At 35.0% G+C, this 144,179-nt stretch overlaps 1 long non-coding RNA gene across 1 annotated transcript; it reads right to left on the bottom strand.

Moving 5' to 3' along the window:
* Nucleotides 1–24,509: 24,509 nt before the first annotated feature.
* On the bottom strand, nt 24,510–133,805 carry LOC132597001 (uncharacterized). The gene is made up of 2 exons (XR_009563283.1): nt 133,630–133,805; nt 24,510–26,391 (listed from the first exon to the last, which is right to left on the bottom strand). It is a non-coding gene; the product is annotated as an uncharacterized lncRNA (long non-coding RNA).
* Between the last annotated feature and the right edge of the window lie 10,374 nt (nt 133,806–144,179).

Below are 144,179 nucleotides of genomic sequence, written 5' to 3'. Positions count from 1 at the left end.
TCTTCTTGATATATCCTGAAAATTTATTGATAAATATCATGGGAAATGGAAGAGTACTGGATAAAAAATTATTTTTAACAGTGTTTGTCAAAAATTATTATATATTTTTCTATTTAAACCCTCCACAGAAATTTTCTTTCCTAAATATGAAGGGTAACTTGTACCTCAATATTAAGCTAGATTTGTTTTGGAAAATATATGGTTGGGCAGGATTACAGAAGTGAAGTAAACTGTGTTGATAAAAATTTTGACCTAGTTTCACATTTGGGTTATTCCACTTATCATAAGCAAAGAAAATTATACAAAAAAACATTTTTGCTACATAAGAATACTGAGAAGTCTCCAAATAACCACTATTTCATCAAATAATTTCAGCATGTAAGTCACTATTGTATATAATCTAGAAAATCTGTGAGCTCCTCTCTAAAATAAAGTTTTCACGAATATGAGATTTCCTACGGGCACCTGAAAAAATCTGGTGTGGTCTATGGATAACCCAAAATTATCAAGGCAAGTTAAGCTTGAACTTGCATGGGGAAGCTTTTCCTGTGATAACACTAAAGTGTGGATCACAGAAAAGAGATTAATAAACTAAAGCCATGCAAATTATGTTATCAGTTTTCATGCTCTGCAAAAAAAAGTACTGAGACACATAAATAAGGAAGTCATATTTTGCACACAGTAACTATATTCATAATCCTGTCCTCACCCATCCCACCCCACAATCCATGAAAACTCAGTGGAGTGCAATTCTAGATATGTAGTAGACAAGATTGAATAAATGATTAAAACTGCCATGATAGACCTGATAATTCCCTCCTGGGGGGAATAATGGGAAAACATTTCCATCAGTGGAATAAATACAGAGATGAACTCCTTAAAGAGCTAAAATTTTTACATTTGTTTTAAACTCATATATAACTAAACATTTAGCATGTCTGAATAGCACCTGATTTAACTACTTTTGTTGCTGAGAAGTAATTCATTTCTTTTTACCTCCAAGAAAACTTTTTATTCCATAATATAGGTTTTTCACCGGTAAAATTTCATTTCAAAAATAACTTGATGAATAATAAACAAGGAAAAAATAACGATTTTTAAATGAAAGTGTTAGGTTCATTTTCTTCCAAATTTGGGGTATGAGACTAATCCACTTGCTTGTTGTCAATTTGAAATATAAATAAACTTTTGTCCTCTCTCTTGTGAAAGTCTGTCATAGTAATTCAGATGCCATGGAAAAACACTTTAACCCTTTTATCACACAATGATAGTCTTCAATGTACTGTTGTTATAAACATTTATCTGCTGAAATAAATTTTTGCTATCTGGAATAAATGATTTGGTGCTGGGAGGGGTGAAGACTGTTCGAATAAAAACAAAAGTAATCATGAACTATTGATGGCAACCATAATTTAATAAGATCTTAAAGCACAGATCTTAAATCAAAAAGTATCTTTTTGATTATTATAATAACCAGGATTATATTTATGAACTGTTTTGCTTTACAAACAGCTCTCAATGATATACTTATTTTCTTTCTCCTTCTAGTTCAGTAGCATTATTCCCACACTCCAATGAAAAAGTCCAACAAACAGTGAAAAGAAAGGAGCTTTAAACCTATTACAATGCTGAAGACAAAGCACTGGCTGGAACAGTATATATTTGGACTGTCATAACTATGATATTAAAGGAAACAGGCCATGCCTGACCTGCTGTTGATATAACCATAGACTGGCAACACATTCCTCAAGAGCTGCACAACCTTCCATCATTCAAGATTCGTGGAGAACAGATGTTTTCCATCAGAGTGATAGTATTTTTACACTGCTTTCATTAAACTGTCATTTCTTAAACTGCTTCAATTTCAGGTCCCTTTTATCGCTTTGTTAGGTTTAATGCATCTCTCTGTACCTTGCATGACAGGGAGGTAGCCCTGACTTTAATTGTGTGTATATGTGCCAAAGATTGGGCCCTACCCACTCACAGTAGCCCTCTCTGGAATTGTACCTAATTGCAAAGTGAAAGCAATATTGGAACAAGCAGCAGCATAAAGATCGCTAGTTATTCATGGCGTGGAGACTGAGAAGTATTATGTATGTATTAAAATGCTTTGAAGTGAAACATTTATGCAACTCACTTTGAAAGAATCAATAACTTTGATATATTAGTGCAGTTGAAAATATTGTTCATCTAACACAAAATGGATGTAAGACAGAAATAAAATGGATGTTCAAAACCCAACAGCTATCTGACAAACTCAGAAAACGCCCTCAGTACAGCTGAACTAAATGATCCTTTCTAAACGTTCCTCCTTGATGCAAAAGGTTCAAGGTGTAAACTGAATACCATTTTTATACCAAATAACAATATTTACTTGAATTTCTTCATCTAGATATTTCTTACTTTATTTATTTTTGTTTTCATGACTTGCGAGGTACAACCATCAGGACCTTAGATCAAAGATAAGCTTAAAAGGGGGAATTTAGTCCTGAACTATAATTATTAGAAAATGGAGGCTGTGTCACACATTATGTACAAGAGCCAACCTGTAACACATCAGCTTATCCTAATTTTGTGCTGATTTTCCTCCACACCCTTGTGAGAAAATAGGAATAAAAATTTTGAGAAGGCTGTTTTAGAATAAAGTGAAAAATCCCCTGAATTTGTGATCTGGATGTACATATTTTAGCGAATCACAAAAGATCAAAATTAAGAGATGACAAAGTTCTGCATTTAGAATTCCTGAAATTAATATAAAGGTAATAAATTGCACTCCTGATCACTGTGAAGAGTCATTATCCAGGAATTTTTTCTGCTGACACTCCACTTTTCCTTGCAGATCACACTTTTGGGTTATTATCACAATAATGAGTGTGGTTGTTAATGTGGTCTCTGATCTTTCAATAATAAATTTGTATTCCATTAAAAAGAACAGACAGTAAATTAGAGCTCAGTTGGATATTATCACAATATGAATCAGGCTCTTTGACGGAAATTCATTTCTAGCTTATGTTTTGGTTGTGTTGAATGTTTGTTTCTGAAAGCAAACAAAATTTTGTGATGCTTGCATATTTGCTAAGTAGGCACTAAATAATCAAGAAATTATCTCTATGAAAAAAGAAGATGCATTGCCCTCCATACATACTAATGTACATCTCATAATATGAAATTTAATTAGCCAAACTCAATAATTCACAGAGCTGGTAAAAGAATGATAATGGACAATCACAGCCTAAGTACAGGGACACGACATACAGATATATTTCATTAATGGAATTAATTTAGAATTGTAATTAAGTAGATTACTTACTAGCCCACACTATAATTTCATTAATCTAATGATATGCTTCATCACAGAGCATCTATGAAAGAAACCTCCCAATTGTGGCATACATTGTACAGTTTCACACATTTAAAATAGATCAACAAGTTAAAAAAAATTGATCCTTGTTTTAAGTAGGCTCAGGAAGTTTTTATACAAGACAATTAATACATCTAGAATATATAGTTTCACACAAAGATAATTACTAAAATTGCTCAAAATTTTATAAAACTATTCTACCAGTAAGTATATGAAGATTTTAAAAATTATTATCCTGTGTACTCTTGTCTAAACTAAAAACCATTTTATGTGTGTGCATTTGAACACATATAAGACTAGAAAAGCTGATTTCTATATTTGCTCCATTCATTAACAAACATTTACTGAGTGCCTCTTCTGTGGCGAGTCTCACATTAGATTTAATAAAGGGGACTTAATTAGTAATTAGAAGATAGATATAATGCCTGTCCTTATAGATTTTACTATTTAGTATTCTGTAAAAATTTGTGAAGATCACCAAAATTATGTGAAATTTTATGATCACGTAATTATTTTATTTTTCCCTTATATTTAACTTTTTTGCACTTTCACTCAATTTTATTTTAAATTTTTTATTTTATGCAATTTGCATATATACTTTATGCTCTGGTAGAGAAATTATACCATCATTTGTGTTATAAATGAACCTACTTAAACAGAATATTGTACCTGTTTCGTATCAAAAAACTTATGCAAAAACTGAGTCATTTTGATACAGGATAGATTTAAAGTGTAAGTATATACTCTATGTAATATTTTCTAGTTACAAATTAATTTGGTATTGGTCATTAAGATATAAGGGCCATTTTCTTCAGACCCTATTATTTAGAAGTTTTATATTTGATTTAAATAGAGAAGTGTTATATTTTACATGTAAATAGGATTACATGTATTATCCAGGATTAAATGTATTATCCATTAATAATGTAATTAAATGTAATATCCATAAAAAATAATAATAGAAAATTTCATTTTTCCTTATTTACTTTTACTGTTTAGGGATATCATACCTGACTTTTCAAATCAAAATTTAAAAATGCATAAAGATAATGTAAACCAAAAAAATGGGGACTAAAGTGTCCAACAATTAATTCTTACCCAGGTGTTCTTTTATTTTCATATCCTTTTTTCTGGACAACTATCCACAATTTCACTTTTAAAGCTGTAATATATAGCCTTAGATAAATGAAAGGCTTTTATCACTGAGTTCCTTTCTACTTCAAGTGAATTATAAGAGATTATTTTTCTTGAACACATTATAAGAAATAAATTGATGGATAAATGCTGACTTCCTTCACATCAAAGAATACACATGTTCTAATATTTTACCTTTATTATGCAATCTATTTAATATTTTGATATTGAGTTTTGTAAGTTGTATATAATGAATTTATCAAAGTGAAGTTTAATCCCATTTTTTCAGTTATAACAACACAGAAACTAAACATTAATTTAAATAACTTTCTTAAAAAACTGTCACTGAATGGTTTAATTTACCTAATCTTCAACTATCATATACTGTGTATCTGGCATGATGTAGAATTTTTACTTATGTAAAAAATTTTTGTTAAACTATTTAAAAAAATGGAACATAATCAGTCTTTCACTTTTTACACACAAAAAATGTTCTCATCTATTGTTAATTATATTTAACCATACATTTACACCAGTGACATATAAATACAGATTTTAATGTAGATAAAAAAGTAAATCACACATATTTCATAACTTAAAATCTCTTGAAGTTATTGTTAGGAAATATAAAAGAATTTCAATCATTTTTTTCACTAAAAATTAAGTATAGGAGAAGAAACATCTCAAGGCTATCTCCAATAATTTTATTCGAAGAGAGAATGTGACCCTTTTAAAAATTTAAGACAAGTAGGCTATGTTAAAATTTACTTGCCTTTTCAGTTCTTTTTGGAAATTGTCCTGTTCTAAAAGTTTAACTCACTGTTACAAGCTTTTTGGAAAGCACTCAGAAATAATGTACGTGAGAAAACATTATCCATTACTCATTACATTATTAAATTTCCACTTATCTCCAGCATTCAAAACTAGCCAAGGGATTGAACCTTTCTGTCTTTTTCTTATCTTCATTTTCAAATGATTATGTGAGTAATTCTTCTCCTCTTAAATACTACAGATTTAGGTGCATTTTGTCATCATCTCGTAGCATATTCTAGCTGAAAATTATTAAGAATCTGTTTATGAAATATGATAATTTATTTTGTTGTCAACATTAAATTTTATGGTTATGTGTTTTGTAAGGGATGAAAAATGGAAGCTTTGTCTATATTGAAATAAAACATTTTTAAAGTTCTGCATCCAGACTTAATAAGCCTCATTCTTTGCATTTTACAAATGCATGCAATGCACATACAGGTTATGTCACATACTAGATAGTCTTCACTAACCAGAACATTTTTTTGCAATATCAGAAACACCTACTTCAGAAACAAACCCTAAAGGCTAAAATTAACTTAACACTTGGTGAAAATGTAACTACAGAATAAAGTTTAATTTTTTTCTATTTAAAAATAGGACTTCAAGTGACACTGCTCTCAGATTCAAATATCACATTCTAGAAAGATCCTGATCCCAAATTCTAGGCTAGGCTGAATTACTCACTCCCTGTATGTTTGAAATAATGTTCCTTACCCCTGACTACCTGACAGGTCATTTAAAAAATCTGCTAATATCTTGGATAGAACTGAAGAAAAAAAAAATTTTTATCATACAGAACACATACATTTTCAAAGTTCTAAATACAAGAGAGTAAAATTTCGAAAAGTAGACTAACAATCTATTATAACTGGGATAGAAATATATTTGTAAAACTGGGTTGTACTAAGTGAAATGAAAAGAGAATAAGTTTGAAGGCAGACATAGACATGATTCCCAACACTATCACTTCCTAGCTTGACAATTAGCTAGTTACTCGTTTTTAGCTTCATCATGGAAGAGTGAAATCCATTTTTTTAATACATTTATTTATTTTTGGCTGCGTTGGGTCTTTGCTGCTGCGCGCGGGCTTTCTCTAGTTGTGGCGAGCGTGTGCTACTCTTCGTTGCGATGCGCGGGCTTCTCATTGCGGTGGCTTCACTTGTTGTGGAGCACGGGCTCTAGAGCGCAGGCTCAGTAGTCGTGGCACACGGGCTTAGTTGCTCCGCGGCATGTGGGATCTTCCCAGACCAGGGCTCAAACCCATGTCCCCTGCACTGGCAGGAGGATTCTTAACCACTGCGCCACCAGGGAGGTCCAAGAGTGACACCCATTTTACCTGATGGTCATATTTTAAAAATGCACCAGAGTACTTCATACACAGCTCAGTAATGACTAGCATTTATAGTCATGATAATAAACACTAAATCTTGACCTAAACGATATTATGTTTTCAATGATATTCGGAGGATGGGAAATGTGTGTGTATATACGTGGTAGGGACACAGAGGTTAAAGGGAGCTCTCTTTAATGTTAATGGGATGTTTTAGAAACAAAGCCTAAAACCAGTAATAACAATAACAACAACAACAAGAACCTCCACCACCACAACAGTAATAATAAAGCAGCAATATGGCAAGAAATTTTGTGATAAGGACCCAATTCTTTTTTTTAATTGTAGTTGATTTACAATTTTGTGTTAATTTCTGCTGTACAGCAAAGTGATCCAGCTACATATATATAGAAATATATATGTATATTCTTTTTCATATTCTTTTCCATTATGGTTTATCACAGGATATTGAATATAGGTCCCTGTGCTATACAATAGGACCTTGTTTATCCATTCTATATACACTAAATCCAAACTCCCAATACATCCCTCCCCACCTCCCTCCCCCAACTCCCTCCCCCTTGGCAACCACACGTCTATTCTCTATGGATAAGGACCCAATTCTTTTTTTTTTTTTAACTGTTTTTTTTGGCTGCACCCCATGGCATGTGGAATCTTAGTTCCCCAACCAGGGATCAAACCCGTGCCCCCTGCAGTGGGCATATGGAGTCTTAACCACTGGACCCCAGGGAAGTCCCAAGGACACAATTCTTAAGTGCTAAACTCTGCTCCAACCTGAAGAACAAGTTGGAGAGGGTTGCTGCTGAGGATGGAATGGGGTGGGAAGGATGCTGTAACTCACAAGCCTTGTGCATGTAACTACCTGCCTGTTTAGATCACGTGCACAGATACTTTTAGAGCAGCACTGTCTAAAAGAAATATAATGCAAGCCACAGAGGTAATTTTAAAAATTCTAGAAGCTGCATTTAATAAAAAGGTAAACAGAAATAGGTGAAATTAATTTTAATAATACATCTTATTTAACCCAATAAATCCATCATATTATCAATAAAAATAAATAAAATAAAATGCACCTGGCATATTTTAGGCTTTCAATAAATGTTAGACCTCTTAATTATTTGATAAAGTTCATCAGTATGACACTGGCATATGAATTCAGCAGATATCATATAAAAAGTAAGACTTTGACAGAGAACTTCCGTAGGCTACAAGTCTTTGTCTCTATACACCATCTACTTTTGAATTTGTTTGAACACATACAGCAAACTGAAGAGGACATAGTAACAAATATCCATAAATCGAGAATTACCATTGACATTTTGTGATCTGCCCTGTTTTCTAAATAAAATAATTACAATTTTAAAAATAACTTTATTCTATTTCCTAGACCTTCCCTCTTTTCTGAGACATCTACATCATAATTTTGTATTTATCATTCAATATATGGTTTCACATATTCACTACATATATAAGCATCAGATAATGTATAGCATTGCTTTGTCTGTTTTGTTTTACATAAATGTTACTTAATTGTCCATATTTTTCTGTTCATTTATTTTACTGTTGCACAGTAATCATTTTGATAGAAGCTAATATTTACTGAACATTTCCAGGTTTCCTAGTAATCTAGGTGTCAATCACTGTGTTAAATATTTCATATGCATTAATTCATTGTACCCTTACAACAACCCTGTAGAGGAGGCTTTGTTTTTATATTATATTTTATAACTCATTTTATATTAAATATTGTATACATTATTTTATAATACTGTTACTTTACAAGTGATCTAAAAGGAACACAGAGAACTTAAGTAACTTGTACAATGCTGCGTAGATAGTACATGGTAGAACTGGCGTTTGAACTCAGGATGTCTGGATCCAGAGTCCACATATTAACCACATTCCCCTGTGCTCAAAATCAAAGAATAGACCATATGTTTATATTTATTTTCCTATTGATGGACGAATCAGCTATTCCACTTTTTTACCCTTGCAAACAATGTTGCAATAAATGTGCTTGAATATGCCTCCTGGTTTCTATAAAAGAGATTTTTCAGGGCAGAAACTCAGGCGGTTTACTGGGAAGTGTCAGGGTACACCTGTATCCAACAGTAACCAGTCTTATATTTGCCTTTCTAGATCCAAACATGGGGCATTAAGACCAAAAAGCTATAATTGACAATATTTCCTTCTAGTTAAAGACCTCTGGTTTTGGGGTTTTGCTTGATGTGTCTGGTATTCTCTGCTCATCTTGTGTTAATGCATACTTCTACCACAGCAGAAAATCTGTGCCTATTTAAGAGACTTCTAATATCCTAATAAGGAATTGCTAGATAAAATACAGGGTGTTCAGTTAAATTAGAATTTCTGGTAAGCAATAAATATTTACTATATTGCATGGGATATACTGTATTTTATTTTTCATCTGAAATTCAAATTTAATTCAGTGTCCTTATTTTTATTTGCTAAATTTGGCAACCCTACAAATAAGCCATCCACTCACTGGATAGCTAATAAACAAAAGAACCACCCCTACTTAGTGGTAGGCACATTGAGAGGATGTCATTGATCCAGCACCACATAATCTAGCTCCACAATAAATGGGACCACAGTCTGTCTTTCAGAACTCATTATGTTTTATTCACGTGGAAGCAGACAGAAGATGTATATATTTTACCCAACTTTTTCTTATAAAAAGAGTTACCAGAAACCTTCCCACAGTTGTGCATTAAATGCTGCAGTGCCTCCCTCAACTCAGAATATCTGCCTCATTTTTTTCTTGTATAGTGACACATTAAAGTACATTTTTACATCGTATTCCTGAGAATATAACTAGAAGGATCATTACCATATGCCAACCTTGTCTCTTTTGCCTCTTCAACCCCATGCCCACATTCACTTCCTCTCTGTTCTATGCTGTAAAAATGCACTCTGGCAGTATAAAAGTGGGTAGCAGAACACAGAGGGTGATGTCAGTAAGCTAAACTGACATTACATAAAATAATGAGGAATTTGTAAGTGGGAGAACCCTATGTGATTCACCCAACACCTCATTTTATAATAAAAAAAAAAAAGAAGAGGAATGTAATTCAAATTAAATCATCCTCCCTAGAAAATGAGACTCTCTGAATAAGCAGGAACAAAGGACAGCCAGTGGGTCTTAGGTATTGCAGCTACCAAAGATGAAATTTCTGCTCCAGGGCATATTCATTTCACTAGTTAAGTGCTACTTGAACTAATAGCAATTTCTTAGGTGAAAAGAATTTTGATCCTTTTCTTATTTTTCCATTATGGAGCTTTGGCATTTCATCAATTGGCATATCCTACCACATTGTGCTGAAATGTTTCGAGGGTTTTGCTGAGAATATGGAGGGATGCTTTTGTCTATAAAATACACCATCAGTTCAGACTGGGATTTTTTTTTCCAAAAGAAGTAAAGTTGATTACTTGGCATCAGTCCTTCATCACAGATACTACTGACGAAAAAAGGAGTGTGAAAAGAACCAAAGGACATGAAGCCCGTGGGGAAATAACAAAGTATAAGTGCTGCAGAGAGCAGCCAGAAATAGAATAATATTTCTTCTGTGAGGACCTCAGTAATAACTACCCATGAGTGATGAGACTTATTGCAAATGGCAAGAGTGCTGTGGGAGAAGAAGAAAAACCTACACTGTGAAGGATACCGTTTCACATGCTGATCTCCTTCCCTTTCTTCACGTATAACTTGAGTTCTCTTTTTCATTACTCCACTTTCCAAACAACAATAAGTATTCACAGAGGGCCAAATGTGTGCCAAGGACTAAAAAGTACAGCTATGAAAAAGACATAATGTCTGATCTTAGAAAGATCCAAAGTTGATGTAAAAATAAATAATAAGCAACGACAAAGCAAATATAGAAAAACCAATATTGTTGATATGTGGGGGATCCACAAAAAAAGGAGAAAGTAATTGTAACCATGGAGTTGACTAGGGAAAGACTCACATAGAAAGGGACAGTTATGTATGTTGTAATATAGGAGTAGGGTTTTGTCAGGCTAGAAGTGGGGGAAGGAGATTCCAACTAAATGGGTCAGCCAAAGCAATAAATAAATAATTTGATTGTTGAAAGAATTTTCTGTTTGTAATGCTGAAACTGGAAAAATATGCTGTGGCAAGCTTCTGTGTAGCCTTATAGATCTTTCAGAGGAATATGGATGTTACACGAATATTGGGAATAGAAAGCAAATGAGGGTACATAAGAAAGGAATGCAAGTGTGTATTTTTAGTGATTATGAAGAACGGGTAAGAGGGAAAAGAAAAGTTAGAGGTAGTTATATCAATTAAGAAATTACTATAATTAGCCAGGTGAAAGACATGATGAAAATTCAAATAAGACAGTGACAACATAGAAAATGGAAGGTAGACTCACTTGGGAAGTAGAACTGATGGATTTGGTGACAGCTTGGGTGAGACAGGCGATGGAGACTACTCTAAAATTTTGCCCTTGTATGAATGAGTATATTCTGATTCCTTTAAAAGAGATTCTGGCAGGTGGGGGAGCAGATGAATGTTAACTTTTGAATCTAGAAGTGAAGCTTCCAGAATTACATCTATTCTTTATTCAATACATGTTTACCACAAAGTTAGATCCATATCCTTCATAGAAAGAGGAAAATGAGCTAGAAGTCAATTAATTGGACATATCATAGATATTTTTCTTAAAGTGTTCATAAGTTTAAGTCTAGATAGCCTGAAAATGTTTGAATAGTTTCAGGTCTCATAGTTACTAGACCTATGTAGCTAATTGACAGACTTTAGTGCACTAGCTTATTAGTTCGGAATATAACTCAAAAGAGTGGAACATTTAGGGCATAGAATGGATTCTGTCCTTGAATGACCTGTTAAAGTTTACAAATGACTGAGAACAACATATGCTTATAAAATTTCAAGTCAGTTTCAATTAACCAATTGTTAAGGAAATATGAATTTCATTATGCAAAAGAGAACCCCTAATTCATTTGAATAGTTATCCATGCAATTTTATATTCAAATGAGAGTAATAATAATTGAGACTTTGAAATTTGTAATATAAAAAGTGCTTTTACAAACATTATTTATTTTAAAATTATTTAATCTCACATGAACCTGGCAGTACTCTTGTATAATCTGTTTTGTAGATAAAGAAATTGAAAATTAAAAATGTTACAGTCTCAGAAGGATGATGGTTTTATCAAAAGTCATACTGCTTTCAGTAATGCACTTAAGACACACCAAATTTTCTTACTCCAATCCACTAAATAAGTCTGTAACAGCAGCCAAAGACAATTCAGAACAACAAATATTTGCTGAATTCCCACTTTGGTTCTTGCCCTTCAAAAGGGAATCTGATAAGATTTTATAAAAATAATAAGACTATGAAGACATTCCCAGCAGAAAGAAATAGAATAAAAGAAACCATGAAAAGGGAACAGAAAATATGGTTTGGATTTATGATGTACATTTCTATTAATGAGAGACTCTAAATATAGTCTGTGGTCAAAAAAAAGTAATATCAGGTTAAGGTGTGACTAAATTAATAAAAGGGGCCAAAGTCCTGTTTTTTGTTAATGTTTATGAAGATAAATACCATTTTCAAACAAAATCTTACATGGAACTCTATAAAATATATTAAATTAGAGACACCTCAGTGGAAGCTGGAATGTGACTACATTAAAATAGATTTTTTATGCTACAAAAATCCCTACAAAGTACAAATGTTCATTAAAGTGAGAATATAAATATAAAATATTTTCAGCAAATATCTGTAGCAAATAGAGCTACTTATTTAAAATGTAAACATGATATGAATTTATAAAAGAAAAAGAGCAACTACCAAAAACATAAATGAATAAAAGCACACAATAGGCAGTTTTACACAAAACATATATTCATGAAAAAACACTCAACGTAATTAATGAGATCAAATTAGAACCATATTAGAATAAAATGTGGCCTATCAGATTAACAACTACTAAAAAGTTATAACGCACAATAAGGACATGAAGAAATAAGCATTGGCATACACCTTCAGGTGAGAAAGTAAGTCTCTGGCTTGACAGGGTACTGTGAGCAATTAATTTAAAAAGCATCTGACCTTTGACCTAGTCATTTTTCATTAAATATTTATCACCATATATACTTTTACTGATGCAAAGATACATGTACAAGTTTAATCATTATATCATTGTTTACTATTGTAAAATCCTGGAAACAGCATACCAGGAATCATTTTTATTTAATTATGTACCACAAAACCATGAAATTCAAGGCTGTCTTTAGAAAACTAAACTTACAAGTGCTTTGTTTTGGAAAATTCTCAGGGATATATATAACTGAAAGCAGAAAAAAGTAACCATTGTGTATCATATTCTCATATTTGATTGTGTACTTATAATTGTATAAAAAGTATAAAAAGCTGCTTATTGCAATTGTATTTTTAAAATTAGCCATCAGAACACATTGAGTTTTTATCAACTTAATTATTATGTCGTAAAGTAATAACTAGTTTTAAATAAGTAAAAGCAGAGTGAATAGACTAAAGAGTATCAGCTGTTCTAAATTAAGAAAAAAAAAAAACACCAATTGAAATGCAGGTGAACCTACTTTAGAGCAAAAGCAAAGAGAATATAGATCTTTACCCAGCCCTCACGATACAGATCAGAATCTAAAGATTTCCTCTACTACAAGTTTCCAGAGCTGGAGGAAAGAGGGGTGGAGAGGAGGGAGGCAGTGCAAAGGAGACAAGTAAGAACCACAAGAAGAAAGTTGAGTTTTTTGGTTTCGTTGTTTTGTTTTTCGATCCCACACAGTGTTGATCTAAGAAGTCGCTGAACACGGAAAAGGGCCAGGATCGGCATATAGGATAGTTCATCATCATGAATAAATACATAGATTTTAGCATTGGGCCCTTGTAGTCTTCCCAGAAGGTAGAACTGAAATAGTTTCTTTGCCTGTAAATTGATACACATTGTGAAGTACCCTTCAGCATGCCTAGAATGTTAATTAAGAACTCCCTGTCTTCCAACAATAATTTCCATTCACCAAGGACTTACTAATAACATCATAATTCAGTGAATACCTAAACGTGGCCTCAGGCTGTCTATGTTGGAAAGAAACTATGAAATTCTTCCTCTCCCTTTAAAATGTTATTGGCCACAAGAAAGCCAGCTAAGAAATTTATTCATTCATTCATATTCTCTCTCTCTCTCCCTCCTCACACCGTCCCCCATCTCCCAGTCAGGTTCTTTTTCTGAAGTAGGGGATCCCTATTACCTGCTCCCTGCTGCTATCCCCGGCTGGTTACACTTGACTCAGTTCCACCCTTGATAGGAGTCATAAAACAGTTGTGCGAATCAGGAAACTAATTCAGTTCCCCAGATCTTTTTCTGTTTTGAAGGCCATGTGGTAAAATGGAAAGAAACAGCAAGGCTTCCTCTTGGTATAGTAAAGGTAAGAAGACCTACCCTTTGTTGCACATACCAACTCATATAAATCAACTGCTGCATGTGAAATCACTTTATAAATATTAAAGCATTGCCAATGTAATGTGGAATTATTTGGTTCAATAATAATAAGATAGGCTACAATGCACTGAGTGAGCACAGCCTTGTCCTTAGCTTAGCTCTTTACAAACTTTTGAACTATTCTGCCCACATCAGGCCTTGGCTTTATTCCCCCATATATATGACTTTTGTCTTTAACTTTTCCAAACTTCCATCTTTTCTCCAGAAAATGCCATTTGCTCAGAGCAGCTAACTTGGGGAGATTTACTATTAATAAGGGGTGGTTAGCAAGTATCACCAACAGTAGCTGAACTCTCTTGTTTAAGGGCTAATCATTCACATTTATTTTTACAGTTTCTTTACAGTAGTTTTGGTGATCTAAAATCTTGCAATGGCTTTATGTTAAGTAAAAATGAGATTGAACACCTTGGTGTTTCTGACAAGTAGTTTCCATTGACATGCTTGTAAGTCAAGGGAGAGGGAAATGTAGATATCTGACTTCAAATATTTGAAGAACGTCAATCTACTACATGTTCTAGAAAGCAGGAGTAGGGTTAATAAGTGAGACCAGCTCATTATGCAGGTGCTGAGAATATCAGATAATGGTTTTCATTTAATTGTCATTTTCCCCCATTCTGATGTGTTCAAAATGGATTAACACTATCAAAACGTAAGCAACACTTGAAATTTCTTGCAAAGGTAACATCAAGGCAATTGAATTCCATTTTTTTAAAGAACAAAAGGATAAATACAAAAACTCCCACTTTTTATAGCACCATAGGGACTTAAGCAAAACAATTTTAACATTTAATTTCATGAAGCTGTGCTGAAGAGTTCCCATGGATTACTAGCTGAACTAATTCCCAGCATGAGATTGCCAAGCCTGGGGAACTATCAAAGATCCCCAGCTCAAAAAAGGAGGTTTGTCCTACGGATGGTTTTACCCCACATTGTGTTTATTTTGGAACCAGACATGTCAATTTTCATAGAATATTCAAGGAAAATATCATATGAATCCAACTGATTTTGATAAGTCGACACTCCATCTATTACCATGAAAAAAGAAGGATAAATTAGAAAAAAGAAAAAGAAATATAAAGCTCAGCTAGAAAAAGAGAAGACCCCAAATGTCAAAAAATAAATGAGAAAGCAAAATCAGAATGCTCAGGTGACAGAATGCTCAGGTGAAGCTGACTTTTGGTGCAAGTAAAATCTTCAATTGAAATTGGCATTAAAGTTTGAGTTGAATGCCTATCAGAGAAAATTATGTTTTAAATCTGCACATGTTACGTACAAGCCTTCTTCATAAAGCCCTTAACACTGAAAAGTTTCCTATCTTACGGAAAATCCAGAGACACATTAAAGATTATTCTCTTTGAACATTTTAGTGGAAAAAAAGAGCACTCACAGCAGTGAAAGATTTCAACCTGTGCTCAGTGTGAGGGTACGGTCCACATGTACTCTATTTGCGTGGCCCAGGAACTGAACTGTGAGAGGCTAAATTCATATTAAAATGACTCAGTACCATTAACACAGGAAATTGATTGAAAAAGGATACAAATGAAAACCTAGTGAGTAAAAATAAGCTTTCTAAGATTCTTTTCTCATAAAGCATCAAGCCCTAGAGCCATGGCCCAAGTATGTGTCCCCAAGTATTTGTACTTAATCCATCTCAAAGTTTCCTGTCTTTGGAAAGGGCTTAAAATCTCCCACAATTTAAAATAAGTATTTTTTAAAGTCTCTTATAGCCTACCTCTTTATTTGTAACTGTCTTCAGGGTACAAATAAGAGAATGCACTCTGAGTATAATTAAGTACAAAGGAGGTAATATTTTGTAAGTATATAAGAAATCTTCATGAAACTGAAGGGCAGAAATATTACTGTCCCTTAGAAAACAATATATCTATTAATTTAAGTCTATAAGAAATTCAAGAATTAGCCTCTTTGTCCATCCGGCTACTTCTCTGTATCTCTGCTCTATTTACCTTTGATTCTGTATACATTTTTTTTCCTCAAACCAGTTCACATCATAGAAAACCTAGCTATGACAGAGTTTACCAAATTTTATATTACTTCTATCCAAAAAACAAGACTGGGAGAGTCTAGGTTCTTGGCTATACTGCCCATAACTCACTACAGCCCATAACTCATGCTGATTAAAAGTAAAACTGTGGATAAAATACAAAACTACAAACCAAAATTACTAACAAGGACTCTGAAAAGTAAGTAAGACCTGTGGAGGAAAATTAAACGCTGGAGGAGTGAAGCACAGGTGACAGAAATTCCTATTTATTTTTTTCCTTCCTGTGGCTTTGCCTTGAGTGGAGTCATGAAAAAAGCAGCTAAGGCAGATAAAACTTCGATAGAAACCCCATGTGTCTGGACACCGGGGTGATGGGGGCCCTGTGGGCTGTAGAACATACACAGTCACAGAGGGGAGTTAACCCAGAAAACCATTCCCCTAATTCTGCATATGAACCCTCAGGCCTTAACCACACATGCCCAGGAAAGACCAAAAACAAGGTAGCAAATTGTGCTCTGAATTCTCGTCTGAACCGCTCCCACTCCCACAAACCTCAGACTAACACCTGACATATGCATAAGAAAGACTCATACAAATATAGTAAAGACCTAGAGAATGAAACTAAGATGTGAACCAGTGCCCACAGAAGTTGAGCAACAACTTAGCTTAAAGTTGCTGACTGGTTTCAGTTTAAATTCCTGATCCAAATCAAAGCTCCTAGAGATCCAGAGTAATCAGACTTCTTTTTAAATAATCCATTCACAGTCCCACACTCCTAATTTCTCCTCAGTTCAAATCTCCAGCACCTCCTCCCTCATCGTCACAGTCACTTTAAAGCCTTGCTGCATAAATCACAGAGAAAACAGATAAAACCATAAGAGAAATCCCACAAGCTTCCAGAACGGAATTGCTTCCATACCTTATTTGTGTCACATGCAAAGCTCATAAACAATTCCCAGGAAATAAAAATAGAATCTGGGTAATAAGATAAAGTCTAACCTTTTTTCTTTTCCTTCGTTCTTGGTCTGGCTACACTTACACGTAGGACGCCGCGCAGAGAGGCTTCACACCAGTGACTTCAGACCAGAGCTCCTGGTGCGAAATGGCTGCGCGGAAACCTAAGCTCCGAGGGGCGGGGCCTCGTGCAGACATGCTTCACCTGGTGCTTCAATCTCAGGAGGTGAGCTGAGCAGCTGCGCCAAGATCTCCGCCCCTTCCCGCCCTGCAGACAAGAACCCCATAAAACAGCCCCACCTGCAGCCTTTCTGGGAGAGCATGTGCTCTAGAGCCTGAGCAGTGCCTCCCCGTCCTTTGATCAAAGAATAAATTTTTCCTTTGCTTCTATTGGCTCTAAAGACACCAGCAGAAGGACCCGTACTGTGGACAGACTCAGGAGGGGCAGTAACACTTGCATCTAAGGCCATATACTTTCCCTTCCCCCTGTTACCAGGAATAAACTGCCTGTTCTTCTACGTAAAGCCATTCCCTCCCTCTGGGCACTAGGCCCCATCCTTCTCAGGAAAATAATCCAGCAATTCTCTCCTCTTCATTCTTTTATCACACACTTTTTTTCTCTCCCTGTTGGTTCTTTTCCACCCTCATACAACTAAACTTCCATTGCTTCCATCTTAAATAAACCCTTTCTGAACATTACTTTTCTCTTAATTCACTGCCTGTTTTCTTTCTTTTTTTTTTTTTTTTGCCGTACGTGGGCCTGTCACTGTTGTGGCCTCTCCCGTTGTGGAGCACAGGTTCCGGACACGCAGGCTCAGCGGCCATGGCTCACGGGCCCAGCCGCTCCGCGGCATGTGGGATCTTCCTGGACTGGGGCACGAACCTGTGTCCTCTGCATCGGCAGGCAGACTCTCAACCACTGCGCCACCAGGGAAGTCCATCACTGCCTATTTTCTATTCTTCCATTTAAAACTAAACTCTTTTAAAAAGTTTATTAAATCTGCTGTCTAAAATTCTCCCATTCTTTCTTGAAGCTACTTCAATCAGACTTTCTATACCATACCTTATTCACACTGTAAAAACTGTTCTTACCAAGGTCACTACACACTTTCACATTGGTAACCAAATGGTAAATTATATCCACTATATGAAGCATTTGACAGAGTTGAACATGTTCTCTTCCTCAAAGCATTTTCTTCATCATTTGGCATCCAGGATAAAAACACTTGTCTGGTTTACTTCTATATTACTAGATACTTATCAATCTCCCTTTTAGATTCTTCTAAGGTTCTCCTCAACTTCTGTCCTGGGATCTCTTCTTTTGGGTGCCTACTCCATTGGTGACCTTATCCAGTCTCATGAATGCAATTTCATTGAGTACATGCGGAGGACTCCCAAATTTAGTATTTCAATCTGAATCTTTCCCTGAATCTTCTCCTTGAATTCATCTCCCTAGTTAGGATATAGAATTGAATGTCTATTAAGCATCTCAAACTTAAAAAGTCCAAACTGAACTCATGGTCTTCCTCTAAGAAGACATATCTCCATGGTTGTCCTTATCTCCCTAAACTGTCAATCCATTGTTCTAAAAATACAGGAGAAAGACCGTGCGGTCTTCCCTGACTTCTCTCTTTCTCTCAAACCTAATATCCGATCTTTTGGCAAAAATTATTTTTTCTACCTCCCTAATAGTGAATCTGGTATCTTCTTTCTACCTCCACAAGTACCAAGTTGGCTCATGTCACTTACATCTCTTATTTCGATAACTTTCTATTTTTTCTCCTGCTCATGCACTTAGATTTTTCATACTAATCTCAAAAAAAGCTACCAAAATTAGCCTGGTACAACATAAGTTGGATCATAATACTTCTCTGATCAGAAAACTTTAATGACTTTCTATCTCACTCATGTTAAAAGCCAAAGTCCCCCTGATGCTCCACAAAGCTATGTAAGATTTTGGACTTTATTTCCTTCTGTTCTGCTCCTTTCTCCTTACTCACAATCATATTGACTTCCTTGATTTTCCTAATATGTGCTAGGCATATTTCTACCTCATGGACTCACCAACTTACACATGGCTCACACTCTCTGTGCATTCTTTTCCCTCCACTGTAGAATGTAAGCTTCATAAGGGAAAGGAATTTTGTTTGCTTCATTAACTGTTGTAATCTAGTATTTTGCATATTGCCTGTTTCACAGTTAGCACTAAATAAGTAAATAGCTGAATAGGTGAGTCAACTCTTTCTCTGGTGATTTAATCAACTATGATTATAGGGATGCATTGCAGTGTACTCAGAAGAGCACTGAACCCAGAATCAACAGACTTCAGTCCATTTTTACTCTCAATTTAAGTTACTTATTCTTTCTTAGCCTCAATGTTCTCATGTGCACAATGTTTTTTAGTTTGTTTGGTTTTGGTCTGTGAGTGTGTGTGTGTGTGTGTGTGTGTGCGCACACAACAATTAATAAAAAATTTATAAAACATCACACATGTATAAAGTATTATGCACAAGTAAGCTTATCAGTATTTCATCCTGGTACTATGATTCCTGTTTGACATTAAACATAAAAATAAGATAACATTGCCATCATTACCTTATATCTAAAAGTCTACCTAAAAGATGTGCTAGATCAATTATTCCATCTACTAAAATATGGGAATTGAGTCTCACAATTATTAAACAACAACCCCAATGTCACAGAGTACTACTGGAGTGCTTAAAGTACTATTTATCGAATGTTATCCTTGGACAATTTGGATCAGATTTCCATTATTATAATGTATGCTCTTGAGCCCCACTCTAGACTGTTATTTGGAATCTCTGAGATTGAAGGCAAAGGACACACACTTTTGAACAAAAACCTTATGTCACTCACATATATTCATGTTTCAGAACAATTGGATTACAGAAAAACAAAACAAAAGCAACACTTTAATAGCAGTATGCCAGCGCTTAGGGATGCCAATAATATTGAAAGTGTTTGTACATAAGGGAAATTAGGCATTATATTTTACTTATAAATATTAAGTTTCATATGAAGCCTGGAGCAATATCTGTCTTTCTTTGGTCAGCCTGCTCCCAAAAAAGATAAGTTTACCTGACTTGGAGTTCTACTTTTTAAAATCTATATACTTCTAATTAGTATTCTGTTTATAAACCAGCACTCAGGGAATTTAATCAGTCACCAAAATTTATAAATTGATATCTCTATTACACTATTTTAGTGATTCTTACTAGACTTTGTATTATTTCCAGGTACTGCAAAATGGCTTAAAATAATGTAAATATTTCTTGCAGGAGGACTTTGAGGACTAGGCATGAGATACGGTAATTTCCTTTTTTAATAATATTTACAATTATTCTTTGCAAAAATACACAATTTTAGGATAAGTATTATTATATTATGTGTATTTCCCTCTTGGAAATCAAGTCAAATGTAAAATCTTATTAAATAATGTCCCTGAAGTTCAGGCATAGAAAAGAAAAATTAACATAGTTTTTAAGACTGTGTTATGTAATTACCAATAAGTGAATGAACCAGAAGACAATCCTCTCATGTCTAAAAGCAATAGCTGGGCTTCCCTGGTGGCGCAATGGTTGAGTCCGCCTGCCGATGCAGGGGACATGGGTTTGTGCCCCGGTCTGGGAAGATCCCACATGCTGTGGAGCGGCTGGGCCCGTGAGCCATGGCCGCTGGGCCTGCGTGTCCGGAGCCTGTGCTCCGCAAGGGAGAGGCCACAACAGTGAGAGGCCCGCGTACCACAAAAAACACCAAAACAACAACAACAACAAAAAAGCAATAGCTGCAGTGTTGGCTTACTAACTTAAACACAAGTTTAGAAAACTGTTCCATGGAGCTCTAAAACTGTGAATTGGAATAGAACGTTTTATGTTTATTTGATCTGTTACTGGCATACTTTCTATTAAGTATTTAGTTTTCAAATTCCAATTTCCATGGCTTGTATGCCTCTCAGAGATTCTGAAGGCTCTAACTTAAGGTTCATGAGACTCAGAGATTTCAGGCCTAGATCTCCATAGAATTTTCACAGTAGACACTCAATTATTTTGTATTAATAATTAAAAACACACAAATAAATGAAAGTACACCTCTGTGTCAGATGAACAGGTACTGTACAATAGGATCTTTGTACATCAGAAATGACACAAATAGTCTCTAATGTTGATTCTTGTATATTGGTAGATTAACCTACTGTGTAGCAATATTGCAAAATACAGGAGCTGAACAGAATGTTTGATTTTATTCTATCATCTATTCTAAAATTCACAGTTGATGTATTCATACTTACGGTATGTCTGAATCATAATTATTTAAATCCAAAAATAAGGCCACCTAAAACAACAAATCAGTGAAGAAGTGGATTACTCTAATACAGTGTGAAGAAGGGATTATGATGGGTCACATGATTCTGAAGTATTTTGCTCACAAGACAACATGCAGGTACAGAGCCAGCGGAAAACATTTGGCAGAACTTCTTGTAATTCCCATGGGAGAATTAAAGTTTAAACTGTTAGGACAAAGTCTGACTCTGTGAGGAGAAAACTGAACCTACTGCTGGTTGACAGGGAATGAAGCATCTGAACCAACAGATATCTTCAAGAGATTGTGATCTTGATCCTGGGTAAAAGGGCTAATCCTACCCTTTCCACATTAATGAAGAAGAAAATCCTTTCACTAACACAACTAGCAGTTCCAGTCATGATCTAAAAGCTGGTATCAGGCTCATTCCCTCAATATAAAGCAACTTAAAAAAAAAAACCCACTATTTTTAAAACTGACTAAATATATAAAGGAACTCTTGGTAGACATTGAGAAATAACCAATTTAGGGCCACAATCTATGAGAGAAGCTAAACTTAGAAGTGTGGCCAACATTTCCAAAGCTTATTAGTCGATAGCAGCAGAACCGGAGATGATTCATATATTGGATGTATCAGGCAAAGATTTCTAAATATTGTGGTTAATACATTAAATAAAATGTAATAAAATAGAGACAAAATGGATAGAAAGGGAGATAATTTCAAAATATATTTGGAATCAATAAAAATAAGAATCTAAGTTACATTCTATAAATGCAACATACAATACCTAAAGACTTGATGGATGTGTTCAACAGAAGCCTGTAACCAACAGAAGATAGGAGTAGTAATTTAAAAAAGAGATCAGTAGAAAATATGCAAACTGAAGCTTATAGAAAAAAAATGGAAAAAGAGGAAGAACAGAAGATACATGTGAAGCAGCTCAAAATATTTGAAATATATGTAATATATATAAAATAATACAAGAAGGAACAAGAGGAGAATATTAAAAAAGTAATATTGATGAAAAAGGACTAAAAATTTTCTAAATGTTGAAAGATACAAAACGATAGGTTCAAGCAGTTCAGTGAACATGAAGCTGGATAACTACAAAAAAATCACAGATAAATGCACTATAGTAAAATTGCTAAACACAAATTCAGATAGAAAATATGTAAAAACAGTTGAAGGAATAAAAAGACAAATTACTTTAAAAAATACCACTGAAGCTGGCTTTTCATCAGAAACTATAGAAGGCAGAATACAACAGAATTACAGGTTTAAGGTGTTGAAAGATATAAATGTCAATAAAATATCATTCAAAAACAAAGGCAAAATAGAGTTTTTATAAATAAAGAAAAAGAAAAGCTGAAATAATTTGTCTCCAGCAGATCTGAGCTACGAGAAATACAGTAGTTATTTATGATGAAGGTAAAGCATCCAGATGAAACCATAAAACCTCAAGACCAAAAATTTTCAAAATGATAAATACAATGAATATTTTAAAACTTTTATTGAAGTACAGTTGATGTACAATGTTGTGTTTAATTTCTGCTGTACAGCAAAGTGACTCAGTTATACATATATATATTTTTCATATTCTTTCCCATTATGGTTTACCACAGGATATGAATATAGTTCCCTGTGCTGTACAGTAGGACCGTGTTTTTCCATCCTATATATACTAGCTTGCATCTGCTAATCCCAACCTCCCAATCCTTCCCTCCCCCACTCCTACTCCCCTTTGTCAACCACAAGTCTTTTCTCTGTATTTGTGAGTCTGTTTTTGTTTTGTAAATATGTGCATTTGTGTCGTATTTTAGATTCCAAATATAAGTGACATCATATGGTATTTGTCTTTCGCTTTCTGACTTACTTTGCTTAGTGTGATCATCTCTAGGTCCATCCATGTTGCTGCAAATGGCATTATTTCATCCTTTTTAACGCCTGAGTAATAGTCCATTGTACATATATGCTGCATCTTCTTTATCCATTCATCTGTCTGTGGACATTTAGGTTTTTCCATGTCTTGGCTATTGTAAATAGTGCTGCTATGAACATAGGGGTGCATGTATCTTTTAGAATTATAGTTTTGTCTGGGTATATGTCCAGGAGTAAGTCTGCTGGTTCATATGGCAACTCTATTTTTGGTTTTCTGAGGAACCTCCATACTGTTTTCCATAGTGGATGCACCAATTTACATTCCCACCAGCAGTGTAAGAGGGTTCCCTTTTCTCCACACCTCTCCAGCATTTACTTGTAGACTTTTTAAGGATGGCCATTCTGACAGGTGTGAGGTGGTATCTCATTGTAGTTTTGATTTGCATTCCTCTAATAATTAGAGATGATGAGCATCTTTTCATAAGCCTGTTGCCCATCTGTATGTCTTCTTTGGAGAAATGTCTATTTAGGTTTCTACCCATTTTTCAATTGGGTTGTTTGCTTTTTTGTTATTGAAGATAAATACAATGAATATTGATATTAAAATAATGATAAGAATTTATTGTAGAACTTATAGCATATATAAAAATAAAACATAAGATAACAAGAGAACAAATGACACATGAAGGGTAAATGGAGTCTATCTGTGGCATCATTTAGAAAGTGGCTCATGCATTGGTTTAATGTAGTTTTAATAAATGAAAAAATGAATATTATAATCTCTAGAGTAAAAATAAAACAATAAAAGTAGGTACAGCTAAAAGTTAATAAAATATTGATTTAAAATTTGATTAAATAAAAGAAAAAAGGATTGACATATTCAGATTGTATAAATTTTATTATATATGTAATTATAATATGATGTATAATTATGTATTATATATTGATATGTAATACTATATATATTATATAATCCAACACACACACACACAAACACACACACACACACACACACACACACACCACTCTAAAGGAGGGCACAATTTACTTGAAAGCAAATGGATGAAAAAATATTTACCACGTGTACACTGTGGAAACAAAAGTAGCTGTTGCAAATATCAATATCAGATAAAATAATCCTTAAGGCCAGAAGTTCATGGGATATAAAGAAAATATTTATTTCATAGTGATAAATGGCTTAATTCAACATGAAGACATAAAAATACAATTTTGATACACACCAGGACATACAGTTTCAAAACACATAAAGAAAACAGGATTTAGAGAGAAAGAAATCAATAATCCTGACTGTAGCTTTTAACAAACACATATCTTTCAGTACCAGAGATGATGCAAATAAAAATTATCAGTAAAAAAGATTTGAACAATATAATTCACTAACTTACTCTGATAGACCCTTATAAAACATTTCACCTACATTTGTAGAAGAAAGAAAACTTTCTTTTGAAGTACATATAGAACATATACCAAAGTAGATCTTAATTTGAGCCACAAAGAAACTCTCAGCAGTTTAAAAAAGAAAATTGTATAATGAAGAACCCACTAGTAGAATAACTACTATCTTTCAGCAGGTGTTTGGAAACTAAGGAAACTACTTTTAAGGAACCGAAAAAAGAAAGCGATAGATTTTATTAAGAAATACTTTGAGCTGAAAGATAATGAAAATTCAACATATCAAAACTTGTGTAATGTACCTAGAGCAGTGTGTTCATATGGACTTTTATAGCTTTAAAAGCATGTATTATAAAAGAAGAATGTTTAAAAATAAATTATCTAAGCTTCCAACTCAAGCAGTTAGCAAAAGAACAGAAAATTAAAGCTAAAGTATAAAAGAGGAAAGAATAATTTTTAAAAATGAGGAAATATCAAAGAACAAGAATAGACATATAATAGACAAAATCAGTAGAGCCAAAAGGTGGATCTTTGAAAAGAATAATAAAATCGATAAACACCTAACAGAAGAGATCAAGAATATATGCGAATATACAAATTAGCAGTATCAAGAATGAAAATAGGGACACCACAATATTTATTGTAAATACCAAAACTATAATAACAGGCTATTATATACACCATTTTACCAATAACTTAGAATTTTTAATAAAACAGACAAATTTCTTACAAATTCAATTTAGCAATACAGATACAAAATGAATATAAAATTTGAATAATCCTACATCTGTAAGTGAAATTTAACTCATATAAAATCCGTGTTAAAAAAAGAAAAGCACTGGGTCAGATGGCTCCACCTGATGCATTCTCTGAACTATTTAAGGAAGAAATAATATCAAATATTCCCCCCCAATCTTTCATAGATTAGAAAACCAAGCAACACTTTCTAACTCATTCTATGTAACCAGCTTAAGGCTGATACTAAAACCAAACAAAGAAAATTCATAAAAAAGAGATGTCTAGCAAAGCCCCTAGCTTCTCCAGTCACCTGCTATTCCAGCTTTACTCACCATCTGACTGCAATTTCGAGGGAGACCTGTAGCCAGACTATGCTGCTAGTGCATTCCCAAATTCTTGACCCACAGACACTGTGAGAAATAATAAAATGACTGTTGTTGCTTTAAGCCCTTAAGTTTTGGAGTCAATTTTTATGCAGCAACAATAAATAGAATAGCACTCCATTTTATAAAACTCAAAGAAACTTTCCATGTATTTTTATCATATTCAAGCCTTATTTTTGTCTGTATGACATACTAAAAGAAAAAATCAAGAAAAATAGATATAATATAAATCCATATGTATGCAGGTGTGTGTACATGAGTGAAAATTTTCACTGAAATCTCAAACAATAATTTTGACTCTATATGCATACATTGATGTTGGGCTGCACCCCGCAGCCCTGCAGTTGCCCAGCTGCAAGACTGAAGATAGAGCCCAGAGTAGCAACAGAGCCATCAGTGGTTTAATGAACACAGGAGCTTACACGTTTGAAGCCAGGTCCTGGAGCGACTCCCCACCTTGTGCAGCAGAAGGCAGGCAGAACATGGTGGCCGCCTTCGCTCCTGGAGGAAACGAGAGATTACCAGTTACAGGGGAATTGAAATCAGGTGGGCTCATTAGTTACCAGGGAAACCAGCGGAGGGGTGTGCCCTTCACAGCCCGCCCCTTTGATAAGAACAATCACTAGCTAGGCCTGGGGCAAATTTGTAGGAAAGTCAGTCAGGTGAGTAGGGTGTAGGTGAAGGAGGCACTGGTTCGGCAGGGGATGCACAGAGAGCAAGAGAACGGCCATCTTGAGTGGCCTGACCATACAATTGTTTAATTTAAAAGTTTAAATATATTATTTGCATAATTTTAAATAAACTTATTTTTAATAAGAAAATATGTTGATGCAAACTACAACATGAAGGTTAAATAGGAACATCTATATCAATGGAGAAGGCTTTACAAGGAAAAGCTAAAATAATATTTCCATCTTAAAGATATGTTTTCTTGATTGATGGGAATAAAATAATGAATGAGATATTTTACAGTTAAACGTTATGATTTTTTTCTGCTTATAATCAGTATAAATTAACTAGTTCACATGATAAATTTAGGCAATCACAAATAAAATTTTTTCTCTAATTCTTTCATTGATTCTCAGTTCATAAGGACATGAGTTAAACTTTAAAATACAAGTCTATTAGTGAAGTTCTATTTTCTTTTTCTTTTTTTTTTTGCGGTATGCGCGCCTCTCACTGTTGTGGCCTCTCCCGTTGCGGAGCACAGCCTCCGGACGCACAGGCTCAGCGGCCATGGCTCACGGGCCCAGCTGCTCCGCGGCATGTGGGATCTTCCCGGACCGGGGCACGAACCCGTATCCCCTGCATCGGCAGGCGGACTCTCAACCACTGCACCACCAGGGAAGCCCTGAAGCTCTATTTTCTTTAGAAATGATCAACAATCTTCAAACTGAAGAAATATTAAAGTATCAGTAGAAGATAAAAATACAGTATATAGTGGATTTTGATAGTGCATACCCCAAGATCCTTTTCCATAAATATTAAATGTAATAAATTATGTAATTCATTATCAGTTTCACATTTAATACATTAATATCAAAGTGCTTTAGCATTGTTTTAATAACATTTACACTTTATGAATATTCTTAAAACACACTTTATGTTTCAATAAAATGTCTCTGTTCAGAAACAAAACAGAGGGATACTGCCTCCACACGGTGACCAAATTCTGGATATAGTCTTCATCGCCGCTTCTCACTTTCTTGTAAGGATACAGCAGAGTGGCAGCTTTGGTGTAAGAAGGACTTCTGTGGAAATGAAGAGGTAATCCAACAACGGTTCCTCTGCTATAGAATGTCAATTTGGGGAGGAAGAGGACCTGAACAATCAGAAGGAAACAATAATAAAGATAACACTGAAAATATGCAGCTCTGGAAACCTTTCAGGTATGCATCAAAAATAAACGAGATCAGCTGAATAAACTGCCAACATTAGTCATGGTTTGATATGCTCCTCTTTGTACAGTTCCCAAACTATACAAATCAAGATAGAAAACAACAAACTGCACTTCAAGTAATTCATGCCCACCTAAATATTTTAATTATTTTATGTCTAACGTGGAATGTCTAAGCCCCCCCACTTACAACAGATGATAGATAGATTTACACTCTCTAGGCACAAGTTGTCACAAACTTAAACTCACTACTTTCCCCTCTCCTTCGTTCTATTTCACTGGTGGAGCTGACTCTAAAATAGACTGGACCTTCACTGTACCTGGAAGAGAGAAAATTACTTACCGACTGAAGAGAAATCATCATTAAATGGAAAAAATAATTCCTTTTATTATCCCAAAGGTATTTATATTTAAAAGCAAATAAATGAGCAGATTGTATTACTGTTTGCACATTTCCCTTCTATGAACTATGTATTTGTTTTATTAATAAATACTTTATTAATTTGTCAATTAATAGACCTTAAACAAAGTTCTAGAAAAAGAGTCTGTCATAATGTTCAACACAGTTCTAAAAAGAAAAGTTTTATTGACAATTAGTAGAAATATATTTTAAAATGTTAATCAGTCCAATTACCTTAAATTACCAAAATCAACTTATAGTCTACTAATAAGAAAAAAAGGAGACAAAGAAAACAGAAGCACTTTTTTACACCTTTGGCTTTATAATAGAACCTGAAAACATCTGGAAACTGAAATAAAACTGATCCCTCTTGATTTTTTTTAAAGTGTGACTCACCTCCACCCTGAGACTTTTCCCTCCCTAACTCCAGTTTTAGTGCTCATGCTTATTTTCTTGTCTCTTATAAGGCATTATCCGAAGTGTCAGAGCTATTAGGACTCAGGACTAGTTTTCAAGACAGGCTTTGCTTTTAAGAAACAGCTGTCAGAAGTGATAGGGTATAATTGTTAAAATGTCTGAAATAAAGCCTAAATAAATGCCTACATATAAAGTAGTATTTTTCTACTATGTCTAAACAAAGCACTTTCTCTCCATTCATGATGCTGGACTCAGTGTGTCACCTGTCTCATTCTTATTAAAACAAAGTAAAGGGCAATGCTGCACATCATCGATGAAATCCTGTGGAAATTACCTATACTACTTAAGACACAGCAGAATTACTTTATGATTTTAGTATTGCTAAAGAAATACACAGCACATCATTTTACTAGCTGAACATATTGAGTTTTATCTGGGGTAGTGTACAACTATATCTTTTCAATGAGTTTTTATTCATATTCAGCATTTAGTTCTCATTTAGGGATTTAATATATAAATAATAAAGTTTATATATCCCAGTTTGAAAACTCTCAGAGGAGTGTAAAACCTAAATATAATTTGAGAAAAGTGGTTGATAAACAGAAAAATTTAAAAATAAATTTTGGGGACAGAACAGGATAAACTAAAGGAACTCAATGGGAGTTGAGTTGCCATTACTGTCAAGTAATCTTGATAGGCACAATGGTGTGGAAAACATAAAGAAATGCCAAAATAACATAAGAATGAGAAAACAGTTTGTTGTCTTAGAGCCCTAGCCTTAGCAGACTAGGTCCCTGAGAAACATCCCTGTTATTCATGCAAACAATTACAGACAGGGAATCATCACCAAAAAGTTAAATATTTAATAAGTTAAAAAATAAGGCAGATGGACAAACCTACCCATAGTTCTAGACTAGAGAAAGAGACTGTGTTTCTCAGGGAACACAGCTACCACAGTAGAGAGTTCACACCCATGGTTTCCAAGGAGTATCTAGAGCTGGAGACAATGACCCCTTCCATTTGCAATGATGTGAGGGGACGTACCCACCGAGCAGGATCTTCTTGGGATAGGGCAATGGTTCCTTACGTATAGGAAGAAACATATGTAGAAGAAACTGGAGCAACTTCAAGGGTAAGAGGTCCTTGAGAAATTGGATGGAAAGTTCTTACTACCACCTAGTTAACAACCTCGTCTTTACCTCGAATCATATCTACTCGAAGACTGACGAAGTTTGGAGGGGTATTCCTTACTAAGGAAACACAGCTACATTACAAGACTAAGTGTCTTTATTTTAAAAAAACTTCTGTCCACTAGCTGAATACTGAATACTATTTTATTTTTCCTTTGAATATTACCTTTTCTCCATTCCTCTCATGTACAACTTAATAATTATGCTATAACAAAAATCTTCCATTTTGCCTTTTTCAGAAATGGCTATTTTTATTTCCTAATAAGAGGTATAGACATTTGGTTCTTCTATCAATAAATTCAGATAAAAAGACTTTGGAGTACCTTAGCAGTAAAATTAGGAGGAGCCTACCTTGAAAAATGAACACATTTTGACAATGGCACATATCACACTAATTATAGGAGCATACTTTTTAAAGCTGCCCCATGGTGTACTATTTAATAAAACTGATTTTTAAGATAACTTACACTCATTTATATTTTTTTGAAAACTTGTATTTCCACGCAGAATAGTGCATTAAATTGGAACATACCTATAGCTAAGTATATAAAAGGTGGGAACAATGGAAAAAGTACAGAGAAGAGGCTCCTCTTTCTGGGAACATATCCTGGTGCTTTTGCCCCCTGCACCTTCCTACAATATTCCACCTACCATATGAATCTGTGCTTATGATGTTTGTTCTTTAAAAGCTTTCTATGAACAGCTCTTCCTTTTCGTCTTTCATGATAGGACCTTTTACAACCTTTCCAGGAACAGCTAAATAAATGAAAAGTTTTTCATTTCTTCTTTGGTCTACAAAAATAGCTTTTGTTGATGATGAAAAGTGCAACCTCCCAAATTTCTCATTTTTCCATGAAGCAAAGGTTTACTTTCTGAAGGTTTCACAAGCACTATGAATCACTATATTTATCTTCCCTCTGGATGTAGAAAAATGGGCGGCAATTTAAGCCCGGGCATGGCATGTTTCTCAAAATATGAAGCAATGACCATGTCCAGATTTACTTATTTTGACCAAGACTTTAATGATATTTTTATCAAAAAAAGCACTCTTAATTGTAGCTACAGCTACATATTCTTGTCAAAAGAAACAGTAGAAGATAGAGTTTAACAAGTCATTCAAATCTAGTCTCCAGATATGAAAAACCTAACAGCTACAACTAAAAACGAGTCTAATTTTAAACATGCTAACTGTACCTCCAATGTACTGAAATGCTATCTTTTATGTTTAAGACAGTTGATGTTCAATACTGTATTCTCAACTAGTGATATAATTATATGTAACAGTGAGGTTTTTCAAATAGATATTTCCTTTTAAAGGTTCAGGAAAATACCACAAAATAGATTTGTGTCCCAATAATTTATCGCAATCTCACTGACATACAATTTTCTGAAATGTCTTCGGAGGTACGAGCCTTAAAGAGGTAAAACAACAATATAAATGTGGCTTTTCATTTTGATATCATAAAAATAAAACTTTTAAAAGTATTTAATATTACTGTCATTCATTATTAGCTCCTAGTATATATCTTTAAAATGATGGGCTGTTGTTTAAGCTATTGAAATTATCGCTTGTTTGTAATAAGCCCTGTACTCATGGAAAAAACTTTATAGTTGTTATAAAGTATGCATAAATTCATAAATCCATTTATAATGGCTGTTTTATCACAAGTGCTAAACAAGTATTTTAAAAGCCCATTCTATGCACAAATATGTGTGCCTTCATAAGAATAATTAGCACATTAATTCACTACATTGCTTATACTTCAGTTATTAAGGCAAATAAAAAGCTGTTCATGTTCTGCTTGAATAGATTTGCAGCTCTATGCAAGTACTGTCTGACCTTAGTTTCCTTTTAGAAATTGAGAATATTTAAAACCAAAACATTTTGAAAGGCAATTATAAATTCAATTCATTAAGTGACTAAAGTGAAGAAATTATACATTAGGTAAATTATTTAAAAAGTTAGGGTAAACCAAAACCCTGGATATTAGACCTCTTATGTTTGCTAGTGGAAATGAGTCACAGTAAGGTAAACTATAGTTTACACACAGACAAATACATGGGTCAGTTGTATATACAAATGTATTAAGATTCGTAATCACACAACTGTTGCTCTATATCAGGCTAAATATACCATGCTATTCATTTTTTTAAAAAAGATTTTAAAATTAAAGTTACTGGATAACAAATAGGTTATTCATGAATTCAAAAACAAGTTCCACTTTCTTTAGCATTCTACTTACTAAAACAATTTTGCCCTCAAGGGTCTACTTAAAGAGTGAACATCCATATTTGTTTTAATTCACCATCTTAGCAAAGGTGTCAGGCTCTAGTATTTTAAGGCACATTAAAATAGTTACTGATTTTAATATGACATCCCAATGGAATCAGGCATTATAATATCAGGCTTTCAGGCCTTTGTCAAACACACACACACACACACACACACAACACAAATTAATTTTGCATGATTTTCAGTTCTAGTTAGAGCCTTTGTCCTGAGGGCTTGTTAATCTTGTATCCCATTTCTGCCCTGTTACAATTTAAAGATTGTCACAAGAAGGATAAATTTCATGCCATTTTCTGTTCTCATTACAATCTTCAGATTGTTATGAGAATGGATTAATTTTGCTCAATTTTCTGCCCTCGTTACAGACTGTTATGAGAATGGATTAATTTTATGACATTTTCTTCTTTCATTATAATCTTTGTTATGGGAATGAGAATATGTAATGAGAATGAAAGCATATCAAGCATTAAAAGGTCTGTGAGAGCTCATGACAAAGATTGTAACAAGAAGAGAAAACGGCACCCAATCCATTCTTGTGACAATTTTAAGATTGCCAAGTGAACCCAGAGTGACACTGCATTTATCCACTCTGAAGACAAAGATTGTTGAGAAAATGGGAATGAGAGCAAAATTAATCAGTTCTCCTGACAATCTTGAGATTGTACTTAAGCTCACAGTATTTTTTTCTGTTATACAGTTCTTACATGAAAACATGTGCATTGCCATTAAATGTTATTTATTGGAAAATGTCATTTTCATATTTTATTTTTTCTATCTCTTCCTTTTGTCTTTTACTTTCAATTTCTTTCTCTCTCCTTTCTCATTCTCTTTCCTCTTTCTTTTCCTTCCTCCCTCCCTCCTTCCTCTCTTTTTTTTAATCTTCAATGGATACCAAGACCTGTATTTTTAAAATATTATTAAATCTAAATGGAAATGAGTATCTTCTAAAATGTCAATAAAAAGAAAAGAAAACAATACCAATATAAACCCACAATAAAATCAGAGGCAGGATCTCCATCAGCCACTGTTTCTGAAATTTCAAATCATTTATTTGAATCAATTGTCTCCACATACCCAGAAAGAAATATTAACTTTGCTTTTGTAGAAGTTACTAGTCAACATAATGAAATCATTCTAGGTCTGCAGATGCATACTATTTAACAGTTTTATTTATTATAAATACTTTACAGCTTTCTAATATGCTTCTCCTAAACTTGCTGGAAGTATAACTATTGCTGTGTATGAATAACATCAATATTCCCATTTCATGAGGGATAATCCAGTAGTTTGAATGCATCTTTGTTTCCTCTTCATTCTATTAGAAAGCCACCAGTTAAATCTTCCTTTTTAAAAATTTGTTGTTTACAGAATATCCTTATTTGAAAATACCTGCTATTTGAAAAAAACTGCCATTATCTTGAGTATGTAGATGTATACATGTGTATATACACACATTTAAGTATGTATAAATGTATATATATTGAGCATGTATATATGTATTGGGTATGTATGTATATGTGTATATATGTTTATATAAACACATATGTGTTTGTGTGTGTGTATGTGATGTTGTAACATCTTTTTCAATATTGTATATCAGATAAATGACACTCTGGAAAAAATTAGTTTGGTATAATCAAATCACTGTCACAATGATGCCTGTAGTATTACTGAATATTAATAATGGATAAAATAGTCAAGAATATCACATAATTCACTTTGTCACTATTCCAGGATTGTATACTTAATTTTACATATGCATTTTATGTCCTGACTTTTCTATTAAAACCAGGAGGTAAAGTTCTTACAGAATCCTAAGATCATGAATCCTGAGATCATTAAGCTATATCTCTTATTGCAAACCACTCTGCATTGTTATATATCACAAACATCACTGGAAACTAATGCATACTGAGTGGCTGAAAAAATAAATGTTTACCATTGATCAAACTTTGATATCATACTCACGAAAGCTTCCTGACCACATGCTAAAATGCCTTCTCTATGTGTTTTTGATAAATGAGTTTCATTTTCTGTATCAGTGCAACATTAATGATGTCCATTATTGAATCACTTCATCCTAATTCTTTTCTTTTCTTTTCTTTTCCCTCAGGACACAAAATCCTTAGCCCCTTTCTTCTCTAGCTAGGACTTTCCCTGTTTACAAATTTTATGCTTATTTATGTTTGTGTGCGTGTGTAACATGGCTGTGAGCAGTGTTCTCTAGAATATTGAGCAGAGACCAGACTCGTGGGATGACGACAACTGGGAGGGGCTGGGGACGGAGAGCCATTAGCAGAAGGCCAACCTGGCTCAAAAGAAGCATGAGGAGCGTCGACAGGAGATGGAGGACAAAAGCGCTGTGAAAAAGGCAGCCAAGGGCCCCTTACTGAACTGTACGGGTGGCCGCTTCCCCCGCCCCTACCCCCCTGCCCCCTGCCCCGCGGAGAGCGGACCCCGCGGATGTATTTGCTGTACAAACCATATGAACTCGGCCAGCTGACTATGCACATGTAAATATATACAATTAGATACACAATAAATACTATTTCCCACCCCCCAGCCCCGAAAAAAAAGAAAAATATGTCTCCCATCTTTCTGGTTTGAAATTCCCTCCTTAAATCAAAAACTACTTTGTTGACATTAGTTCGCATTTTAGCAGATGTTTCCAGATAGTTAACATTCCACTGATTGGCTCTGGTTTTCGCCTCTTCTACATGAACCTCGCTTTTAGCTCCTAAATCTGATTTGTAACCAACCAGCAAAAATCAAACATTCTCATCTTCTTTTATTCTTAACATCTGCTCCCTGAAAACCAGCTGTGGCTGCAAAGGATTCAATTTCTGTGATAGAGAACACAGAGGAAACCCTCCGCACTCCGGCAGCGTAGTCCTGCTGACCAGGTGATCCAGCTTTAAACAGAGCAATACCAATGCACTTAAAGAGTTTGAGAAATTTTTTTAAAAAGCTCAATTTTCTTGCAGTGGCATGACTGAAACCAGTTAATCATAGAGGTGGTTTGAGGTGAAGTAGCAGTAGCACCTGGTGGGTAGGAGAGGTCATGGTAAGTGTGCTGCGAAAGAAGGGTGTACCTGTACCAGCTCCCTTCAAATAATGGTCCTGACACACTAGTTTAACCTCTTTATTTGACTCAGTTTCTTGACCTAAATCATCTGCTGCTACAAAGATTAAGGACCCAGCCTAAAACAGTCTCAGAGACCCTTGTAAATGCATCCATTCCATTGTTGCTAGAATGATCTATTTAAAAGGCAAAGTTTGACTATATCTTATTGCTGCATACTGGCCACCTATCATCCAGAAAACAATGTCAGAGCCTCTTAAAAAGGACATTCAAGGCCCTAAGTGACTGGCCCTTGTGTATCTCTCCATCTCTCATTCTTCGCATTCTCTGTCTCATGCTTTTAGTTACAGCCTGTGCCATTTCTCACCTCTGTGCATTTGATCATGATAATAGCCTGTTTTGAACATACTTCCAAGTCAGTGTCCCTGATCCGTACACAACCCCTCATCCTCTGTGACATAGCTTGTCATTACTTGTCTAGGAAGGGCTAGGGGCCCAGGTCAATTTGGGTGTCCTTCCTTGATGTTGCCACAATATCTAATGAAGCTCTCCATTGCTCTGTGTGTGCCTCATTCTTCTTTACCCCAACCCAAACTCTTTATTTCTAACTTCTCTTAATTTAGTTTGTAATCTAAGCACCCAGCATATTGCTGACTCATAGTAGGCAACCAAGAAAACATTTATGAATGAGTGAATAAGGATTAGTTCCTACAGTGAAGTGATATTTATAGATATTTCTTATGAATTCTATTTGAACAGCTAGCCTAGCAGTCACTAATATTTACTGTCCTCCTGTTATGTACTATTGGCTCAATAAAGTGATTCACATGCATTTTCTAATTATATCCTCACAACAACCCTGTGAGTTAAGTATTATTATAATCCCAAAGTGCAGTCAAAGTAATTGAGGATTAACAAGTTTATGTATATTTCCTAAAATCATAAAACTTGAAGGTGAAGCCAGCTACTGAAGCCATATCTGTGTGGATCAAGAACACACAAGCTTGGGGCTTCCCTGGTGGCACAGTGGTTGAGAGTCCGCCTGCCGATGCAGGGGACACGGGTTCGTGCCCCAGTCCAGGAAGATCCCACATGCCGCGGAGCGGCTGGGCCGGTGAGCCATGGCCACTGAGCCTGTGTGTTCGGAGCCTGTGCTCCGCAGCGGGAGTACCGCAAAAAAACAAAACAAACAAACAAAAGAATACATAAGCTTGATCATTGTATTATCCTTATTTTTAAAACACATTATCCTTTTTGTTTTTTGAAAGGCAGTTTTCATGTACAGAAGAATATATTATTTCAATATAATATAAATATTTTAGGAGGGGCTTACTATAAACTTGTACTTTTCTCTAACAATTTTTTATTATGGAAATAATCAAAAAAGTAGCTTTTAATTTTTGGAGTTTCTGTTTCCAAAATAATGTTGAAATAATATTGAGACACACATCAAGATAATTTGGCAGCTAAAGTAAAAAATAACTTTGAGGGTCTTTTAGGGGAAAGCTGGAGGATTTTAACTAGTACAGATTAGTTACCTTTACTTATACAATTGGTCAGATATTCACTTGGTCCCACAATTCACATTATATGCATATTCATTATGTATGTTACTCTGCCAATTAAATTTCAATAAGTGATGACTTTTTGCAGAGGCACGTGTATTAGGGGACAATTTTGTATGAATAAAAATATCATGCATTCGGTATTATAGGTGGACTCATTTAACTTCCTTTTCAGATGTGCAAGGCCATTGAGGAATATCTTCGGAATTTAGGAGGTTGGTAATTGTGGGAGGGAGAAATCTGCTCCGAAATGGTGGCTGGAGAAGATCTCTGCCAGTTAACTACAAACTTGCTGAGTTTTTAGTCTCATTTGGAGACTACCTAACATCAATGATGTTTTCCTTTGTTTATAAAAAATCAGTTGACTTAAATGAAGTGCTTAGAATTTCTTTGACATGCCTTGAACTATTGATAATAACACACAGGCACACACATACACAAGAAACACATTCTGTTTTGGTGAGGGGTGGCAGGCAGGCATAGTAATAACTACAAAAAAAGCATCTCAACAAGACCCTGGCAAAAATGATAAAACTTATTCTGTTTTCTCTTGGTCTGATGTCAGATGTAAAATGAATAGGTCTGTTCTGAGGTCAGAATGAGAAGAAAAAGATCAACGTGACCTCTGGGAAATAAAGGTTATTTGACATTTTGGGGATTATCTGCTAAAGGCATTGACCACGTATCAGAGTAAAGGCTTGACAGGCAAGGTAGGACTTCATTTTCCCTGAAGTTAAATATAAAGCCAGAAGCTAAGCCCACACTTCCCTCAGCTAGAGCAGTTGCTGAAATCAGTAGGCCTGATCGATGATGCATTTTCAAAATCAAAACAAGCATCAGTGTCTCCAATCTAATCACATCTCTAAAGCTGCTGCTTCCTGTGGGAATTTAATTGCTGCAACATTAGACTCCAGACAACAGGCACTTCTCAAGGCTACCCATCAGGGCAGGGACAAAAATCAGTAGGACAGTGTCAAAGCTGTTAGATACAAAACCTGTTAAAGACCCCATGTGTGTAATTTTCCTCCCTCACTTTCAGCAGTAAAATTTAATGGATCCTCTCTAACAAGTTTTAAAATGTCCCAGTATTGTACTAACCATGAAAAAGATAAAAAATATTTTTGTCTTGTAAAAACTCAGCCTTATTTTTTCCATGCTCTAAAATGTATTCTGATACACAAATATTATGGCTTTCTGTTTTTTATGGTGATTTGTTTTTAATTATCATTTCTATAGGAAGACCTGGAAAGTGAGGTTAATGTTTTTAATTAAACTTTTCATGATTCGGTATTTCTGCATATTAACCAAAGAGAACAATAAGAAAGAAATTTTCATAAACAACCTCCCACCCCCACAAAACCAGCTGATTTCAGATCTCATGTTCATAAATACCTTTAATACACAACATTCCCTTTTCCACAATTCTCTCAAAGACCCTTCTGCCAAGGGAATCACTTTTTTCCTGTGTCATCACAGGAGCCAGAAGCCATGTGTTACTTTCTAAGTTATCCTCTTTACCCTACCCTCATAGAGAAAATGAACAACAACAACAAAAAAACCCAGGAAAACTAAGGCAAATTTAATGGTAAAAGCAAAGTAAACTTTGAATCTTTAAAATAGTAAAATGAAAGATCCATAGTGAAATGTAATGTGGAGGAGTCTCATGAGGTATAAAGTAATTATATGGGTTCTCAGTGAACATGAAACGGTATTTCTTGATATTGTGCAAAGTACTTTCGTGTACGTGGCAAAGCTAGAAACAGGATTTGTTGCTTTTCTTCCCTATTGGGATAGAAGTCAATAGATTTTACTAAAAAACTATCATGGAAACCAGTTGCAACTTTCACCTCTATCTAAACTGCCCCTCTATAATAAGACTCATATTCTAAACAAGCATATTGTTATGTTTAAAGTTTAATAACAGGATAGATCTGTTCATTTATGATTGATATAGTAACACTGTCATGTATTCGTGAAGTACTTTGTGTTTTAAAGATTTTTCATGTGTATTATCTTATTTGACAGTTCCCCAAATTTGTAAGGTATTGTAATCTCCAGTTTATTGATAAGGAAATAAAGGTAAATGATTTGTTAAAAATCCCTCAGCTAGCAAATGAGGATTTGGAGCTTAAAATCAGCATAGCATTTGCAAGTGCAATACTTTTTCTACCATACACAGTACTTAATTTTTCAACATTTACTTCTGAGTACTTGCTGAGCTTTTGTCACTCATTGTCTCAATTATCTATTGTTGCATAATAAACCATCCTGAAACTTGGAGAATTAAAGAAACAACCACCATTAATTATCTCTCATGAATCTGTGGGTGGACAAAGCTGCTCTTTTTATTTAATGTGGTGTCATCTGGGGCACGGTAATGGCTGACATTTCCAAAATGGTCTCATTTACAAGACTGTCAATCTAGATTCGCTGCTGGAGGGGAGATCAGCTGAGGCTGTTGGCCTCCTCCAAGTGGGCCTCCTAATATGGCTTCTTTGGTATCCTCACACATGGTGACGAGGTCTAAGAAAGAGCGTTCCAAGTAGTGAAGACAGAAATTACGGATCTATTAAAGCCCAGCTTCAGAAGTTACAGATACTTGTGCTGTGTTCCATTGGTCAAAACATCACAGGGATGGCTAGGGTTACCAACCATCTCTCCTTGCCTGGGGCCAAGGTGTTTCCTGGAATGCAGGACTTTCACTGCCAAAACCAGAGCATTCCTGGGCCAATCTGGAAGGCAGGTCAACCTAAACAGCCCAAATTCAAGGTTGGGGAAAATAAGTTCCACCTTCGATAGGGAAAAAAAAAGGTCACATCATAAAAAAGCAGAGATAGTGAATATTGTTGCCTTTGGAAATACAATATTTGAAAATACAATCTACTATAATCATTGAGCTTTGGGGGAATTTCATTCCTGTTAGTTACAATTAGGTTAGCAAATAAATCCAAAAACCTCATCAGACTGAATTATATATTTATTGCTTTGTTGTATAAATAGCTTTAAGTTTAGAGATTTTCCAGTGAGGGTATATGGTCTCACTCCTTACAAACTTCTGCCAAAAAACCTATAAGCCCCAGAGGGACTTAAGCCCTATTATTGATGGTTAATACAGTTCAATGACTATTAGAGTTATATAGGCTTTGTGGATTAGATTAAGAATCTAACCTACCTCTATAACCTTTGCTTTTGTCTTTGTAAAAATTTATTCTAAATTTTCAAGCACCAGTGTAACTTCTCTTAACACACATTGCTTTTTATTGGAAAATAACCATAAAACTATAACCTAGTTGTTTAGGAATGATCAAAGAGTTTAATACAGGAGTGCTTTCAGCTTAACTCTTTCTGTGACAATATTGTCTTATAGAACTTTCTAGAGTGATGGAAATGTTCTATAGTATAGCCTCTAGCCAAATGTGGCTACTGAGCACTTGGAATTTGGCTAGTGTGACTGAGGAACTGGATTTTTAATTGCATCTACTTTTAATTAACTTAAATTTAAAAAGCCAGATGTTGTTAGGGGTTACCATATTGGGTTGTGCAGTCTTGACATCATGATTCTCTTTAGTCAAAAGTAAAAGAAGAAAATGGCACATACATAATATTGTTAAATTATGTGTCAGGGTGACCTAAAGCTTGAAGACAAATTTTTTTGGATTTGATAGGTTAAAGTCAGTGCTTGGACTACTAACTCAACATTTTCCTTTTGACTAGGACAACGAGCAGTGTTTTGAGGACAGGTGAACATATCTCTCTCTACATATATACCTCTATATATGCATATATACATATATATATATATTTCAAAATGGAAAAAAATAGATTGCCTCTTCACTAAGTTTATCTGTAAGTATCACGTATTGGCCTCTCCCTGACTTCTTTATTCCTTTTGGTCTATAAAATTTTTTTTTTTGGTACGCAGGCCTCTCACTGTTGTGGCCTCTCCCATTGCGGAGCACAGGCTCAGCGGCCATGGCTCAAGAGCCTAGCCGCTCCGCGTCATGTGGGATTTTCCCGGACTGGGGCACGAACCCGTGTCCCCTGCATCGGCAGGCGGACTCTCAACCACTGCGTCACCAGGGAAGCCCCTACTGTATAAAATTTTGAAGGCTCATGTGGTAAACTGAAACTGATAATAAGGAATAATTTAGCATAGCAAACTTATATCCCCATGGACACTGCCAGAAAAAATCATTCCCTACTTCCCCCAATAAACTGTGTATTTGTACAATTCTTTCTGTTTTGACAATGCTAAGTGTGTTTTAGTTCCATATCTCCTTCAGTTCAAAATCTTCACTCTCACAGTAACTAAATTCTTGGAATTGATTTCTCGACAAAATAGTCAATTATCTCCTAGCAAAACAGGTATTTATATTCCTGAAATTTTTATTTATTTTGAGGAAAATTAAGTACATTTCTACATAATATTCAACCACCAGAAGTGGCTGAATGTAAACATTTATCTTACAACTTTCATCTTTTTAAAGGAGATAGAAATCATTTATCTCAGCAAGGGATTTCTCTTGGAGAACAGTGAACAGATTGAGATGAAAATGGTGTCTATTTAAATCGATCCTACCTATTGCCAGAAGCAAGATTGGCTAGAAGGTGAAATAGCTCCCATTTAATTTTGTCATAGAATAGGTATTTTTGGTTTCCTAATATATCAATGATACTTTTAAAATTTCTGGACCACAAAATATCTTTGCCAGTATATTTTTTTGAACAGATAATATACTGAATTTTTTTATTGTCTAAATAAAAATAAGCCTATGGTTGATCAAACCTAGAAAGCCCTATAATTTTTTTTTTTCTTTTTAGCCCCAGATTTAAGAGAAAATAGACATATGTGCTCTCAAACTGTTTGGCCTAAACGTCAAATGAGTCCAAGGAGAGATGCTAGATAACTGTCATTTCTCACCTACTTTAATTTTTGAACAGTGTTAACCCAATATGTTGATAAGTTCACGTCTCAACTTTGCTGTTTAGAAAGTAAAGATAAGCAAGGCTTATTTTGCACCCTGGCTACTTCCAAGAAATTAAGTTATATGCACCAGTACAGTTCTCTGTAGGTGCTTACACAGGATCATACATTTACTCTCATTAAAAAAAAAAAAAAAAAAAATTAAACTCACACAGTAACCTAGAGTAACAGCAATTCTTCCTCCAAATCATTGGCTCAAATACTCCTATATGCTATTTTTGACTCAGGAGGACATTTAATTCATTTCTCCACTTCCTCCTGCCTTCACCTCCTTGGCTTTCTAGCTTAGATTCCATGGTCCATCTCTTCAAGCACTATTATACGAACAGCCTAAATTCCCCAGCCTCTTGGACAGCAAAATCCTCAGAAATGACTTCTCAATTAAAACAGTTACTTCCCTACAAATCAGATATTCAAATCCCTAGATAAATGCTACCCTTCACATCTTGCAGATATATGTTATCATTTTAAGAAGGAAACTGATATCCCCGTAGTACCCCTTATTTCCATTTGTCAACTGGACACCTTTACGTGGATATCACATAGGCATCTCAGATTCTTCACATGTAGGCTTATTTTTCCCTAAATCACCACTTTTATCATAATTCTCTAAGCACCTAGGAATTCTCCTTGATGCCACCATCTCCCACAATCATCACATCTAATCAATAACTAACATCTATCATGTCTCCAATCTAACTAGCTCATAAATATACCCACATTTCTTGAAAAAACCTGCTATCTTACTAGTCTGAAGTACCATGTGATCTCAGCTAGATGACCTTTACAGTGTTTTACATCTCTTCCACCAGATTTGGCCTCTCCAAGCTGTCCTCCACTGAGCAGGCAGAGTGATTTTTCTGAAATGCAAATTGATGATGTAATTACATAAATCTTTTGTTTAGATCATTTCAACCTGTTCTAATCATCTTCACCTAGTAATGGTGAACATTTTGCCTCTATAATCTCTCACATTCAATCCTTCATATTTTCTATTCTTTCTGTAACCTTGCACCGAAAACACTGCCAAACCTCTTTGTCTGCCAAAGTCTTTCATTCATCCATCATTTATTCCATAAGTTTTTTTACTTCCTACTATATGTCAGGTATGTAGTATACTGGGTGCCAAGACATATTAAGTGAACAAAATAAACATCATCTACTAAATCATAATGGTCATATTCTACTGTATTTTAGGTCTCAGCTGAAAACCTCAAATGTCCTGTAGACTAGGTGAGTTACAGCTATGTTTTCTGATAACACTGTATACTTTTTGCCATCATAATACTTATTACTCTTTATGTGTATAATTAACTTATTCCATGCCTTTCTTAAGAATTAGAAACCAACTCTGTGAGGGCAGAAACCAGAGCTGTATTATTTATGACTATATACATGGCATCCAGCACAATTTTCTAGCATATAGCCAGCATCAGGAAATGTTTTTTTTAAATAATGAAATGAAAAGACATATGGATGAAGTTGAACAAATAATGCCAAGATACATCTACAAGTGATCTGTTCATAACATTGCACCTGTCATTACTAACAGTCCTAGCAACACTGAAAATACATTAGAAAAACTTTGTCAAAAATAGAAGAACTTAATGGATGGACCTAGAGATTATCATACTAAGTGACGTAAGTCAGACAGAGAAAGACAAATATCATATGATATCGCTTATATGTGGAATCAAAAAATGATACAAATGAACTTATTTACAAAATAAAAATAGAATCACAGATGTAGAAAACAAACTTATGGTTCAGGGAGGAAAGAGGGGTGAGGGATAAACTGGGAGATTGGGATTGACATATACACACTACTATATATAAAATAGATAACTAATAAGGACCTACTGTGTAGCATAGGGAACTCTACTCAATAGTCTGTAATGACCTATATGGGAAAAGGATCTGAAAAAGAGTGGACATATGTATAACTGATTCACTTGCTGTACGGTAGAAACCAATACAACATTGTAAATCAACCAAAGTCTAAAAAAATTTTAAAAAAAAACAGAACTTAATAAATTCTAAAGGAATTTGTGTGTATGTGTGTGTGTAATTGCTTAAAACCAGATTGACAACTTAAAAAACAAGCTTAGAGGTTTCACATATTCACAGGATATAAAAACAGTATCTAGGATTTAAAAATAAGTCATTCATATATTTAAATACTGTGAAAATGGACAGAACAATTAAGCAATTAATAGAAAAAATTACATTTTGGACATAAAATACTATGCAAATATAAGATGTTCATGTTTTGGTAAATGCAATTTTCACTGTGAAAATGGCACTAGAACATAGACTTGGTTGAGAGGAAAGAAAAACTGTGTCCTAGAAAACCATTCAAAGAGGTTCTCTATGGGCTTCCCTGGTGACGCAGTGATTGAGAGTCCACCTGCAGATGCAGGGCACACGGGTTCGTGCCCCGGTCCGGGAGGATCCTACATCCCGCGGAGCGGCTGGGCCCGTGAGCCATGTCCGCTGGGCCTGTGTGTCCGGAGCCTGTGCTCTGCAGCGGGAGAGGCCACAACAGTGAGAGGCCTGCGTACTGCAAAGAAAGGTTCTCTATATATGTATCTTTCATTTTAAGTAAATTTACCTTTTCACACCATGTGTCTCTGATTTTGCTCCATTATAGGAATGAAGTATGAGACTAAACTTACTAGAGTTAGCTTTTTACCATATACTCCCAATAATTTAGATCATACATTCTGGAAATATTTCCAAGAATGCATTCTCTCTTACATCCACCCAGAAACTCACTTAAATCTGAGAGACTATGATCTTATAGAAGAAAGTGGAAAAGCACTTTGGGGAAACAGAGTGGAAAGAAAGAACATAGGAATCCATTCCTGGATAATAATAGAGCATCAAGGCACAGTGCCATTTTTACTGTACTATATGTAGTATTATGAGAAAACATAAAGGAAATTCACCTTAGTCTATAGGTCATGTGAGGTGTTAAGCTGAGACCTAAAAGATGCTGGAGTATAACCACTATGATTTAATGCATAATATGTATTATTCAATTTAAAACTCAATTATCCAATTTAAAGATTGGTAAAAATAAGTTCAGTATATATTTTTTGATTTAGGGAAATAACGTATTATTTTTGCTCTTAAGAAAGCTCTTTTCCTACTCTATATAATTTTACACTGTAAAAGTGATTCTCATATAACCTTATTATTATATTTTTTAAATTTCCCCACTGTCTAGTCACTACGTAGGAGTAAGTTAGGGATAGTATTTTGTTGAGGTATTTAGAGTATCATTAATTTCCTAACATGTAACACTATATTACTATATATTCAATTTCCTCAGCTTTGTATCAGGGGATAACACTTGCCATAGGAAAATAAAAGTTATTATAAAAAGAACAATAGAAATTTGACCAATGAATTTGCTTTTTAAAATGTCTGGATGGATTGAACTCAAGCCTCTCTATAGGGCAATTTATCCCAGAACTAATATTTTAGTGGATTATAAAAATGAAGTTGGTTGGCCAGGTCTTTGAAAGTGTGCTTTAACTTAAACATATTAAACCAGATTGATCTTTTCAACAATTTCTTGAAAGCTTTTAAAACATAAAAGTCTTATCATTTAGGTCCTTACCTGTGCTGTTTTTAGAATTCTTGATTATGAATACACTTCAAACATGGAAATATTGTTATTCATAATAGCTCAATTCACAGATTTAAGGTAAAGAAAAATGAAGCAGAGAAACTGTGGATCTATTATGAGATGCTAGATCAAATAGACCTTTACAACCCTGAAGACAACTTGTATTGATTGTTTATATCCCTTTTTTCCCCAATCACCTGTGACTATTAATGCAAGGTGTATCAAGAACTGCTTTCCTTTCCTACTGATAAATTTTTTATATTGCAGATAAGGAATGCTTCAAGTTACCAAATTCCTATGAAAAGTTTCTTTGTCCAGAAACTATGTTTACAAGCTTTACCATCAGTGTCCCAAAGGAGGTAGCAAAATAGGAATTAGTAGCCACTATTAACACTAACTCCAGTGGTATAAGGATGTTCAGACTGTCTGTCCCCATGGGCCCATCATTTCCACCCTAAGTGAAGTAATAAAGGAATTCAGAACAACTCCCCCCATTCGAAGTCTCTATGTCACTCATTTGTCCTAGCAATCCAAGATAAACCAAAGATTCGGTAACTACTCAGACATTATTCATACATCAGTATTTCCTTAGCACTTGCCTTGTACTCTTACTATTTAAGGGACTAAAGATACACCAGTGAATGGAATAGACAAAATTGCCTGCTTTTAAGAGTTTTGAGTAGATCATGGGGACTCTATGGGCCATTATAAGGATTTTGGCACTTAATCTGAGAAAAAATGTGAGGCACTATAAGGTCTTGAACAAAAAGGCATGATCTAACATGTTACAGTTCATGATCTGCTTTCCGTGTGGATATAAACAGTGGAGGAAAAAATGAGAGCAGGGAGACAGTTGAGAGGATATTTTAACAATCCCAGTGAGAGAGAAATAGGAAAATTAGCAGTAAGGAATAATAATCATATGGGGTATATCTTGAAGACATGGCCAACAGGATTTTCTAACAGACTACATGAAAGGTGTGTGGAGGGAAAGAGGGAGGGAGGGAGAGAGAAAGAGACCGAGAGAGACAGAGAGAGAGACAGAGAGAGGGGTGACAAAAAGTAGTATCGGTAATATTTAAGTGTGGCAGAGCATAGAAATAGAGAGAAAATGAAGGGACAGTCAAAATCCTTTGACTAGCCTTTCTCAGGACTTTAAAATTTTGACTTCATTTTGTTTATGAAACTCAAAGCAAGTCCTAGAGCAGTAACAATGTTGACTCAATATTTGCTTAGTTTTAAAATAAATCATATCCATAATCACCCCAGAGAACACGTTTAAATACTGAAAGAGAACTACAAGAAGCTTTTAGACAGAGCAGTCTACTAGCAGCAAAATGAAAATGATTGGGTATTTGATGACTAAGGGAGCTCTTTTGTGTCCTGGCTACCAAATTCTGATGTGGAGTGTTGGGGAGGTTTCCCTGTACCAACAATCAATTCTCAGGACACCAACTGGGTGTCCTAGTTTAGCTCAATTCGAACACTATCTACTCAGAAATTGCATCAGATTCCACAGGTTAAGGTTCATTCCTACTATACTGCCCTCACCTCCCATTTCAGACACCAGTCTCAAGCCCAGGTTGTCACCTGGGCTTTTGACTGACTGGCTATAGATTGGAGGTTCCCATGACACGCTCCTTGGGTTCAATTAATTTGTTAGAGCAGCTCACAGAACTCAGAAAAAACATTTTACTTACTAGATCATCAGTTTATTATAAAAAGATATAGAAGACATGCATCTCAGAAATTCCAAGAAAATTATTCTGACACTGCATTTATGTGGCATGTATACTGAATAATGTTTCCCTACTTGTGTTATCAGTCTATTTCCAGAATCATAAGAATGCACTATGTTACTTTTTGAAATATAGCTTAGCTCTAAAAATCTATCATTATTTCGGTATATAATTACCCAATTAATAGTCAGTCTGGTCATTTTAACTGTATTTTTAAATAAAATCTGGTTACTACTATAAAATTGTTTACATTGGTGGCTCTCATCATTTAGGTAACTCAAAGTACTTGATACAAGAAGCCAGTAAAATCCAAGTATCTTAGCTATGTAGCCTCTAAATAATTTGAGCTAAAATTTGGTTGACTCTGGAGAATGGTGGAACTGAGAGGGTTTAGGGAAAGTTTATAATCCTACTTCATCATGTAATAGATAAGAAAATGAAAACCGAAAGTGGTTTTGGCATGGACCTACGGACACTGAATAGTTAATAAAATCACACCGACTTGAACTCAGATATCTTTCTGTTATGCACTCACTGCTTACTTGGAACAACATTTACAAATGTATATGACTGTCTAACAGAAAAGAAACGTATTACCCTGCACAGTTCCTGAAGATACTATGGAAAATACATGCAGGAGGACCTAGAAAACCATTTCTATTTTTCAGTTTCTCTATTTCTCCCCTCATGCCTCTCACAAACCTCTCATATACCTCTCCTTCCCCCAAGAAATGAAGGTCCTGCTCTGTATCCCTCTTGCATGTGAACAAAGAAAATATTAGTTAGAGCTAATATAATCTCTCTCTTTTGATACTCTGATTTCCTCATTCCTAATCACTAGGGAGGTACTGTACTAAATACCCATTTGAATTTGAAGTTCTTTTCCTAGCAACTGAGATTTAATTATGGAGGGACATGTTACCATTACTTCAATTCAATCTTTCCTCCATTTCGGGTTGATGATAGTAACAGGAAAATCAGACCCTCAAACACACTATGATTAAAGAAGCCCTAATCCCCTTTCAAGTCTGACCACTTGAAAGAAATATTAATGTGACAGATATAAGGCACAATATATTGGCTAGTAATCAAACTGCTGAAGTGCCAGGCCTATGAGAAATGAATAAATGAATTAAAAACTATGCCAGAACAGACAAGTCATAAATGTCTGGGGTGAAAGAGCCATAGCACAAGCCCATATATTCTTTTGAGCGCTGATAGCCACAGGCTCCTAGCTAGCGATGCAAAGGCAGAGAGAAGTGGAAGAACACTCCTCATTTCATTAAGCCAGAGTGTGTGACATACAGTTACTTCTTGGGGTTCCCTCCATTGACATCTCACCTACATCAATAGGTGGCCTTATTCTTTTTCATATGATGGCTTTAACACCCACCAAGAAGCCAGGTATTACTTAGCAAAACGATGTTTACTATCAAGGGAAATCAGAATCTTTTTACCGGTTACACCCTGTTTATACCATTTTACAGGGTACTTTCTGGTCTTAAGATTCAATTTACTTTGTATGCAAAGAAATGGTTAGTTGGATTAAAAGAAAAATATGACTTTTATGCAAAACCTACATCATACAGAACCTTGGATAATATGTGATATCAAATAGACTTGAATACAGTGGCTAATAATTCTGTATGCCTGTCATTAGGTCTGTAGCTTAATACTAAAAATAAATATGAAATCTTGTAAAAACAATCCTTTCTTTTTTGGCTCTTGGGTTTAGAAGAAGGGGTTGAATAATTAGTTTTGAAGTTGCATTGGAAGAGGAAACAAAGCCATTTATCCAATATCCAAAAAGTTTCCAGTTTTTGATTTGTTCTAATCATTTTTAAATGACTTTAGAGAATACACCATTATACACAGCAAAACATTTTCTGTAACTCTGAAATATGGGCAAATAATTATTCACATGTATTAGTGTCACTACAAACCAAATCTAATTACTTTGACCTCTTGGTCATGTGATTGGGTTAAAGAGTTAATAGCTCCATTAGTTAGCTATTTCTGCAATAATGTTGTTTAATAAACAACCCTAAACCTTCAGTGGCTTTATGACAGCAGACGGTTTCTATCCTTGCTGTTTTGTCTGAGGTGCCTCAGCTTCAAGGTACAGATTGGGTTCAGGTCTTCTCTGCATGTCTCTCATTCTGAGACCAGTGACTATCTCTCAAGATAGGCAGCAGAAGCATAACAGGGGTGGTCAAAACCATAAGCTCTTAAGGAAGGAGTGACTAAAATTTCCTGGATAGTAAAAAATGTTTCACAAAGGAATAGTACTGATAATATTTAATCTGAATCTTAAAGAATAAATATAACAGAAAGAGAGAAAAAGTATATTAAAAACTTTGAGTATCTGAACTCTCTTATATTATTTGGATAGTTTTTCCTTGATTTTTCAAACAGACATCCAGTTTAAATTTTGAATCATTCATTAATGTATTAATTCAATCAAGAATGATTTATTGACAATTAATTATGTATCAGGCAGTGTTCTAATGATATGAATTAAATGGAGAAAAATAAATAGACATGGTCCTTTATTACAGACTAGTGAGGGAGATAATGAAATAATCACATCAAGGAATATCCAATTACAGACTCAGATAAGGGTTCTGAAAGAAATTATCGCAGCTCTATGAAAGCATGCAGTGGAGAGTTTGGTGTAGACTGGGGGCAGCAGGCACAACTTCCCCAAGGGAGTGATACTTCAGCCAAGAATATGAGAGTTAACTGGAGAAGAGGGAGAGTTTAAAGCTGATAGAAAATGTGTGCAAAACGTGAGAAATGATTGGAAATGGCACAAGGGAGTAAAGAAAAAGGGGGTTTCTGTTTTATGATATTTTATATGTTTTTTCCTTTCTTCTCAGTGGTATGCACATGGTCTCTCAAACGGATTGGTCAACACAAGATGAAGAGTTTGGATAAATTATATTCTGAAAAAGCATGTATTGCCTTTATTGTATAGTTTTCATTAACAACTAATTCTGGAGGATAGCAGAATATAGACTCCTGATTTGTTTAGGGTCTTGAAACATGCAAATATTTAAATTTGTGTTTCTCCTTCTCTATAAGCATCATGATGTGCATGCAAAATAATATCTGCAGAGGGGAACATTTATTCTTTTGAGCAAACAGGTGACAGCACTTATTTTTTTGTTTTCTGTGCACGATGTTCTTTATTATGTTTCATTTACATGCAATTTAATAAATGAATAAAGATATAGTATAATAGACAATATTTAGACCAACAAATGAAAATGATGAAGTATCATGTCTTTATAAAAAATCTCTTCCACAATAAAATGAATTTTCTCAAAAGCCTCTATTTTATGTAACTTAGGATTCTAGAATAGAAAACAAGAACTTTCCCTGGGCCATTGTATGAATCTGTCTGTGTATCTGTTACTACAGGGCATCTCAATCATGTATCTCTCTTAATACGTATGACATCTGATATCCACAGCAGTGGAAATTATATAGCTATATGTATTCATTATATAGTTTATACCTATGTTATATATAGTAAATATTTTTCATGGGTAAGCAGTATCATATAAACATAATGTTGATTCCAAACGTTTTGTTCATGTCAACTGTTAAAGCCAGTGTTCAGATAACCGTTAATTGTGCCATGTTCTTTTAAGTAATTGATTTCTCTAACGTATAATCCTGACACATATGATACAGAGGCATTGGCAGGCTTATCCAAAGTTAAGTAGAACTTCAGTGAAAGAATGAAAAGAAAATAATCCTGAGTAATACAAGCCCAACACCTTAACATTTAAAAAATTATTAAAGATTTGATCAGAACTAATTTTGATATTAGTCCTAGTCTCCTTAATAAACCTAGACCCAGAATTCTAGAATATAGGAAGTCTTATAACCCTAGATCCTTTCTGCTCTAATGAGTCCTGAGAGTTAGAATTAAAATTGCAAAGCCACCAGAAAAGCAGGATGGCACAGTGGCTTTGATATCAGAAAAACATGAATTAGAATTCCTGCTCTCCTACCCACTATCCTTGAGCTGAGTAAATGTCTTAACTTGTCTGTGTCAATTTCACAAGTTTTAAATTGAGTATTGTATTGCCCTGCATAGGAAGTTATTGCAAAGAACACAAAATCTAATGTGTAGAGCATTTAACACAGTGTGTGACATTCAATACATGTTCAATAATAGTGGGTAATATTATAGAAATAATAAAACAGAAATTCAGGTGTTCCGTAGCGTGGAATAGTTAATCCTCAACCTTCACCCTGAGTTCTTTGATTTCTCTAGGGATCTTCTGGCTATTGATGACCCACACATTAGATAAAGTTTATGTGATGGTACAAAGATACTTCAAACACAAATATTCTTACAGATTTTCCTAAGCTCTTTCTGCAGTCATGGCTTAACAGTAACTGCTTGGTCCTGGCAACTACAGTTGTCAGCCTGGTAACTAAGGTCCTTGCCTACAGCCTTGTGGGAGTCTTCTGGCCCTGTGGCACTCCACAGTGCTTGCCTAGGCAGGAAAATACTCTTGCCAGTGGAATCCTGGGCTTTCTGTCATGGCAGATGCTCAACTACTACTCCAACAGAGGCCAAGGCTGTGGCTCCCAAAGCACCATAAACTGGGAGAGTCCTTGGCCAAGAACCCCAGTGTCTAGCAAGTGACATCTTTAAAGGTCTGTGTGCTGAAGCCTGGCAGGCAGCCAATCCAAAAGGTTTTTGATACCAGATTGTTTTATTATTCCAGAATTAAAGAAGTATCCACATACTCACAGTTTGAAAATCATTTTATCAGTCATGTTCCTTTTCAAAATATACTTGGTCACATGGGTTTAATGATACAAATATCCGAGGCCTAAATATTGTTTGGTTTTTATAAAGGGAGAAAAAGAAAAGAAAAAAAACACTAACCTAGTTCTAAATTCAGCCTTCTTTGAGAAAGAAAGAAGACTAAGAATAGAGGCAAACTATAACTCCTATCTACAGAAATAGCAGAGAAATACTGACACATTATTGTAGACTGAATCAGGGTTATATACCAGATATTTGGCTTCATGTTTCTTTTAAAATTGATTCCTGTCCATTCTTATTAAGTTTGGATGGCTCCCAAGAGTTCCTTTGTGGCTAATTTAACACCTGTGAAGTCATGGTGATATTAAGTATAAATTCATTGTCTACTGCAGGGATAATTTTATTTTACTCCAAAGTTATTGCAATAATTAGTGAAATTTCATAAAAGTTCATATTGGTTTAAATCACATTATTCATTTTTTCCATCAATTAATTAGAGAATAATTTTATGACTTAAAAAAAAGTCTTTGATTTCAAATATTAAAAAGCTAGGTTGGAAACAGAACTGTTCAACCACATAAAAAGCACCTAAAATAATGTCTTGAAAACAATGAGGTCATATTAAAACATTGTGTGAAGTCAAGTTAAAACCTAGTACCTTCTGCCAGTCTTCCATTTTTACCTTTCAGTTCCTTTTACCTTATCAAATGTATATTGTGAAATATTGTTGGGATGGGTATTGCAAAAATTAGTCTATTAGTTGGATCAACCTATCGGGACACATGACTAAGTGGCAATATGTTGAATTATATAAACTAGAATTTTTTTTCTTGTAGGTTATTTATGTATGTAATATTTTGGACTCAGAGTAGAAATCAGCAAGACAGAACCTGGTTATGGCGTAAAAGGGTAAAATTGGGAAAAGCTAAATACAATAGCTGTTGAAAATGGAAGTTACTCTAGTTTATGGAATTTTAAGCACATTCAAAGGTTTTAAAAATATGCTCTTATTAGAAGCTAACTAGAGTTAATAACACATCTCTAATGCATATTTAACATGTTGAAGTCTTTAACTGGGAGTAATATTCATATAAATTAGAAATTGTAGTTTAAAAATAAAATATGCCAAGCATTAATCATTGTGCACTATCACATAAGCATTTTTTTGTAAATTAAGCACACATTTCTCTATGCATCTGGAATTCAAGTAGTATTATATTCTATCAAAGTTTACTTTTAAGAAAAATAAATAAAATCAAATGAATGCTATTTACTATTAATATTTCTTTTGTGCCCACTATGTATGTCAGGACAAATATAAGTATCATCTAAACTGAAATTATTAGATTATAACAAGAATCTCAAACTCAAATACCTACAAGGACCACAGAGCTAATATAAATGAAGGAAGGAGGACTGACATAAAGAAAAAAAATAAGGACTGGTAGGAAGTTGTGAGAGTATGTGTCCATCTGAAAGCATCCAACAAAAAAAATTATCAACACTGTGTGAGTTAAGGCCAACATACTTTGAGGCCTACTTTGGTTAAAAAAATAGAAAAGAGTTTCTTTTTAGCATTCAAGAAGGGAAATAATACAGTCATTATTCTTCATTAGGAAAGTAAATACAATAATTCATGAAAAAGCATTTGTAAGATATGCAGCCAAACTTAGAAATAAAGCAGGGCAAATAGATTCAATCATTCTATGTATTTATTCAAAATACCTTTGAGTTATTTCTGTGGGCTAGACATGGAACAGAAAAGACGGATTTGGTCCTTAACATTTTAAAGGTAATAGTTAATTGACATGGATCTGTGCACTGTATCCTTAAGTAAGGAAATAGTTCCAAATGATTCTCTGCCATTTACAGGAGGTGGATCCATGGATCTACCATACCCACCAGTGATTTCACCTGGGAGGTACCTCAGGCAAGCTTTGGAAATTTGTTAGGGTATTTAGTTATTGCAATGGAAGGATGCTTCTGGTACTTAGTGTGTAGAGGACAGGGAAAGTAAATATTCTTTAATGTACTGGTAAATTACACACAATGGAGAATTTTCCACCACAAAATACCGGTGGTATCCTGTTTGAGAATCACTGTTCCAGGCCTTGTTATCTCTAATAGGAGTACCATATCCAAAATCTTTATTATAATTCTCCCACTTCTAGCCCTCAGCTTCCTCTTTTTTAGATCATTTTAGTGCCCCTATTATATCCAATCTTTGACCATGTCAGTATCTGTTGACACCATAATTTCTTCTTTGTCCAGTAAAATGTTCTCATTTCCTCCTTATCTTGACTAATTTTCATTTCAATGCTTCCTTTACATATACACTTCACTCTCTTACACCTCTCTTCCTCAGTTGCACTCTGCTAACAAAGATAATTCTGGTTTAACCAGATTTTTCTCTGACTCCCTGCCTACACCATATAGGAGAACATGCAAATACAATGATTATTTTCACTTTATTTTATCCTTCCCAATCTCAAATTGGTCCTCAGCACTAGCTGGCAATACTAGAGTTCCCCTGGAAATGCTGCATCTAACCAAAATATTTTTTAAATGTCTTTTCTTCTGTCATTAAGCTTTCAGTACCCCCTGTATACTTGTTCCTCTCAAATGGTAACTTTATTTCCTAATTAGCTTAGAAAATAAGGTGATTGAAAGATATCTACCTTATTTTCCTACCAATAAGTGTACATCTACATCCCCCCTTACGTTGAATTTTTCTCTGGTTAAAATTGACCAACAGTCCCATCTCTTTCCAAGTTGAAACTCTAACTTGTATTCCAGATCTCACTCCAATTAGTCTGTGAACAGAAGATTTTTTATTGTCCTAAAGTTTACCTTTTCTAACTACTGACAATATTCTTACTCCAATGGATCATTCCTATTAACATATACACATAATACAAGTGCTGTCCCCAGTTGCTATCTCACTTCTCTGTAGCCCTTTAGAGCTAAAGGAATATTAATATGTAATACCTTCTCACTCAGTCTCTTTTCTCTTGAACACATTTCAATTAGGTATTTTTCCTCAGGACTCGTAAAACCACTCTGCAAGGTCACCAATATTCAATTTGCCAAGTCCAATGATTCCTGGTCCTTGTTTTAAATTTTCAGAAACTTGTCATATTTTATTTCTCTCCTTCTTAAAACATGTCTCTTATTTGTCTTCCAGCATACCATGATCTCTTGGCTTTTCTCATATTTTAAATATTTGAGTGACCCAGGACTTAGTCTTTGGTCCTCCTCTCTTGTTTGTCTGAAAACTCTGCCTCGTTAATTTTATGCAGTCCCTTTGCTTTAAATAGTATCTATACGCTGATGACTTTTTTTTTTTAATTTATTTTTGGCTGTTTTGGGTCTTCGTTTCTGTGTGAGGGCTTTCTCTAGTTGCGGCGAGTGGGGGCCACTCTTCACCGCGGTGCGCGGGCCTCTCACTGTTGTGGCCTCTCTTGTTGCGGAGCACAAGCTCCAGACGCGCAGGTTCAGTAGTTGTGGCTCACGGGCCTAGTTGCTCCGCGGCATGTGGGATCTTCCCAGACCAGGGCTCGAACCCATGTCCCCTGCATTGGCAGGCAGATTCTCAACCACTGTGCCACCAGAGAAGTCCTGACTCTTAAATTAATAACTTCAGATCAGAAATCTCCTCTGAGTTCCAGACACATATATTCAATTTCCTACTCAAGGTCTCCTCTCCTATGACAGGTAGGTATCTCAAACTTAATGCCAAATAACTTGCAATCCCTACTTCAACCCCATCTCCCAAACTTGTTCCTCTTTAACTCTACTCATTTCAATTAATAATCTTACCATTTACTCCATTGCTAGATCCCAAACCCAGGAACTAGCCTGGAGTTCTCTTTCATATCCATCTTCAATTCATCAGAGAGCTTTGCAACTCTCCTTTAATTTCACCTCTTCTGTCCTTCATTTAGATCATTTTAAGTAACTCACGTACAAATTACTGAAATCTTTGCTCAGAAGTCATCATTTAAAATTTCCATTCATTGTTCTCCCTATCTAATATATTCCCTGCTAGAAGTACTCTCCATTTGAATTGTCTTCTAATATTTAACACTATTTGAAATTATCTTGGTCTTTTTATTTTTATTGTTTATCTTCACCTCCTCTAACTTAAAGTTCCATGAAAAAAATAGGAAAGGTCTTATCTTCCATGTCAATGATATATACCAAGTGTCAATAACAGGACCAGCAATAAATGAGTAAAGACCTGTAAACTATCATAATGGATTGGTTTGTAAAATGACTGTTACACGAATCAGAGATCTTAGCTATTATCAAGCTTTATGAATACTTTCAAGGACATAAGCTATCAAGAGACTCAGTCAAGCAGAGGCCTGGAATATTGATCGTGGCTCCCCAAATTCTCCATCCGTGCATAGAACATGCACTTTCTGGCCCAGTGTAGACAAGGTCACTAAATGAGTTACATAGGTTATTAACCCACATCATGGGGAGAGGTTAGTTTATGAAAAACCTTCATCTTATACTCGAGCTTATATGACCTTTTCCAGGGAGCATGAGTCCTAAAACCATGGATTCTGAGTGTTTTAATAACTATAAGCAATGTTTAAACAAGGACATCTTGTTAAGAACATTTCATGGATAAAAGCCCTTCTCTTTATAAATATTATTTCACTATTTACCTGGAGGTCCAGTAATCAGCTGACAAGATTAGACTGGTTTGTTTGCCTTCTTTACTTTCCAGTGGCACTGTACCCCAGGCAAGTGGATCACAATCCAGCTGCTTTAACTTCCTCCTGAGAATGCATGGCTAGTTCACAGGGAATGAAGATTTAATTAGAGGGTCAAAGGTAAATACCAGATCATGAAGGGCATTGTACAGCAGGCTAAGGAGCTTAACTTTTATCCACTAAAAGGTTTTGAATACATAGATGATTTAATCAGATTAGGATTTTTTAGAAAGATCACTCTTAGAGCCTCGCTGTCTGTTTTTTAGCCTTTGATCTCATCCCTCTGTGTAATGTTACCAAGGTCTCCAGGGCATGTTCAATGGAACAGGGGTCTAAGGGCATTCTGGTCTCAATCCTAATCTCAGGGGAAAGATCATAGAGTAAAATGCTGTAAATTTGGTGTAGGTACTCTATCACATTCACAAAATTTTCTTTTACTTCTAGGTTTCTAGGAGCTTTGTTTTATCATAAATGAGTACTGAATATTATGAAATGAATTTTCTGTATCTAAAAAGACCACAGGATTTTTCACCTTAATTTTGTAAATGTGAAGAATTAATTTTTCAAATGGTAAATTAATATTGTGTTTCAGTATCACATCCAACTTCATTTGAGGCACTTTCCTTTTCCTATTTGTTGAATTCAAATGGCTATTATTTTCCAAGACTCTTTTGCATTTGTTTCTTGAGAGAGATCAGCCTGTTAGGTTTTTTCCTATATACTATTTTCAAGATTTAGAATTAAGGTTATGCTGGCCTTATAAAATTAATTATTAAATGCTTCCTCTTTTTTTTTTTCTAAATTAACATTACTCCTTCATTATATGTGAATACACTGAAAAAGACATAGGGATTTAGGCTTACATGCTGGGAAAACTCCACTGAAAAGTTCATCTTTATTTATATGAATGTTTTCTATTATGTATTCCAAAGCTTTAATAAGTATACGACTATATAAATTTCCTATTCCTGCTTTTGTCTGTTTTGGGAAGTTATGTCTATCTAAGAGTTTTCTAGTTCATCCAAATGCTAGTTAATTGTTATAAATTTTTTCATAATATCTGTTTTTCTTTTTGATATCTGTGAGCTCTATACTGATATCCCCTTTGTCATTCTTAGAATTTATGTTTTATTAATTTTTTTAAAAAACAGCTTTAGACATTATAGATTTTCTACATTGTGCATTTGTTTTCTGTTTCATTCAGTTTTACACTTCTTTTTAATGCTTCCTTCTATTCTGGAGAAAGGTGGTTTATTATCTTTTTAAAAACTTATTAAGGAATAAACTTAGTCCACTGATTTTCAGCATTTGTTTCCAATAAATCCACTTAACAATGTAAATTTTTTTTGAAGTACGGTGTGAGTTCATTTTACTAATTTTGATGTGTTATAATATGTGAATACTAGGTTAAAATATATATGTACATATATATTATTCGCATTATTATACACACTTAGTTCTCATAATTCCTATGTTGACTCAGGTTATTTGTAAGTATACTATTTAATGTCTAAATATCTGTTAATTTTCTACATATCTAGACTTTATGTTTCAGTATCCAATGGTTTTTTAATTTTATTATAAGTAGCATACTGTTTTTTAGAGGGCTAACATATTTGTCTTTTTATTGGCATATTTAGTGCAATTATATTTGTTCTAGTTACTGATTTTACTGCTATCAGTTTACTATTTGCTTTTTGCTTACCCTAGCTGTTCTGTGTTCTGTTTTCTTCTATCTTGGCTTCGTTGGGTTTTTTAAAAAATCTTTTTCATCTATTAGGTTTCAGTTATACACAGTTTATTACAGTGGTTAGCAAAGAGATTAAAAACTACATTCTTGATATATTAACATCTTTTCTAAATTAGAACTTTTACCATTTCTAAAACATTGCAAAAACCTTAGATCTTTTTATATCTATTTACCAGTTGTCTTTTTGCAGGAAATAAATGGACTTGATTGTACATATATTTAAATTTCAAAAGATGCTATTACTACTCTTTCATTCTGCAAATATTTTTATTTAATTAATCTCCCTATTTGCCCTTTGCAAGACTGTTTCCGCATTTTTGTGCTTCTTTCTAGGAATATCTTCCTTCTTCTTGAAGTGTATTCATCTGCATCTCTTTTAGTACTAGCTGGCTGTGACAAACTCCCTCAGGTTTTGTTCATCAGAAAATGTTTCTCCTTTCCCTCAATGTTTTTTTCTTTTTGTTTTTTTTTGCGATACGTGGGCCTCTCACTGTTGTGGCCTTTCCCATTGCGGAGCATAGGCTCCGGATGCGCAGGCTCAGCGGCCATGGCTCACGGGCCCAGCCGCCCCACAGCATGTGGGATCTTCCTGGACCGGGGCACGAACCCGTGTCCCCTGCATCGGCAGGCGGACTCTCAACCACTGTGCCACCAGGGAAGCCCCTTTCCCTCAATTTTGAAAGAATTTTCCACTCAACACAGAATTCTATGCTAGTGGATATCTTATTTTAGAACTCTGAACTATATCCCACTTCCTTCTACTTTTACTTTGTGGAAAAGTCATCTAGTCATCTTTTTTTTTTTTCTGTTGCATCTTTAAAGTTAAATTGTGGGGTTTTTCCTTTGACTGCTTTTATGATTTCCTCTTTACCTTCAGTTTTCAGACACTTCACTACAATGTACATAGTTTTTTTTTTTTTCTCCCTCCTTTTTTTTTACATTTACCAAGAGTGTTGCACATGTAGGCTGCATGTATGTGTGTGTACTTTTGTCCATGAATTCTACATCCTTTCTGTTCTTTTCTCTAGTTTCTATCTTTTTTTTCCACCTTGCCCCAGTCTGGATAAGTTTTACTGACATATGTTCCAGTCACTAATCATCTCTTTTCTTCTTTCTCTGCTGTTGTAAAACCCATGTATTACTCACTAAATTTCAGGATTTTCCCAGCTCTCCTGTAAAATATTTCATATTGTCATATATGTTCTTGAATATTTTCAACACCTTTATTTCAATGCTGTTATTGTATAATGTGTATTTGTGTATTTCCTATGGATCTGTTTCAAATTTTTCTTATTTTACCCTTTTGTTTTTTTCAGTCATGTTTTTCTACCTCTAATATGTCTGATAATTTTGTTTAAATGTTGGACATTGTGTATAAAATATTATAGAGGCTCTGGATTATGATACCCTCTTCCAGAAAAGAATTGATCTTATACTGTAAGGAAGTTAGAAGGTAGACCCTGTGATCAATATTATCCAGTTTCTTGCCTAGTGTAAAGCTTTACCAACACTTTCAAGGATACAGGCAATCAAGACACTCAGTGAAACAGAGGTCTGGGATATTGAGGGTAACTCCCCAGACATTTTATCCCTGAATCGGCACACACTCTCTATTTAAATAAATTTTTTTAAAATTATTGTCCTTTTTCAGAAAGGCTTCTTTTGACCTCTCAGACCTGGAAAAGGTCTTTTCATGAAAAACATAATTTTTATCACAGCACTTACTACAACTCTAATGTAATAAATATTTTTACAGCCATTTGTCTCTTCTGTCAGACCCCAAGAGACATGGCATGCAGGATTCATTCCTTCCTTAAAGGAGAATTCTACATCTTCAATTAACTTTATATGTAAAACCCATTTGTAAGTAAGATATTCAACTACATTAGCATTTAGAATATAGATATTCAACTACTGGTCTGGATGTCAGCACCAATTAAGACTTTTCCCTGGACTGGAAATTACTTTGAAGAGAGAAGGGATGGACAGACATTGGCAGTAAAAATGCTCCTGAACAGAAATTTCTCTAGTGAGCAGAAGGCCAAGGATATAAAAGAGAGTATTTAAATGCATGTTGTCTTCACAAAGCTGAAATGTGGGCAGACAGCTCATTGCTGTTTTAATGGCACCTTGCAGAGATGAAATTAACATTTGATTTACATGAGTGTCCTTGGGCAGAGGCAACTGTGACTACTCATATCCACTGGTAGGAGCTGAATTAGTTTTAACCTCTCAAAGAAATAATCTAGCATTCATAATGAAAAGCTAAATGAAGATGTCCACTTAATACACAGTGGTACTTCAAGCAGTAAGAAAGAGATAGAAACATAATAGTATTTTATACCTATTAAATAGCTGTCCTTTAAGGAGTCAAATGAATTTATAACATTTTCAAAAGTGATAAACTAGTTACAGAATGTGACTTTATTATTCTGAAAGTAATCTATGATTTAGGAATCATGAGACTATAAGTTAGAAAACTCAAGGGCTGGAAACTCATATGCCTTCAGGGGTCACCAGGTTCTAAAGATGAAGTAGTCAATATGACATTTTAGGAAGGGATAAGGACTGTGATTAACTGGAGAGTAAAAATCTTGCATAAAGGAAACCAAATTCATTGTTTTAAATTATTCTGCTGGTCAAATAAGATATGTATATAGATCAAACTGACCCATAGGCTACTGGTTTTACTTTATGTATCAATCATGCAGTCTTTAGATAGGCAGGTGATTTGCCCAAGGTCACACAACAGATTACTAGCAGACTTGAGAATTGTTCTTATTCTAATGATATTATTAAGTTATTGAATATCCTTAGTCAAAATGGTTATAAATTTCTATATTGCATATCTTATTAAGACCTACTAATAAAGAAATTATTATCCTCTGTGTTTATAAATAGAAACATTGATGCTCTAAAATTAAGTGAATTAACTGGAATATCACAGGATAGAGAAAAATATACTTAATTAATTAAGCACCAAGTTTCATGTGGATTATGTCATCAATAGTGAAAAAACTCTCTGACAGAAAGCCAGAGTGGGTTGAATAGTGTTCCTTCAAAATTTATGTCCATTCAGAACCTAAGAATGTGATCTTATTTGGAAATAAGATCATTGCAAAAGTAGTCGGTTAAGATGAAGTCATATTGGATTAGAGCAGGCCCTAAATCCAAGGACTAGTGTTCTTATAAGAAGAGGACTGACACGTGAAGACACAAAGAGAGGAAGGCCATGTGACAATGAAGGCAGAGATTGGAGTGATACAAGCCAACAAGCGTCAAGGACTGTCAGTAACCACCAGAAGCTAGGAGAATAACATGGGACAGATCTTTACTCAGAGTTTCCAGAAGGAACCAACCCTGATGACATATTCATTTCAGACTTATGGTCTCCTGGACCATGATAGAAAAATTTCTGTTATTCTAAACCACCAGTTTGTGATACTTTTTGTTATGGTAGTCCAGAGAAACTAATACACTGTAGAGAAACATGCTTTATTTTACTAATAGAAATACTGGATAGAAAATGTTATAGCAATCCCCTTACCTAATTCAGGAATCTCAGGAATACATATCAGAATGTAAAAGCAATGTGGATCCAAAGACCACTAGTTTACTTTTTTACCATATTAATTTTTTTCTCTATGTTAAAAGGGATATGTTTTACATTGATTTCAAACAATCTTCATTAGTTTTAAGTTTGAATACTATTTTGGGACGAATACTGTTTACTAAAATAAAAAAAAATTTGTATTTTAAACATCTTAAAAATTCTCACAACCTACAATCCACTAGTGTGCAAGCATTGAAAGGTACCAAAAGCAGAACCACATTTTCCTACATTTTCAAACCCTCAGGAGTTGATCTAGTAGGAAAATAAAAGTCTTAATGTGAATGACAGCTAATACAGTCTCCATCAAGTCAAATAACAGGATCTTTGATTTTTGAAACTCAGGAATCCAAGTTCTGGATGAGCTGGCATTCTTCCTTATGTGCATTTCACCTGAAAATGGTAATGTCTGTATGTAAGAACTTAAGTGATTCAGGAAAGGACAACATGTATTTAAAAATATGTGTAAAAACATTTTCAGTGAAAGAGAAAAGGAAAATAGCTAAACTCATATGGTGGTGATTGTATATTGAAATTGAATATAAGAAGGGAGGCTTGATGAATGATCTTATTAATTCTTTCAATTAAAAGGAGAAATACTAGCATTCAATACGTGATTATAACAATCTTAAAAGATATAAAGTAAATATTAAATTTTTAATTATAGTTAGTAGACAAATAGGCCCATTAGGTTTTTAAATCTACAAACAACTATATAGTATTATTTGCAAAACTCACAAATATAGAAAGTATTTTGATTACCACCTAGCCTATGAAATCATGCTCACTCATTTATTAATCTTCAGCCTACATATATATTTTTTAAATAATTTATTTGATTAAAAATAATCTGAATTTGAAAAATTCAGTTCAGTAATGTGGAATTCCTATTTTAGATGCAGATTATCTAGTTTTATGATAAACTTGGATTATAATTTCAGGAATTTCTTGAGAGTGGGCCAAATTTTATATATAAAATTATTGCTATTATTATTAATACTCCAAATATTGAAAGGCTCCACCCCAGGGACAGATTCAAAACACTATTTGTAATTCACTTAGAACTATAAAGATTATTCATAAGATCCAACTTAATCCACAATGCAGACAAAATACAGAACACATAATGGTATTAAAACTACTATAATACCACTTCCTTGGGAAAAAATCACTTTATGTCTTTAGTTGACAAACTTGTCCCTTGCCCAAAACATTGGACCATGGTAGGTATTGCCCCTGGAAACTTCCTTTCCCATTCTCACCTATGTTAAAGTATCCTCAAGTCTCCTGCTGTGGGAAGGTCTGAGAAAAATTAGGGCAGCTATCAGAGTGGGGAATTTGGGGATTTGCTTAGTAATAATTATTATTATAATGGTAATAATAACAATGACCTTTATTAAACAGATAACTCCCCACACAGATTCTTTTTCAGTAACTTATAATCTAATATTATCAAAGCATTAACCATCAGGGACATTTATATTTTAGCTTTGGACTAACGCTAGTACTTACTGTAAGATAAATTTTAATTTTTACAACGTGCATCATTACTAGGTGACGCATGAATAAACATGTTGGTTTGTCTACTTTCAGACATGTCCAGTAATCCATGTACAAGTTCCCTAAATAAGTATGTGTTCTATGGCTTTACCCAGAGTTTCAACTGTATGCAAAAGTTCAGTTAGTTGACTGGTGGAAATACTGAATACAACAGTTAATCTTAGCTGAGAGGACTATTTCAGAAAAAAAATATAAGGTGAATGGCTAGTTTGTACATTAAAAAATACCCCACAAATAATCATAAAGGACACCAGCCAAGTCTTGGAGCTTGTAAAATGTGATATTCCAGAAAAAGAATACAGTGTTCCCCCCTTATCTGTGGTTTCACTTTTCACAGTTTCAGTTACCTGAGGTCACCTGGAGTCTAAAAATATTAAAACGAATATTCTAGAAATAAACAATTCATCCGTTTTAAATCAGGTGCCTTAGTAGTGTGATGAAATCAAGATCCTTCCTGCCCCAGATCCCCAGCCATCAACACTGTCTGCTCCTGACATCAAACCATCAACACTGTCCTGGCTCCATGATCCAGGATCACCGGAAGCAGATGATCCTGTACATCTTAGTGTTATCTGCATTTATTTAATTTCACTATTTTAAATTTGAGATTGCCAGATTTTAAAAAGTGCAACCCACTTCTCTTCTTTGCTCATCTATCATCCTGAACAAACTGCTATTATGTCAACTATCTCTCTTCTCTAAATATCTTTGTCAGCCATCTTCCTCCACAGGCATCTAATACATGACTGTGGAATCAAGTCATTATAGCAGACTAAAAGGAAAGGAAGACAAACAAAAAATGTTAGTGAAATCTCTAGTGGGACAATTATTATAGTGGTCATGGGAGAGAGCTGTGACATCAGATGGTCTCCACTGAAACCTGGGTAAACTAATAATTAACTGTGAATATAAGCTTTATTATCTAAGATCATTTCCCCCTTTTTTAAGCAGAAAGAATAATACTATCTATGTAGAGATTCATTTGAGAAACAATCAAATGATCCACATAAAGTACTTAGAACTATTCCTACTATATATTGCTAGTTACTATAATACTTGGTGAATAATTTTATAGAAGAGGAGAGTAAAAGGTCATTTCAAGTCTTAGCGCCATTAACACAGATATGGAAGTGTAAGAAGATAAGTTTAGTTTTTTATGTTCTTAGTGTATGTTAACAGGAGCATGTGAGTAGAATCTCTTGAGATACAACTGGGAATTGAAAAAGCTTAGTTGCAAACACAGAAAATCAGAGCTTAGCTTAGCTGAAAATACAGTAAAATATTAAACACCTGAGGATGGAAGAATGAGCACTATACTAGAAATGAGACAATTGCTCTGGTTGTGTTGGTCACTTTTCATTCTTGAACCACAATTTATTTTCAACTAAAAAATAAAATTTATAGACTGTACAATATCTGAGATCTATCCAAGCTTTAAAATTCTATGGCAATGTAGATCTCTATGGCCACGTATGAACAATATTCTATGTTTTGTAGGAAACTTTAAGCTTTTTAACTCAGAGAATTATTTTACTTGGGCTAATGGCATAAATTAGCTTTAATATAATAATAGCATAGGTGTGGTTCACTGCAATTATATCTATGAAATTACTGCTTGGGGGATCAAATATTCAAAAAATTAACCTCTTTGCCAAGAGGGTTATAGAATTCAGCTCAAATTATTATTGTTGAACCAAAGTCTATAGAGGCATCATCAAAATTAACTTGAAGACAAGAAAAAAGATGGTTGGAACAAGGTTTGAGAAATAAATTACACTTGAATTTTAGTATTTTAAATGGAGAATTATTGATATATTTTGGAAAATACTTCATTCACATTACTTTATCTTTAATGGGTGTAGAGCCTTATAAGAATGTAGCTGCTTTCAAAGAAACAACTAAGGCAAAGAAACTAACCCAAATTTCACATAATTAAAAGACAAATTTGTATCTCATCTCACTATGAACGGGAACATTTTTTCATATAACTTTTTCTAATTAAAAAGAAAATTATACTACTGATAGTTATGAAAGCTCAAAAATAGAAATGGGGAACAAATCACTTGAGTCTATGACAGTATTTAATATGCTATAATAATAACAATTAGATAACTCAAACAGAATGTAGATTTAAAGACTTTTCATTTGATTTTCAATTTTTAAATTCATTTTGTCATTGATTCTCAAAATGATTATTAATTCAGTTAATATCAGAGTTCACATACTTTGTGTAATATTTATACTAAGGTTTGGTACAGAGGTAGAGAATCATTTAAGATAAGTACAAATACTTATAAAATTAAACAATCTGTAGATAATGTTCTCAAATCATTTTAAGCAGATGGTCAGGAATAAGTTTTATTGTATCCTGATATTGTTACATAGTTGTATAAGGCCTCACATTATTATACATTCATTCACTGACATTTTTGGGAATATAATGTGAAACTCCAACAAGCAAATTTATATCTAAAGTATAAGCCAGAGTGTACAAAAGGCCAATAGATTTCTAAATGTATTACTGAAAGCCTTTCCTATGTGATTAGGATTATATGATTTACCAAATTGTCTAATTTTTCAATGGTCCTATGCTTTTTTTTTTGCTTTTTTTTTCTTTCTAGTGCACTGCAAGTACAACTGTTAGGAATAAGGAGTCACAGCATCATCATCACACACACACAGACACAAAAAGGTCAAAAACTCTTCCTTTCCATTTATAATACAAAGAATGGTTTTTATTGCTGCCAGTTTAAACCTACCTTTCATATGTTCTTAAACAAAAACAAATTGATAAACACACCGAAAAAGTCAGAGCATAATTTTCCAAAAGAAACAATTCTAATGAAAAAAAAGGTACTAACACTCTCAAATTTACATACATATACCCTTGTTTTAATATAATATCAATATATTTCCTCATTCAATTCATTCTATAAATATTTAATGAGTGCTCAGGCACTGTGATTGGCATTGGGAATATGCAATGTTGAATTACAGATGAAACCTGTCTTGTGTAAGGTAAGACAGACACATGAATTAGAGATTATTGACCATTGTGATAAATTATATGATAAAATCAGGCAAACAATTAATTCAAGGAAGGCTTTTGGGAGAATAGCTTTAAATTCCCACAACTTATTTTGCATTTTCAATTTGGTTTAAACATTTTTACTATTTACTATTTAAAGTCATATATAAAAGGTATAAAACTCATTCATTTTTCTTATTGCAATTTCTTTCTCTTTTTTTTGAGGAAACTACTCTCACGGAATTCTTTAAAAGACTGTCATTGGAATACATTCAACATTGCTAAGTCCCCTCATGCTCATGCTGCTATAATTGTCATGCATATGTAGGCCACCTATTTCATCTCAGGAAAGTCACAAAAATGTTTTTAATAATAACTTGATCCCTTATCTGAGGATTATAAAGAAAGAGTTGTAGAAGCTATGAAATGTACACAGAAAAATACAAGAATAGCAACATGTACATCAATTATTTGATCTTATCCATTGTCATTTTGGATAGTCAGTGATGTGACAATGTGACCTCAAAAGCTTATTTCATATTCTTACTGAGGCAGAGCAGTAGGCTTGTTTTGTTTTGTTTTCTATGACAAATGTATTTATTTTATAGTTTTTTTAAAAAAAGTAAAGAAGATGAATTATGTATGGCTTTAATGCTCATATAACACATTGTCTAAAAAAAAAGGCTGGCTATCTTTTTATTACATCAGATAAGAATATGTCCCCATTATACTTAACTGCACTGATTTAGAATTTATGGTACTTTAGGTAGAATCTGAATTGTAGTTTTATCCTTTCATAACTCTTGAAGAAGTAGTAGGTTTGTATTATTTTAGTACATATTAAACAGTTATTTTAAGCACAAAACATATTTTGATTTTTTTGCTTTCAAAAATTCAGTCAACATAAATTAAGAACTTTGAGATGAAGTCCACTTTATCAAATAATTTCATAATAACTGGTATGAGGTAACATGTCCATTTAGAAGTCCTGGCAGAAAGCCTTTACTCACAAAACTTTGCTAATATATTTGATTGAACCATGTGATAGTACTGTTTTTGTAGGCTCAAGATAGTCAAAAATACTAGCTTTTTGCCTAATATATTGGCAAAACTATCTATTATTTGTACTGGATGCTAAAAAACATATATGTGTTTACTGTGTATTACTGTAATAAGGACATATGCTGTTTTGATCTTCCGGTATATTCTTTATGTAATTTAAAAGACTTTAATATGTGAATATACTATTGACATCTTAAAAAATAACAAGGGATTAAATGTTTGGAGTCAGTGGTATTTGTTTGGTTTATTAACAGTAACTCCTGCATGTTTATTCATGGGCTATGAAATGTATAAAATCATATATCTATGGACCAAAAAGTGATCTACCGAAATGTATTTTGACTGTATTGTGAATTTCCACAACACAGCTAAACAGCTATTGCCAACAATTCATAGACCTCAAAATCTAAGATTAACCACTTAACTGGTCATTAATCTCCAATAGCAAGGACAGCATTTCACATTTTATGTAAGAAAACTTATTCGGAGGTCAGACTACTGAGTACCTCAGGAGCCTGCAGCTGTGCAAAATTTGTATATTCTTTTCAAAAGGACAACCCTCGTGCTAACTGCTAACCTGGAGCAATTGTACCTGATGCACAGGTACTATTCAATTCCCCTGGCTAAAGGAAAGAGCACATTATTTCTGTTAATGGTGACTTACAGACCTGTTAACGACACAAAAGAAGAAGGTTATTTAGAGGAGTGGAAGCTAAATCAAACTTCTGCATTCTGGGAGAGAAAGCACTCATAAACCCTTAAGTAATGTTTAGGAGAATCACTAGGGGGAATCATAACAAAGTTACTGAGGAGCAGATCTCAGGTCTAAGGACAAATGCTTTAGTAGCATCCACTTTGTATAACAAATATACAGTAGCTTGATGGGTACTCCTCACCACTGCACATGCATCTGCCATCATACTACAATGAAACGCGCTTGTCCTTCAGACACATGTCAGACTGTGACTGGCTTGATGCTATCCGATTTTGATGAAATGAAGAAAGAGCATTTACATAGGATACCTCATGTATTATTGTACATTCACTCCTTTATACCAGTCTCCAACACAGGAGACACACCCAAGATGGGATAGGAAGAAAATATTAAAATTTCTATTTTTTCCTATCTGTTTATATTTCTGCACATGATTTATAATGTAAAAGTAATTAGTAGAGTTATGCATGCATAAAAATTTCTCAAGTTTAACATACTTAAAATTGAGATGAGGGCTCAACTCTAGGTATCACATTCTTACCAAAAGAGCTTGAAATCATCTGCTGTAGTACTCTAAAATCTAAACATGGTTTAAACTAGGCAGTTGGGTACTTGATATCTGCCCATCACATTATTCTGTTAATGGAGTTTACTTTTGGATAATATCATTTACTATTATGAAGGAAACTATATATAAGCATAGCATCCCATTTCCTAGTGAGCTAATTGTGTCTCTGTTTTTTTTCAGAGAGTTTACCCTCCCATGATAGATGGGGAATTGGCGGAGCTGTCCTTCAAGTTTTCTTGCCCTCTCCTGGCTAAAGAGCGGGCACATGACCAGTGTTAACCAGAGTCTCTCTCTCTTGTGACTATAAATCTTGAACAGAAAAATAACAAACCCCAGAGAGCTGCAGCTGATCCATCCAGATAGCAACCTGTTGAAGAGCTTACCCAGTAGTTCTTTTATTCAATGGATTTGCTCTATACACATGATAAACTCATTTTATCAATATTTGATAATAAAATTATTTCTATCTGACATAAGACAGAAAATCAGAACTTAAATGGATGCCAATAATTGAGAAATATGTATCACTTCTTTCCACTTGGGCTAGGAGGGTGGTTATTTCTCTAAATGAGAAAAGTGTTGAATTTTCTTGGAGGATGAAAATTTCTCAGAAGTACAGAAATCCATATATTCACCCCATCACTTTTTGTCAACTGATTAAGAAGACAAATAAAATAATCAATGGGAGTAGGTACAGGGCTCTTTCAAATGACATAAGTATGTATCATCATTTGGTTAATAACAAAACAAGCTGATGTTTATCACATTATTGCTACTTGCCAAACACAAGTTGAAGTTTTTTTTTGTTTTTTTTTTTTGCGGTAGGCGGGCCTCTCACTGTTGTGGCCTCTCCCGTTGTGGAGAACAGGCTCCGGACACGCAGGCTCAGCGGCCATGGCTCACGGGCCCAGACGCTCCGCGGCATGTGGGATCTTCCTGGACCGGGGCACAAACCCGCATCCCCTGCATCGGCAGGCGGACTCTTAACCACTGCGCCACCAGGGAAGCCCAAGTTGAAGTTTTATATGTGTATTAATTCAATTGCTTCTTGTAATAAGCCTGCAAATTAGTTATAATAATATCCTTATTTATCACATAATGAAACTGAGGCAACTAGTTATGATACAGTATTTATAAAATGTCATACAGCTAGGAGAATAGTAGAGCACCTATATAAACCTAGACACTGTATATCCAGGATCTGTTCTCTTTTTCCTTCATATTGTCTATCACGTACTATTGAAAGTTAAATCTTTTGGATTTTGCTTATTGGTACAAACAATTCCACTAACTTTGGGTGTGATTTCCTTGTTCTTCATCCATCTCTTTCTGGCAACACATCTCAAGCAAAGCAAGATTTATATATGTGCAAGAAAGGACAAAGTCAGTAAGCCTGGGGTGTCCAAAACCTGCTCAAAAGAAAGGTTTGGCCCTTGCCCTGCTCCTGGGAGATAACCTTTAGAGTTTTGAATGTCCTGTGTAATAACAGTGTCTTTGTTTATCTGAGGCCTTGGGCCATGCCAGGATATTCTATACTAACAATGTGATTTATCATGGGAACCATGGGCTACAAGGTATCAATTTGAAGTCTGGCGGGGCTGGGAATTAACTAAAGTCAGCCAGGTGGGTTGTCAGTTGTGTCTACTGAACAATGCCCAGTATAGAACTTGGACACCAAGGTTTTCAGGTGACAGGTTGACAGTACTGGCTTCCCTTGTTGCCAATACTTTAGGCGTGTTGTCACACACTGTTACTGAAGGATTAAGCGCTGACCGCAAAACTCCACAGAAAGATGGTGACAGGAAGCCTCACCTTTTCTCTCCTGGACTCTGCCCTATGTGCCTTTCACCTTTGCTGATCTCAGTCTGACCCCTGCACTGAAATAAACCATATCCATGAGTTTAACAGCTTTTCTGAGTTTGGTGAGCCCTTATCCTAAATCACTGAAACTGAAGGTGGTCTTGGGGACTGCCAAATACGACATGACATATTTTTTTTGCTTTTAAAAATGACATTCAAAAATGGACAGAAAACAAGTACTTTTAAAGGGGATTACGAGGTACCGATAAAAACTTAAAAATGTAGAATTATCCGAATCCTCTAGATGAGTAAATTAAACCTTGTTTAAGATAATATTTATCTTTCTTATTCTGGTAATATAAACTAGACAGTCATGTTGTTCTTTTGGCTGAAAATGTAGAAAAAACTGAAAAAAAAGCACGATGAAAACAAAAATCACCCATAATACAGCAAGCACAGAAAAGCACTATTTAAATATGGTATGTGTGCTCCTTTCTTCACCTCCCACTTTATGTACTTTATTTTAGTCTTGATTTAGTACTCATTTTCAGCTGGGGATGTCACCTATTCTATCTGGTCATGTGTAATAAAGGAATGCCAAAGAATGTTAGGAGGAGAGGTGTGGTGATGTGTTCTAGGGTGGAGAACCCCAAAGAGACAAAAAAAAAAAATCACTGTTGCTCTTTTTCTCCTGGGACAACTCCACCAGACAAACACACCAAAGTTCAAGGTCTTTAAATATTCAAAAAATAGCTCGATTGGAGAAGGCAGCCTGTCGAGGTTGTAATCTACCAACCTTAAGGTTTTGGAGGGGCTGAGATGAAGGAGAGACTGCCCAGGGCAGTAGGTCAGTCAGTCAGGTTTTACTGCAGCAGCTGCCTACCTTGTGCTAATGACCTTCATCAGGAAAAATCAGACCTTAAAATCACTCCTGCAATCAGGCGCCCTGGCCAAACTCCACCTCAGGCTTCAGACAGTGTCCCCTTCTGGACACACACACATGCACACACACATGCATACACGAACACACCAGTTCAAGGCAACATTCCGATTTGCAGAGGTTTCTCACAGATTGGTTTGGTTTGGTTTAGTACTTCAAGTCAATGTTTTCTATTTCTATATTTTCTCTAACAATGATTATTAAGAAGGTATCAGGATTTAAAACTAACATTAGTTCTCAACATTGTCAGAAACTAGAAATAATATATAATTTGTAAACATATTTTAATGTACAGATATATTTATGACTAGAACTGTGATAATTTTATACTTTACTTTTCCTCCAATTAACAATATGTGAAAATTTCTCTATATCTTTAAATATTCTTTTTTTTTTACTCATTGAAAACGTTTATTTATTTATTTTTGTTATCACTTAATTTTTTTCCTTCTAGTTTTACTGAGATATAATTGACATACAAGTTTTAAGTTTAAGATACACAGCATAATTATTTGACTTACATACATCATGGAATTATTGCCAAAGTAAGGTTTAGTGAACATCCTATCATCTAAAGTGAAAAAAAAAAGGAAGAAAAAATGTTTCCTTGTAATGAGAACTCTTAGGATTTACTCTCTTAACACCTTTCATATATAACATACAACAGTGTTAATTATATTACTCGTGTTGTATATTACATCCCTAGTACTTACTTATCTTTTTTTTAAATTGTTTTATACAGCAGGTTTTTATTAGTCATCAATTTTGTACATATCAGGGTATGCATGTCAATCCCAGTCACCCAATTCATCACACCACCACCACCACCACCCCGCTGGTTTCCCCGCTTGGTGTCCATACGTTTGTTCTCTACATCTGTGTCTCAATTTCTGCCCTGCAAACCGGTTCATCTGTACCATTTTTCTAGGTTCCACATATATGCGTTAATATACGATATTTGTTTTTGTCTTTCTGACTTATTTAAGTCTGTATGACAGTCTCTAGATCCATCCACATCTCAACAAATGACCCAATTTCATTCCTTTTTATAGCTGAGTAATATTCCATTGTATGTATGTACCACATCTTCTTTATCCATTCATCTGTCGATGGGCATTTAGGTTGCTTCCATGACCTGGCTATTGTAAATAGTGCTGCAATGAACATTGGGGTGCATGTGTCTTTTTAAATTATGGTTTTCTCTGGGTATAAGCCCAGGAGTGAGATTGCTGGGTCATATGGTAGTTCTATTTGTAGTTTTTTAAGGAACCTCCATACTGTTTTCCATAGTGGCTGTATCGATTTACATTCCCACCAAGAGTGCAAGAGGGTTCCCTTTTCTCCACACACTCTCCAACATTTGCTGTTTGTAGATTTTCTGATGATGCCCATTCTAACTGGTGTGAGGTGATACCTCACTGTACTTTTGATTTGCATTTCTCTAATAATTAGTGATGTTGAGCAGCTTTTCATGTGCTTCTTGGCCATCTGTATGTCTTCTTTGGAGAATGTCTATTTGGTCGTCTACCCATTTTTTCATTGGGTTGTTTGTTTTTTTAATATTGAGCTGCATGAGCTGTTAATATATTTTGGAGATTAATCCTTTGTCCCTTGATTTGTTTGCAAATATTTTCTCCCACTCTGAGGGTTGTCTTTTCGTCTTCTTTATGGTTTCCTTTGCTGTGCAAAAGCTTTGAAGTTTCATTAGGTCCCATTTGTTTATTTTTGTTTTTATTTCCATTACTCTAGGACATGGATCAAAAGAGATCTTGCTGTGATTTATGTCAAAGAGTGTTCTTTCTATGTTTTCCTCTAAGAGTTTTATAGTGTCCGGTCTTACATTTAAGTCTCTAATCCATTTTGAGTTTATTTTTGTGTTTGGTGTTAGGGAGTGTTCTAATTTCATTCTTTTACATGTAGCTGTCCAGTTTTCCCAGAAGCACTTATTGAAGAGACTGTCTTTTCTCCATTGTATATCCTTGCCTCCTTTGTCATAGATTAGTTGACCATAGGTGCGTGGGGTTATCTCTGGGCTTTCTAACTTGTTCCATTGATCTATGTTTCTGTTTTTGTGCCAGTACCATATTGTTTTGATTACTGTAGCTTTGCAGTATAGTCTGAAGTCAGGGAGTCTGATTCCTCCAGCTCCTTTTTTTTCCCCTCAAGACTGCTTTGGCTATTCAGGGTCTTTTGTGTCTCCATACAAATTTAAAAATTTTTTGTTCTAGTTCTATAAAAAATGCCATTGGTAATTTGATAGGAATTGCATTGAATCTGTAGATTGCTTTGGGTATTATAGTCATTTTCACAATATTGATTCTTCCAATCCAAGAACATGGTATATCTCTCCATCTGTTGGTATCATCTTTAATTTCTTTCATCAGTGTCTTATAGTTTTCTGCATACAGGTCTTTTGTCTCCTTAGGTAGATTTATTCCTACGTATTTTATTCTTTTTGTTGCAATGGTAAATGGGAGTGTTTCCTTAATTTGTCTTTCAGATTTTTCATCATTAGTGTATTGGAATGCAAGAGATTTCTGTTCATTAATGTTGTATCATGCAACTTTACCAAATTCATTGATTAGCTCTAGTAGTTTTCTGGTGGCATCTTTAGGATTCTCTATGTATAGTATCATGTCATCTGCAAACAGTGACAGTTTTACTTCTTCTTTTCTGATTTGGATTCCTGTTATTTCTTTTTCTCCTCTGATTGCTGTGGCTAGGACTTCCAAAACTATGTTGAATAATAGTGGTGAGAGTGGACCTCCTTGTCTTGTTCCTGATCTTAGAGGAAATGCTTTCAGTTTTTCACTATTGAGAATGATGTTTGCTGTGGGTTTGGCATATATGGTCTTTATTATGTTGAGGTAGGTTCCCTCTATGGCCACTTTCTAGAGAGTTTTTATCATAAATAGGTGTTGATTTTTCTCAAACGCTTTCTCTGCATCTATTGAGATGATCATATGGTTTTTCTTCTTCAATTTGTGAATATGGTGTGTCACATTTATTGATTTGCATATATTGAAGAATCCTTGCATCCCTGAGATAAATCCCACTTGGTCACGGTGTATGATCCTTTTAGTGTGTTGTTGGATTCTGTTTTCCAGTATTTTGTTGAGGATTTTTGCATCTATATTCAGCAGTGATATTGGTCTGTAATTTTCTTTTTTTGTAGTATCTTTGTCTGGTTTTGGTGTCAGGGTGATGGTGGCCTCATATAATGAGCTTGGGAGTGTTCCTTCCTCTCCAATTTTTTGGAAGAGTTTGAGAAGGATGGGTGTTAGCTCTTCTCTAAATGTTTGATAGAATTCCCTTGTGAAGCCATCTGGTCCTGGACATTTGTTTGTTGGAAGATTTTTAATCACAGTTTCAATTTCACTGCTTGTGATTGGTCTGGTCATATTTTCTATTTCTTCCTGGTTCAGTCTTGGAAGGTTATACCTTTCTAAGAATTTGTCCATTTCTTCCAGGTTGTCCATTTTATTGCAATAGAGTTGCTTGTAGTAGTCTGTTAGGATGCTTTGTATTTCTGTGGTGTCTGTTGTAACTTCTCCTTTTTCATTTCTAATTTTATTGATTTGAGTCCTCTCCCTCTTTTTCTTGATGAGTCTGGCTAATGGTTTATCAATTTTGTTTATCGTCTCAAAGAACCAGCTTTTCGTTTTATTGATCTTTGCTCTTGTTTTCTTTGTTTCTATTTCATTTATTTCTGCTTTATGATTCCTTTCCTTCTGCTAACTTTATGATTCCTTTCCTTCTGCTAACTTTGGGTTTTGTTTGTTCTTCTTTCTCTAGTTCCTTTAGGTGTAAGGTTACATTGTTTATTTGAGATTTTTCTTGTTTCTTGAGGTAGGCTTGTATAGCTATAAACTTCCCTCTTAGAACTGCTTTTGCTGCATACCGTAGGTTTTGGATTGTCATGTTTTCACTGTCATTTGTCTCTAGATATTTTTTTATTTCCTCTTCAATTTCTTCAATTTCTTCAGTGATACCCTGATCATTATGTAGTGTCCTTTCTTGTCTCTTGTAACAGTCTTTATCTTAAAGTCTATTTTACCTGATATGAGTATTGTTACTGCAGCTTTCTTTTGATTTCCATTTGCAGGGATTATCTTTTTCCATCCCCTCACTTTCAGTCTGAATGTGTCCCTAGGTCTGAAGTGGGTCTCCTGTAGACAGCATATATATGTGTCTTGTTTTTGTATCCATTCAGCAAGCGTGTGTCTTTTGGTTGGAGCATTTAATCCATTCACGTTTAGGGTAATTATCGATATGTATGTTCCTATTGCCATTTTCTTAATTGTTTTAGGTTTGTTTTTGTAGGTCCTTTTCTTCTCTTGTCTTTCCCACTTAGAGAAGTTCCTTTAGCATTTGTTGTAAAGCTGGTTTGGTAGTGTTGAATTCTCTTAGCTTTTGCTTGTCTGTAAAGCTTTTGATTTCTCCATCAAATCTGAATGAGATCCTTGTTGGGTAGGGTATTCTTGGTTGTAGGTTCTTCCCTTTCATCACTTTAAGTATATCATGCCATTCTGTTCTGGCTTGTAGAGCTTCTGCTGAGAAATCTGCTGTTAACCTTATGGGAGTTCCCTTGTATGTTATTTGTCGTTTTTCCCTTGGTGCTTTTAATAATTTTTCTTTGCCTTTAATTTTTGCCAATTTGATTACTATGTGTCTCGGCATGTTTCTCCTTAGGTTTATCCTGTATGGGACTCTCTGCACTTCCTGGACTTGGGTGGCTATTTCCTTTCCCATGTTAGGGAAGTTTACGACTATAATCTCTTCAAATATTTTCTCTGGTCCTTTCTCTCTCTCCTCTGCTTCTGGGACCCCTATAATGCAAATGTTGTTGCATTTAATGTTGTCCCAGAGGTCTCTTAGGCTGTCTTCATTTTTCTTCATTCTTTTTTCTTTATTCTATTCCGCAGTAGTGAATTCCACCATTCTGTCTTCCAGGTTACTTATCCATTCTTCTGCCTTAGTTATTCTGCTATTGACTCCTTCTAGTGTAGTTTTCATTTCAGTTACTGTATTGTTCATCTCTGTTTGTTTGTTCTTTAATTCTTCTAGGTCTTTGTTAAACATTTCTTGCATCATCTCGATCTTTGCCTTCATTCTTTTTCTACGTCCTGGATCATCTTCACTATCATTATTCTGAATTCTTTTTCTGGAAGGTTGCCTATCTCCAGTTCATTTAATTGTTTTTCTGGGATTTTATCTTGTTCCTTCATTTGGTACATAGTCCTCTGCCTTTTCATTTTGTCTATCTTTCTGTGAATGTGGGTTTTGTTCCACAGGCTGCAGGATTATAGTTCTTGCTTCTGCTGTCTGCCCTCTGGTGGATGAGGCTATGTAAGAGGCTTATGCAAGTTTTCTGATGGGAGGGACTGGTGGTAGGTAGAGCTGGGTGTTGCTCTGGTGGTCGGAGCTCAGTAAAACTTTAATCCGCCTGACTGCTGATGGGTGGGGCTGGGTTCTTTCCCTGTTGGTTGTTTGGCCTGAGGCAACCCAACACTGGAGCCTACCTGGGCTCTTTGGTGGGGCCATGGGCGACTCTGGGTGTGCTCACACCAAGGAGTACTTCCCAGAACTTCTGCTCCCAGTGTCCTTGTCCCCACAGTGAGTCACAGCCACCCCCCACCTCTGCAGGAGACCCTCCAACACTAGCAGGTAGGTCTGGTTCAGTCTCCCCTGGGGTCACTGCTCCTTTCCCTGGGTCCCAATGCGCTTGCTACTTTGTGTGTGCCCTCCAGGAGTGGAGTCTCTGTTTCCCCCAGTCCTGTCGAAGTCCTGCAATCAAATCCCACTAGCCTTCAATGTCTGATTCTCTGGGAATTCCTCCTACCGTTGCCAGAGCCCCAGGTTGGGAAGCTTGATGTGGCGCTCAGAACCTTCACTCCAGTGGGTGAACTTCTTTGGTATAAGTGTTCTCCAGTCTGTGAGTCAGCCAACCAGCAGTTATGGGATTTGATTTTCCTGTGATTGTGCCCCTCCTACCATCTCACTGTGGCTTCTCCTTTGTCTTTGGATGTCGGTTATCTTTTTTGGTGAGTTCCAGTGTCTTCCTGTCGATGACTGTCCAGCAGCTAGTTGTAATTCTGGTGTTCTCGCAAGAGGGAGTGAGAGCATGTCCTCCTACTCCCCCATCTTGGTTCCAATCCCCTCTTTAAATATTCTTAAACAAAAATTTCTCATTGACTCCATAGTACTATATGGTATGACTATGATGAACAATTCCCTGTTTTGGACATTTTTATATTCTCTCTTTTTAATAGTTACAAAAATGCTCCAATGAGCATTTTTATAATTAAGTATTGATGCCATTGTTTGCTTAAATATTTGGAGTAAATTCTTATAATTAGAATTATGATTCAGTGAATATGAATAGTTTTTTCTTTCATCAAATACTTTAAGAAATTCTTAGTAGCTTCCAAATAGTACATTCCACATGTGATTTAACTTTTATAAAAAACACTTTCAGAATAGCATTTTACAAAATCCTTTTGAGTGCATTCATATAACCTAATATAAACAAACTTACACTTAGTAAATTTCTAGAAGTTACATGGTATAAAACCATTTTAAGGTATTTGATATATTTTTTCTACTTACCCACCAGAGATGTTGAATTTGCAATCTCACCAACAAAAAATCAATTCATTCTTAAAGTCTAATTGACATAACTCAGAGAATTTACACACGGAAGTTGATAATGATAATAATAATACTTAGTGTGTATTGAGCACTTACTTTTTGATGTCCTGTCACATTTGATCCCCACAACAATCCTAAGAGATAGGTGCTGTATGATTCCCATTTTAGAGACAAGAAAACTGGTTTAGGGGTATTATTTAAGTCTCTCAAATTCCTAGAGCTAGAAAGTGGATTAAATATAATACGATAGCATTCTGACTTTCATTTTCTTCTGGAGCCTTCTGAACCACTAAAAAGACAATATGAGCATATTTAACAACCTAACACTAACATTGTAGAAAAAATAAGTTCAAGTCTAAAATTATCTTTGAAATTGTGTGTGTGTGTACACATGAAATCTTCCTTGGAATTCATTAAACTAATAATAAAAGGAGATAAAATCTATTTTAAAGGTAATATTTATATAGGAAGTTACTACAAATAAATAAGATTATAAAATAATTACAAAATCTACCTTCCTATCCAAAAATAAATATAGATTTGATATTTTTATAACTCCTAACACTATGTGTCTTAGCCTAGCAATTTTTATTAGTCCTGTATTTTAAAAAATTTATACCTTTCATATTTCCCATTTCATTTTTTATAAGAATCTATGTTTTGATGTTAATGTAATATATTTTCTATCATAAATTATTTTTGTCTTTTGATTGATAAAAGCAGGCTGAGAAATAAAGCAAGGAGACCAAATGTAAAGTGCTTTCATGTGAAGTATTGCTAGTGGGTTCTAGCATGATGAAGTACATTTATACACAGATATATGCCATTACAAAAACTACAATAAAATATTGCCCAAAATGTCAGATAATAGCATTTATTTTATGCTTGTAATGTCACACCATCTTCCTGCTCATACAGAAGAATCTATACATACTTTCTTGAAGTAATACACTTTGAGTTTTACTATGGAAAGAATGGAAAACTAGAGAACTAATCCTAGGCTTATTTCTGCTACTTATTACCTGTGTCATACTAGGCAAGCAAATTAGCCTCTTTGGTCCTTACATACATACATAAAGCAAAGTGATGGTTCCCCCGTACATAAAACAAAGTGATGGTTACATTATATTATCTAATTCTACTTGATCTTTCTAGGTTCAAAATATTTTGAATATATTATTCAGCTAGTGATTTGTTTCTTTTAATTTTCACTTGATTTTTCTCACTGAGAGTCATGACAAGCTGTGACAAGCATTAGCCACTTTCACTATAATTTAAACACAAATATGTGGGGGAATTAACAGCCTTTGGAGTTTATGGACTGGAAACCAGTTTTGAATCCTCTGCAACCTGCAATTTTACTCAATTTTACTCAATAGTATATTTCTTCATTGTATCACCTCTTTGTGCCTCCCCAAATGAGCTAATTTAAGACATGTTTAAAGATTTAAGCATAATTACCACAGGTTAAAAGGTGGAAGAGAGGTCATATTTTTGTTTTGGAATGTAATCATATAAATATCTATTTTAGAAAATTAGTTTTAGAGGTTACCCAGCATTATAATCCTATTCATCCTGAAGGCATTAAAATAATCTCTTAGTACATATATACACTGCCAAATGTAAAATAGATAGCTAGTGGGAAGCAGCTGCATAGCACAGGGAGATCAGCTTGGTGCTTTGTGATCACCTAGAGGGGTGGGATAGGGAGGGTGGGAGGGAGATGCAAGAGGGAGGGGATATGGGGATATATGTATATGTATAGCTGATTCACTTTGTTATAAAGCAGAAACTAACACACCATTGTAAAGCAATTATACTCCAATAAAGATGTTTAAAAAAAGTAGATTCCTCCCCCCCAAAAAAATAATAATCTTTCTCTTAGTCCCCCTCCATGTTTTGATTTTAGGCCAGATTTTTTAAATTATGATGATAGCTATTTATTAAATGCATATATGAACCAGACACTGGCCTAAATTCTCTCCATGAAATATTTCATTGCTTTTGTATCAACCCTAAGAGGCATACAATTTTTTCATTCCTATTTCACAGAAAAGACAGCAGAGATTTAGAGATTAGAAAGTCAAAATGACTTGCCCGAAGTCACAAAACTAGTAAAGTATAGGTATCCTAACCCAAGTTAATTGGATCTAAAGCCCATGCTCAGAAACACTACATTTGATTTCTTTTTTAAAGAAGAAAACAGGTAACTTAAGAGGCAAAAGCTGACTAATCAGTCTTCTCCAGCTTTTAATCCAGGCCATGGTGTCTAGATTCAGTCATGACCCCTTACAGAAAATAAAAAATAATGTTAAGAACAAAGCAATACTAAGGGTGAGATTTTTCTTAACATAAGCATTAGACTTGAATTACATTCAACTTATCCTAAATGAAATTCCTGGCAAATGTGTCAGAATTGGGATTCACTGTAATTTCAGAAATGTAATAAAGTATATATACTATTTACATAATACTTTAATGTTTCATCAGCAAAACTTATGAACATTCACATTAAGTGTGATAAAGATTCTAAATAGCTTGTGTCGGTTCAGGTCTGGATTTATAATAAAGTAAATTATGAAAGAGTTTTCTTTCAGAGCGCTATGTAATTTAAAATTATGGATAAGAAATCATGAAGCTATACTTATTTTCTTTCTTTAAATTAAAAGAAAACAAGCAATATGATCTTGAATTACTAACACTTATTCTATTTTCATTTAATTCTTTATTTAGTTTTACTTTATTTTGTATAAAGCAACATGTAGGCTCTCCTCTTGACTACATTCCATATAAGGAGAAAAAAGAGAAGTAAAAGTCAAAAATTTCACTGTAAAAATTATACCAATAAATGTCTTACTTTATACAATTTGGGGTTTGTCTAAAAATTCTGACCTTATATTATTCTGAGTCTAAGTTGTGTCAATCCTTCCACTAATTTAGAGATTTTTCCCTTATTATGGATTCCCAAAGGCCTTATGCTAATTTAAATTCAGGATTTATATTTTCTTATAAAGCCTCCTATAAAATCAAAAATGTCTTAAGAAAAGGAAGTATGTTCATTCTTTTATCATGAAAGTCCCCTAAGAATTTTGGGTATTTTGGGATCCCTGTGCAAAATAACTTATCAGCAATTTAAAAGTCTTTAACCTAATGATTGCTTCAGATAATATTAAACTATATAGGCAATCACCTTTGTTTTGATGAACTATTTCACAATGTTAGCCAAAAAATCAATTTTTTAAACTTATATTGCTCCATTAATTTGAGTAGCTTAGAATAACTAAAAAGTGAAATCAAATTTGAAGATGTACATTGTCTTCTCCTGAAATTACCTAATTGTATCTTATTTCTTTGAACTGTGGCCAGAGAATCAGATCACTTTATTTTAAATTCCTTTCTAAATATGAACAAAGATTTGAACTTAAATTTTGCCATAAAATCATGGGCTACCACTCATTTACTTGTAGGAAAAAGTTAAGGACATATTGCTTAGCTGAAATAAGGGGGATTTTATGAAAATCCCCAAGTTTCTGGTTAATCATCAAACTCTCCCAACATGAATCATATCCACCTGCTGACAAATAAGACAAATTCTGCTCCAAGAAGGAAACAGAACAAGAGAAAGAGGAATTATACCATTTCAGTGAGCTAAACCACATAATGCTGGTATTTTATGTCAATGGATCATGCCAGCTCCTTATTATGACATATCATACCTCAACATTACAAGACAGAAGGAGAGAGTAATAGTAGCAAAGCCATTTCATGCCATTTTGAGCTATTGAATAGTTTAGGATCTCATTTTTGACATCTTATAGCTAAAGACATATCCTTACGTCCCCTCTCCCAAATTTCATTTATTTCAAAAGGTTTGTAATCCAAAATAGACACTAAAATCTCAAAAAGGCACTAATTTCTAAAAGTGTCAAAGTCTTAAGGTGAAACCTAAGAAATCATTTTCTTTAATACACAAGTTAGGTAATTAAACTAGCCTTATTTAAGACTGGCAAAGGGAGGCTTCCCTGGGGGGCTTCCCTGGTGGCGCAGTGGTTGAGAATCTGCCTGCCAATGCAGGGGACACGGGTTCAAGCCCTGGTCTGGGAAGATCCCACATGACGCGGAGCAACTGGGCCCGTGAGCCACAACTACTGAGCCTGCGCATCTGGAACCTGTGCTCCACAACAAGAGAGGCCGCAATAGTGAGAGGCCTCCGCACCACGATGAAGAGTGGCCCCCACTCGCCGCAACTAGGGAAAGCCCTCGCACAGAAATAAAGACCCAACACAGCCAAAAAAATAATAATAAATTAAAAAAATTTTAAAAAACTGGCAAAGGGGTAAAAAATACCTCTCAAAGATCCAACTATTTTATGGAACTAAAAGACGACACCATATATTGAAGAGATGCTCCATAAATATACTTAAGGTATCTAAGCGCTACCCATAATACATGAAATACTAAAATATGCAAATAAGAAAAAATTACTTAAGTGCACAAAAACAGGTTTTGTGGGTTGTTTATTTGAAAAAGACTCTATGGAAATAGTAATAGCCACCTTAAATATTTACCATAGACAAAAGAAACAACTGGTTTCTCTAAAGAATAAATCTGTATTCTGCAAGGATCTGTTTAAGTATTTTTAAATGGCTTACTGTCAGAGCTCAGTTTAACTAATACGAAAGATGTATTTATATATCACCTAAATGTCTTTTAAAAATCTGCAGGATGTTTTTCATAATTGGTATTAAATTTCTTGTAAATAGGAAAGCAATGGTATGAAAATTACAGAAAGAGTTATCAAGGTACATGATCATAAATAATGCTGTTTCACTTAAGAAATAAGCTTCCCATAGCATTGATCCTATCTCAGCACAAATAACTCATCACAAAATACTACACACTTGCTAGGCCTGTTTTCATAGCCTTTGGAAATAGAGTGCTTAATAACTAGACTCATTAATGCTAGTGGTAAATCAGTGAGATTAAATATTTCTATAAATCATTTCATTAATAAAACAGAGGGCCCATTTAAAAACTATTGAACTGTTAAGATGCAATATTTCAGAATCAGCGTCTTATAAACATTTCAATTAGCATAGGTTGACAACATACATTAAAGGTACAGCACACTAATGCCACCAGATAGAAAAGTGTGCACTAGCCAAGTAACTCATGAAGAATGGAATTTTCTTTAGAATATTGTAATGTAGAACAGCAACGTATATGAATATAATGGATAAGTAATCACTTAAAATATAATGAATTGAAGATATCTATACATGTAAAAATCTATCTATCTCAATGTATTCTGTCTCATGTAGCTTTCAATAATCCTCTGAAGGATGGTATGCTATGATATTCACTAGCGCACTCTATCATTTTACTATCAGCCTTAGATGGACCATGGACAATATGAATGATATTTGAACAGTTGAACAGTTGAGACTAAAGGAGTGAATACTTAAACACAAAAAGAATAATGATAGCTTACGATAGCTCTCAGTAAGAATGTTCAACATATAAAAGAGCTGAAAAATGAGAACAGAGACTATGAATTTCAAATAGTGCTACAAAGGCACAATGCAGGAATGACCACAGACTAAGTGGTACATAAAAGTAGAAAGTGTTTAGGTTTTCTAATACATGAAAACTTTACTTTTTATTTAGCTTTATTTCCTTTTAAACTGACAGCCAAATTATATATATGTGTGTGTGTGTGTATATGTATATATATATATATACACACACACACACACATATATATACATCTATATATCTATATACATGTATTTTTTAAGCCTCCAACTGCACATTTTGGTGAACAGAGGAAACTACTCAGTTATAAGAGTTAATTTTACCCTCAAGCCACAATCTCTGCTTCAGTCCAGAATGCTTCTAATTTGCCAGGAAGTGCATATTAGCTTAGGAGACGTGGGGAGCCAAACAGCAGAACTCCTGGCAAAGGATTGAGGCAAAAAGAAGCCCAGGATTCAGAGAAGCTGGGTAAATATCTAAATTCAAATCCCTTGTTTACCATAATGTTTTCTGTGTTGGGAAAACAAATCCATGCAGCTTAGATTTTGTGTATCAAAGAGAGGAATTCAGGTGACTTTCTGCCAGACTAGTTTGTACTGGCATTTGAGGACTGAGCTTTTTGAAGCTTTCTCATTAGAAAGTGTATGGTGAGCCATATGTTAACCAATGCAGCAACGGTTTGAATTAGATAAAGCAAAACTGAGAAGTAAAAATATTTCAAAACTGTCTTTTTAACAATATATATCTCAAATTAAAGACTGCAACAAATCCTTTGACTCTATTCCTACGAAGTGGATAGGGGTCTATTCTTCCTCCTCCCCTTAAATCTGTGCTGGATTGAGACTACTTTGAGCAATGAAATGTGGCAGAAGGGACATAATGCTATATCCTGTTTTAGGAATTCAGAGGTACTGGCAGATTTCACCTTGGTTCTGGAGGCCTTGAGCCACACTCTAAGAAATACAAATATCCTGAAATCTCAGGCCTTGTTTGATAAGCCTAAACTATAGGAGGAGTCTTACAGGATAATTTATCTTGTGGAAAATGAGAGAAAAAAACAAAGACCATGGGGAAGCCAGACTTGCAAGTTGATTCTCTAGGACCAGACGACCCAACTGACGGACAACCATCAGAGATTAAGCACCCAGCTAAATCCTTCCCGAGTTTCTGACCCATAAAGTCATTAGCAAAATGAAAGAGTTGTTTTAAGTCATGTGGTTTCAGGGTAGTTTGTTACACAGCAATAGACAGCTAAAATATGATGTTACCGTGAGAATTCTCAGATTTCCAAAGCTGAACTTATAGAGAAAACTAATGTGTCAAAGTGTTTTCTTTCCCTCCTGACTGATGTGTTCTTTCGTTGTTTTTAGGAAAAAATCACTATTTGTAGCAAGGCATCCAAAGTCATCCAAATAGTTTGGCTTCCAATAAATAAACCATGCAGTATTGGCATTTATGCTAGTAAAATATTTCTGGGTGATGAATTTTACCAGCTAGGAAAATAACTTTGTATATACCTGCTCAGCCTTTGAAAAAAATAAGCCTAAAAATTTTTGTCTGTATCTCAGGAAAGACTTTTAATAAAATATAGTTCTTCTTTAGCTCAGTTTTTTCTCAATCTTTTACAATGAATCACATTTTTTAATGGAATGGGCAATGTTTAATTGTAACACATATTTTCTGAAGGATTATGTTATATTTCAATATAAGTACGTGTTTCTTTAAGGATGTTTTGAGCACAGTTTCATTAATTTAGAATATTTGTGCTCAACGAAATATTTATTTCAAAGGATTGCCCAATGATTAATTCTCAGTTTCCCACCACAATGACTAACTGTGCATATACTGTATTTATAAATGGATTTAAACATTAGGGAAAAGAAATAAACTGTGGAATAGATCAAGAAGTGTTTTTGTGTTAAGGATTTGCTATCTGAAAATATTCTAGAGCTTTTTCAATTATTGAATGAAAAGAAGATAAAATGTTTTAGTTGGGTAAGGGTACGTTTGTAACATAGTTAAATAAAATTCAGATGCCAGATGCCATAGGAAGATAAAATCTGTACATTTGATCTTATTTTCAAATCTGCAAAGATAACTAGTAAACATTATTTAATATTTTGTGCAAAAATATGGGTGAAAAAAGCTACATTTTTATCAACACTTAATAATCTGGATTATTTCATTGAAAAGTAAACATACTCATCAATGTAAAGGTGTCATTATTTTAATTATATTTTGTTGGTTAAGATACAAAGTTTTGAAGCCAAGCTTCCTGGGTTCAAAGACTAATTCCACTGCTTCTTAGCTATAAGATTTTGAGGAAGTTACTTTCCTCAAGTGTGCAATAATTTTAATATTACTTCTTCATCGAGTTACTGTGGGGATTAAACAAGTACTTTCAAAGCACTTAAAACAGTTTCTGGAAAATAATAAGACTTCTGTAAATATTACATCATCATCACTATTGTGATTATGTAAATTATAGCCAGGGCCACCCTTACCCATGGGCAGAGTTGCCACTTGTCTCAGAAGCCTACTTGAAGTAGTCCCACAAACTCCTCTGTCTTAATTTACATTCTTGCCTGAAATTCCTTCAGTAATAGTAATAACAAGATTTTTGAAGGTATATTTTCTGATATCTCAGAATTTTAGCTATAGTCCCCAAAGCTGAAAACAACAGGTTCCAAGTATATCCTCACAGTTAAAAGATGAAGGGAAGAAAAACATTGCTGCAGGGTTTGGCAAGAGGTGATTCAGCTCACTGTAATGACATCAACAGACCCACCCTACGGTCTGTATCAGCAGATACTTGGGAAACATGAAAAAATGTTAGGACATTCATAGACAGTGAGTTCTGACTAAGGGTTCTCCCTTCCTCCTTTTGAGATCTATGGAAAATACTGACCTGATGGGAAGAAGCATCTACAGGGGGTAGAGTTAAGCACATCATGGGGGAAAAACTTGAGGAAAGAGGAAATCCACGGGAAGCACTTGTAGAAATTGGGCCTACCTGGTAGGAAAGGAGGCTGGCATCATTTATCTTGTTTTATAGTTAAACTTTGCTGTTATAACCCCTGTTCATATCTGAGCAGGGGCTAGTGAACAAAAGAAAAGTAAACGAGTTTTTAGACTGAAAGAACAATCTGTAGTAGGGCAGCCTGTCCTCTCCTTTGGCTCAGCAAGGCTGTCTGATTTCCTGTGGGCCTAGTGGATACTATAGATCAGCGGTCCCCAACCTTTTTGGCACCAGGGACTGGTTTCATGGAAGACAAGTTTTCGATGGACTGGGTGGCGGGGGGATGGTTTGGTATGATTCAAGCGCATTACATTTATTGTGCACTTTATTTCTATTATTAGTACACTGTAATATATAATGAAATAATTATACAACTCTATATAATGCAGAATCAGTGGGAGCCCTGAGCTCGTTTTCCTGCAACTAGATGGTCCCATCTGGGGGTGACTGGGGACAGTGACACACGAAGTATGTTGCTTATGTCGTCTACTCCGTAACCTTGTTTTGGTTGCTGTCACTGCAGAAAACCCTGCTTCACAAAGATAGGATGCTGGAAATGGAAGCAGGCTTTTCAGTGCTTTTGTGGCAATCTCAGGATATCCCACCTTGACTTTAATCCAGAACGTATGGAGATTTGAAATTGTCTCAAGCATACTTTTAAGGCCCTGTCATTTGTGATCTCAAGCAATTGATCCTCTTCTAGCACGGACAAAGTCAAATCACCTGGCTTATTCACAAACGGGTTGCAGGTCCATTCCTTCCCAGTTCAGGGGTCTTTTGTGGTTGGGAAGTAATGCTCAAACTCTTTTGAAAGCTGAGACAGGTGATCATGCCCCAGCTGGGAGAAAGAAGGCCCTGGCTCAGTCTCTTTCAAAATCTCTGCTAATGTTTGAAACATGTCAAAAATCCCAATGTTCACTCATTGCCCCCATAATTCCAGTTTGGCTTTGAATGCAGCCACTCTATCTGCCGACTTGAACACAGTTGTCATTCTCCCCTGAAGTAACAGATTGAGTTCGTTGAGCAGGTTGAATATGTCACACAAATAAGCAAGTTTTATGACCCATTGTGTGTCACTGAAATGTGCTGCCAGTGGTGACTGTTTTTCTAAAAGAGATCTCTGGAGTGGCTCTCATAACTCAGAAACTCTGGCCAGTGATCTACCTTTAGAAAGCCATCTCACTTCTGTGTATAAGAGAAGATGTGTGCTCTGCGTGCATCTCCTCACAGAGTTGCGTGAACAGACGTGAATTAAGGGCATGTACTTTAATGTGTTTGATAATTTTAATCACATCCTGCAAAACGTTGTTAAGTTCAGGTGACATTTTTCAGCTAGCCAGCATTTCTCCATGGATGACACAGTGCGTAGACTCACATTCAGAAACGACCGCTTTGACTGGAGTAGTGAAACCAGAAAGCCGTCCAGTCACGGCAGCCGCTTTGTCTGCGCACATACCAACACAAAGTGACCAATTCTGTTTTCCTGATATGTAATCATTCAAAGACTTGAATAATTCTGCAGCTGTGGTGTTGGTTGGCAACAAAAGTGCACATAACATATCCCCATGCACATCCTCCTGAAAAATATATCTCACAAAAACAAGCATTGTTGCCTTGTCAACATCCGTGGACTCGTCAACCTGGATTGTGTACCACAGTGACTCACTAATCCTCTCAAACAATTGTACCTCAGGATCCTCTGCTATTTCATCAATTCGTCTAGTTATGGTGCTACCTGAAAAAGGAACACGCGCCACCTTTTGAACTGTAGCCTCTCCTAAAAGTTCATGACAAATGTCCTTAGCCGCAGACAGGATCAACTCTTCACCAACAGTAAAGGGCTTCCTAGCTTTAGCAATGCGGTTAGCCACTAAGAATGATGCTCTCAGTGCAGACACATTTGATGAAGTTGTGTCCTTCAATAATTGCTTCTGTTCTTCATCTTTACATTTTTTTCTTTTGAAAAACTCCAAAGGCTTGTCTTTTAATGAGGGTGCTTGGTCTTCATGTGGCGAAGCAGTTTTAAAGGTTTCATGGCCTCATTGGATAGTTGGTCGCCACATATTATATAAAGCGGCCTTGGAGAATGTGAATCACATTCTCCACGTGTTGCAATGAACCCGTAATTTAAGTAGGACTATTGGTATTTTCTTCTAAATGCAGCTTTCTTTTTGTTGGCAGTCTTAGAGTCTTCTGCTGTCTCATCATTGGGTCTTTCCCCCTTTTCAAAGAAGCTCTCCAGCGACGTTTGTTTTTTACTCATTTTGGCTACAGTTAGCTTGTGGGCTTACCGAAACTGTGACTGAGATAAGTGCACAGTGCAGGAAAGAGTTGCAGATGGAAGTGGTAAATAAAATAATGCGCAGGCCACACATGGACTAAAATAACTGGATGCAGCTGTATAACTGAAGTACATCAACTCACTTACCACTATAAAGCCTGCCACCAGATGCAGCTTAATTGTCACTTGCCACTCACTGACAGGGTTTTGATATGAGTCTGCAAGCAATTGATTTATTATGGTGTCTGTGCAGTCAAACCTCTCTGCTAATGGTAATCTGTATTTGCAGCCGCTCCCCAGCGCTAGCATCACCACCCCAGCTCCACCTCAGATCATCAGGCACTAGATTCTCATAAGGAGCGCGCAACCTAGATCCCTCACATGCACAGTTCACGGTAAGGTTTCCGCTCGTATCAGAATCTATTGTCACTGCTGATCTGACAGGAGGCAGAGCTCAGGCGGTAATGCGAGCGATGGGGAGCGGCTGTAAATACAGATGAAGCTTTGCTCACTTTCCCGCTGCTCACTTCCTGCTGTGTGGCCCGGTACTGGTCCGTGGCCCAGTGGTTGGGGAGCCCTGCTGTAGATGACCACTAAGGATGGCTTGCCAGTAGCCTGACAACATGGCTACTGAGCTGGCAAGAAGACCCCAGGTGAAGAGGATTTGGGACACCAGCAGAATATGACTGAAGACTTCTAAACTACTCAAAAGTGTGGCACACAATAAAGGTTACTTTTGGATGTCTGAAACCCAAGAAATTTCCTTGAGGGAGGGCACAGAAGCAATTAAATAAGGGGTTCATGTTTATTATTTTCTCCTCTATTAAGTTCAGACTGTGAAATAGTTAAATTTTACTTTTTATAAATTGACTGTATATGAAGCACTTTTACAAAGAGTCTCATAAAATCCTCCAAACAATCTAGAGAATTTATACTCTAATTTGCAGAACAAAAAGGAGGGGCTCTATATTTCTTTGAGTAATGAAGGTAATCTAATGTCACAAATGCATCTTTTCTTTAAGCCACGTTCAGCCAATGATACTTACTAGTTTAGCTAATAGTGTAGGCCATGAGGGACTCAGACTTAAGTCAAATAAGTATTGACAAGAACTGCAAAATTGTCACAGGTACAGAGAACCATTTCCTGAAGGACGGGAAACCAAGAGACAAAAGAAGAGCAATGGTCTCCTGAAACATTTATGTAAAGGTACACTAAATAAGCATGTGATTGTGCAACAAAGATAAAATTAATTTTCCTCTATTTTAATTTGCCTGGTCCCGGGGTAGTCCTTACCTGTTCCAATACATGAGATACCTTATTTTTCAATCCCAACTGTCCCACTGCTGAAATTAAGGATGCTAAAAATAATAGCAGTAATTAATGGAGAATTCAAGGAATCATCTATGTCACAAGTAGACCTCTAGTCCACAGTTCTTATTTAACAGTGTAGGAGTGACTGTATAGTGCTATTTTACTATAATTACAAAAATATACATGATAAAGAAATTACATGGTATTCTTTGAGTTCCCTTGGAAAGATGGGCAACTAAATACTCCAAATTTTTAGTTGTTATTTGAGCAACATAAACTAGCTTTGTAACATAATCTAATAGTTTAATTCTGTCTACTATCCTTTTGCATATTAATTTTTAAAGGAAAAAACAGAATGTTATAAATGTAGCAGGGAAAAATGCAACATCAAATAGCAAACTGACATTAGAATTGAGTACTATTTGCTACAAAAGGCCAATCTAAAGCAGAAGAAAAATCACAAAAAAACAAAATACTTTTCTTTAACCTATGTTACATCACATATCATTTATGGGAGAAAGCAATAAAAGAGAAAATTGCCATAAGATATAGTAAAAATTCTTAAGGATTAGAGAGGGCCTAGTGGGAAGGCTTTCAAATTCAGGATCTAGAAAAAGTTAAGTAGCAAAACTAATATAAAATCTAGTTGGTGAAATCATAGGGGTGGGACTTGCCAATATGGAGGCAAAAAATTATTCCTTTGAATTTAAATTCATAAATTCATGTGAACAGATGAAAGCAAGTATTTTCGAGTAAGGGGAATTATATAAAAGGAAGGTTTGGGCTTCTGGCATCCAAATGACAAATGAAATTGAGAAGATGGCAGTTTCAACTTATAAAATATGTCATTAAACATTCAATATAAAACCATCAAAATGCATGATGTTATTTAAGAGGAAGAGACTAGTCAACTGCAAGTGAGTGCTGCTATCACATTCCAAACGCCACTTCAGCTGCCACCTGGCTTTCATTCCTTCTCAGATCTGGGTAGTTGTGTATGATACAGTTTTTATCTGCAGATCCAGATCTGCTGACCCACATTTTCTATTCTATCCTTGGGCTCACTGTCCTCAGCCTTCCTCTCTAGTGATTCAATATCCATTAAAATTATCTTTCCAATGCCAACAATATATACCTGCCAACACAGAGAATGCAGGTGAACAACTCTGAATGGTTAAATATTCATTAACTGAAATGTTCAGGAAATGGGCTACCATTATTTGTTGAATGGCATTGTTAGAATGCTATGGAAAATACTTAAATAGTACTTATCATGTATCAGACATAACTGCAAGGGCTTTACTTTTATTAACTCATTTGATCCTACCAACTATCCTATGAGTTGAGGACAATCATCTATCTCTTGCAGATGAAGAAACTAAGACACAGAGAGGTTAATGATCTATCCAAGGTCATATCAGGTAGAAGGAAGAGGCAGGATGTAAACACAGGCAATCTGGTTGCAGAGGTTGGGCTCCCAAATACACAAATTCCACTGCCTCTCAGTATCACTAAACATCTTTCTCAAGTATTTGTTTATTTACTGCTATAGTGAGTCAATGGACTGTTTAATTCTATTTAGCTACCTTGATAATCATGCAGTATTTGGGGATCATTATGCTGACAATGAATTCTCATTATATAATTCAATAAATGCTGGGAAGAAAATATAGGATATCGAACACACACTTATTCATGTTGTCAATAAACTTTCAGTTATGTCATACAGGATGATAGGACACAAAATAATAAAAATGTAGTCACTGCCCCCAAAATACATATTTTGTGAAGACAGACATGTAAATATATCACTACAATATTGTGATACAAATGCTGATAGAGGATAAACAAAATATGAGAGAACCAAGAAGAAAGCAATGAAATATTAGGGGAATGATGAGGCAAGGTTCCACAGAAAAGGAACATTTGAGCTGACTATAAAATGCTGAATATCTTCAAAAGTTGGCAGAGCATACAGGATAATTTAAAATGAAATCCCCATAAGTTAATCAATCAACAGATATCCGTTAAGAGTCTGCTATTGCAAAGATGACAAAGGATACCACTAAAGAACATAAGTAATATCCCTGGTTTGAAAATATAGTTTCTTATATTACAAATCATATTGCTTAATCAAGAAAAAAATTCTGAAAAGCTAAGCAATACTGTAGGTGTTACACTTGTATCTTTTTCTCCTAAAATGTTGACGTTAATTAAACAAATGTATATTAAGTAACTACTACGACAGCAAAGCATTACTGGTAAGTTGTAGATGAAGGAGACATAGAGCCTGCTCCATAAGTGCTCACAACCTCATGGAGACAGTGGGAACATACACAACAACTGTGATAAAAGGCAGACTCTAATAAGTCCCTGAACAGAGCTTTGGCAAAGCACTGTGTGAGATTAGGTAAGGAAGAAATTAACTCTAAATGGAGTTAATTTAGAGTTAACTCCATGTGGTTAATTAAGGTAAGATAATTCTAGGCAGAGGGCATAATAATAGCTAAGATTTATCAAGTGTTCACGTTCTAAGACCTTATTTAATATCCTTAACAATGTTATAATGTCAGTAGTACTAAAGTCTCTATTTTACTGATGAGGAAACTATAACAAAGAGAAGTTTCAGTAACCAACCCAAACTCCACAGGGCATAGGGGAACACAGAAGTTTCCCTACACTGCCTCACTCCTAACTGCTGGCTTTACTACCTCACTAATGCAATGAAAACAAGATAAGAAAATGCAGAACTTGTATTCAGCAGGAACAAAATGACTAGACTGTATTTGGTATTAATGATCAGAAAAGAAATCTATAATAGAGTACATTATTATAGTACATTAATAAGCAATGAGTACATAAAATACATTTCCTCAGAAAGTTTGTTACTGTGTAATAATGTGGGTCTGTGAACTATTCATTATGTTGGTAGAAACAAAGTTTGCCAAATCAGATCATTCTACAGCATTTGGGAAGATATTGGGAGGTACGTGCATAATGAAGAGGAAGAAGCTGTTGACAGTTTTTATTCTTTTTTTTTTGAGGGAATTTGCCCTACCCAAATTTTTATTCTTATGATCAGAAGAATGAGGTGAGCTAAGATCTCAGTTGGAATTCAACAGCCCCATCTTCATGTTACTAAGAGCTACATGGAAATGAAGTAACTACTAATTAGGAGTAAACTAGAGCTATATTCATTTCAGGTAACTCTACCTGAGCAGGAATTCTCAAGTAGAATTCCTGAAGGATTTAAGTGGAGGACATCAATAAAATCACGTGAGGAATGATTACATAGTGAATAAAAGGATGAGCAGATACCAAACTCTGAGACATCTCAGATAGTGCAAATATGTTTTACTTCCTGAAGATACGTGAAAAGAATTTCATAAACCACTCTTTGTTATCTGCTCTACCAGGTAACATGGAAAGAAATCTTAAGAAAGAAGTTAAATTTTTATGAATGTTCAGATTACAGAAAGATTGGCAATTTGCTGCCTTCCTATTTGGCCTGAACTTTCATGCCCTCCAGGAAAACTGTCTCCACCTAAAGGAGTTAAGATATATAGACATGGAGGAATCACCTTCTGAGGAAGTGCCAGGTCAGTTAACATCACTGTGCAAACTGTCAAGAGAACATAGTAGGGGCGGTGTAGTGTGGAAGAGTTGTTTCTCACCCCAATACTGATTCTCCCTTTCATTTACAATCATCGACTTTTAGCTTGATCCATGTACATTTGGAAAGAAGACTAAATTTCTAAGTTTCCTTTCAGTTAGGCATGTTCTTATGTCCGAGACCTAGCTAAAGGAACAGAAGTATAAATGTCCTGTGACAGCATGTTCTCTTTTCTTCTTCTTTCCTCCTTCCCCCATATTCTACTTAGAATATAGATACCAACACTTGAGCTTCATTTTGGATTATGAGGATGAAGGCCACACTTTAGGGAAGGCAAAGCACAGAGCTGGGAAGAGCTCAGGTCCTTTAGGACTTTATGTAGCAAAGCTGCTATACATCATCTGATTACTTGCCTCGAGAACTATACATGAAAGATAAATAAAATTTAATCTTCTTTCAGTCACTGTTATTTTGTGCCGCTTTTTCTTAAATAAAACCTAGCCCTAACTGATACAGTTTGTATATTATGGAAGTGTTGGAAAAGTTAATCACTGCCATGTCAGAAAGAGTTTTGATTGCTAGACTTTATTTCCATATTTATGTCCTGGTGAATCATTATTACAAAGACAACCAATGAATGTTTTAGGGTTAATGGTGAGGATCAAGTAGCCAGCTAAGAGGTTATTATAATAGACCAGTGATAATGTAATACGTATTTAAACTATGGAAATTAGATATAAAGAATGTTATTTAAAAAATCTCTCTACTCCATATCCAACCCTCTTGAGTCTTGATTTCAGTTTATTTACTTCAATAAATTATTTTCTTAGTCTAAATATCTAAAAATATTTTCTGAAAACTAATATCCATTTTCTTTTTTGAAGCAGTAGAATTTTCTCCAGATTTCTCTCAGACTTTGAACCTCATCTCTTTTTATCCCCAAAACAACCCTAACTTGCCCAGGATGCTGGACTGAAGAAGAATGGCAAAGACAGCTATGTATTCGTGTACAGAATTAGTAAATCTTGGGCAAGCTTAACGGCTTAATGTCCTATTTAAAATTCAAGGTTGGTTTGTGTAAGAATAGTTCACAAAGTATAAACAACTAGGGGTTGTTTTTTTATTACAAGAATATGTTCCAATAGAATTGTATTATGGTTAGTTTATGCTATTTTGAGACCTTGTAAGAGATACCATTATTTAAGAAATACTTTTCCCTAATTTTTTTCTTTAAGTAAAATTGCTCTATAACAGGAACATTATATTGATTTCCTAAATAGTTATTAACACATTGTAGATTTCTTTAAAAATTTAGGGGACTATATAAAATATATTCTAAAAATTTTAAGTGGAAAGAAAACTGTTTTCCAGCTTATAAAGCACACATATTCTGTGATATCATATCTGTTTTAACCGAATGATTTTTTAAATATATTGGAATATTTAATGTTTTATACAATTCTGTGAAAAGGCACATTATTCTTTTTTTATTGGAGTATAGTTATGTACAATATTATATAAGTTACAGGTGACAATATAGTGATTCACAGTTCTTAAAGTTTATACTCCATTTATAGTTATTATAAAATATTGGCTATATTCCTGGGTTGTAAAATAAATCCTTGTAGCTTATTTTATACGTAATAGTTTGTACCTCTTAATCCCTTACCCCTATATTGCCCCTCCCCCTTCCCTCTTCCCACTGGTAACCACTAATTTGTTGTCTGTATCTGTGAGTCTGTTTCTTTTTTGTGATGTTCACAAGTCTGTTGTATTTTTTAGATTCCACATATAAGTGACATCATACAGAATTTGTCTTTCTATGTCTGACTTATTTCACTTAGTGTAATACCCTCTAAGTCCACCTGTGTTGTTGCAAATGGCAAAATTCTCACTCTTTTTTATGGCTGAGTAGTATTCCATTGTGTATATATACCACATTCTCTTAATCCAATCATCTATTGATGGGCACTTAGGTTGTTTCCATATCTTAAGTATTGTAAACAATGCCACTGTGAACATTGGGATGCATGTACCTTTTCAAATTAGTGTTTTTGTTTTTTCCGGATATACATTCAGGAGTGAAATTGCTGGGTTGAATGGCAGCTCTATTTTTAGTTTTTTGATTTTTATACTAAAACTGTTTCTTCATAGTTTTAGATGAGGAAATATCTGTCTTACACACCAAACTTAGTATTTAAATAAGGTACTTATTTGTTTTTTCAGCAAATGCTTACTATGTGCAAGGCCCTGTATTAAGAATCATAAAAAAGGATTACAAAGATGTATCTCCTTCTTTCTAAGGTTTCATAATGTAGAAAGAGATAGATCACATAATGGAAGTAGGCATATTGTGCTGTGTCAAGTCTTAAGAAGGAAGAGAGAGGGATTCTAAGGAAAAATTCATAGTTGTTTGCTGGTACCTGAAGCAGAAGTTGTTTTGACAGTGGGAATAGAAAATGAGGCTCAGCATGGCAAGAGTTTTGGCCCAGAGTTTTGAATTGAAAAAGAAAGAGAGAAAGAAAACTCGCTGCAGTGTGGAGAATGAACTGATAGGGGAGGAGGTGAAAAGCAAAGAGTAGAGGCTATTCCAACTATCCATGTGAAAAATGATGATCTCCTGAACAAGGGCAGTAGAAGAGTCTGTACTGAGAATGAGACAGATAGGAAAGAAATGAAGAAGGTGAAATCAAAAGAACTTAAGCTCAGCTGAATGAATACATTGTACACATCAGGAATTGGAGAAATAAACAATATTATCAAGATTTCTACCTGTGATAAAAGAATAGATGTCATATCGTTAATGAAAATGTAAGGAAAGGAAGCAATTTTGAAGATTAGATGGAGGATGGAAATTAAATGAGACTTTTTTTGGACATGTTGACTTTGAGGTGGATGCAAACCATCCACACGGACACATCTGGCAGGCTGGTGGATATACATGGAAGTAAAACTGGGGGAAAAAAAAAGTCTGTCCTGGGAATATACACATTATGATAGCCTAAAGATACTACGTTTCTCCTTCCTAGCTTTTCGTAAACCCAAGCTCACTAGATTTCATTCTACAGCTTTATCTTCTCAGTTACGTAAGTTTTTATTCCATGATCTACTCTCTTTAAATATTGATATGACTTAATATTCTATCCTAAACTGGAGTGGTTCTCTTATGCACATACTTTCTCTTCAAAAACTGAACTGCAGTTATCGTTTTAAATTATTTTCATAGAGATAACATCAGGTTGAACGTGCCAATATTTACTATTTTTGACCTACAAAAATGGTAAATACATATAGTTGATTCTAGTAATACATTATAGTATTAAGCCAATTGTAAAATACATAAATTACGCACTAGAGTTATTCATATCCCACTGACTCAAGACTTCAATATTAAATGTATGGTGATATATTTCAGGCTATTGTCAATTAATACATACATTGACAAAAGTGGGATTATACCACACATACTACAGGAACTTGCTTCTCTTACCTAATATATTATAGTCCTCTTCTCTTATTTATACTTACCTTCTAATTTTTGCAAATAACTCCAGTATTTTCTTCCTTCATTTTTATAAAAATTTATCAATGAAAGTTATTTTATACATTTACATTTCATGCATTTGTCCAATTATTTCTCAGCATAAATTCCATTCTATTAATGAACGTTAGGCAAAGCCATCTGCCTTCAGAGTTTCAACATGCTGAAAACTTGCAGATAGGTACATCTATTCTAGGTATACATAACACATGAACTATGCTCTAAATACTCCTTTTTTTTTTTTTTACTTTTTTTTTACTTGGTGTCTCAAAGTTTCTTCAGTATAAGGTGTCCTAACAGAACTTTCTCTTTCCTTCCTTACCCCTCTTTTTACTTATCAATTTTGTTGAACACCATCCTCTTTCCAAAACAATTTCTAAACAAACAACAACCCCCCCCCCAAAAAAAACACCTGGGAATCATCCTAGAATACTCTTTTTCCTTTAGCCACCCCATCTCCAAATCATGCCTTTCTTTACCAGTTTCTGTATATAATATATCCTTTGGATTTTCATTAAACAATGCTCCTTATCTACAACCCTACTGTCTTATAAGTCACTGATCAGATCCTTCCTGCTTTCTCACTCCCTCCACAGACCTATCTTTCTCAATGCTGTCAAAGTGATTTTTGTATACTTAAAACATTTATTGACACCTTATTTGCTATAGGATAAAACCCAACTCTTTCAAATTCTATGTAAGGTCTTACATTCCCTTCCTGGACCCTGCTCATCTTTCCATCCCATTTCTTGCATCATTACTCTTTCCTCTTTACTCCAGCTTATTAGCTTATTAGACTATTAGACTTTCCCAAATGCTGTCATTTATTCTCTGTTCAATTTCATTGGAATCCCCATCTCTTCCTGGCCACCCGGCTAACACATGTAATTGCCCCTCAATAATCAGCGTAATTTTTTAAAAAAAATCTATGTATCATAATGAGCTTATTTACAAAAAAGAGATTAACACACTTAGAGAACTAACTTATGGCTACTGGGGGGAAGGGATAGTTAGGGAGTTTGGGATTGACATGTACACAGTGCTATATTTAAAATGGATAGCCAACAAGGACCTATTGGATAGCACAGGGAACTCTGCTCAATATTACCTAACAACCTAAATGTGAAAAGAATTTGAAAAAGAATAGATACACGTATAACAATCACTTTGCTGTACACCTGAAACTCAACATTGTTAATGAACAATATAAAATAAAAAGTTAAAAAAAACCTATTTATCCTATCCTTTACCTTCCTGGTAGAATTACTTCCCTCTTAGGGCCCAGCAACCCCCATACACTATTTTATATCAAACAGCTATCATGAATATTTAATTGTCTTTACATGTATATACTTAATTTTTCCACTTCTCTAGGATATGGAAGGAACTACATCTAAATTATATCAATATTCTTAACACCTAACTAAGTGTAGGTTCTGAATGAATCTTGGATGAATGAATGGATGGATGGATGAAAAGATGGGTGGAGGAAGAAAAAATAATTCATGAGAAGTTACCTGAAGATGAAATGTAGGTGAAAAATCTATATTTAAGGGTTTGTAGGCAAAAAAGGAAGAGAATTAATTAAGAGGCTTTGTCAGAATAAAAGAAAAAAGCACACAAGGGTGGTATATCACAGACAAAGGAAGGAGAAATTTTTCAAAGATAAAATGGTCAGCAATTTAGATTGCTGTACAGAGGCCAACTAGGATGACAAAAAAAGACAGATTTTTTTTAAATGGTCACTAGAGACTAACGTAGTGAATTAGACATTTGTAGTGTATGTATTTCTATTATGAGTCTTAATGAATATTTTAGTCAATTGGTAAGATTAAAAGACTGTCATAGACATTATCTCATTTGAGGGAAAAAGGTAATGAAATATTTTACTTTATAAATTTATTTATTTTTGGCTGTGGCAGGTCTTTGCTGCTGCACATAGGCTTTCTCTAGTTGCAGCGAGCAGGGGCTACTCTTCATTGTAGTGCACAGGCCTCTCATTGGGGTGGCTTCTCTTGTTGCAGAGCACAGGCTCTAGGCGTGCGGCCTTCAGTAGTCATGGCACACAGGCTCAGTAGTTGTGGCTCGCAGGCTCTAGAGCGCAGGCTCAGTAGTTGTGGTGCACGGGCCTTGCTGCTTCACAGCATGTGGGATCTTCCCGGACGAGGGCTCTGCACTGGCAGGCGGATTCTTAACTACTGCACCACTAGGGAAGCCCGGTAACAAAATACTGATCAATATGTAAATATTTTGTAATTGTTGCTTTAAATATATGTCCACAACATTTTTAGTGTCTATTCTTTAGAAGTAAGGCAATTATTTAATTTCAACAATACAGAATCCTTCTAAATCATAGTATGTATTCTTCTGTATAAAAATAAAATTTTGGCTTTGGAAATTACTGCATTCTTAGGTATAGTAATTTAGTATTTTAAGAAATCTAGTATATTAAGAATATATATGATATAGGTAGATGTAGATATTTACCTATCCACTGGTCAATTTATCTACCTTTATATTCTGTACCCACTCAATCCTCTATTATTTTATCTACCTGTACTTTGAAAAATATTATCATTTTGTCCACGTAATTACACTGCTTTTTCAGTCTTCTGGGGGATTCCCCTAAACCTCAGCACGTGTGTTATTAAATATTCTACTGATTCTCAATACCATTCAATTGAGTATGTGCTCTAGGCAAATTCTGCCTTTATATAACAGAAATTCAGGTAGACATTAATTCTCTGTTGATTCCCAACCCTATGCCAGAAAAGATTACATTATTACACAATAACATATTTAAATGATTTAATGTGAAAGTTTTTCAATTTAAGTATTTTGCTAAGTAGTTTAAAACTAACTTGAAAACATTATATTATAAATGAAATTCTTCAGATAATTTAAAATATATATTATATATACATATATTTATATATAACCTATATAAATATATATATATATATATAAAATTTTGAGCACTAAGTGAAAATTCATAGGCTAATATCCATAGGACACCATCTTCCATAATACTTTACAGAAAATTACCTGAAAAAGCCAGTACATTATGTACTTCAGAGACTGACTTAGACATTTAAAAAATCATGTTTTGCATTTTATTTTATAACGTGTGTGTGTTAAATATGAAATTGGTATCCACACTTTGCACTGGAAAGACTGATTGACAAAGGTCACAAGTATTTTTTTTCCTCTTAGCTCACTGATTTTCAAATATTTAAACTTTCACACTGAACAATTTAAGCACAATAAAATATATCTCCTTTCCTTAAGTAATTTTAGTCATCAACAGAGAGCACTAAAAAAGAGATCAAAAGAGAAATCAACACATTTTTTTCATTATTTTCCTTTTTTGGCTTTTCTGGCAATAGGTAAAAGTTTTCACATTGAAATTCCTTAACAGCTTCAAATTGGTGATCATGGTCATACTGAGGGGGTAAAGTAATTTTTTCTACACTACTCTCATTTCTGTTTACCCCTTGACTTAGACATCATTGTCATTCTGATTACATCATCTCAGAAAATTTACCTTTGCTGCTTCTTAGTTCCCATTTTCCCCCCTCTCTCATTCATGACATAAATCAATACTGGAAAAAAATGTAAGACTAGTGGTAAGAAAAGGATTGATGTAGGAAGGGAATAAAATTACGTTCTCATATATTTTTGCCACCTCCTGAATGTGTGACCTGAGATGTGTATATATATATATATATATATATATATATATATATATGTATGTACATATACACACACACGCTCATGCGCGCGCACACACACACACACACACACACATTCACAAACGCACATCTCTTGAGCTTCAGCATCCAGATCTAAAAATTTAGATGTGGGCTTCCCTGGTGGCTTGAGAGTCCGCCTGCCAGTGCAGGGGACACATGTTTAAGCCCTGGTCGGGGTTGGTCCCCCATGCTGCGGAGCAGCTGGGCCGGTGTGCCACGGCTGCTGGGCCTGCGCTGTGGAGCCCGCAAGTTGGGGCCCGCGCGCCCGGGGCCCGTCCTCCAAGGCGGGGAGGGGCCGCTGCGGTGAGGGGCCTGCAGCGCCGCGGCGGGGAATGGCCACAGCTCGCAGCGGCTGGAGGGTGCTCGCACGCAGCGGCGAGGACCCAACGCAGGCAAAAATACAATAAATAATAAAAATAAATTAAAAAAAAAAGAAAGACCTGATTCAGATAAACCTTTAAAAAAAATTTAGATGTAAAGCGCCTAGCCATGATAGATAGCCAATAAAAGTTTCCTAAATAACTTTTAAAAATTCAATTTATAGTACTTCTTTAATAGGATTTCCAATAATTACAGACTCTTGTTTTTAGATACTAGTCTCAATAATCCTGACGTGGAAACCTTGCTTAAGTGTATGAATAATATTTAAACTTTCAAAGATACAATGAAAATAAGTTATCAGGAACCACTTTAGTTTCATTTTTTATTCTCTCAACATCAAACATCCATACTTTTTTCTGCTACCATATTTTGATTTAAAAAAAAGAATGTTGCAAAAATGCAAAGTTCAAAAAAATTCTATTTGTTTACAAATTACTTTGTAAACAAGTGATCATGTCAATCAAATCTAAAACACTGCTGCGATTTCTTAGATCTCTTGGAAACCATGATTGACTCAGGTCCAAAGGCTTGAGAGGCCACTCATTTGTAGGGCGATGGCTTTTAGGGTTACTGCCTACATTTCTGTAGCATTTTACTATAGCTTAAAGATCTGGTGGGGGACTTTTCTTTTGATTTTAAATATTTCCAAGAGAGTGCTACTTGATGATTGTAGGTATCTTGGATCTAGTAATGAGTTGATAAGCCACAAAAATGGTGAGAAGGAAGGAATCTAAGAAAAGGAGAACAGAGGAAGGAAAGAAGAAAGAAAATTGATTTCCATCGTGTCCCTATTTTACATCTGGTAATAACTATGAGGCAAGTAACCTTTGTCTGTATAGATAAAATTAAAGCTCCTAAAATCTCAAAATGGCAGTCTGCTATCCCATCAAAATTCACATGGCAGGAGACCAGGAACAATCAGATTTCAAACCTGGGTGATTATGAACTAGGTCTTTTAGTAAAATAAAGAACAAACTCTTTCTTGTAAGACACTGCAGCTATTTCTACGATAAACTTTAAAACCTGCAATCCCTCCATTTTGCCATACAGTATAACCCTCTCATTGACCCTGATTTCTAATCTACAAAAGACAAGCAATGACTAAAATCAGCACAAAACAACAGCATTAAAAAGTTTTAAAACTTTTTTTTAAGTGCACTGATCACCACCTCCACTTTGTCCCAGTGTCTCTACTCTCACTTTTACCCTAATAATTTAAAATGAAAAAGGCGAAGTCCTCACCTTCAGCTTTTTGAGCCATATGCTAAGAAACACACGGTTTCACAAGATTTATTCTTGTGTGAAAATTTTCATTATGTTGTTCTATGGAGGAAATAAGGCTATTAGTTTCTCAAAAAGAAGGTAAGTCATCTCCATTATAATAAAATCTGCTGCAGCTTTTATTTTCTTAATTTATTTTGTAAATATTACCTATTATGATAGTTTATGGGCATGTGGCATCACCTTACCCAATCACACCGCAACAGAGAGAATTCAGGAGTCCTTCAAATACTCTTGTCCTTTTGCTTTGTTACATGGAGAATAAATCTTTATAAACAATAGTTTTTCACAGCAGCCGAGTGAAGAACAGCCTTTGCCCACTGTACTCTGGGGAAATAACAGAAACTTTCTATTGAACCTAATTAAACTATGCACTAATACATTACTGACATTCAGGAAGGGGCTATATATATATATACAGCTCCTTTAATTTGATTTTTTTCATTTCATTATATAAATAGTTTGGGGAAAATTGTTTTATAAATAGCTATTTAAAACTTGTGTGGCAATTTATTTTAGCTTTTAGTTTCTACACATCAGGCTAATTTACAAACCTTAGGAATAAAACTATGCCACAGTTATTGTTTTTATTTCCATAATCCTATCTACTAGGAAAAGTAAGCTATTATTCTAGTATTTTTCTCACTTAGATGTCCAGTAGCACTCTGACAAAAGAGGTAAAATAAAAACAAATAGGAATCAGTACTGAGAAGGGGTATATGTTCCCAAGAGTAACATAAGATACCCTGTGGGTATGAACATTTTTATTTATGCAGAAAATATTCTTAATGAAACTCATGGACAGAGATACAGAAACAATTTAAAACTGGATTAAAAATGTATTACATTAAATATGACATTTGTCCTATATTTTTGTTTACCATACATAAAATAAATTATAATGAAGTATACAAAGAATACTTGCAGAGTTATAAAAGATATAAAGGTCATAAAATCACTAGTAAACTAATAAAACCATTAATATGCTGATACATCTCCTTCTATTATTTATTTCAATACCCATGTTTATTAACAGTGTTGAAAATTGAGCTTACGTTATGTGTATTATCCCAAATTATCTTTCAAATTATCCCAAATTATCCTTCTAAAAATCACCATTTTAATAACTGCGTAAGAGTCTGTCACATAGACGCGTCATAATTATTTACCCATTCTATTTCTTTTTGGCCATGTATGTTTTACAACTTTCATAATTATAACTCACATAACTAGAAACATATATTTAGGTAAATCTCTGCCTGTGTTTCTCCCTTGTTCAGTTACAGAGTGCTATTTGTGTTTTCACTGTAGAAATTAATAAATTGTTCCTGAGATTTATAAGATTATGAGGTATTATTTCTAGTTTTCAGTGGCACTGAAAATCTCTTACATAATTTCATGAATATTTCAATAGGAACATGAGGGAGTACAAATTAGGGGCAGCTAGCCAAGACCTCCACTGGAAATCAGTCTCTGTAATATCAAACAACCTGTACTTACTGACTTTGTTGTAGTACAATATCATCTTCTTCTTGAAACATATGCCACAAATTCCTACACAGAGAAAGACATTCTTACATATGACTTCCAAAACACTCTCCTGCAGTTTCTAACAGCTGGCAGTCTTTTGATTACAGTAACTTTGACAAATGTGACACTGACAATATTAATGCATTAATATCATTCATATCAATCACATCTAGCTTGAAGGGTCATTTTCAAAGTTAATCGCTTAAGGCAAAGTCACCAACCATTAATGCTCCTAAACAGTAACCATTCAGAAAATTGGGACTTATGCTACATTTAATCATATTTCAAGTTGTTTTGGAAAATATTTAATATGACTGTTCCAAAATACTTCCCAAATGAATATTTTCATATGTACTTATTACTATTAATTATACATATTTCAATTCTGAATGTTAATTTGATTCTTTTAAAAAGTGTATTATTACTATGTCCAAATTTCCAAAAATCACCCTCTTTATATGTAATGTACTACAATTTCTGAATAATTATAAATTTTCAAATAGTAAGTAACTGGTAATTTAAACAATTTGATGTAACATATAACCTGGTAGTGCAATGAAAAGCAGTTATATGAAAGATGCATTTTAAAAGAAGAATACAAGGCACCAAAATAAAGTATTCTGTAGACACCATCTATCATTGCAACTTGCATTCTGTGGAATTAAACTAGTTTTAAGTGTTACTGATGGAATTTTATAAACCAGTTTTTACTATCTGGATAAGAATTTAAAAGTTAGAAATGCGAATGACGGTTTAAAAAGGAAAGCATGAAAATGTGGAAACCAAATTAAATTTACTTTGAAAAATGTTGAAATCCAAGTAATTTGGATCCCCAAAATAACCAGTGGTTCATATCCTGTTCCAAATGAGAAGTCCTCCTTTCAGCCAATTGCTGCTGTAACATTCAATGAGCTCAGGTTCAGACCAGCTCTATGTATTTTTGCCGCAACTTAAATAGGTTTAGCTTTCAAGCATAGATTGAGAGAAAAATTATATGGGGAAAAAACATATGAACAACTGCAAAGCATTACAACTCTTGTTTTATAGCATAATGATAAAAACTGCCTGGGATGAAATCCTGCACTGCTACTTACTCACTCTGAGATCTTGTGAAAATTACTTAAAACCTCTGGTCCTCAGGTTTTTCATATGTAAAATGGCAATAACAATAGTCATTCAGGATTGTTAAGATAATTAAATGGCATAATATACAGGAAGTAATTAGGAGCGTTGGTGGCAGAGAGTGAGTGCTATATCAGTATTGCATATGATTATTATCACATGGATGGCTTTCCATTATGCTCCATCTACAATCTACTGCCATGTACCAATTATATCCAAGACAGAAGAAATATGCATACCTGAAGATTATATTATTTATAACAATAATACAATCGATATCAATGGGAGATAAAACAGTTGTGAAAAACTCAAGAGGTTACCTAGCATGGAGGAGAAATTTACCATTTTTTATTCATAACTCTATTTTACTCCTCTTGTCACTCAATCTTTTGCACCACATTCTAGCCAGATAATTGCACATGGTGCTGCTTTCAGAAATGTATATGCCGAGGTGCTCTGTTTTATTTACTAATTACTTTGGTTTTCATTTGCTCTTTTTCTAGTTTCTTAAGGTGGAGGTTCTTATAAAAGCATTTAATAATACTACAAATTTTACTCTCTGCAGTGCTTTGGCTGCCTTCCACAAATTTTGAAATGATTTCTTTTTTATTCAGTTCAAAATATTTTTTAAAATTTCTTGAGACTTTTTATTTGACCCATGGGATATTTGCAATTATGTTGTTTAATATCCCAATACTTAGGGATTTTCTATATATAATTCTGTCACTGGTTTCTAGTTTAATTCTGTTGTAATCTGGGAGGATAATTTGAATGATTTCTATTCCTTGAGGATTGTTTTGTGGCCTGGAAAAAATATATATATATCTTTATGTGTATTTTAAAATACCATGTATTTATTGTTCTTGAATAGAGTGTTCTATAAACATCAGTTTGGCTTACTTGGTAGATAACGTTGGCCAATTCTTCTATGACATTATTGATTTACTGTCTAATTTCTGAGAAAGCAGTATTCAAGTCTCCAACTATCACTATAGTTTCTTCATTTTTCCTTTCAATTCTATCACATTTTTCTTCATGTATTTTGAAGCTCTGCTGTTAGGACTGGTGGTGTGTCTTCTTGGTAAACTGACCCCTTTTTATCTTCGTTAAATGATCCTTTCTATTACTAGTATTATATTCTGAAATCTAGCTTGTCTGATATTAATATAGACACTCAACTATGAATTTTGTACTTGATTCAGATTCTCATTGTTAATTTTGGAGCATTATATCATTGTGAACTTCTGTTACATCCTATGTGGAAACAGAACCTCTGACACTGTTTTTATTGAAGCAAAGATCTGAAATTCCATTTTCTGGAGAATCCTCCCAGATTTGGACAATTATTTGTCTGTAAAGCTTAGTTTCTTTTGATGCTGTGAAGAGTTATCATTTGTCCTGTGTGTCCACAGGTCTTTTAGTGGATAATGAGGATTTGACTTAGGAGCTCGTCCATTTTACACCAGAAGCCTGATAACTAGCTTTAAAGTCAATCTCATTAGAACCTGATTTTGATGACATAGTTTCATTTCATGAAGTGTATTGCCATTTTACATAGGGATAAATGTGAGTCACAAAAAGCTGAACATATTAGAGTGACCTTTGACTCTCAGTTGCACATGAGTACAGCCTTAAAAAAATAAAGATGTCTGGCTTTAGATGCTTATAAATAAAATCATTTAAGAGTCTAATTAAGTCACAGTATAGCATAAATGAAAGAGCATAGAATAGGAAATGAGAAGACTTATATTTGAGACCTGCTTTCACAACTTAACCTCAGGGAAGATATTTAGTAGCAAAAAGCTTCAGCTTCTTAGCAATAAAAATGGATACAATAAGACTACCTGACTTAACTACTAAGAGACTTATTATGAGGCACAAATCAAATATCTAGAGTGAGAACACAAGTGTTACACAATTATTTGTTTTTATTATTAAGTTGATTTAGTTTTAGGTTCTTTGACAAATGCTGTAAAGTATCAATTTCATCCAGTTAGGCACTAGAGTTTTGAAATTGCAATCACATACTGAGGTACATAATAATGTCTTAGTTTTAGTAATGAGAAGTGTTGGCAATCTCTATTTCTGAACGCATGAATTTAGAAACACATTATCTTTTTTTTTCCTTATGGAGATTGTACCAAAATCTAGCGTTGATAGAGATTTTCCCAATATGTTCATTTTAATATTTTGTAATCCCCTTGTCTCCCTTAGGATGTTATAATTTGACATTGATGAGTAGTACTAAGATCAGGAAGTAGCATGGTTAGTTTTCTGACAGCTTCATGCTGTCAGTCCCATCAGTTAATCTCTTTTCTCACATGTCAGCTTAACACTGCACAGTCATTTGAAAGCTCTATGTAAGAGTCTCCAACCTTCTTTTCTTGTTATAAGGAAGTTCCCTGAGTTTTTTTGTCATTATACATTCTTTAATCTGTTTGAAAGTAACATGACCCGCTGCATGGTTTCCCCTTTATTAATGCAAATGTTCCAGACAGTATCCTTTAAAGTCTAGAATTAAACATTTTCTGTCAATTTCAGAAGATGGAGCTCTGTTCAAAAAATGAGAATGCTACAACAATCCTCACTTTAATTGCTGCATCATAATCTCCAGACCTGAAAAGCCCTGGAGACCCTGATACATAAAATGCCTTTCAGCTATGCAGGAGTGGAATTCATTACAAGTGTGTTTTAAGTTGGGAATATATCTTGAACTCACTGAAAAAATATCAATGCCCTTGGGGTACTTGATAACTTGAATTATTATTTAAAGTGTAACAATGGTGATACACTAAGAGCAAAAAAGTAAGAAAAAATGTAATTATAACTATGAGGATATACATACATGAACACAGCCTTCTAGAGAAATAAATATTATTATCAGATCTTCTTGCAAAGAGCAGGGAAAAAAATGAAATTTCTCTGGAAGACAAAATTCATTACCAATAAAATAACATTATTTTAACATGGTTGATTAATTTTAAGGATAAAAGTGAAATTTCTACCTAGTATAGTATTAGTAGTCCACTTCATTATACACTTACATTTTAAATAATTTTAATAGGAAAATATAAATGCTGTTTCATGATATAATCTTGTAATGTAAGTAAAACTCATTTATATATCGAACCTTAAGAAATTTTTACATAAAAATGTAACCTTTGTTTTGAGGTCTCTATGCATTATATTCATAACTAAATCAACGGCAAATGAATATCCTGCTTACAGAATAAAGTTCACACATTTCAACAATAACAATAGCACAGCAGGTGGTATGGTTTTCTCATTCCATTGAACTATGTGGAAAATAATTTCTGAGGCCAATGCACAGGCAGTCTTAGATTAGTGGATTTTTTTTTTCTCTTTTTTTTTTCCCCTTAGTCACATGTTAAATACTTGTCTTCTAAATTAACTGCATGGGTCAGGATTAAAGAAAGAAGAGGGTGCACGATCCATGTCAGTGAGTATATTAATTGGCCTCTGTGCATTTTTTTTTGATGACTTAATTTAAAACCATTTTTGCTGAGAAATCTTTTGAAAGGGAAAATGTGATTTTCAAAGAAAAGTTGTGGGACAAGCTGATCAAAGTGCCCATCAGCTAGAATAACATTTAACTGTGAGTGACCTGAAAATCCTCATAATGGAGCTTAATCACATAAAACAGAAAAACAAAATCAACAGCAAGCACGAACATGGTGAGATAGCCCTACGCTGCCAATCAAGCAAACAGTGTTTTAATGGTTCAGAGAAAAGACACCAATCAGTGTGCTGATGTGATATCCAAGTTGGTACTAGTGTTGACCTCCTTATCTCCTGCATAGAAGAGGTCTGAGAACAAAGTATGACCACTAAAATAAAATAACAGTACATACAGTAACACCAAGATTTCCTTAATGCTTACATTTATGTTGACATACAGGGGCACAAAAAATAAAAATATAACATTGAGTATGATTCACAAGTAGAAAGTCGCAGAAGCATACATCACCATTTGAAATGCACAAAAATGGTTATCACATTCATTTATCTTTACATTATAGTACTTCTAAGAGTTATTATATAATATTCACAATTGCAAGATCTTATCCAGGTGTTCTGCCTTTTGCTTTGTGTTTCTATACAGGAAGTTTAAAATTAAAGTTATTTATAGAAAATTATTTTGTTTTCTTCTAAATAATGCACCCAAGTGGAAATTCCCATCACAATCATGAAAAAAAAAAAAAAAATCCATCCACCAAAAGAAGCCCCTAAACTAAGCAAGAGAAGGGATATCCTAGTGTGTTCTCCTTGGTATGTCCCACACATACTTGGAAGGCATTAAATGGCTTCTTTGAGAAAAGTCTATTGGTATTTCTGTGTCTCAATTGCAGAATATTGATGGAAAAAACACAGACACAATACATCTTCCTGACTCAATATACTCTACATAATGGATTATGCAGAAATTGCATGGATGCTGCCCTTACTTCTTTGTGCAATCAGAACATCTCAAGTTTTTTCATAAACCAAATATATATATGATTATACTATTTGATTTTTATATAAACAATATTACATGGGCAAGGTGGTTTATGTCTAAAAGTTGGATTTTTTTTTTTTTTAATAAAGATGTTTTTAACATTTTCCATAGACTTGGATCCATAGGAATCAAGTGACTGGCTCAGTCTCCTGAGCAGTTGCAGATGTCCTGCCAGGTCATTGCTATGTTTTAATCAGAAGGACATGTTACCACCCTGACCCACTGGACATAGTCTAGCAGAGAATCAATTCCATCACAGATATGGAGATTCAGTGGGTATAGATTCTGATTAAATTACTGTATAACAGAACCATAACACAGTAAAGTTAGAAAAGAGAAATACTCTCTTTAATAGTGCCATGGTGATTGAGATTTTCAAATTAAATTAGATTTAGGATAACTGAGTTTTTCATATAGGCAAAATAATCCTCTCAGTATTTATTAATAAATCTTCTTAAATCAAAGAAATATTGTAGGGTAGGACATGTCTTAAATAAAGTTGAAGTAATAATTTGGGATCTCCAGACATTTGCAAAATGGATTTGGTTTTGAATATAACCCAAGAAAATATAATCAATAGAAGTAATGTTTAAATGCCCACTCATCACAAGGAAATTTTACTCCTATTCTTTAAGGTAAAAAGAATAAAATCAAAGAAACACGTATTAATTTGAGGCATCCTCTGGGGAAAAAAAAGTGGCCTTCTTGTATGTGGCTGAGGGATAGAAAGGTGAAGTTACTAAGCCATGGTGACTTTTTTGAAAGCTGATTTCCTCCTTTATGAAAGAGCCTGTTTCACATTTTATGCTCACACACTAGAGAAAGCATGCTTGTAGTAAAGCCATAGCAATGTGAAGTAGTTTACGTTCTGTGCTTAATGTGGGAATAACAAATCAAAACCAGACATATGTTTGGTTTCAAAAGTACAGTTTTGTTATAAAAGATTTACTTAACATTTGAAATACTGAAGTGCTATTAGCCTGGGGTTTGGATAGTAGTAGAGAAAAGTTAACAGGTTATATTTTGCCAAAGTATTGATTTACATTCCACTGAAAGCCTCTTGCTTGTTTTATATTTTTTCTATATTCATAGAAACAGAAATCTGTGCTCAGTATAAATATCAAGTTATAGTACAAATGATTAATATGTGGTATTGTAAGTCTGAATTTCTAAGAAAAGTTGAATTTACTTCAGTTCTGAGACTAAGATACTTCCAAAATATGTCATACAGGTTCATTCTAGGCATAATTAAAATTAGCAACATCTAGCTGCTTAAAAGTTCACCCATAACCTTTAGACTAAAATCAAAATGGTTTGGATCCACAGAGTTTCAGAACCGATGTTATTAGTGGCAAAGTAAAGCTAAACTCCAGAATAACATTAAGTGCTTTTGTTTAAAAATAGCAAGTAAGGCACAATCCATAGAAAGCTTTCTATTAAGTCCTCATGATGTTAATACCTACATTATACATTAGAATTAGTAATCTGCCTCTCTCTTTTGCTTGATATTTTACCTTTGTAAAAAATGATTTCCTAAACACGTTAAGAATGGCAACATTTTTTAAATTGGTAAGACAAATTTACTACTTTTTTTCTTTCTGGTGTAAATCCTTCATTATATCCCCCATTTTTCACGTATGATAAACATGTAAGAATCACTTCTCCCTATACCAGTCACTGGATTGTGTAAGGTGAAATGTGTTGAATATAATATTTGTTTTATCTCGATTCAATGAGAAATATCATAATCATGTTTTTCCCTTGTGTGAACAATTTCCTGATGTGCACCAGCTTGGTTTCATATTGTTGAAATGAAAAATCTAATTTGGAAATGGTTCTTGTTGATCTCCCATTTACTGTGTTTTTTCCAATACACTCATCCATCAGTGCTGACTCCTTGTGGTATAACTATTTCCCTTTATATGGATTTTTACAGGGAAGTCACCAGATCTGTTCTTTAAATGTATCATCATCTGACTTTGAATACTGATGTGACTCAAGGTCATCTAATTTGCAATGCATCTCTTACTGTCATCAGGAAATACTAATAAATTTAACCTAAAGATAATTGAAACATACTGAATTTTCATTCAACAAATCTTTAAAAGAGAAAGTTATTTTCATAATTTACTGAGAAAGGAAAAAGCAATTAGATATGAAAATTTTGTGAGAATCAAAACCGTTAAGAATGATTAAAATATTTGGAAATATAAGTTTTTCTTAAAATAAATAAATAAAGTCTTTCTTGTATATACAGGTATAGTATAGTACAAAGACAATTCTTACAGGCTTTTCTCACGTAAAAACCATACAGACTAAGTTACATTAAGTGAGATAAAAAGTATGCTGGGTTTGTTGTATCAATTCAAAAGAATGCTGCTATTCTGAATACTTTTAAGGAAATCATTGGCTAGCAAAATGGATTGACAGTTTATTGATTCTGAATTGGCTAATCTTAATTCAAATATTTCATCAGAATAAATGCTTTTCACTAATAGAGATTTAAATTTTATCTACTAATTTATATCCTAAAATGTCCTAAAATGATCTATTGTTGGAATATAAAGTAAAGAATCTTTTATAATATTTTAGCATTTTTCATCCTTTACATTTCCTTACCTCTTTATGGCAGGTTTTATAATCTGGGTGAACCACTACTGAACTGAAAAAATAAAACTATTTCTCGTTGATCTAAAGTTTCAGCAAAAATTTGAAAATGGTGATATAAGTTAGAGTCTCAAATATTATTTATAAAAATTTTGACATGAAGCTTGATACAGCTGTTGCTATTAACTTTCTTAAGAATTTCCTGTGAAACTTCATATAAAACATGATTTGTCTGGGTACAGTGTTGTCTTTGAATGCATACTTATAATTTTTAAAAAATAGATGCTATGGCCTGAATGTCTGCATTCATCCCAAAATTCATAAGTTGAAAACCTAATTCCCAAGGTGATAGTGTTAGGAGGTGGGGCCTATGGAAGGTGATTAGGTCTGAGGGTGTGACCCTCATAACTGAGATAAATGCTTTTATAAAAGAGGCACAAGAAAGTCCCTTGCCCCTTCTACAATGTCAGCACGAATCAGCAGTCTGCAACCTAAAGAGTGCCTTCACCAAAACCCGATTACACTGGAGTCTGGATCTTGAATTCCAGCCTCCAGAGCAATGAAAAATAAATTTCTATTGTTTATAAGCTACCCAGTCTGTGTTTTTTGTTGTTGTAGTTATAGTAGCCAAAATGTACTAAGAGTATGAACTAGACATAACACCATTTCCAAAGGTAAAAATGTAGTTTCATGTAATTGAAGATTAACAAGTTGACATGCAAAATGGATTTTATTTTAACTTCATAAAAAATTTAGATATTTTATATTATGCACATCTCAGATGGTTATATAGCTTTTCAAATGGTTTAAACCCAGAATGTATGTCTCAAATTATTTTACTACTTCTCAAAGATTTAATAATATATGTGATTTTGAAATTTTTACATTTGTAGAGTGGATCTAATCTAAACTTTTACTTAAAGGTCACCTGTTTGTTGAATATTCTGGTTTTCTGGAGATCAACGGTAGTCCTTTAAGAGGGTCAATTTATGTCAGTCAGATCATCTAGGTTTCTGTGAAAGCATGAATTTACAGTATTCTTTTTCAGATTTCATAGGAGATTGCACATATGATTGGAAAAGTGGAGCTATTATCCTAAAAAGATTACCTTTAGTTAATTTTTCATAGGATACTTTTTATTATCATGAATATTTTAAAAAATCTTGCTGCTTTTTACATATCTACATAGTACTATATCTCTTCGTATCTTTAAATGAGTAAAGTGCCATTGTTTGTTAGTTTTACGATAAATATTAGAAAGGCAAAAGTAGTGGTAGCTTATTTTTTAATACAAAATTAATAAGTACACTTGGATATAAATGTTCAGGACAGTTTATATATTACAGTGATTGATACTGTACATATAATCAAGTTGACCTCTGGCTATAGGGGAAACATCATTCAGATTTTAATACTTATACTTGTTTTTTCTAAACCATGAATATTAAGCAGTGCCAAGAAATATAAAATACAAAATAGATAATAAACCTTATTATTATTTTAATATATTTTAAGAAAAAAAGACAAGGGTAAAAATGCTTGAGAAATTAACAGCAGAGGAGAATGTTTACTCAGCTATAACCCAAGTTTTAATTAAAACAATGATTGATGGCAAATGCTGTCTTGCATTGTGACCTCTAGAAACATCTACAGTTGTTGAATCAATTGAGAAGATGGTCTCCACTCTTTTCAAAGTAAAACACAAAGTAGATAAATCATATTTAGAATTATCAATCACATGGACATTATATTAATGATTTGGAAATCTGAAGACAGGCAAAAAAGTTGTCCTAAAAAATGAAGTAAAGGAGCTTTGGGGATGCCTTATTTGGGAAGCCATAATTTCCAGATTATTAACCTAATCATTTAGAAAGAACTTTTCACTGCATTAATCCCATTTAAATTTAAGATAGAAACACTGAATAGAGATGAAGCTCTATTAGTTGCATAATGTGAATCAAATGGGACTACAGACAGGGCTGGAGAGAAAAAAACATGACTGTAAGCAGACTTTCAAAAGACATCATCATCCAATAAATATTTAGCTAGGAGGGTATCTGAATTGGAGAACTTCCTTACCCACCAAGAGTGGTTTTATGCATACTCACATTTGATTAAATCTTTAAAAGAAAGCAAGTGATCAAATGAGACTCACGAAAAGGAAATAAAAAAGAGAAGATATTCATAATGTTTCGACATTGTTGATGAAGACCACAGGGCAGCTACGGAATTTCTTTTAAAGGGATTTAAACAAAGGTCTAGAAAAGCCAGCAAAACCAAGGTCAAATATCCTCTAGAACTCTCTGATCTGAGCCCATTAATACAAAAAAGAAGGAAAAGAACTCTGATGCCAAGAAAAATAAAAGACAACTAAAGTTGTTGAAAAATATGTTTTTTAAAAAAGTTAAAAGCACATGAATTATACAGTTTGAAGAAGAGACATTTTTAGTGTCCATCTTTAAGTAAAGGAAATTCTGTTATTTAGACATCACTATGTGTCCTCAAGAAGCAGAGCAAAAAGCAGCAAGCTTAAATAGCACTGAGTGGGATTTATGCTATAAAAAAAGGATGAGATTTCCTGCTCTAGGAGTTGTTAAATCCAGGAATAAGAGACAGAAGGAAGCTGTACTTTCTTTTGAATGGGTAGAGAATTAAGGTAGCTCCTCAACTGTCAGGAAAGTTTAAGGCAGGGTGAATGGATTAGGTGACCTTTCAAAATTACTTCCATCCCAGGATTTATGATGTCAATATAAACCAGCAGCCCCAAATGGAAACCTGGGCAGGAACCACTGACTCCTGCACTTGTTTGTGCCTCTCCTTGAACACAGGCATAGTCAGGTAACTTGACAGAGGAACTTATAGTCAACAGTGAAAGCTTGGAGCCAGAGAGCTTGATTCTAAGACTGTGAGTTTCATCTTCTTCAGCCACAAAAGGTGGGTAACTACTGTACTTGTTTCACTGGATTGTTAAGAAGATTAACAGAGATGATGTACATAAAGCAGATAGTATGAAGTAGGAACACAATAAAAATCAGTGTTCTCATTAAACTCTATTCTGCCACTACATCAACCTGTGGTACAAAATGATGCTACTCCAGTGACAGCTCTACCTTTCTTTCTTGTCTATATCCCCTTACATCTTCTGTTCCTCCCCACTTCTACTCTCAATAGAAAAGCCCTGTGTCTATTCAGAAAAATTTTAACTACTAAATTTCATCAGGCAACGCAGACTGCTGATATACGAAAGGTAGATGAAGTGAACAGTTATACAAACATTGCAATATTCGAAAATGTGCCAAATATCAGTAAACTATGGTTTCCCTTGAATGAAATTTTACACATCTATTAAAATACGTTGTAAAAAATACTTAATGACAGGAGAAATTTCTATAATGTAACCAGATGAAATAGAATAAGATATAAAAATAATATGAGACAGGGCTTCCCTGGTGGCGCCGTGGTTGAGAGTCCGCCTGCCGATGCAAAGGACATGGGTTCGTGCCCCGGTCCGGGAAGATTCCACATGCTGCGGAGCAGCTGGGCCCATGAGCCATGGCCGCTGGGCCTGTGCATCCAGAGCCTGTGCTCCGCAACGGGAGAGGCCACAGCGGTGAGAGGCCCGCGTACCGCAAAAAATAATAATAATAGTAATAATAATATGAGACACATAAATCCACATAATAGACTTTGGTAGATAAAGTACTCTAAAATATCACAGCATATACCTTATATACCTCTTTTTATGCCAGCGATTTGAGTTTTCTCCTATAGTTTATTTTTCCTAGATTGCAGGTTTTATTATTAGAAAAAAGTAAAATTTTTGGTTTGCTTTGTTTTATAAAACATGGCTTTTATGCTTCCTCTTGTTTTTATAGTTTTTTCAAAAAGTTATAAGCTATTAGTTCTGATTGTTCTTTTAGGAAGGAACTGGCCCTTACATTTTATTTTTCACATGTAATGAGACTTGACTTGCAGTATACATATTTAATAATTTTTAAATGTTTACAAATGTATCTATTCATACATATGCAAGTATCATTTGCACATGCTACGACAAGATGATAGTGGTGAAATAACCATAAATCTGACCTTGATTCTCTTTTATCAGGCTTTTACTACAGCTCAGTATGAAAAGTAAATCTTCATTTTCTTCTCCATTTTTCTTTTGGATAAAATCTTAGAATTCATTCAGAATTTTGCAAATCAGTGATATTTTATTAAACTAATCAATAAAATATATAAATACAGATATAAAATCACATATGAAAATTCTACAAATAATGTTTTTAAAGTGTGTATATATATGTATGTATGTATTTGGCAATTATCCTGAATAAACTCATTCAACTCGTATTTACATGTACATTGCTCCCAGAGTCAACATTTATTTATTTATTGCTCAGTCTATAATCTCATTAAGAATACTTTCTCCTCTGTGTCCACTATTTTAAAAGTGAGTCACAGAAGTTTCTCTGCTCATTTTCCAATGATATCCAGATACCTCAGAAAAATATTGTAATAATTATATTGATAAAATATGAGCTATGATAAGAAAAAGAAAGCAGCAAGCAATATCAAGGTCCTCTCTTTTTTTTCTTCCACCTTGAATACCATACTACTAAATTTATTCACTGCTAACTTCATTCCAGGTACCATGTTGAGGACACAAAGCTAAATATGATATCTGTATTTCCACAGCACGTTGTACTTTTTTTCACCTTCTATTATAGATAATTATATTTCTCCCCCAAAACTGTAAGCTACTGGATGGCAAATGCTAAAAGCACATGAATGACTTTTATCATTTATGACTTTTTATCTTTGTATTTCTAGTGCTTGACAAACATTCAGCTTTTTGAGTTACTGAGTCAATGGATGGACATTGAACTAAAGGAGTTTATCTCCAAGAGAACTGTTTTCTATTTTCATAATAGACGTCAAAAGCCTTGGATAAAAAATACTAAATTTCTTATTACCTATAGCAGTATCAGACGTCATTTTCTTTTTATTTCTTCTTTTTTTGCGGTACGCGGGCCTCTCACTGTTGTGGCCTCTCCCGTTGTGGAGCACAGGCTCCAGACGCGCAGGCTCAGCGGCCATGGCTCATGGGCCCAGCCGCTCCGCAGCATGTGAGATCTTCCCGGACCGGGGCAGGAATCCGTGTCCCCTGCATCGGCAGGGGTACTCTCAACCACTGCACCACCAGGGAAGCCCAACGTCGTTTTCTTTTAGTCACTGACTCTAACCTTAAAAATTAAGGTAAACATAAATGAGAGGAGCACAGTTACCACTTAATTTTCATTTACAAGTTAAGTGTATCTTTTTGAAATTAAGCAACTTTGGAACAATCATCACATCATTTAAGTTGTCCCTAAATTACTTTGTCCATTTTGGGTTTTTGTTTGTTTCTTTGTTTGTAGTAAATAAACTCCAAGGAAATACTATTCAACCATGTACCCACATCGCTATTGGTTGTTAAGTTGTAAAACCATGTTCTTTAAGAGAGACAGAGACAATTCATCAAGTAAATCTTATAATGTCTGTCTTCTTGTTAATAAGTCCCCCAGTTAACCATATAATTATTGCTGTTTTCACAAGGAGACCTAGCATAGTGGAGGAAAGAAGACACATGAATACAACTGACTGATAATAAAAGAATTGATGGGGAGGACAGAGGGGGAGGATGGCGGAAGAGTAAGACGCAGAGATCACCTTCCTCCCCACAGATACATCAGAAATACATCTACACATGGAACAACAACTACAGAACACCCACTGAACGCTGGCAGAAGACCTCACACCTCCCAAAAGGCAAGAAACTCCCCATGTACCTGGGTAGGGCAACAGAAAAAACAAAACACAGAGACAAAACGATAGGGACGGGACCTGCACCAGTGGGAGGGAGCAGTGAAGGAGGAAAGGTTTCCACACACTAGGAAGCCCCTTCACGGGCGGAGACTGCGGGTGGCGGAGGGGGAAAGCTCCGGAGCCGGAGAGGAGAGCACAGCAACAGGGGTGCGGAGGGCAAAGCGGGGAAATTCCCGCACAGAGGATGGGTGCCGACCAGCAATCACCAGCCCGAGAGGCTTGTCTGCTCACCCGCCAGGGTGGGCGGGGCTGGGAGCTGAGGCTTGGCCTTCAGTTGGAGCGCAGGGAGAGGACTGGGGTTGGCGGCGTGAACACAGCCTGCGGGGGGTTAGTGCGCCACGGCTAGCTGGGAGGGATCCGGGGGAAAGTCTGGACCTGCCAAAGAGGCAAGAGACTTTTCCTTCCCTCTTTATTTCCTGGTGCGCGAGGAGAGGGGATTAAGAGCACTGCTTAAAGGAGCTCCAGAGATGGGCGCGAGCCGCGGCTAACAGCGTTGACCCCAGAGACGGGCATGAGACGCTAAGGCTGCTGCTGCCGCCACCAAGAAGCCTGTGTGCAAGCACAGGTCACTATCACCACCTCCCCTCCTGGGAGCCTGTGCAGCATGCCACGGCCAGGGTCCCGTGATCCAGGGACAACTTCCCCGGGAGAACGCACGGCGCGCCTCAGGCTGCTGCAACGTCATGCTGGCCTCTGCCGCCGCAGGCTCGCACCGCATCGTGCCCCTCCCTCCGCCCGGCCTGAGTGAGCCAGAGCCCCCGAATCAGTGGCTCCTTTAACCCCGTCCTGTCTGAGTGAAGACAGGACGCCCTCCGGCAACCTACACACAGAGGCGGGGCCAAATCCAAAGCAGAGCCCCAGGAGCTGTGCAACAAAGAAGAGAAAGGGAAATCTCTCCCAGCAGCCACAGTAGCAGTGGATTAAATCTCCACCATCAACCTGATGTACCCTGCATCTGTGGAACACATGAATAGACAACGAATCATCCCAAGTTAAGAAGGTGGACTCTGAGAGCAAGATTTATTATTTTTTCCCCTTTTCCTCTTTTTGTGAGTGTGTATGTGTATGCTTCTGTGAGAGATTTTGTCTGTATAGCTTTGCTTTCACCATTTGTCCTAGGGTTCTATCCGTCCATTTTTTTTTTTTTTTTTTTTTACTTAAAAAAACTTTTTTTCTTAATAAATTTTTATTCTAATAACTTTATTTTATCTTACTTTATTCTATTTTATTTTATCCTCTTTCTTTTTTTTTTTCTTTCTTTCTTTCTACTTTTTCTCCCTTTTATTCTGAGCTGTGTGGATGAAAGGCTCTTGGTGCTGCAGCCAGGAGTCACTGCTGTGCCTCTGAGGTGGGAGAGCCAACTTCAGGACACTGGTCCACAAGAGACCTCCCAGATCCATGTAATATCAAACAGCAAAAATCTCCCAGAGATCTCCATCTCAACACCAACACCCAGCTTCACTCAACGACCAGCAAGCTACAGTGCTGGACACCCTATGCCAAACTACTAGCAAGACAGGAACACAACCCCACCCATTAGCAGAGAGGCTGCCTAAAATCATGGTAAGTCCACAGACACCCCAAAACACACCACCAGATGTGGACCTGCCCACCAGAAAGACAAGATCCAGCCTCATCCACCAGAACACAGGCACTAGTCCCCTCCACCAGGAAGCTGACAGAACCCACTGAAACAACTTTAGCCACTGGGGAAAGACACCAAAAACAACGGGAACTACGAACCTGCAGTCTGCAAAAAGGAGACCCCAAACACAGTATGATCAGCAAAATGAGACGACAGAAAAACACACAGCAGATGAAGGACCAAGATAAAAACCCACCAGACCTAACAAATGAAGAGGAAATAGGCAGTCTACCTGAAAAAGAATTCAGAATAATGATAGTAAAGATGATCCAAAATCTTGGAAATAGAATAGAGAAAATGCCAGAAACATCTAACAAGGACCTAGAAGAACTAAAGATGAAACAAGCAATGACGAACAACACAATAAATGAAATTAAAAATACTTGAGATGGGATCAATAGCAGAATAACTGAGGCAGAAGAAGGGATAAGTGACCTGGAAGATAAAATAGTGGAAATAACTACTGCAGAGCAGAATAAAGCAAAAAGAATGAAAAGAACTGAGGACAGTCTCAGAGACCTCTGGGACAAAAACAAACGCATTAACATTCGAATTATAGGGGTTCCAAAAGAAGAAGAGAAAAAGAAAGGGACTGAGAAAATATTTGAAGAGATTATAGTTGAAAACTTCCCTAATATGGGAAAGGAAATAGTTAATCAAGTCCAGGAAGCATAGAGAGTCCCAAACAGGAAAATCCAAGGAGAAACACGCCAAGACACATATTAATCAAACTGTCAAAAATTAAAAACAAAGAAAACATTAAAAGCAGCAAGGGAAAAACAACAAATAACACACAAGGGAATCCCCATAAGGTTAACAGTGGATCTTTCAGCAGAAACTCTGCAAGCCAGAAGAGAGTGGCAGGACATATTTAAAGTGATGAAGGAGAAAAACCTACAACCAAGATTACTCTACCCAGCAAGGATCTCATTCAGATTTGATGGAGAAATTAAAACCTTTACAGGCAAGCAAAAGCTGAGAGACTTCAGCACCACCAAACCAGCTTTACAACAAATGCTAAAGGATCTTCTCTAGGCAAGAAACACAAGAGAAGGAAAACACCTACAATAACAAACCCAAAACAATTAAGAAAATGGGAATAGGAACATACATATCGATAATTACCTTAAATGTAAATGGATTAAATGCTCCCACCAAAAGACACAGACTGGCTGAATGGATACAAAAACAAGACACACATATATGCTGTCTACAAGAGACCCACTTCAGACCTAGAGACACATACAGACTGAAAGTGTGGGGATGGAAAAAGATATTCCATGCAAATGGAAACCAAAAGAAAGCTGGAGTAGCAATTCTCATATCAGACAAAATAGACTTTAAAATAAAGACTCTTAGAAGAGACAAAGAAGGACACTACATAATGATCAAGGAATCGATCCAAGAAGATTTAACAATTGTAAACATTTATGCACCCAACATAGGAGCACCTCAATACATAAGGCAAATACTAACAGCCATAAAAGGGGAAATAGACAGTAACACATTCACAGTAGGGGACTTTAACACCCCACTTTCACCAATGGACAGATCATCCAGAATGAAAATAAATAAGGAAACAGAAACTTTAAATGATACATTAAAGAAGATGGACTTAATTGATATTTATAGAACATTCCATCCAAAAACAACAGAATACATATTTTTCTCAAGTGCTCATGGAACATTCTCCAGGATAGATCATATCTTGGGTCACAAATCAAGCCTTGGTAAATTTAAGAAAATGTAAATTGTATCAAGTATCTTTTCCGACCACAACGCTATGACACTAGATATCAATTACAGGAAAAGATCTGTAAAAAATACAAACACATGGAGGCTAAATAATACACTACTTAATAACGAAGTGATCACTGAAGAAATCAAAGAGGAAATTAAAAAATACCTAGAAACAAATGACAATGGAGACACGACAACCCAAAACCTATGGGATGCAGCAAAATCAGCTCTAAGAGGGAAGTATATAGCAATACAATCCTATCTTAAGAAACAGGAAACATCTCGAATAAACAATCTAACCTTGCACCTAAAGCAATTAGAGAAAGAAGAACAAAAAAATCCCCCAAAGTTAGCAAAAGGAAATAAATCATAAAGATCAGATCAGAAATAAATGAAAAAGAAATGAAGGAAACGATAGCAAAGATCAATAAAACTAAAAGCTGGTTCCTTGAGAAGATAAACAAAATTGATAAACCATTAGACAGATTCATCAAGCAAAAAAGGGAGAAGACTCAAATCAATAGAATTAGAAATGAAAAAGAAGTAACAACTGACACTGCAGAAATACAAAAGATCATGAGAGATTACTACAAGCAACTCTATGCCAATAAAATGGACAACCTGGAAGAAATGGACAAATTCTTAGAAATGCACAACATGCCAAGGCTGAATCAGGAAGAAATAGAAAATATGAACAGACCAATCACAAGCACTGAAATTGAAACTGTGGTTCAAAATCTTCCAACAAACAAAAGCCCAGGACCAGTTGGCTTCACAGGCGAATTCTATCAAACATTTAGAGAAGAGCTATCACCTATCCTTCTCAAACTCTTCCAAAATATAGCAGAGGAAGGAACACTCCCAAAATCATTCTACGAGGCCACCATCACCCTGATACTAAAACCAGACAAGGATGTCACAAAGAAAGAAAACTGTAGGCCAATATCACTGATGAACAAAGATGCAAAAATCCTCAACAAAATACTAGCAAACAGAATCCAACAGCACATTAAAAGGATCATACACCATGATCAAGTGAGGTTTATTCCAGGAATGCAAGGATTCTTCAATATATGCAAATCAATCAACGTGATACACCATATTAAAAAAATGAAGGACAAAAACCATACGGTCATCTCAATAGATTCAGAGAAAGCTTTCAACAAAATTCAACACCCATTTATCATAAAAACCCTCCAGAAAGTAGGCATAGAGGGAACTTTCCTCAACATAATAAAGGCCATATATGACAAACCCACAGCCAACATCATCCTCAATGGTGAAAAACTGAAAGCATTTCCAATAAGATCCTGCCTCCTTTGATTAAGGAGGCAGGAATGTACAGTGGAGAAAGGACAGCCTCTTCAATAAGTGGTGCTGGGAAAACTGGACAGATACATGTAAAAGTATGAGTTTAGAACACTCCCTAACACCATACACAAAAATAAGCTCAAAATGGATTAAAGACCTAAATGTAAGGCCAGAAACTATCAAACTCTTAGAGGAAAACATAGGCAGAACACTCTATAGCATAAATCACATCAAGATCCTTTTTGACCCACCTCTTAGAGAAATGGAAATAAAAACAAAAATAAACAAATGGGACCTAATGAAACTTCAAAGCTTTTGCACAGCAAAGGAAACCATAAACAAGACAAAAAGACAACACTCAGAATGGGAGAGAATATTTGCAAATGAAGCAACTGACAAAGAATTAATCTCCAAAATTTACAAGCAGCTCATGCAGCTCAATAACAAAAAAACAAACAACCCAATCCAAAAATGGGCAGAAGATCTAAATAGACATTTCTCCAAAGAAGATACACAGAGTGCCAACAAACACATGAAAGAATGCTGAATATCATTAATCATTAGAGAAATGCAAATCAAAAGTACAATGAGATATCATCTCACACCGGTCAGAATGGCCATCATCAAAAAATCTAGAAATAATAAATGCTGGAGAGGGTGTGGAGAAAAGGGAACACTCTTGCACTGATGGTGGGAATGTAAATTGGTACAGTCACTATGCAGAACAGTATGGAGGTTCCTTAAAAAATTACAACCATATGACCCAGCAATCCCACTACTGGGCATATACCCTGAGAAAACCATAATTCAAAAAGAGTCATGTACCAAAATGTTCATCGCAGCTCTATTTACAATAGCCAGGAGTTGGAAACAACCTAAGTGTCCAGCATTGGATGAATGGATAAAGAAGTTTTGGCACATATATACAATGGAATATTACTCAGCTATAAAAAGAAACAAAATTGAGTTATTTGTAGTGAGGTGGATGGACCTAGAGTCTGTCATACAGAGTGAAGTAAGTCAGAAAGAGAAAGACAAATACTGTATGCTAACACATATATATGGAATCTAAGAAAAAAATGTCATGAAGAATCTAGTGTAAGACACAGACCTACTAGAGAATGGACTTGAGGAAATGGGGAGGGTGAAGAGTAAGCTGTGACAAAGTGAGAGAGTGGCATGGACATATATACACTACCAAACGTAAAATAAATAGCTAGTCGGAAGCAGCCGCATAGCAGAGGGAGGTCAACTCGGTGCTTTATGACCACCTAGAGGGGTGGGATAGAGAGGGTGGGAGGGAGGGAGACGCAAGAGGGAAGAGATATGGGAACATATGTATATGTATAACTGATTCACTTTGTTATAAAGCAGAAACTAACACACCATTGTAAAGCAATTATACCCCAATAAAGATGTTAAAAAAAAAAAAGTACTGATGGGGAAAAAGAAAAATTCTGTCAGTCACCTTAAGAACTGTCACCCCCCAGGAAAATAAAATTGAGTATGCAGCACGAACTGCATATATCTGCTTACATCCTTTGGGGCAAAAGAAGTCTTATTTATGTCTTTCACAGCTCTGGCTTACTGATATTCTCTGGACCTCTTGACTGTCAATATTTTTGTTTGGGGGGAATATTTTTTCTCTTTCCAAGCTGAAAGAAAAATATGAGCTTGTTTTCTCCTTCCCTCCAGGATATAAAAGAAGAACAACAGCAGTTAAAAAGACAGTCTTTTTTTTAAAAAAAGAGACACTCTTTTAAAAAGCAACTGCCATAAAAATAGGAAGCAGATACACGGCATGGGAAGAATTCAAATGTTTGCTTATTTCATGAAAAAGTGAACGCCTCAAAAGTTGACTGCCTTCACCAAACTACTCTTGTTATATTTATCATAAAAATGAATCCTCTCCAATTCAAAAGGTAAAGGAAACCCCAAGATCTTAATAGATTGTATTAAATAGAACCACCTCATGTATATGTAAGGAACTGAGTCTGATCTTCAGAAAGAGATGGTAGTAATTTTGATGAGGGCTGCCCTAAGGACACCTGTTGACTGGCTAGGTATTATCTCTCTTCTCTCCTCTCCAATCAAAACCAATTAAGGCTGTGGAATCACCAGTATGACATCTTCAGCAACTGTAAATGCACCACCGTATTACAGATTCAGATTCCACATGCCGATTCACTTCTAGTTCACAGAAAAATGTTATTTAAAAATCTCTATCCATTCTAGATTAACATCTTTTTTGCCTATTGATTGCATCTTTTAACATTTTGAGATCCTACGTAATCAAAAGAATTGAGCCTGTTTGCTGCCTAAAATCCAACCAATCAACTCATGAAAATATCATTTCTGATCATGTTTTTACTTGATTTCAAATGTCAGAAAGTTGGAAAAAATTCCAAATAAATACACATGAATCTGCTGTGCAAAATAACAGGTGCACTCATGCGTTTACTGTTTGAAACTGGCATGCTCTGCTAATCAACCAGAATTCCCTGTGTTACATACTCATATATATATACTTACACACCACCAGATTCAAAATGTGTTTCTTTCCACTAGTCCCAAAATGTCACAAAGATAGAGAGAAGCTCTGTGATTTGAAACAGAAAAGCTTTTTGAGTGTGCCTCTTCCCTTCAACCACTGTATCATATGGAAACTTACACATTTCTTACAAGTACCTAAAATGTACGGGTAAAGCCAGTGTGTTTGAGCACAATTCCATCTTGTGCACATGTGTACTACTCTGAATTAAAAACAAATCACATACTTTAAATTTGAAAACCTGCTATACTAGGAAAAAAATTTTTTTTAATTCTATGGGTTTTTTTTAATCTCACAGTGTACTGGCTAACAAAAGTTAGCGTCTAAATTCTCATGGTAGAGAACATGTATGAAGAAGAAAACAAAGAAGGTACAGTGGCATTTTATTGAATACTTTGGTTTTAATGAAGCAAACACAAATACCCTACATTTAGCTCTCCACATCTATTCAAATATTGATTTAGAAATTTTATGAAAAAGTTCAAATCACAGAGGAACAATTATAACTGAATAAAGTGGCCCAAAGCTGGAGCGCTGTACCTGTCAAAATTATTGTTAGGGTTTAATGGATTGGCAAGATTCGTGGTAAAAAACGAACATTTTGGTCAGGAGTTTAATGAGCTCAGTGAGATTCTTACTTGCCCAAAAATGCACATAGAACATCTGGCACTGGCAGTTATGATGATAATTCAAGGGTTGTTCTGAATATTATGTAAAAAAGTCAGCAACCTAGTAACATCTACTTTAAAGGATAATTCTAGGAGATATTAGAGGTGTGAAGTGAATATTGTCCCCAATTTAGAGTCCAGATAATATTCATGCTTTCATTTTCTGAAAAAATATATTTCCCCTAAATTCTCCAGTTCAGAAGCTCTATTACACACACACACACACACACACACACACGGTAGACAAAGCAATCTGACATTTCTTAGCTTCTGGTAGCTTACATTTAAATAGAATAGTCACTGAAATAATCATTTATTTAAAAAATGCCTTTAAGCATTAAATTATAAAGCAGGAAAATAATGGGGAAAACAGACACCATGAACAAAATTAGTAACTATTTACTGGAAACTAGAAAACTCATTTTTAGCACAACTGTAAAATAAACTTGGAGAAGTATTCTATATTTCCAACTACTTAGTTGGAAAATTGAATAAGATAAGGAAAAATAATGTTTCCTCTTGTCATCAGCCCTATCATTTTTGCTTCTCTGAATTGGCTGCTGGGTTTTCATCTCATTAACCTACCCACACAGAATCACTAGGACTGGAGAGTTAATAGATGCTTCTCTGTTTCACAAGACCTATTAGAGCAGTCAACACATCTTTAATGTGGTGTAACTTTCAATTAATTTTTTAAAGTCAGCCTTTTCCCATTGTAGTCAGCAGGGTTACTGTGCATCAGCTTGTGAGTATATGTCCAGAATACCTGTGTTCTCAAGTTTGGGAGTGGGCTATAGAGGCTGTGACTATACTTTCCCTTGTTTTTCAACTTGTATTCCCTTGTATTGTACTTTACAATAATAATATATCATATACAGCACTACTATAAATATGTATCAAAATAATGTATCTTTCTATCCAGTGCCTCCATTTTTATAGTTTTAAAGATTTAATAGCAACTCAGTAATATTGATTTTGTATAGTAAATTATTTCTTTAATTTTTAGAAAAAAGAGAAAAAATTACTACTGTATTAGACAACTTTCTTAATAGAATGTTTGGTGTATTTTAGTTAATAAGGTTTATTGATGCACCTTTCTATAAAAGTATGTAATTATAAGAGGCAAAATAATGATGCTGATATCTCACATATACATGTTTGACTATTCAAGTTGAGTAACTTAAAAGACAACTTTTTTAACTGCCAATCTTTGCAAATACAGTGTCAAAATAGTTCTACTTTCTTGAAAAATAATTACAAAAGTATATTTAGCAATCAATCACAATGAATGCATGACACAAAAATATAAAACAATGAACAGTATTTACACAATAAAATGTTTTCATAAAGTTTGCGGTTGTGATCACCTATACAAAAAGTAGTATCAAAAGCCAAAATGTGTAATGAGATTCTGAAATACGGCTTATGATTTTATGATGAGCAGTTATTTACCTGCAAAATAACTAAAATCTTCTCATTAAAACATGTCTTGGGCTTCCCTGGTGGTGCAGTGGTTGAGAGTACGCCTGCCGACGCAGGGGACACGGGTTCGTGCCCCGGTCCGAGAAGATCCCACATGCCGCAGAGCGGCTAGGCCTGTGAGCCATGGCCGCTGAGCCTGCGCGTCCGAAGCCTGTGCTCTGCAGTGGCAGAGGCCACAACAGTGAGAGGCCCGTGTACCACCAAAAAAAAAAAAAAAATTTTGTGCTAAATGAAAACATGTCTGTGATAATAAGCCACAGCCAAGGCATTACCTTATGTATATTTATCTATTTTTCCTGTAGCAACATTCAAATTGATTAACAAAATTGGTTTTATACATGTGTGCTCATCATGTATACACTGCATGTTTCCAGCAAAAGTTGGGATACTCCTTGTGGAAGTCTTACTATTTTTGCGGGGATGGGGGTTTCTCATAGCGTTGTTTTTAAAATCTCAGCTAATGCTGTATTTAGTAGATAATGTTAAAAATAAAATGATCAGGGGCTTCCCTGGTGGCACAGTGGTTGGGAGTCCACCTGCCGATGTTGGGGACACGGGTTCGTGCCCCAGTCCGGGAGGATCCCACCTGCCGCGGAGCAGCTGGGCCTGTGGGCCATGGCCGCTGAGCCTGCGCGTCCGGAGCCTGTGCTCCGCAATGGGAGAGGCCACAACAGTAAAATAAAATGATCAAAATTTTATACAAAACTTGGAAGGTTTTATTCTTGTCCTAAATGTGCAAAAAGTGAAAGTGGTACATTGTAATATCAATAATTCTATGTTCTTTGATAGTAAGCATTTATAAATCCAAGGATTGTACCATTGTTATTTAAACAGATTGTTATCACTTATCCCTAAAGTATTTATCAAACCTTACATCTAAATAATATTTATGTGGAAAGAGCAATACTGTCTGCATAGCTTGAATGAATAGGAAAATCGAGGTGTGTTACTATGATAAATGGGAAACTAAATATTCCAGATGGACATATGTACACAACATAACCAAATTCACTTTGTATTTCACAAGTACAGACTAAGCAATTCTTTTACTCAATGCATGAAAATAATTCTATTTTTAAAAGGAGCCCTCTCTTTGGTCAAAATTACATTTTACATACAAAGTAGTGATTAAAATTGTTTGAAAGTTCCAGGTTTTCTAGGCTTTGAAGAAATGATGACTAAAACAAAACAAAACAAAACAAAACAGAACAAAACCTGCCTTAACTTAAACACTGGCTCTGATTCATGATGATCTTATGTTAATACCACCCCTCACATTCAGAAAATAAAACAAAACAATATTTATAACAATTCCATGGATTGTATGTAATTTCATGGCATCCTCAGTAAACCAGAAACCACAAAGAACCCCTGAAAGATCAAGAGTAGACAGAAGTGGATTATAGAAGGAAGTCTCAGTTCAAACATAAGCAAGGGAACATTTCTGAAATATGGCAGGGAATGCAAAGGGGCTCTCTTTTATGTTGATCCAAGGAGCCAAAACCCACCATGTTTAGATCAATCTACAAAAGTATTTTAATATGTATCACTAAAAAAAATCTTGATCAAACATCCTTGACAGATAGTAGCAAGAGAAAAGGAACGAGGAAATGGAAGTGAAATTATGCTTTATTAGGGAGGCTCAATACCTTAATTGACACTAGTCATTGACTGAAAAAGTAAATATTGAAAAATAAAATATTGAATATGCGTTAAAATATAATGATGAGATTCAACTTCCTGCAAAGTTGGAGCAGTGAGTTAGTAGTTTAGAATAAACATTCCTTAAACACAAATAGAATAACTTTGTATCATATATGTATCTAAGTGTGTGTGTATACACATACATATGTATTGTATATATGTGTACACACATATGTGTGTGTGTATATATATATATATATATATATGAAGGCAATAGACATCTTCAAGGAAGTAAGAATTTGTGAGGCAAAGATCTATGAGAGTAAGGATGCATGCATGTGTACCCAGGGTTTGGTACTCCTTTTCCCCAACAGATATTTGGCTACTTATAGCAGGTAGTTGGCAGGTTAATAAGCTGAAAAAAAACTGTGAACAGAACACACGACATTAAGTAGAGGGGAGAACTGAACAAAGCCTTATTCATTCCATAGGCTTTGGCTGGGAAGCTGAAGTGCTAAATCCTAGGAGAAAAGTTAAATAAGAAATAAACCATTCTTCCTGAAAATAAAACTCCAGCTTCAATTTGACTCAGTTTTTTATTGAATTAGCGTGATCTGAGATTTCAGGTGGCCAATCTCAGCCATGTTCAGAGGAGGATAATTGAGAATCTCAAATAACCTTTAAAATTTCAACTTAAAATTCCAACACACAAGGAAACTAAACTGTGACTGTAAATCATAAAACAAATCAGAACATATAAAGAAACTACATGGGTATAGATAATGGAGAATTCAGCCTTAGACTTTAAAATAACTATACTACAGGGACTTCCCTGGTGGTCTAGTGGTTAAAACTCTGCACTTCCATTGTAGGGAGCATGGGTTCAATCCCTGGTTGGGGAACTAAGATCTCAAATGCTGTGAGGCGTGGCCAGAGAACTTAAAAATAAATAAATAAATAATATAACTGCACTACATATATTTAAGAAATTAAAGCATTACATTAAGAATTTCATCAGAGTACTATAAAAATAAAAAACAACAAATGAAAAATTATATACTGTGAACATATTAATGAAAGAAAATTTGGTGCCACTACATAAATATTAGGAAAAGTAAACATTATAGCCAAATGCATTATTAGAGAAAAAGAGGACAAGTTATTGAGAAATACTAAATTAAAAGAAGCATAATTCAAAGGAGAAGAGACAAATACATAACAATATGGGAGATGTTAGCACGTTTTTTTTAGTAATAAGACAACCAGACCAAAAAGATGCATATTCAAGTATGCACAAAATTACCACAATTACCCACATTGTGAGACAAAAAAGATATCTCTCCAAATTCCAAAGGCTTGAATCATAAAATAGCACAGAATAGTTAAGCTATAAATCAGTAGAAAAAACATTACTAGTAAACCATTTCATGCTTGGAAATCAGGAAACCACTGCTTAATTATTCATGGCTCAAAGTATAAATCAAATGAAAATAGAAAATAATTAACCAAATACTAATTGTAATATGATGTATCAAAATTTATAAGATGCAGAAACTAATGTATTAAGACAGAAATTGATCCTAAATGTCTTTAATTAGACAAAAAGTTTCCATTAAATTATATAATCATCTACCTCTATGAGACAGAAAAATGGGAGGAAATATAACTCACAGAAATTAGAAGGAAGACCTAATACATAAATAGAAGCAAAAATTAACAAAACATATTTTTAAAAACTTGTAAAAGAGAGGGTCAAAAAAATTTTTTTTTCTTTTTGTGTCTTTGTAAAGATCAAATTGCTAAAATTTTGATGTGGCTAATTTATTAAGAAAAGAATTTGCAATACCAATTTCAAAAGGAAAAAGTAGAAGGGAACATCATTACAAAATGTATGGCTACTAAAAAGAATCTAAGATGATATTATTAAATATTTTAAACCAATCCATTTAAAACTATTAGATGAAATTTTTAAAACAGCAGAAAAAGTTCAATTTCCAAATTGTACAGGAACGAATAGAAAATATAAATAATGTTTTAAAGAACTATGATTTGTAATTAAAATCTTTCCTACAAAGAAACATCTAGTCCAGATAGGTCCGGTAGTAGACTCCACCAGATGTTAAAGGGAAAGATAAGACAGGTCTGACACAAACTCTTCCAGAGAAAGGAATAAATGGAGATACACCTTTGATGGTCTCACAGAATCTCCCCCAATGAGAAATGAATATATATAAATAGATCTACACTGTCCAATAAAGTAGTGTGTAGCTACAAGTTTAAATTTAAATGAAATTAAAACAACAATTTTTCAGTCACACTAGCCATGTTTCAAATGCTCAATAGCCATATGGAGCTATCAGGTACCATACTGGACATAAAGAATATAGAAATTTCCATCATCACAAAAAGTTCTACTGGATAAGGTTGAATTAGAAAAATGAAGTTTTAAATATTTTTCCTATACTTATTATGATCATTCTAGACAAGCAGTCTATTTTTCTCATTTAAAATAACAAAATTTATAAGCATAACAATTTATAGGAAAAAATTAACTCATACCTTCCTCAGAGAATGCTTTAAGGTAGGAATTATCACTGTTATTACTACTACTATTACTATTATCATAAAAATAAAGATATTGAGGATAAATCCACAGAACCAGTGAAGATTTTGGCTGCCCTAGACAGTAAGCTGCAAATTGCCATTCTACTTTGCAGACTTTCATACAGTAAAGCAAAGAGATTCATCTACCAAAACTTGATCATTTCTTTCCAAAATAAACTTCAACAACTTTGTTCTAATTCTGTTGCTCATCAAGCAATATTCTGATGTGTCCTTTGGGAAAGGACTATTCTATGGAGATATTCACTGGCCTTAGTCAGGCTGAATACTGCTTTCATCTGCCTTCATTATCCCTCCCCTTACTACAAGCTTAAAATATATAACTTAGTTTGCTAATACAAATTTCTCTAGAGCAAGGAATTCCTGTAGAGTCTGATAGTCTTCAGTAAATGGAAAAAAGGAGTTTAGATCATCAGGACAGAAAATCATCGAGGAAACACAGGCCTTAAATGACGCATTAGAACACATGAACTAAACTGATATTTATAGAACATTCCATCCAATAGCATGAGTACACATTCTTCCCAGGTGCACATGAACATTCTCCAGGATTGATCACATGCCTAGATAAATTTGAGAAAATTGAAATCATATCAAGCATCTTTTCCAAACACAACGATATGAGATTAGAAATCAAATACAAGAAAAAAAAACTGTAAAGAAACACAAACATGTGGAGGCTAAATATGTTACTAAACAACCAATGGATCACTGAAGAAATCAAAGAGGAAATTAAAAAATACCTAGAGAAAAATGACAATGAAAACACGACAATCCAAAACATATGGGACACACCAAAAGCAGTTTTAAGAGGAAGTTTATAGCAATACAATCTTACCTCAGGAAACAAGAAAAATCCCAATAAATAACCTAACCTTACATCTAAAGCAACTAGAGAATGAAGAACAAACAAAACCCAAAGTTACTAGAAGGAAAGAAATCATAAAGCTCAGAGCAGAAAAAAATTAAACAGACACAAAGAAAATGATACAAAAAAAAATCAATGAAACTCAAAGCTGGTTCTTTGAAAAGATAAACAAAACTGATAAACGTCAAGCCAGACGCATCAAGAAAAAAAGGGAGAGGGTTGGAATGTATAAAATTAGAAATGAAAACAGAGAAGTTACAACAGACACCACAGAAATATAAGGATCATAAGCGACTATTACAAGCAGCTATATGCCAACAAAATGGACAATCTAGAAGAAATGGACAAATTCTTAGGTACAACCATCCGAGACTGAACCTGGAAGAAACAGAAAACATGAACAGTCCAATCACAAGTAATGAAATTGAAACTGTGATTAAAAAACTTACAACAGGGCTTCCCTGGTGGCGCAGTGGTTGAGAGTCCGCCTGCCGATGCAGGTGACATGGGTTCGTGCCCCAGTCTGGGAAGATTCCACATGCTGTAGAGCAGCTAGGCCTGTGAGCCCTGGCCGCTGAGCCTGCGCATTCGGAGCCTGTGCTCCGCAACGGGAGAGGCCACAACAGTGAGAGGCCCGCATACTGCAAAAAAAAAAAAAAAAAAAAAAACTTAAAACAAACCAAAGTCCAGGTGAATTCTATCAAACATTTAGAGAAGAGTTAATACCTATCCTTTTAAAATTCGTCCAAACAACTGCAGAGGAAGGAATGCTCCCAAACACATTTTATGAGGCCACCATCACCCTGATAGCAAAACCAGAAAAAGATTAAAAAAAAAAAAAAAGAATATTACAGGCCAGTATCACATACATTTTTGCATCATGATGAACATAGATGCAAAAATCTTCAACAAAATACTAGCAAAACAAATCCAACAGCACATTAAAAGGATCATACACCATGATCAAGTGGAATTTATCCCAGGGATGCAAGGATTCTACAATATCTACAAATCAATCAGTGTGATACACCACATTAACAAACTGAAGAATAAAAACATATGATCACCTCAATAGATGCATAAGAAGCTTTTGACAAAATTCAACACCTACTTATGATAAAAACTCTCAAGAAAGTGGTTATAGAGGGAACCTACCCCAACACAATAAAGGCCATATAGGACAAACCTACAGCTAACATCATGCTCAGTGGTGAAAAGCTGAAAGCATTTCATCTAAGATCAGGACCAAGACAAGGATGTCCACCCTCACCAATTTTTTTCAACATAGTTTTGGAAGTCCTAGCCATGGCAATCAGAGAAGAAAAAGAAATAAAAGGAATCCAAATTGGAAATAAAGTTGTTAAACTGCTACTGTTCGCAGATGACACGATACTACACATAGAAAATACTAAAGATGCTACCAAAAAACTACTAAAAATCATCAATGAATTTGGTAAAGTTGCAGGATATAAAATGGATACACAGAAATCTCTGGCATCCCTATAAACTAACAATGAAAGATCAGAAACAGAAATTAAGGAAACAATCACATTTGCCATCTCATCCAGAAGCATAAAATGCCTAGAAATAAACCTACCTAAAGAGGTAAAAGACCTGTACTCCAAAAATGGTAAGACACTGATGAAAGAAATCAAAGATGAGACAAACAGAGAGAATGATATACCATGTTCCTGAATTGGAAGAATCAATATTGTCAAAATGACTATACTAACCAAGGCAATCTACAAATTCAATGCAATCCATATCAAATTATCAATTGCATTTTTCACAGAACTAGAACAAAAAATATTAAAATTTGTATGGAAACACAAAAGAGCCCAAATAGCCAAAGCAATTCTGAGAAAAAAAAAAAAAAAGAAATGGAGCTGGAAGAATCGGGCGCCCTGACTTCAGACTACACTACAAAGCTACAGTAATCAAGACAGCATGGTATTGGTCATTCAGCCAGTCTATGTCTTTTGATTGGAGCATTTAATCCATTTACATTTAAGGTAATTATCGATATTATTACCTATTACCATTTTCTTAATTGTTTTGGGTTTGTTATTGTAGGTCCTTTCCTTCTCTTCTGTTTCCTGCCTAGAAAAGTTCCTTTAGCATTTGTTGGAAAGCTGGTTTGGTGGTGCTGAATTCTCTTAACTTTTGCTTGTTTGTAAAGTTTTTAATTTTTCTGTCTAATCTGAATGAGGTCCTTGCTGGGTACAGTTATCTTGGTTGTAGGTTTTTCTCCGTTATCACTTTAAATATGTCCTGTCACTCCCTTCTGGCTTGCAGAGTTTCCGCTGAAAGATCAGGATCAGCTGTTAACCTTATGGGGATTCCCTTGTATATTATTTGTTGCTTTTCCCTTGCTGATTTTATAATTTTTTTCTTTGTTTTTAATTTTTGATAGTTGGATTAATAGGTGTCTTGGCATGTTTCTTCTTGGATATATCCTGTATGGGACTCTGCACTTCCTGGACTTGACTATTTCCTTTCCCATGTTAGCAAAGTTTTCAACTATAATCTCTTCAAATATTTTCTCACACCCTTTCTTTTTCTTTTCTTCTTCTGGGACCCCTATAATTCAAATGTTGGTGCGTATAATGTCCCAGAGGTCTCTGAGACTGTCCTCAATTCTTCTCATTCTTTTTTCTTTATTCTGCTCTGCAGTAGTCACTTCCACTACTTTATCTTCCAGGTCACTTATCTGTTCTGTCTGTTATTCTGCTATTGATTCCTTCTAGAGAATTTTTAATTTCATTTATTGTGCTGTTCATCATTGTTTGTTTGCTCTTTAGTTCTTCTAGGTCCTTGTTAAACGTTTCTTGTATTTTCTCCATTCTATTTCCAAGATTTTGGACCAACTTTACTATCATTACTCTGAATTCTTTTTCAGGTAGACTGCCTATTTCCTCTTCATTTGTTTGGTCTGGTGGGTTTTTACTTTACTCCTTCACGTGCTGTGTATTTCTCTTTTTTCTCATTTTCCTTAACTTACTGCAACTGGGATCTCCTATTCACAGGCTGCAGGTTTGTAGTTCCTGTTGTTTTTGGTGTCTGTCCCCAGTGGGTGAGCTTGGTTCAGTGGCTTCTGTAGGTTTCCTGCTGGAGAGGACTGGTGCCTGTGTTCTGGTGGATGGGGCTGGATCTTTTGTTTCTGGTGGGCAGGGCTGTGTCTGGTGATGTGTTTTGGAGTGTCTGTGTACTTAGTATGATTTTAGGCAGCCTCTCTGCTAATGGGTGGGGATGTGTTCCTGTCTTAATAGTTGATTGGCATGGGGCGTCCAGCACTGGAGCTTGCTGGCTGTTGGGTCAAGCTGGGTCTTAGCTTTGAGATGGAGATTTCAGGGAGAGCTCTTGCCAATTGATATTTCATGGGGCCGGGAGGTCTCTGGTGGTCCAATGTCCTGAAATCAGCTCTCCCACCTCAGAGCATCAGGTCAGAGCACCAAAACCCTGTCATCCACATGGCTCAGAAGAAAAGGGAGAAAAAAAGAAAGAAAAAATAATTTAAAAATAACAAAAAAATTATTAAAATAAAAAAATAATTATTAAAAAAATGAGAGCAACCAAACCAATAAACAAATCCACCATTGATAACCAGCGCTAAAAACTACACTAAGATAAACATAAAAATCAGAAACAAATCAGTCACACACAGCAAACCCCAAGTCTACAGTTGCTCCCAAAGTCATCCACCTCAATTTTGGGTGATTCGTTGTCTATTCATGTATTCCACAGATGCAGGGTACATCAAGTTGATTGTGGAGATTTAATCCGCTGCTCCTGAGGCTGATGGGAGAGATTTCCCTTTCTCTTCTTTGTTCACACATCTCCTGGGGTTCAGATTTGGTTCTGGCCCCATCTCTGCATGTAGGTCACCCTCAGGCACCTGTTTCCACCCAGACAGGATGGGGTTAAAGCAGCGGTTGATTACGGGGCTCTGGCTGACTCATGCCGGGGGAGGGAAGGGTACCATAGTTATAATTGGAATGCAGGGCAAGCCTGCAGCGGCAGAGGCTGGCATGATGTTGCGACAGCCTGAGGTGCACCGTGTGTTCTCCCAGAGAACTTGTCCCGGGATCATGGGATCCTGGAAGTGGTGGGCTGCACAGGCTCCCGGGGGGTGTGGATAGTGATCTGTACTTGCACACAGGATTCTTGGTGGCTGCAGCAGCAGCGTTAGCATTTCATGTCCGTCTCTGGGGTCCAAGCTGATAGCTGTGGCTCACACCTGTCTCTGGAGCTCGTTTAGGCAGTGCTCTGTATCCCCTCTCCTTGCACACCCAGAAACAATGGTCTCTTGCCTCTTAGGTAGTTCCAGTTTTCCTGGATTCCCTCCTGGCTAGCCGTGGTGCACTAGTCCCCTTCAGGCTGTGTTCATGCCGCCAACCCCAGTCCTCTCCCTGGGATCCGACCTCCTAAGCCCAAGCCTCACCTCCCAGTCCCCACCTGTCCCAGCAATGAGCAGACAAGCCTCTCAGGCTAGTGAGTGCTGGTCGGCACTGATCCTCTGTGCAGGAATCTCTCCACTTTGCCCTCTGCACCCCTGTTGCAGTGCTCTCCTCCGTGGCTCTGAAGCTTCCCCCCCACCCCCACCTCCCCGTCCCCACCAGCGAAGTGGCTCCCTAGTGTGTGGAAACATTTCCTCCTTCACAGCTCCCTCCCACTGGTGCAGGTCCCGTCCGTATTCTTTTGTCTCTGTTTTTTCTTTTTTTCTTGCCCTACCCAGGTATGTGGGGAGTTTCTTGCCTTTTGGGAAGTCTGAGTTCTTCTGCCAGCATTCAGTAGGTGTTCTGTAGGAGTTGTTCCACATGTAGATGTATTTTTGATGTATTTGTAGGGAGGAAGGTGATCTCCATGTCTTACTCCTCCGCCATCTTGAAGGTCCTCCGCCCGAGGTGTTCTTTTTAATGTTTATTTGAGAGGGTTTTTTTTAATGTTCAAATATTAGAAGTATTTTCATTTTCTCCAACGTAGGAGTTCAAACAAACATATTTGTTATTTTTATATTTGTTTATATGAAGCCTATAAATTCATTTTGAATATTCACCTAGAATATATGTATGCACAGAGTGTTCAATATGGTTTCTGTATGTATTCCCTAGCTAGGCCTATGAGTACGGTGGTAAAAACTTGTAGCTTCATAGATGCAATGTACGTACATTAATGTGTTATAAAGAAAATAATCTGTGGGAATTTAGTAAGATACCTCATTCTAGGGAAGAAGTATTGTTTTCAAAAATATTCTTAATCTACTAGAATATTAATATTTAAGATAATGTTTATCATGAAAAAGCAAAATTTGACTAGGATCTTCAGAAAGATAAAAGCTAACTAATCTTTATTTTCCTTCCTTTCAAAGTATTTTAGAAGTAAAGATTTAAACCATTTTAAATATAAGAATATTTTTAGAACAATTTGTTTTTGAATATTTTTCCAGACATTGCTATAGGGAAAAATATCTAATTGTTTTTGACACTTGCTACGAAAATCTCAGCTTAAATATACTAAGAACCAAAATAATTTTAAATTATACTTGGTCATTATAGATGATAAATTTCCATGGAATGAGTTTGACAAATAGAAATATAAGAATTGGAATAATATGTTTTGATTGCAACTTACACTAAGGAAAGTCCAATAAAGTGTGATCATTTCTGAAAAAAGAATAATGTTTACAAATTAACTACTAGGACCAGGATGCTCTGTTTTCCGATATTAATTTGTCAGTCACAGGAGGAATATTCATGTAATGTCATGAAATGAACAAGAATTCTTTCATATTTATCCTTGGATCTTTTCCTTTTGAAAGCTAAAATAGTAAAATGCAAAAATTGTTTCAAAATAAGAGAGTACTCAATAACTCTCAGCTATGCTATTCAAAGTGTATAAATGTGGGTTGAAAATATTTTCTCTCTTTTCCTTCTTCATGTATTATTTAACGTGGGATTCACTATCTTAAAAAAAACTTCTTAAATGGAGAAAATACAAATGGTGAACAGCAAATACACAAAATGATTATTAGATATTAAGACTGTGTGATCTTTCTATCATAGAAAACTCTTTTAAATAGAGATTTAAGTCATCTACAAAATATCAAACAAAAAAATCTAAAGACTTCTTCCTGAGGTTAGCATAAAGGCATTTTAGCTATCTAGGGATAGCAGGTTTAAAGAATAGAAGGTACTACTCTTCCACTTCCCTATCAAAACTGTTCTCCAAAAAAAAAAACAAACAAAAAAAACTGTTCTCCACCTCTGAGGGGGAGCAGGTCCATAAGCACTCTGCAGCTACCCTGAGTTAGTCCATGGTGCTTTTGGTTTTTCATTTTTTTCCCAACCTAACGGAATTGATGTTTACTTACAAACTGTTTTTTCTTTTCCTCCCCTAATATATCTGACTTTTGACTGACAGCAAGTTTATTCAGTATCTGAATTTGAATGGCATTGAACGCTTCAGATACTCTTTTCTCTTGCCAAGTCTCTTCTCGGAAGAAGACATGACTGTTGATTCTGAGGGAAGTGCTTTCTATGCACATGTGATTTTTACTCACTGAAATGCATGACAAATGTTGAATAAATAATATCTACAGATACAATGTGTGCATTTGTTCAATGTATACAACACTCAAACTTCTAACATCGTTATGTTTCTTCAGCATGTTTATGTACAAATGAAGCATTCTCAGTCAACCTCGGAAAACTGTTTATTTAACCTCAAAAGCTTGACTGCAGCCAATAAAAGCAAGATAATTCACAATAAATAGCGAATCTCCGTTCTGACACTTCTATTCATTCTATGGTATTAAACTTTCCTTTTTCATTTTACTTTTTAAAGTAGAGTTATAGAAAGGTTTGCACATTTAAAATTCCCCACAGACAATAGCTTTAAAATAGTCACAATACAATAAACAGCCAGGAAGTTTAAGCATACTTCCCTGAAGTGCAGGTAAGTCAGCAAGTAGGAGATTAACATTTAATGTGACAGATCCATATCTGTTTACTGTGCTTTAGAGCAAAAGGAATACTGTTTTAAAGGAGAATCAGTGGAGACTATTATTCATCTGAACATACTTTGGGAAACAGCGGACTAATATATGGTGTAAATGGATTTCACATTAGTTGTTATATTCTTTGCATGCCTCACTTCTGGATTTTACTGCTACTTCTCTTAAGTTTCAATTACTTGACTAACATCATGGGGATGTATGGGGTAAAAATGTTTCTGAAATGCCATGTTTATATTCTTACTTTGTGACTTTTAAGTAGAACCTCATATTTCTGAATGGATGATTACAGAGTATAGTGTGTAAACACTAGTGTTATGGACTGAATTGTTTTCCCCAGATTCCATATGTTGAAGCCTTTACCCCCAGTGTATCCGTACTTGGAGACAGGGCCATTAAGGAGGTAATTAAGGTTAAATGAGGTCATAAAGGGGGGATCTAATCCAACAGGTCCTTGTACAAAGAGGAAGTTATACCAGAAGTGCACTCTCACAGAGAAAAGGCCATGTGAGGACAAAGCAAGAAGGTGACTGACTGACTGAAAGCCAAGAAAAGAGGTCTCAGGAGAAACCAACTCTGTCAGCACCTGGATCTTAGAACCTCCAGTATACAGACTGTGAGAAAATAAATTTCAGTTGTTTAAGCCAAGAAGTCTGTGGTACTTTGTTACAGCAGCCCTAGCTGAGTAATACAACTTCCAAATTGCAGGTAAAGTATATATAAACACTTTCGTTTTTCTGAAGCTGTTTTTAACATTGTCCTATAATTGCTCAATTTCATTTATTCTATGAGACTAAATGCTAGACAGTTGTGTCCAAATAATATAGAAACTAAGATGACCTTTCAAATGGGAGAAAGCGAGATAAACATTTTACCCTAGTACACTATTTTCTTTAATTTGCTAGTAATGCCCATCCCCAAATCTCAGAGGTGGTAAAACTGCTTTTTTCCTACTTATAAAATAGTTGTTACTTACATAGCTATTAGAGCTTTTAAAACGTCTTAAAAAGAAATAAAAATCCTTCACTCAATACCTTTTCCATTTCAGTAACATCTTTAACCTAAATCCATTCTGATAAATTTTACATAATTACTTCATTCAGTTCTTGGTAAAGATAGTGAACAATGGTTCACTAAATTACATTAAGTTAATCAGCTCTCACCAGATGAAACATTTTTACAAACACAAAGCACTATAACCCCTTCTATACACTTCTGTTGCATTTGTTAATGGCCAAGGCCTTGGAGGGTGCGGAAGAGATTCCAATTCAATTTGAATTATTTCCAAAGTAGATGTAGTAGCTTTCTATTGATAATTAAGTACTGACTATACATAAAGTTTACTTAACAGTATGTCAAATAGTTATTATTTTCTTATGTTTTCAATTTTAGTTATTTTAAATTAGCATATATTTATTGAATTTCAGATGCACATAGGATATGGGTATGTATAGTGAATAAAAAGTAGTCTCTGCCATTCTGGATTTTAAATATAGTGAGAAAGATAAACAATAATTTAACAGAATATAAACAGATGACTAGCATAAATCAAAGGAGTTAGCTTCAGTGTCAGGATCACAGATGGGGTAAGGGTGTGCCCTCCCTGATATTTAAAGAGAAATCAAAAAGAAGGAACCAGACACCTGAGGAGATGTGAAAACTGAGGGAAAGTTGAGGTTTTATGTTTGAAAACCCTAATATCAGGGACAGCTGGCCCTGTGTGAAGAATAGAAAGGAGGACTTTAGACCTGGGCAGCGGTGGACAAAGGGAAGAGTGCTTAAGATAAAGTAAGAGTGATGAGAAAGGTCTCAGCGTGTGGCTCAAAGACCATAGAAAGAGTCTGGATATTAATGAGAGGACAAACAATGCAAATTTTAGGAGCCACATCATTGTTGAGGGGTGGCAGATGAGGAATCTTTTTCTCTTAGAATGTAATAGTGAGATTGTCAATAAAAGAAAGGGTAACAGGGACATCTCTGGTGGCGCAGTGGTTAAGAATCTGCCTGCCAGTGCAGGGGACACGGGTTCGAGCCCTGGTCTGGGAAGATCCCACATGCCACAGAGCAACTAAGCCCGTGCGCCATAACTACGGAGCCTGCGCTCTAGAGCCCACAAGCCACAACTACTGAGCCTGCGTTCTAGAGCTTGCAGGCCACAACTACTGAGCCCATGTGCCACACTGCTGAAGCCCGTGCATCTAGAGGCCGTGCTCCACAAGAGAAGCCACCACAATGGGAAGCTCATGCACTGCAACGAAGAGTAGCCCCCGCTCGCTGCAACTAGAGAAAGCCCGTGCACAGCAACGGAGACCCAATGCAGCCAAAAATAAATAAATAAATAAAATTTATAAAAAGGGTAATAAAGAATATCTGTTACTGTTAGATCTTCTAATATTTTTATTAACAATTGATAGATGACAGAATTATTATAGTTTGTTTTCCCACGTCAATTGTCCATATGATAAAAAGAGGAAGAGGACAAGGAGGAGGAAGAAGAGGAGAAAGGAAAATAAATAAAACATTATTTTGTTTCTTAAGTTAACCCCTTACAGAGAATTAAAGCCAGAGTTGATACCACACTTTGTATGGATTTCATTCTAGTAAAAACAGCTTCTTGCTCTACAGCTTCTATACTGTAAAGGACCTCTCTAAAATAAATTGCAATTTTCCTAGGAGAGAAAAATAAGTCCTAATGCATGTGCACTGTAGCTTAACATAAAGCACACCATCTGGTGCTTGCTTTTTATTTGGCAATGATCTATAATGACATATTATAACAGATTTTATCTGTTAATTACTAGGTAGCAAAAGTGATTCTGCTCTCAAATTCAACAGAGCAAAATAAAAATTACAGTAATGGAAAAAGTGTTCCTTAAGAATTGAAAAATTACTTCAGAATTCATAAGTCTGTTTTGTACAATATTACTATTACTCACTGGTATACAAATTTATAGCAGAGGTTTAGAACATTTCTTACTGCCTGCATTTCCATTTTCTATATCATAGATGTTTTCATGGTGGTGTAGTCCTTACCATGTGTTATGGATAAAACACTAAGATACGTATATAGCAAAAGAACTATAAGTTGCCTTATATTTTTAAACTGATGTAAATCCAACTGCTTAATTATGGTGCATCTCTATACTTAGAATATGGACAAAAAACTGTAAATTTATTTGAAAGTGTATTTTTCACATAGCAAAATGTGAAAGAATGTGAAGAATCAAATTAGAAATTGTTAACAGGTGATATCAAGACAGATGATCCAAATGGTAAAGGTGGAAAGGTAAAGCAGGAACATCTTTAAAGAATTATTTTGATCAGCTAAACCTCCCAGAGCCCTGGAGGTCTGCTGTTGTATTGGAAATAAAATACAGTTGGAAATATATTTTCTTCACATGAAGGCAGATGGCTAGAGGAACATTTATAGGAACACGGGTCAACATTTTCACTCTTTTAAAAGACATCAGTGACACTGATGGGTATACCCTATCTGCTAGAAGTTGTCACTTGCAGGATCAAGGCAAAGTAATTTTGGCCCCTTAAACCTTTACATTTAAAGGATTGAAAGAGAAATCATAAAGTTATATAGACAAGTGGAAGGAGTTTTCAAAGAGTATATGTCCAATCAAGCTTAATTTGACACTGGATCTACCTTCTATTGCAATCGTAGACTATAGAATACAATTTTTAAATCTTCTAGAGCTGAAAGAGATAAGCACTTTCACTTGATTTTGAATCAAACAGCAAGTTTGGTATAAGATTTTATTCCTTGTTCTGGGATTACACAGATACACTTTTAACCTAATTTAACCGTAGGTTATCAGATGGTACTTCTTTTTAATTTACTTGATCTATTAGATATTTTCTTCTTAGTCACTGAACTCTCAGTTCTCAGCTTGGCACCAAAGTGCTTAGAATGAAACCAGCATTGACTATCTTCCCTGGGAGCTAGGTGTAGCCATGACACTAAGTTCTATTCAATGC

This window comes from Globicephala melas, chromosome 3 (genome assembly GCF_963455315.2).
Source record: "Globicephala melas chromosome 3, mGloMel1.2, whole genome shotgun sequence".
In the NCBI taxonomy this organism is placed as follows: Eukaryota; Metazoa; Chordata; class Mammalia; order Artiodactyla; family Delphinidae; genus Globicephala; species Globicephala melas.
The sequence above is the reverse complement of the archived record's forward strand: the minus strand, read 5'-3'. Positions and strand labels throughout refer to the sequence as shown.